The 144,179-nt window shown below is 42.4% G+C and overlaps 2 protein-coding genes and 1 pseudogene across 3 annotated transcripts; 2 read left to right on the top strand and 1 right to left on the bottom strand.

The window, feature by feature from the left end:
- The first annotated feature begins 49,683 nt into the window (after nt 1-49,683).
- Nucleotides 49,684-101,361, top strand: LOC147461258 (regulator of nonsense transcripts UPF2). Of its 2 annotated transcripts, XR_015187577.1 has the most exons (17): nt 49,684-49,794; nt 49,939-50,026; nt 50,137-50,339; nt 50,503-50,847; nt 50,959-51,063; nt 51,235-51,362; nt 79,862-80,038; nt 80,825-80,912; nt 84,293-84,592; nt 92,609-92,806; nt 92,934-93,035; nt 93,282-93,533; nt 93,604-93,822; nt 98,885-99,055; nt 99,420-99,605; nt 99,747-100,955; nt 101,036-101,361. XR_015187577.1 is itself a non-coding variant. In XM_086508847.1 (16 exons), exons 1-16 carry the CDS (start codon nt 49,780-49,782, stop codon nt 100,734-100,736), a joined length of 3,567 nt encoding a protein of 1,188 aa, XP_086364973.1. In that variant the 5' UTR covers nt 49,684-49,779; the 3' UTR covers nt 100,737-100,984. The 2 variants fall into 2 exon arrangements, 1 of the variants encoding a protein (XP_086364973.1); XM_086508847.1 differs by lacking the exon at nt 101,036-101,361 and having other exon boundaries at nt 99,747-100,984.
- Nucleotides 101,362-114,399: 13,038 nt separating this feature from the next.
- LOC147461257 (uncharacterized) lies at nt 114,400-116,996 on the top strand (annotated as a pseudogene).
- A 25,087-nt stretch (nt 116,997-142,083) lies between these two features.
- Nucleotides 142,084-142,939, bottom strand: LOC147461256 (large ribosomal subunit protein eL39). Its single transcript, XM_086500391.1, has 3 exons — nt 142,889-142,939; nt 142,635-142,738; nt 142,084-142,391 (listed from the first exon to the last, which is right to left on the bottom strand). The coding sequence occupies exons 1-3, from the start codon at nt 142,922-142,924 to the stop codon at nt 142,343-142,345; spliced, it is 189 nt and encodes a 62-aa protein (XP_086356517.1). The 5' UTR covers nt 142,925-142,939; the 3' UTR covers nt 142,084-142,342.
- Nucleotides 142,940-144,179: the final 1,240 nt, after the last annotated feature.

Genomic DNA, 144,179 nt, shown 5'->3' with positions numbered 1-144,179 from the left:
ATGCAGGTTCAAAACAGAATCAGGGTACTGGATGGAAACTGAAGACAGAATACACAGAGAAACACAGAATCTTCCTAGCCATAGTCTTGCATTCATCATCTTCATCTCTTACAATGCACTACCATCAGGTGCGAGGCCAACTACTAGGAAGAATGAAGAGGTACAAAGCCCTTCACTAACTGAAAAGTAAATTACTAAGGTTCACTAACACTTTACTGAAAGAATATGCAAGGCTAACAGTGGCCTACCTTATTCAAGGATGCATCAGTTTTTGCAAAAGGATGTGATGAATGCCAACATTACAAGATCACACAACAAAAGGATAAAATGCCCTTACATCCTGTTAAAGTGACTCAACCATTTGAAAAATGGGGTTTGGACTTTGTAGGCCCAATTAGTCCGGCAGCTCGTAGCACTCAATCTCAATATATTATCGTTGTCATTGACTATGTGACAAAGTGGGCGGAAGCCAGGGTGACACGTAAGGCTGATGCGAGGTCAACTGCCAAGATTACAAGATTTGGTTGTCCCTTTGAGATTGTGAGTGACAATGGTACTCATTTTATAAATGGAGTGATAAAAGAACTCACACCAACTTCATGATAGCTCACCATAAGTCCACACCTTATTATCCACAAGCAAATGGCCAAGCTGAGAGCACCAACAAGACCTTAATCTCTATCTTGACCAAAAGGGTGGAAGCTCATCGCACAGATTGGGATTTAAAGCTGACTTCAGCTTTATGGGCTTATCGTACTGCGTACAAAGTTTCCATTAATTGCACACCATTTAAGATGGTGTATGGCCAAGAAGTGGTTATGCCATGGGAGTTTGTCATTCCTAGCCTTCGAGTAGCTTCTCAAGAAGGTTGGGATGGTAACCCCTTAGTTGAGCGATTATATATCCTTGAAAGGCTAGATGAAGAGAGGCAATTAGTTGGGCAAAATGCACTTGTGGAGAAAGACAGAAGGAAGAAATGGTTTTATCATCATCTAAAGAACAAAGATATCAATGTTGGTGATAAAGTTCTTATGTATGGAGTGCGTAACAAAAAGAAAAAGTTGAAATATGCGGGAAAAGGACCCTATAGAGTACGTGAAATCACCCCACAAGGGACCATTCGTGTTGAGACTCTTGATGGAGTTGAAACCATTGGATTTCTCAATGGGAGAAAATTTGAAAGATACTATGATCCTTTAAGCCAAGAGGTACTACATGCCATCCATTAGAAAAAGGCAGCCAACGCACAAACAGAATTGAAGAAGATACAAGCTCAATCTGAGGCTAAGGAGTGACAACAACGCATAAGACGCCAACAAGAGGCTAACCTTGGAGTTACACACACATTCCACGTTGAAACCGACGAGGATTGGTTGGACTCTGACACACTTCTATGATACCCTATTGATCTAAATAGTGCCTATAGAAAAGTACTATATAACGCCTTATTGGACACGGGTGCTAAGTATAATATGTTATCATATGGAGTTTGATGTCAGTTAAGGAAGCCACCTCTATCTGGGAGTATTATCCAAGTGAAGGGTGTCAACAAGAAAAAAACTACGATTTTTGGAATCTGTCACACTTCTGTCAGTTATGACAGTGGGGTTGCAGCTCAAGACTTTTTGGTCATGCCTTCTAGAACTATAGAGTGTAATATAAACCTAGGACGCACATGGATGATAGCCACCAAATGCACTATTGATTAGGGGACTGGGGGTGTCACAACGCAGAAACCAACTCTTAGCCCTGCCACTCAAGCCATAGTCCCTAAGATATTGCCTCTTAAGGAAATAAAACCCAAAACATTGCATGTCCAAGAGGTTGAACCTTATGTCCCCATAGCCCAACTCTCTAGAGCTTCAACTGTTGTAGTTGAAATAAAGCTTAAGACACACAAGACCCACCATCCTAATATAACAAAGAGAACATACAAGTGGGTCCCTAAAGCTTCTTTAGTGGCCGTAGCTAGTGCTAAAAGATAGGAGCCTGGTAAGAAACGTCCCACTCTCCCCAAGAAATGTAAAGAAACGTTGCGTTGGATTCCCAAAAAACTATTGGAAGCCCAAGGCAACTATCAAGGAAATGATCAAATCTGAGTGCCAAAATGTAAGTTGTGCTCTTACTTGTCACCTGACCCATGTGAGCCCAATCCTGTAGCTCCAAAACGAATTGAAGATCGCGAAAAGGAAAAAATCACGGAATGCTACACACCCGCTCTAGAGTTAGTTTGGGTACTGAAGAAAGAACGATTTGTTCCACCTAGCTCAGGAACAGGGAAGTCAAATGAAGCTTCTGACTCTTCATGTAGTTCCTATATGGAAATAGAAGCTTCGACACAAGCTCCACCTACCATTGTACATATCCATACAAACAAAGAAGAGTTTGCACCTCCCGTTGTAAGTTCACCACTTACAACAACGTTGCAAATAAAATCATGGGAGAGTACCTTACCACCCTTGCAACTAGATGAAACGCATAGGGTGGTCAAAAACTATTGGTTAAAGCTTTCACCCATAACAACTTGGAACAATTGGTTTCAAAAGGTGACGACAGCATTCCAAAAGGTATGATCTACCCATGGAAAGGGGGAGTGTTTGTTGACATCCATCATTCACTTGCTTCCCTCTCAACCTTCCTCCATGACCTCTCAATCTCCAATCTTAGGGAATGTATATACAAAGCCTTATACTCACAAAAACAAGATTAAAAAGTAAAAGAGCAAGAGCCATAACACAAGATCATAAAAACACATTATGCACAAGAACACGACCCTTGTAATATTTGCACTCTAATCATCATCTATTTGTGTGTATAGATATGGCTAATATGCTAGAGTCATCTACTCTTGCCTTGGGTGAGAGGTACCCTCATTACTTTCACATGGTCTTTTTGGTGAGAGGTACCCTCGTTACTTTTCACAAGTGTTTTACATGGTCTTTTTGGTGCTTTCCTGTGATGAATGGGATTTGGTAGGTACTCTAGCATGTGAGAGGAATTTCGAGGAGCTAGAATGGTTGATACATCTCTTGACCACGACTGGTCCATACTTAGTAGAGAGTGTCTCTCCCATTGCACAAGCCTATCCTTTTGACCAAGATAACTATAGGCATCTAGTGACCTTCTTAGTAAAGATTGGTGCCTCCGATGATGATGAAGATTTACATGATTATACGGATGGCACATATGGTCTCACGGATGATGACTTTGTTTTTCTCGATGATGAGGATAGGGGTTTAGCCTTAGGGTTCCCCCCTAATCTCTACAATATCCTATTCCCTTGACTCTCTAGGGGGAGTGCAAATAATTAGGTTAGGGTTCCTTACATTGTTTAATTGTGTTCAATAAGGGTTGGTACCTCTTCCCACTGATGTGCCTCCTAGAGGTATTCTTTGTGTTTCCTAGTGTGTACACGAACGCATTGTTGTTGTTAGGATTTGAACCTTCATGAAATCTTTCTCTCATTCACACTTCAAATCAAGCGCGGTCATCAACACAAACAGGTGTTTCTTATCCATTAGCATTGCCCCTTATCTTTTTTGCATCCATGTTTGTCTGCTTTAATTGTGATTGGTAGCATAATATTCAGCGCATTTTCTTAGTATCAAACATTAAATTCAATATGAATTTTGTCATGATCACTTGTCTAGGTTTAATAGTCAAGCAATCCAACTAAGCTAGTTTGACAAGCTAGGCGTTAGAGATCTTCTTTTAATACCATGGGGAATGCCTTCCTAATAATCAATGGTTACTTAGGTTCTTAATTCGATTTAGGCAGCATTGTGTGCAATGTATTAGGGCTTTCTTGTGAGCTTAGTCCCTATTGACCTTTAGCTTAAGTATTATAAAGGGAGTTTACCAGTGTGATGAGCCTGGGGAGGGTAACAGTGTTATATGACCCCTCAAAGTTACAAAATTAAAATGCAGAAAACGAACGAACAGAAAATCAAAGTACCACAGTGTAAAATCTTAAGCTTGAAGAGCAATCTCAGCTTGATTGGTACTTTACTCACATGTATCGCCTATGGTATTAGAGCCCTAGAGGTTCCCAGTGTGGGCACTTTTCCTTGAAAAGCAAAAAACCCAAGGCATACAAAATAAGCACACACATCAAAATTGAATCACTATGAAAAGACTTTTGGGGGTCAAAGAAAAGGAAATAAGTTAGGCGATGATTTCATGAGCAATTCCTTTTATCGTAGCTTAGCTACAAGGTCTTCTAGGTATAGCGTCTACTCAACCCTCGAACATGAAATACTTGGCTCTCGCGATTAAACAACTTAATTGATCGGAGAAAATTGAGAAGCTTGCCCATGGTATTAATAGTTGACCTCTAGTGCCTTTCGATCGTTAAATTAGCGACCCCAAACTTGTTTAATTTTTTACCTTTACAACTGTTTATGCGTTTGATTATATTACAATTTAATGTTTATTGCTAACAGATGGTTTAAAATTTTGCTACCAATCAATTTGTCTGCCTAAAACTACATATGCTTTTCAATTGTATATGAGAATGCAATTACTGTACCAATGTTGTTTGATTTTGCAGTGATTGAAGAAGGCTAAGGACATTCATCTCAAATGCTCTTCCACCCGTCACCTACGACAGGTGCCCTATTATTTATTTGGTAGAGTCAAGTACCGAGCTTGTCAGTCCAATAGGAAAAGGGTAAGAGTGATTGCCGATGAGAGGGTGCACTCTAATTGGAACATTCAAGGGTTAGTTGGCTTCGCATGGGCGCCCAAGTGTGAATGGGCGAGCTCATATAACAGGTGCCCTATTATTTATTTGGTAGAGTCAGGTACCGGGCTTGTCAGTCCAATAGGAAAAGGGTAAGAGTGATTGACGATGAGAGGGTGCACTCTAATTGGAACATTCAAGGGTTAGTTGGCTTCGCATGGGCGCCCAAGTGTGAATGGGCGAGCTCATATAAAAGTCACCTAAACCTAAAAATCACTCATTCTTTCATTTGTGCAATTGAAGAGTGCTCTTGCTCCATCTCCATCTTCTTCTTCTTCATCTCCTTGTGTGTGTGTGTGTGTGTGTGTGTGTATGCGTGAGAGGGAGAGAGAGAGAGAGTGTGTGTGTGTGTGCGATTGAGCATTGCAACGACGGCACGGTGATGGCGAGGCGATTTAGCACAGCACGGCGGTAGATCCTTCTTCTTCATGGCGAGGAATCCTTCATGAAGGCGAGCATAGGGCGGTGAGTGACACACTCTTAATCTCTTGAGCTTGCTAGATTAGTCTGGTTGTGTGCTTGTAGCCATTTGTGGCTTGCACGCAGTGTACGGCAAGTCCCTTGCATTGACACATGCGATAGACGTGCACATCACACCACTTGACCAACACTTTAGAGCACACTCAAGATAAGAATCAAGTAGACATCAACACAAAAGCATTCATATATAAGGATGGATTCATCATAATTGTTATGAATCGAGGTTTACATACAGAGAAAGTTAGCTACACAAGGAGTTAGATACATAGGGAGTGAATGCAACCCGGGGGATTCACCATGGAAAACTTACCGCACCACGTCTCCCACGCTTAAAAATAAGGGAAGGGGTATCATATTTGGGGGGGGGCGGGGGGATGAGAGGAAGTTTCTATGTTTAAAAATCATGGCTTCCCAAAAGAGTCTTCCCTCAAACTTGTGAGTCAATAGCTACAAATACATATGCAAGAACTAGCACTGCTTTGTATCATTTCCTTCTTTTGTGATTATAGTTCATTTGTTGAGGGATGAAAGCTATAAAGAGATTGTATAGATGCAAATTTACACGAAGAACCTAACACAACTTTATAACCATGTTTTTTGAGTAATTTAGATGGGTCCAAATTGGACGAGTAGCTAGAGTGCAGGCTGAACGGGCATATAGTTTGAAAGTCAAACTAAGACACATTGAGGGTACATCTAGTTATCAACAGAAGTGGTTCCTTTGTACGTTGCCAATCACTATGCTACACGCTCTTTGACTAGTTTTACTCAGTTATATCATGTGAGACCTAAATTTTATATGTAAGATAGAGGTATGATAGTTTTCTGCATTGATTACCGTATAAGCCTAGAAAGAGGGGTCATATTCTCTAATATGAGTTGTATATAGGGGTTTTATCAAGTTGTCCGCTCGCAGGTGGCATACCATTTTGTATATAGAGTGAATCCCCCGAGGAATGCAATTAGATATAGGAGATGTCAGTGCAAGGAGTCTATTGTGGAAATTTTCCCATCCTTGGCCGCTTATATTTGGGTTGTGTAGGAGTATGGTTGGGGCGGCTTGTCAACATTTCTAGAGAGACAATTCCATGTTGGGACCGTACCTTCAAATCCACAATATTCCACTTCCATTGTGCAAGAGAACTTTCACTCTGGCAACCCTCTCAGCCCATTGTAACACAAATTCAGTCACATCCTCTTTTAGGAAATGTTCCCACTGCCTCTCATCCTACTCCAACTCGGGAAGAATCTCATAGCAAGAAGGAACATTGAAGTACATCTTATACAAGGAGTCATCTAGCACTAATGTGTTTCACTTATTGAACTTAGGAAAAAGATACCAAAAACTTTTTAGCTTTTTGAAGCATTGGCTTTGGAGGCTTATGAAAAGTCCAACTATTAACATGGCAAGTGTTTTGTCAGAGCCAAGCAACACTTGGCCTGAGTCAAGAACTTATCGATAGCATTTTCCATATCTCAGTGAGTGCATGAGGACCACAAGAACACATCTTCTATTTGAACCAATGCAAGCAAGAAAATATTTGTGCCCTATCATACATAGTAGGTAGTAGGTAGTGTTGTCATCTCCATCTACTTTGGCAAAGTAGAGCATTGACACATCCGAGGGCAGCCTTGTTTTGCGCTTATCGTGCATGTATGCAAGTACATTGTTGATGTCAACAATGACTACCAAATCCCTATTGTCATTGAAGCGATCAATGATGCGAGGAACTTTGCGATCAATGTGCTCTACCTCATCAATGGGTGGTGGGGATTTTGACCCAACGGCTTGAAGTTTAACTACAAAACACATGAAGAAAAATTGAGAGAAAACACATATATATATTATTGTTGGGAGACGATACAATAGCATGAAAAGAAGATAAAAAGTTGTAAGAAGATTTAAAGAAGTCAAAGCTTCTTACCTGCTCTAGTTTTGGGGGGAAGTATGTTAGTACTTTCTTTTAGGGTCACATGCTAACCATCCTCCACCTGTTTCTTTCTTTTCTTCTATAGATCCCCTGCAAAAAATTCCATTGCATACTAAGAAATACACTCTCTGTTGTGTGACTTGAGCTTCCTTCGTCTTCTCCAAGCTGTGTGTGTTTCTCTGCAACCCTAATTCCAACAATTGGTATGAGAGCAGGTCACGTCCTCCCGGGCTTAGTCGCTAGCTACTCCAGCACACGCCTACTCACTTTCTCCGATTTGAGTGAACTTTGGCAAGAGTTCGCAGGTCGATAAATATTTTGGTTTGGGCTCATTTCGGCCTCCGTTTCCACTATAGGCAGTACTACACATGCTATTTTGTCATTTTATGCAGAATTTCTGTCAGTGCCGTTTTTTGCATAACAGGTGCCTTAAAGTCTTCTACGGTTTGTGCTATATAGCACAGGTTGTTCCCGCTCCGTTTCTCCTATTTTCGGGCAGTTTTCACATCAGCTGCAGCATTTACCATGGCTGACAACAACAACACAGATGTGTTCAAGATGTTTGCTGCTGAGGACAGGTTGGATGGGGACAACTACCCTATGTGGGCTTATATGATGCAACATGTTCTTGTGTCAAAGGGTGTCTGGAACATTGTGCAGGGCATTGATGTACGTTCTCGTTCTGAGGATGTAGGCGATGTTGAGGATGTTGCAGGTCTTGCTGCAAGGATTGCAGCTGTTAGAGTTGTTTTGCCTACGGCAGAACAAGCTCGTTGGGATGTTAAGGATGCGCAGGCTCATGCATTGATTGCGTTGTCTGTGAAGCGCACCATTGTTCCTCACATCCGTTCAGCAAAATCTGCAAAACAGGCTTGGGATATTCTAGCAGGTCTTTATGCAAGCCGCAATGAAGCTAAAATTGCTTTGCTGCGTTAAGAGCTGAAGTCGAAGATTATGCATGAGGAAGATGATATGGACACTTTCCTTGCTAGTGTCAAGGATATCAATGAGCAACTTATTTCTGCAGGTGAATTCATTTCAGACAGTTCCCTTGTGCAGACTGTTCTTGATGCCTTACCAGACTTTTGCTAGTACTTGGAGACTTATGACCCAAGGAAATCCAAAAGTTGTCAAGTTTGATGCATTATGCACATTGCTGTTGCAAGAGTCACTTTCCAGAAAAAACAGGACTAGGCAGCGTGCAGTTGAACAGGCTTTTATTGCTTCTCAAAGAAAGGGTGGTAACAGCAATGCAGCCACTTCTTATGGTTCTGCTGCGAGTGGCAAAAATTATGTTCCTATTGCTTTTGCTGGCAGCACTTTGTCTGGCAATTCTGGTGATAAGGGCAAAAAGAAGATGCGTTGCCATTATTGTAAAGCCAATGATCACTTGATCAAGTCATGTCCTAAGTTGAAGGCCAAAGAGGCTAAGAAGAAAGAGGGTGGTTCCACTCCAAATGCTCGTTCGACTACAAATGCAGCCATTGTTGAGTCTTCTGTGAAAGGAGACTGTGTTGCTGATGTGGATGTAGAAAGGGCTTTTAGCGCAGAGTGCACTTACAATTCTGCTGTCCATGATGCATGCTTGTCAGTTGCTACAGATTCACATGTGTGGTATTTCGACAGTGGTGCTACAAAGCACATTACCTCACATCGTGAATTGTTTACCTCTCTGGAGTCTATCCCTCATGGGAATTCAGTCACTTGTGCCAACAACGCCTCTTATCGAGTTCAGGGAGTTGTAAAGATTGTGCTCACTACTGCTAATGGCAGTTCCTTCACACTTGTTGATGCACTTTATGTACCTGGGATCAAGAAGAATCTCTTGTCTGTATCTGCACTTGCTAGACCTGGACTTGTAGTCAAATTTGTGGATGACAGATGTACAGTTCATGCATCAGTTTTGGTGATGAAATTGTTGCATCTGGGCTTTTGTGCCGTGGGCTGTATAAGCTCACTTTGTATGACAAGTGTGGACAAAATTTTGCAAATGCTGTTGCAGATTCAAGGGCTATTTCAGATGCAAAACTTTGGCATGCACGTTTTGGTCATCTTAATTTTGCCAGTTTGCTACGTTTGCAGAAATCTGATATGGTTGCTTCTTTTCCGCCTCTTGAAGCACCTGTCAAACATGTTTGTGAAGGCTGTATTTTGGGTAAGATGCAACGTTCTAAATTTCCAAAGGATGGTTCAGTTCGGGCCACATGCAGGTTGCAGCTTGTGCATAGTGATGTTTGTGGGCCCATGCAAACTCCGTCCTTGGGCAATTACCTGTACTTTGTGCTTTCATTAATGATTACTCCAGGCATGCATGGGTATTTTCGTTTAAAGGGAAGTCTAAAGTCTTTATGTGCTTCAAAAAATTTCTGGCTATGGCTGAAAATGTCTTAAAATGTACTATGGACACCCTCCGCTCCGATCGAGGGGGGGAGTATATGTCTCATGAATTTAATGCATTTCTGGCTAGATGTGGGATAAAACACCAATGTACAGTCCCTCGTACGCCTCAGCAAAATGGTGTTGCTGAGAGGAAAAATAGCTCACTTACAAAAATGGCATGATGTATGGTCAAAAGTCAAGCTTTGTCGCATTCTTTTTGGCTTGAGGCCATCATGTGTGCCACTTATGTACTTAATAGGTGTCCTACAAAATCTTTGCAGTCTATTACTCCATATGAAGCACGGAATGATAGAAAGCCTTCTATGGAGCACATGCATGTTTTTGGCTGTTTGGCATATGCTTTGGTGCCACAAACACAGCGTAGATAATTTGATGATAAGGCTGTCAAATGTATTCTTGTTGGTTATAGTGCTAAAAGCAAAGGTTATAGGTTGTATCATCTGCAAACAAAGCATATTCTGGTTTCACAGGATGTAGTGTTTGTGGAAGATTCTGTTCAACCCTTGCTGTCATGTACTAGAGACAGTAATGTAAGCTCACAGGACATTAATGACACTTTGTTGCCTTTTTTTAGTGATGGAAGTTCGAATGTAAATTCCAATGAGGCAAATGTACAGCCTATGGGGGTTTTCAAAAATATTACAGATCAACCTATTACTGATGCAGATGTACATGAAGTACTTGATGAGGAAAGGGATGAAAATGAGCAGGCTAGAGGTATGCCAAAATGGCTGGTGCACACTTTGCGTGACAGTAAATTGGATGCACCTTTGTCTAGTCGTACTTGTTCAGGCTCTCGCCATGCATCTTATGCATCAAATGGTTATGCTTTGGCTATGTGTAGCTTACATGATGTTGAGGAGCCTCTGTCTTTTGATGAAGCACAGAATTCAAAAAATTGGATGGCTGCCATGCAATCAGAATATGATGCACTTATAGAAAATGAAACATGGACTTTATGTGATTTGCCTCCTGGCAAAAAGGCCATTGGTACAAAGTGGGTTTACAAGTTGAAAAGTCGGATGGTGAGATCGATCGCCATAAGGCTCGACTTGTTGCAAAAGGTTATGCACAGCAAAAAGGCATAGATTATGAAGAGACTTTTGCTCCCACTTGTCGTATGACTACTGTACGTTTTCTATGTGCATTGGCAGCTCATTTTGGTTGGGATGTACATCAATCAGACATTGTTACTGCTTTCTTGAATGGTGACGTATTTGAGGAAGTTTATGTAACGCAGCCTCGCGGTTTTGTCAAAAAAGGACAAAGTGTGCAGAGGTAAGAAGGCTTTGTATGGGTTGAAGCAATCTCCTCGTGCTTGGTATGAGAAAGCTGACACTCATTTGGTTAAACGAGGCTTTCATAACAGTCCAACAGAAAGCACATTGTATGTAAAGCGTGAGGGTGATATACTTCTCATTGTGGTTCTTTATGTTGATGATTTGCTGATCACTGGACCAAATGAGAGACATATTGCTAAATTTAAGGCTGATTTGAATGCTACTTTCAAGATGAAAGATTTGGGGCTGTTGCATCATTACTTGGGTATACAGTTTAAGCAGTGTGATGGTGGTATTTCCTTGTGTCAGAAAAGCTACATAGAGACATTGCTATGTAAGTTTGGACTTGAGGATTGCAAACCTATTGCCACTCCCATGGAAACAGGTTTGAAGTTGAGTCTACATGATGCTGGCGATCCTGCTGATGTCACTCTTTACCAAACTCTTGTTGGCCGCCTCATTTATGTATGCAACACGAGGCCGGATATTCAGTTTGCAGTCTCACAGGTCAGCAGATTTATGCATAGCCCAGGGTCTAAGCATTGGCAGGCTGTCAAGAGGATTTTCCGCTACCTTAGTGGCACTTTACATCTTGGCTTGTTTTATCCCAAGGGGGGATCATTGCCGCCAGACTTACATGCTTTTTCGGACTCATATTGGGCTGGTTGTTTTGACACGCGAGTGTCCACAAGTGGTTTTTGTTTCATGCTTGGCAGTTCATGTATATCATGGTTGAGCAAGAAGCAACCTACTGTGGCCACTTCGAGTTGTGAGGCTGAGTACAGGGCAGTCTTCATAGTTACGGTTGAGTGTGTATGGCTCAGACGCCTTATGGCTGATTTGGGTGTTGGACAGGACACTGCCAACACTATCTACACTGACAGTCGGAGCGTATTGGCAGTTGCGAGGAACCCAATTTTTCATGCTCACACAAAGCACATTGAGGTTCATTACCACTATGTCAAGGATAGGCTCTCAGCAGGAGAGATCAGCTTGGCTTATGTGCCAACACAAGACAACCTTGCAGATCTTTTCACAAAGGCATTGTCTCGTGAGAAGCTTGAAGATTTCCACAAAGCTTTGGGCTTACTCCCCTTTGTGGACTGATCCTGTCCTCAGGGCATGGCACTTCCCTTTACTCATGTGCCAACTCTCGTTCACCGCATCACTCCAGGGGGAATTTGTTACCATATACATGTGGTAGTGATGTGTGTGAACACACTAGGACCGCCGGGGCATTTTTTCCCTCTTTAGGAGGTTTTTTCCCCGGTGCATTGTATATACGCCCATCACTCTAGGGCTATCTATCTTTCCATTGCATACTAAGAAATACACTCTCTATTGTGTGCCTTGAGCTTCCTTCGTCTTCTCCAAGCTGTGTGTTTCTCTGAAACCCTAATTCCAACACAAATATGTTACTAGTGAGGTAAGTATAACATAGTGGCGAGGATACACTTAGTCACATGCTGCACATTAATGAATAAAGCTTGAGAGTCTTCAAGAATGAGTTCTTATAGTCACTACATGGCTTATGTGAGCACGATCCATCCTTTAGAGAGGTCAGGCACGTTGTACGCATGATCGCACTACTTTATAGATGCGACCACCTCCCTCATCGGCACATAGTGTTAGTTCGGAGATACAAGACATAGGTGCAGCGAGTAGGGAAGCGAGTGTTAGTACGGAGAGAGTAACCGAGACTTTGGGTACAATTTGGGGCCAGAGAGCTTTGACACAGACCCTTCGTCACCTTTGACAGCTTCAACTATTGTTGATGGGAGAAGTATGCTAACTACTCCATTGACAAAATGCTAACTACCCTACAAGACTAAAGTGTGTTACCAACTATTGGTGATTTTTGGGCCCACATCATATAGAAAGTCATGATATTCCAAGTGTCGATCATCCTACAGGAGTTTGATGTTCAAATACGTTACCAAAGAGGTAAGTATAATGTAGTGCCAGATACACTTAGTCACATGATGAGAATTAAGGAATTAATTCATAGTCTTCAAGAATGAGTTCTTGGAGTCACTACATGGCTTACATGAGCATGATCCATCCTTTTTAGAGGTCAGACACATTGTACGTAAGCGCACTACTTTACAGACGTGACCACCTCCCTCGTGGGCACGTAGTGCTAGTTTGAAGAGACAAGACATAGGTGAAACGAGTAGGGAAATGAGTGTTAGTATGGAATGGAGGCAAGGGGTTTCTTATATAGCAACCTCAATAAATTCCCCACTCAAGACTTTTGAGAAATAAGTAAAATAAATACCTAAAAGCCAAACTAAATAGTTGGATCACATTGGGCAATTCACTTGAGATGCCAAAACTCTTAACACCCTCTTTGTAGCTCATAGTGGACATCAATAGTGAGACTAAGTCAATGATGAAGCTACCATGGAAACCCCAAAAGTAGCCACCAACTGGATACACCTCAGTGTTGCTCTCCTCAACTTTTTACGTGAAAGTAATGCTATCTTGAGCATTAGTTGCCTTTGTAGAAACTTTGAACTGTAGACCACACTACGTCCAATAATCCCCATTCGTGAACTGTGAACACATCACATCCAGAATATAGAAGTCCAAGATAATGAGGGGTGGAACACATCCTGTCCATGATCTGTCCAACAACAATGAATTGGCAAGCCCATCCATAGTGTTTTAGACGTCTGATTGGTTCCCTACCAGATGCATGTGCATTAAACTCCGACCTATGAGTCCAAACACCGATAGCTTGAACTCCAACACAAGGGTCCAAATTAAATATAGGGAGCATTCATTGCCCCTCTCTGTCACTCACAAGCCTCTCTCTAGCTGAAGCTAGTGGTGTCACCTGTCATTTGACTAGAAACCTGACGTCGAGGCCACTGTGGCCGTCGCCATGTGTGCCATGTCGATCTCCTCTATCAAATCTTTATTAATGTAATCTCTGTCCAGCTTGCCTTTGTCGTTGTCTATCTGTGAGTTCTTGATTTTTCCTTTGGCTTCAAACTCCCAAGCCAAACAAAGCATCACGTCACATTTATAGCAATTGTGGTCATACCTCATGGGTACCAAGGCAGCTAACTGAGAACTGGTACTGCCATCCTTGTCCAACTGGCCTTTTTCATTCTCCTCTAGCAAACTCTACCAGTTGCTTTTGCCTTCACAAACTCATAGCCAAAAATTCTGATGGGTTCCTTGAGAACTGTGCCAATGAATAGGCCGCTAATTTAATCCATTATCCATAGCCACTTGTTGCTTTTGGTCGTTGTCTTTGTGGGCGCTCAAGCAAGGGGGTGCCATGTTGAAGTTGAAAAACCTGGTAGTCTCATACCTTCTCGCACTCCAATAGGCTGCAAAAAAATTCCCAAGCCGCAAAGTCTCCAAATTGTCCCTCTCTTGGGCTCCAAGTGGCTCCGCACCTCTCAAGCCGCTCCAAACTCCAAGCTCCCCACTCGCTTTCCCTTGCAAGGCCACTTCTTACTCTCGAAGGTGCCATGGCAAGCTTTCCTGTCCAAAGAATTTCCCTATCACCTCAACCTATGGCGTTTCAAAACACTAGGTTCTTTGGGAGGGGAGGGAGTGGGCGTTAACCTCCAAGGAATGTGGCCTTCAATGTTTCAAAATGCTAGCCAGTACAAAAGGGGAATGAGCCGTTGCGTAGCTTGGTTGAGGCAGTTTTTTTTTTTTTTTTTTTTTTTTGGGGGGGGGGGGGGGGGGGGGGGGCAGTGGTGGTAATTCTGGAGATGGCTAGGCACTGCCAGGGGATAGCATTTTGAAATGATTGCGATAGAGGGGAAGTACAACGCCGCTATTGTGTAATGTTCAGACGGCGACGGGTAGACTTCTGCTCCTCTTCAAGACCGCTCCTCCATGCCAAGGCCTTCAATTTCGACACTACTCTGATACCCTGTCAAAGTCAATGATGCGGAAGTGTAGAGACCAAGGGGAGTGAGAAAAAAACACACACAAACACACACACACACACACACACACACACACACATAGAGAGAGAGAGAGAGAGAGAGAGAGAGTCTCATGAACCAATCAACCTTGGCAATGAATAATTGAATGTGTATACAATGGAGGTAAGGGGTTGCTTATATAGCAACCTCAGTAAATTTCCCCACCCAAGACTTTGATAAATAAGTAAAATAAATATCTAAAAGCCAAACTAAATAGTGGGATCACATTGGCTAATTCACTTGAGATGCCAAAACTCTAACAAAGCACCCAACCGTAGTGCCCGAGAGATAAGACCAATGTGGACAGGCACGCCATGCTATAAAAGGTTCACGAATGAGGGGAAAGCCTCATTATTCTCATGGCTGGGTGGTGAGCTATTGACCTGACCTCCTCATGCCCGTAGCGTCATTATCCTAGCATAAGAGCTTTAGAAGTAAGGAGACCAAAGGTCCTAATATGATCAAAGCATTAGAAGACCCCTCCAACAAGAGGTATAAAGAGCAAGGTAAAGACTCAAGGTAATCATCCACCAAACAATGTAACCAGTATAAGCTAGATTCACCCATTGAGGAAAGTGCAAGGTAAATATACATGGTAATCACCCACAAGACAATATAACCATCAATTGCGCCAAGCACATTATAAGAAAACTACTATAAATAGCTAAAGGTTAGCAAGTTGAAGTAGGTACTAGCAAAAGTAAAATGACAAAAGAGTGTGTGTTCCTTTATAGAAAACATCCAATGGCACTCAAAAGATTATAGCTAGATGAAGCAATCACAGCTAAGTAAGATGACAAAGAGAGAGAGTGTGTGTGTGTGTGTGTGTGTGTGTGTGTGTGTGTGTGTGTGTGTGTGTGTGTGTGTGTGTGTGTGTGTGTGTGTGTGTGCATCCTTACCCAAGCACCATACTCAATGTGAAGGTAGTAGACCCATTGAGTATGGGCCTATTGTCTCATCAAGTAGATGAGAGTGAAAAAGTTAAATCCAAAGCCAAGTAAGTTGTTATATTCAAAATCAAGGACGACAATAAAGCATAAATCATGCTTCATAGACTCAACAACATTGATTGAAACAGTATCCAATGATGTCTCTATGAACATTATACTCCAGCTGGAGTTTAAGGCTTTGTGAGCCAGTAGAAAAAAGTATGGAAGACTTTCATAGTCCTTATCTAAAACAAAAAAAATCAATATTAGATACAAAATTCAAAAAGTGAAAGTCTAATTAGTAGCTCTTATTTTGAAACCAGCCAAGTGAAAGAACCAAAAATTTTGTGAATAGGAACCCCAGTATGAGGCCAATGACCTTTTACCATGTACATGTGGTAGTGATTTGTGTGAACACGCTTATGACCGTTGGGGCATTTTTTCCCTTGCTAGGAGGTTTTTCCCCATGCATTGTACATACGTCCATCACTCTAGGGATAACTCATCTTTCAGTTGTGCATTAAGCAATACTGCTCTTCGTTGTGTGCCTTGAGCTTCTTCACCTTCTCCAAGATGTGTGTGTTTTTGTGTAACCATATTTCCAACAATTGGCATAAGAGTATGTTGCATCCTCCCATGCTTAGTCGTCAGCATCACCAGCACATGCCTGCTTGCTTTCTCTGATTTGGGTATGTAGTGCAAAATTTTTGTCTGTGCTATTTTTTGCATAACATTCCCTTAAAGTCTTCTTTGGGTTGTGTTATATAGCACATGTTAGTCCCGCTTTATTTCTCCTCTTTTGGAGCAGTTTTCACATCAGGTGCAGGCACTTGCCATGGCTGACAACACCAATGTGTTCAAGATGTTTTCTGCTAAGGATAAATTGGATGGGGACAATTACCCAAGGTTCTTGTGTCAAAGCGCATTGAATGCTGTGCAAATCATTGATGTACATCCTGATTTTGTGGATGTAGGCACTATTGAGAATGTTGCAGGTTTTGGTGGCAGGATTGTTACTACTAGAGTTGTTTTGCATACGTTTGTACAAGATTGTTGAGATGTTAAGAGATTCAAAGGCTCATGCATTGATTGCATTATCTATGAAGCACAATATCAATCCTCACATTTGTTCATCTAAATCTGCAAAACACACTTGGGATATTATGGTTGGTTTTTGTGCAATTCGCAATGAGGCTAAAATTGCATTGCTACGTAAACAACTGGAGTCAAAGATTATGCATGAATAAGATGACATGGACACTTTTCTTATTAGTATCAAGGATATAAATAAGCAACTCATTTTTGACAATTCACTTGTGTAGACCGTTCTTGATGCATTGCCAGATTCTTACCAAAATTTTGCTAGTACTTGTAGACTTATGACCCAAGGAAATCATGATGTTGTCAAGTTTGATGCATTATACACATTGATGTTGCAAGAGTCACTTTCAAGAAAGAATAGGGCCTAACAGCGTGCAATTGAATAAGTTTTTATTGTTGCTCAAAGAAAAGGTGGTAATAGTAATGTAGCCACACTTCTCATGGTTCTTCATTCTCAGTGAGTGGAAAATCACATGTTCCTAATGCTTCTGTTGGTAGCACTTCGTCTATGAATTCTAGTTAAAAGAGGAAAAAGAAGATGCATTGCCATTATTGCAAGGTCAACGATCACTTGATTCAACTGTGTCCTAAATTGAAGGCAAAAGAGGCCAAGAAGAAAGAGGATGGTTCCACTACAAGTGCAGCTATTGTAGAATCTTCTATGAAAGGAGATTGTGATGTTGATGTAGATGTAGAGTACACTTATGATCCTTCTGTCCATGATGCATGTATGTTAGTTGCTGCAGATTCTCATGTGTGGTACTTTGATAATGGTGTACAAAGCACATTACCTCACAGCATGACTTTGTTTACCTCTCTCAAGGTTGTCCCTCATGGGAATAGTCACTTGTGCCAACAAATCCTCTTATTCAATCAAGGGAGTTGGAAAGATTGTGCTGATTGCTACGAATGGTAGTTCTTTCACACTTGTTGATGCACTTTATGTAGCTGGGATCTAAAAGAACCTTTTGTCTATATCTGCACATGTTAGACTTGGTCTCATTGTGAAATTTGTGGATGACACGTATACAATTCATGATCTCAGTTTTGGTGATGAAATTGTTGCATCTGGAATTTTATGTCATGTGTTGTATAAGCTCACTTTGTATGACAAGCATGGGTAGAATTTTGTATGTTGTTGTGGATTCAAAGGCTGTTTCAGATGTTAAACTTTTGCATGCACGTTTTGGGCATCTGAATTTTGCCAGTTTGCTGCAACTGCAAAAATTTGATATGGTTGCTTCTTTGCCGCCTCTTGAAGCATGTTTGTGAGGGTTGTATTTTGGGTAAGATGGAGTGTTCGAGGTTTCCAAAGGATGGGTCAGTTAGGACTACATGCAAATTGCAACTTGTGCTTAGTGATGTTTTCGGGCCTATGCAAACTCTGTCCTCGGGAAGTTACCTTTACTTCGTGACTTTCATTGACAATTACTCCATGCACGGGGTATGTCCACTTAAAGCTAAGTGTGAAGTATTTATGTTCTTCAAGCAATTTTTGGCTATGGCTAAAAATGTCTCTAAATCTTCTATGGGCACCCTCCGTTCAAATCGAGGGGGGGAGTATATGTCTCATGAGTTTAATGCATTTCTTGGCTAGTCATGGGATAAAACACCAATGTACAATGCCGTATACACCTCAAAAAATGGTGTTGATAAAAGGAAAAACAGGTCACTTATAAAAATGGCACGATGTATGGTCAAAATTCAAGCTTTGCCACATTTGTTTTGGCTTAAGGCTATCATGTGTGCTACTTATGTACTCAACAAGTGTTTTACAAAAGCTTTGCAGACTATGACTCCTTATGAAGCATGGCATGATAAGAAGCCATCTATTGATCACATGCACGTTTTTGGTTGTTTGGCTTATGCTTTGGTGCAACAAATGCAGTGTAGAAATTTGGATGATAAGGTTGTTAAATGAATTTTGTTTGGTTACAATACTGAAAGAAAGGCTACAAGTTGTACCATATGTAAACAAAATGTATGTTCTATTTGTAGAAGAATTTGTTCAGCCCGTGTTGTCATATTAGAGACTGTAATGTAGCTCACAGGACATTTATAATAGTTTGTTGCCTCTTTTCAGTGGTGAAGACTTAAATGTAAATTCCAATGAGGCAAATGTACAGCCTATGGTGTTTTAAAAAATGCTACAGATCAGCATATTATTGATGCAAATGTACATGATGTACTTGATGTGGAAAGGCCTGAGAATGTGCAGGCTAGAGGTATGCCAAAATGGATGGTGCATACTTTGCGTGACAGTAAATTGGATGAACCTTTGTCTAGTCATACTCACTCAGGTTCTCGCCATGCATATTATGCATCAGATTGTTATGCTTTGGCTGTTTCTAGTTTATGTGATGTTGAGGGACCTCTGTCTTTTGATGAAGCACAAAATTTTGCAAATTGGATGGCTGCCATGCAATCAGAATATGATGCACTTATAGAAAATGACACGTGGAATTTATGTGATTTTCCCTCTTGGCAAAAAGCCATTGGTATAAAGTCAGTTTACAAGTTGAAACATAAGCCAGATGGTGAGATTGGTTGCTATAAGGCTTGACTTGTTGCAAAAGGTAAGCATAGTAGAAAGGCATAGATTATGAAGATACTTTTGCTCCCACTTTTTGTATGACTATTGTGCATTTTCTATGGGATGTGCATTGGCGGCTCATTTTGGATGGGATGTACATCAATCAAACATTGTTACTGCTTTCTTGAATGGTGACATATTTGAGGAAGTTTATGTGACATAGCCTCACGGTTTTGTCATAATCGGACAAGAAGATAAAGTATGCAAATGGACACAGTTTGGTGTTCTTGTACCCACTCTCGCAGGAGTGAGGATTGACATATGCTTGTGTGTCTACAGATAGACAGTCAGGTTTCATAGGTTTTTCAGATTATTTTGTAGGCAATTTCTCTCGTGGGATGCGTTTTGAGCTAGTTTGCTCTCTCTATGTGGATAATTTGTTGATCACTGGCTAGATGAGAAACATATTGTTGAATTTAAGGCTGATTTGAATGCTACTTTTAAGATGAAATATTTGGGGATGTTGCATCATTACTTGCACATATAGTTTAAGCAATGTGATGGTAGTATTACCATGTGTCAAACACTCTACATAGAGACACTTTCATGTAAGTTTGAACTTGAAGACTACAAACCTATTGCTACTCCCATGGAAACAAGTTTGAAATTGAGTGTGCATATTGTTGATCATGCCAATGTCACTCTTTACCAACTGGATGCCTTATTTATGTATGCAACATGAGGCTTTCTATTCAATTTGCAATCTCACAAGTCAGTAGATTTATGCGTAGCCCAGTGTCTAAGCAATGGCAAGCTTTCAAGAGTATTTTTGCTACTTGAGTGGTGCTTTTCATGTAAGGTTTTTTATCCCAAGGGGGATCATTACCGCCAAATTTAAATGCTTTTTCAAACTCAAATTGTTCTTGTTGTTCTGCCACATGAGTTTCCACAAGTGGTTTTGTTTTCATGCTTAGAAATTCATGCATATCATGATTATGCAAGAAGAAACTAATTGTGGCCACTTCCACTTGTGAGGTTGAGTATAGGGAAGCCTTCACATCTACGGTTGAGTGTGTATGGCCAACGCTTCTAGAGTGTTGAGGTCACATGCACCTACACTCTGGTCATGTGCTAGAGGACGATCACATATAGAGTGTCTCCGTTTATGCGGGCACTCATTATTCCTCCACCTTAGGCTCTAGGCCTTCAGAGGGAACCCAAGGTAGTACCACTCAAGACCCACATATTTCATCTAGTGAGTCTTCCTCTGACTACGACACCATGGAAGGTTACCCGATGCCTAATCCCGATAGTTCAAGCCAAGACATGCATGCCATGGGCCCACGGTTCGGGTTGAGCGTGCTTAGCCACTTGAAGGAGACTTTTAGTAGAGCCACGCGCTCCGAACATGGAGCTAATGATGTGAATGAAGGGGGTGGGGAAGTAAATTCACCATTCATGACCAACGTAGACCCCTGCTCCTGGAGAGTGTGCATGTGAATACTCCATTCATTGCACTCCCTGACTCTTTAGAGCTATTCCCCTCCGAGGTTATATTACCTAAAGGTAGAAGCCTTGCCGAAGTGCAAGAGGTTAAGCGATATATCATTGCGGCTAGGGAAAAGGAAATCAAGAGCCTAGGCAAGGCAGAGAAACGGAGAGAGCTAAAGGCGAAGACCCCTATGTCAAAATCCATGCTAGGTGAGAAATTGAATGCTCCAAAATAAGCAACCACTAAGGTTCAACCCATAGAGAGCCACATTGCATCTAGTTCAAAGAACACCTGTAGCACTTCAATCCTAGATAGAGCATTTCTAAATGTAAACTGGGAGTATGAAGTACAAACGGAGACTTTAATTGACCTATACACAGGTCACACATATCACGTGGGTTGGTTAGATGTCCTACAATCCACAGCGGGTGCTACTAGCATAGAGGAGCAACAACAAAGAGTTTGTGATGTCATCCATAGGGTTATTGAGCTGGAGAGGCAGAACAAGGGGATGAAGAATCTGAGTTAAATCTTGGTGCAAATATGGAGACAAACCATTCAGGGACCAGTGGTACCTGAGATGACAATTTATCCAGGAGAGTAGAAGACACGAGTAGCAATTCATCTAATGACTCTTCACTGGAGATCGGCCATCATCAAAAATTAGACAAGAAGAGTAAGAGATATAAGAGGCATATAGAGCAAATGTGCATGCTAGAATAAATGAAAAGAAATATATCACAAAATGGCTTAATTATATGGGGGCATGTGATGCTCATCGGAAGTTGGTAGAAAACTGGGGTGAATACCTTCAAAGCGTCATGTGGTGTAGTCCACAGCCCATTGAAATTGCACAATTAGAGGCTACAGAGAAGCCAAAGTTGAGTCGTACCATAAGGAGACGACAAACTCAAGAGCTAGCTCAACAACAAAAGGAAGCAGATGAGAAATCATAGTCCACAGGACAACAAGACCCCACAGACTTACACCCTGCACCTGAACATTTCAAATCCTACACCACAGAGGAACGTAAGGTTGTGTATACAAAGGCCCAGAGAACACCTATCAATGGAAGCAATGGAGTCTACGATGGTCCAGCGATATTTAAGGAAATAGAGTTAGCAAACCTAGGTGAGGAGTCCAAACTTGTTATCATTGCCCAAGATCTGACAGAGACTGAGGAGTATGTACTTAAGGAACTTCTCGAGGAATTCAAGGATATATTTGCTTGGACATATTATGATATGAACCTTCCGTGATGCAACACACAATCCCATGAATAGCATGGCTAAACCAATCTAGCAACGACCCTACCCAGTGAATCCTAATTATGGAAAAATTGTTCAAGAAGAGATTGAAAAGCTTGTAAAATGCGGATTCATATGCCCTATTGAGCACTCAGAATGGGTGTCTCCAATAGTTATTGTGCCAAAAAAGAATGGGAAACTCAAAGTGTACATGGATCTCAAGAAGGTCAATGCCGCCACTAGGAGAGACCATTACCCCTTTCCATATTCAGAACATGTGCTTGAAAGAGTCGTAGGGAAGGAAGCTTATAGCTTTTCAGATGGGTACTCCGGATACAATCAAATCACAATTGCACTAGAGAACCAAGATAAAACTGCTTTTATGTTCAAATTTGGCGCGTTTAAACTTCGTGTTATGGCTTTTGGCTTAACCAATGCCCCTGCTACCTTCCAAAGCTTAACCAATGCCCTTGCTACCTTCCAAAGCTTAATAAGTACTTCTTTTAGAGAATATTTGAGGGAGTTTTGCGAAGCTTTCTTAGATGACCTTTGTGTTTATTCCTCTTGGAAAGAACATCTATCATGTTTACAAAAACTATTTGAGAAGTGCAGGTTGTATCAAATCTCGTTAAATCCATTCAAGTGCCAATTTTGAATTAAACATGGAGTCATTTTAGGGCATATAGTGTTCAAAAATGGAATTTCCATAGATGATAGCAAAATTAAAGCCATTCCAATTTGCCATCACCTACAAACTATAAAGGAGTTCAAAGATTCATGGGCATGTTGGTTACCAACGGTTTATTTTAAACTTTGCCAAGATAGCTCATCCATTGTACAAACTTCTTATTGAGTTCCACTGGACTGCGGAGTGTGACCATGCTTATGAGTTATTAAAAAAAACCTTAATTAGTGCTCCCATTCACCAGTCCCCAATTGGAATGTAATTTTCCATGTGCATATTGATGCATTGAACTTTGCTATTGGGTGTGTTCTAGCTCAACCAAGAGAACATAAATTAGACTACACCATTAGCTTTGCAAGTCGTCAATTAAATGATGATGAGAGAAACTACACCACTACAGAGCGGGAAGGTTTAACTATGATCTACACAATGAAGAAATTTTGCTACTACCTTCTTGCTAGCAAGTTTGTTTTCTAGCAAGTTTGTTTTCTATGTTGATCATCAAACATTGTTGTATCTAGTAAATAAACCTTGTTCCACGGGAAGATTTACACGATGGTTGTTAATTCTTCTTGAGTATGATTTTACTGTTATGGTGAGACCCGGTAAGAGACATGTCATGGAGGATCATTTGTCTTGCATACTCAATGGTGAAGCCCCTACTTGAATTGATGATGAATTGCCCGATACTTCCCTATTCCTAGTCGAGACCATGCCTGAATGGAGTGAGAAGATTGTGAACTTTTTAGTTAATGGTTTTCCGTCGAAAGAGCTTCATAAAGATAGAGCTCAAAATTTGTTAAAAGAATGCGAACCTTATTCTCTAATTGCAGGAACCCTCTACAAGCTAGGAAATGACGATATTCTTAGACATTGTGCTTGTGAGGATGAGTATTTATACATATTGCAAGAAGCTCACATGGGTATAGCCAGAGGACATTTCTCAGGGGAACTAAGTGCTAGAAAGGTGTTGCAATCAGGCTATTGGTGGCCTACCTTATTCAAAGATGCATCACTTTTTGAAAAAGGGTGTGATGAATGCCAACGTTACAAGATCATATAACAAAAGGATAAGATGCCCTTACATCCTATTAAAGTGACCTCCTATTAAAGTGACTCAACCATTTGAAAAGTGGGGTTTAGACTTTGTAGGTCCAATTAGTCCGGTAGCTCGTAACACTCAATCTCGATATATTATTGTTGCCATTGACTATGTGACAAAGTGGGTGAAATCCAAGGTGACACGCAAGGCTAATGCAAGATCAATTGCCAAGTTTCTCTTTGAGAACATTATTATAATATTTGGTTATCCATTTGAGATTTTGAGTGACAATGGTACTCATTTTATAAATGGAGTGATAAAGGAACTCACAACAAACTTCATGATAGCCCACCATAAGTCCACGCCTTAATATCCACAAGCAAATGGCCAAGCTGAGAGCACTACCAAGACCTTAATTTTTATCTCGACCAAAACAGTGGAAGCTCATCGCACAGATTGGGATTTGAAGCTGACATCAGCTCTATGGTCTTATCGTATCGCTTACAAAGTGGCTATTAATTGTGCACCATTCAAAATGGTATATGACCAAGAAGCAGTTATGCCATGGGAGTTTGTAATTCCTAGTCTGCGGGTAGCTTCACAAGAAGGTTGTGATGGTAACCCTTTAGTTGAGCGTTTATATATCCTTGAGAGGTTAGACGAAGAAAGGCAATTAGTTGTGCAAAATGCACTTGTGGAGAAGATAGGAGAAAGAAATGGTTCGACCGACATTTAAAGAACAAGGATATCAAGGTTGGGGATAAAGTCCTTATGTATGGAGTGCGTAACGAAAAGAAAAGTTGAAATATGTGGAAAAAGGATTATATAGAGTATGTGAAATCACCCCACAAGGTACCATCGTGTGGAAACTCTTGATGGATTTGAAACCTTTGGATTCCTCAATGTTTAAAAGATATTATGATCCTTTAAGCCAAGAGGAGGTACGTGCCATCCATCAAAAAAAGGCAACCAAAGCACAAGTAGAATTGAAGAAGATACAAGCTCAAGTTGAGGCTAAGGAGCGACAGCAACATATAAGACGCCAACGAGAGGCCAAGCTTGTTGTTACACATGCATTTCACTTTAAAACAGAGGGTGATTGGTTGGACTCTGACACACCTCTACGATACCCTATTGAGTTAAATAGAGCTTATGGAAAAGTGCTATATAACGCCTTATTGGACACAGGTGCTAAATATAGTCTGCTATCATATGGGGTGTGGTGTCAGTTAGAAAAGCCATCTCTATCTGAGAGTACTATCCAATTCATGGATATCCACAAGAAAAAAACTACGGTTTTTGGAATCTAGCACACTTCTATCAGTTATGACAACGGGGATGTAGCTCAAGACTTTTTGGTCATGTCTGCTCGAACTATGGAAGGTAATATAAACCTAGGACGCACGTGGATGATAGCGACCAAATGCACTATTGATTGGGGGATTGGGAGTGTCACAACACAGAAACCAACTCTTAGCCTTGCCACACAAGTAATAGTCCCTAAGATATCACCTCTCGAGAAAATACAACCCAAAACAATGCATGTCCAAGAGGCTGAATCATCTGTAATTATAGCCCAACCCTCTAGAGCTTCAAATTCTGTAGTTGAAACAAATCATGAGACACACAAGACTCAGTGTACTATAACAAAGAAAACATACAAATGGATCTCTAAAGCTTCTTTAGAGACAATTTTTGATGCTAAAAAACAAAAGCCTTGTAAGAGACGCCCTACTCGCTCCAAGAAATGTAAGAAAACATTGCGTCAGATTCCTAAACGACTATTGGAATCACAAGGATACTATGAAGGAAATGATCAAATTTGGGTGCCAAAACATAAATTGTGTTCTTACCTATCACCTATAGACCCATGTGAGTCAAATCCTGTAACAATAAAGCCGATTGAAGATCATGGGAAGGAAAAGATCACAGAGAACTATACACCTCATCTGGAGCTAGTTTGGGTACTCAAGCGAGAACGACTTGTTTCGCTCGGCTCAATTATAGAAAAAACAAATGAAGCTTTTTTCTCTTCATGCAGCTAATCAACAGAAACAAGAGCTTCGACACAACCTCCACCTACCATTGTAAATATCCATACAAATAAGAAAGAATTTGCACCTCATGTTGTAAGTTCACCACCTACAACAACGTTGAAAGTAAAATCATGGGAGAGTACCTTACCACCCTTGCAACTAGATGAAACGCCTAGGACAGTCAAAAACTATTGGTCAAAGTCTTCACCCATAACAACTTGGAACAATTGGTTTCAAAAGGTGACAACATCGTTCCAAAAGGTATGATCTACCCAAGGAAGGGGAGAGTGTTTGCTGACATCCATCATTCACTTGGTCCCCTCTTAACCTTCCTCCCTGACCTCTCAATCTTCCAATCTTAGGGAATGTATGTATATAGCTCTACACTCAAGAAAAAAAAAAAAAAGTAAAAGAGCAAGAGACACCAAACAAAAAGCTGGAAACCTACAAGTTCTAGTACATGACCCAAAATCATAAAAGCACATTATGCACAAGGACACGACCTTTTGGCATGACCCTTATAATATTTGCACACTAACCATCATCTATCAGTGTGTACAAATATGGCTAGTACGCTAGAGTCATCCACTCCTACCTTGGGTGAGAGGTACCCTCTTTACTTTTCACAAGTGTTTCACATAGTCTACCCGGTGCTTGCCTTTGAATGGGATTTGGTAGATACGCTAGTGTGTGAAAAATTGTGTAACTCCAATCTTTATACTTCTTTGTATTGATCTTCGTGTGCATTCATGCGTCTTGGCCTTTAACAACTTCTGTTAATCGACGTCGGCTCAGTTAACAACCTTCTTTGGTTGTGGACCCTCTTGATGTGCCCTCTTGCTTGCTCTTATGGCTTGTTTTACTTATCACTAGTGTTTGAGAAACCTGGATACCCTCATCCTCCAAAGTTTTAGTTCTTGATAATGAGGAAGTGTGATGCTATAGAGGAACTGGGGCATTTACTTTGCTCCTCATTCAGTGGTTCCGATATGCTACGTACTTTAAAAACTTGTGGGTGTGTACCTTCTACTGTTTTTTTAGAATGGCAATAACACATAGGCTATTTTATTGCTCTAGCATTACTTAGTCTTGAATTGAAAGTTGTTTGGATGTGTTAGGGCATTCATGACATAGTTGCCTAACTACTACTTACAGGTTATTGTTGGTTTTTATAAGGTTTCCACACACTTTTGGTTGCTTTTATTACTTTGGCTAGGTTTTGAAATGATCTGATCATTGATTTTGACTAATGGTGTGCTTTACTTATTGTGGAGTTTTGCTCATGACTTATGAAGACTCAAAGCATTACTCATGGGGAATCTTGGATAACATTTAATCTACTAAGGCTTTACATAGTGGGATCAGTTTTGGTTTTAAAACACTAGGAATATAGATTTTCAATATAGATAGGTTCATTAAAAAGGACTAAATAAAATAAAATCATACTTCTAAAATAAAAAAGGAAATCTTAAGTATCTTTTGGTTATTTTAAAAGAGAACGGGCTCGTAAATGCCCTTTATACACTTGTACTTGAATTACCTTCGCACTCTAGGATAATAGCTAATCTAATTATTTTTAAGTACGACATGTATAACAATTGATAGGTTCTTTGACACTTGTGATACGTACCCAAATTTAACAGAATCTATTGTCTTGTCTTGCTCTTCCACCTCGATGAACGGTTATGCTATACGAACTTGGAGGGGACTTGGCAATGTGTCTACAGGTTATTTCATCACGTGCCAAGAGGGTGTACATGGTACATACGACAACTCTCTTGTGCACAGCAGATATGGCTATGAGCCAGCTTCGAACGACCTTTTCCTTTGGAATCTCAGGACAACTGGCTATAGCAGGACGACTAGATTAGACAATTTCAAATTTTTTTATGTTTTGTACCATATACATGTGGTAGTGATGTGTGTGACCACAATTAGGACCCCCGCGGCATTTTTTCCCTCACTAGAAGGTTTTTTCCCACATGCATTGTATATACGCCCATCATTCTAGGGCTATCTATCTTTCCATTGCACACTAAGTTAACACTCTATGTTGTGTGCCTTGAGCTTCTTTCGTCTTCTCCAAGCTGTGTGTGTTTTCTTGCAACCCTAATTCCAACATTTGGTATTAGAGCAGGTTGCGTCCTCCCGTGCCTAGTCGCCAGCAGCTCCAGCACACACCTGCTCACTTTCTCCAATTTCAATGAGCTTTGGTGAGTGTCCTAGGAGTACTCAAAGAGCTTAGTTCGCTAAAATTTTTGATTCGGGCTCATTTTAGCCTCCATTTTAACTACAGACAGTATTGCGCATGCTATTTCGTCATTTTGTGTCGAAATTCTGTCAGTGCCATTTTTTGTATAACAGGTCCCTTGCGGTCTTCTATGATATGTGCTATATAGCACGTGTGGTTCCCTCTTTCCTTCTCCTCTTTTCAGGTAGTATTCACATCAGGTGCACCATTTACCATGGCTGACAACAACACAGATGTGTTCAAAATGTTTGCTACTGAGGACATATTGGATGGGGACAATTACCCTATGTGGGCTTATATGATGCAACATGTTCTTGTGTCAAAGGGCATTTGGAACATTGTGTAGGGCATTGATGTACATCTTGGTTTTGAGGATACATGTGATGTTGAGGATGTTGCAGATCTTGCTGCAAGGATTGCTGTTGTTAGAGTTGTTTTGCCTACGACAGAACAAGCTTGTTGGGATGTAAAAGATGTGCAAGCTCATGCATTGATTGCATTATATGTGGAGTGCACTATTACTCCTCACATTCGTTCAGTGAAATCTACAAAACAATCTTGGGATATTCTAGTTGTTCTTTGTGCAAGTCACAATGAGGCAAAAATTGCATTGTTGCGTAAAGAGCTAAGTCAAAGATTATGCATGAGGAAGATGACATGGACACTTTCCTTGCTGGTGTCAAGGACATCAATGAGCAACTTATTTTTGCAGGAGAAGTCATCTCAAACAGTTCCCTTATGTAGATTGTTCTTGATGCCTTGCCAGATTCTTACTAGACTTTTGCTCGTACTTGGAGACTTATGACCCAAGGAAATCCTAAAGTAGTCAAGTTTGATGCATTATGCACATTGTCGTTGCAAGAGTTGCTTTCCAAAAAAACAGGACTAAACAACGTGCAATTGAACAGGCCTTTATTGTTGCTCAAAGAAAAGGTGGTAATAGCAATGCAGCCACTTCTTGTGCTTCTTTTGCGAGTGGAAAATAACATGTTCCTAATGCTTCTGCTGGCAGCAATTCATCTAGAAATTCTGGTGATAAGGGCAAAAAGAAGATGCGTTGCCATTATTGTAACGATAATGATCACTTGATCAAGCAGTGTCCTAAGTTGAAGGCTAAAGAGGCTAAGAACAAAGAGGTTGGTTCCACTACTAATGCTGGTTCCACTAAAAATGCAACTCTTGTTGAGTTTTCTATGAAAGGAGACTATGATGTTGATGTTGATGTAGAATGGGCTTTTAGTGCAGAGTGCACTTATAATCCTGTTGTCCATGATGCATGTCATAAAAACTAATATCTAATTCTCCTAAATGATTTTCTCATGTTAAACTGATCATTTAATATGGGGAAGTGCCAGGGGAGGAAAAGCTAGAATATTGGTTAAGCTGGTAGACCGGTCACAGTAGGGATCCAAAGGGGGGAAAATAGGGATTCAATGGTTGTGTCCAATGGTCAAAGCTTAGTTAAATTGGATGCTTAATGTGTGTACCTAAAAGTCTTCACAACTCCTACAAAGGAGGGGGTGAGCCTTGCAAGTAGGGGATGAGAGAGAAACACACACACACACTCACAAGCTTCCTTTACACAAAGGGAAAGAGGAACACATGTCAGCTCCCTAGCCCAGATGCCCACAAGGTGTACTCAAATCCTATTGGATGGCCATGGAGGTGGACCAATGAGAATTAGGCTAGAGTAATCTGGTTTAATTAATTTAAAAACACTTAATAAAAGAATCAATAAGAATTAAGCTCTCTAGACGACTATTGGGCAGTCTCCCAAGGGTCCAATGAGCATTTAGCAGCTTAATGGCTTGCCTGATTCCTATTGGCCATGAGACAAAGGGGTCCAATGAGAGTTTAGCTACATTAATTAATTACCTAAAGCTCTCACAAAAGGGGAAAGGGGGACACAATCAGAAGGCTATCACTTATGCTACTTAAATTTCATTGGCTAAGCCTGGCATGGGCCAATGGGGTGCCTACATGAGTAAAATGGAAGAGGGGTCGACCAAGAGAGAGAGGGGGGGCTGAATTTTTCAAGTCTTTTATTACACACACTCACACACAAGCTCATGTGTGGAGCAAGAAGACTCTCTCTCTCTCCTTCTCAAGCTTTAATGGAAAGCTTATCTCCTACTCCAAGCTTGTGAGAAGGGAGGCCTACACCAACAACTCTTGGCTTTGTGATGCAAATCCAACCAAGAGCCAAGCTTCAATGCATGCTCATCTCCTCTACCATGATAATTACTAAGCTATGCTATGCTAATATGAGTGATTATGTGAGGAGATGTCCATCTTTCTCGTAAGACTACTCCTTCTTCCTCTCAATCTACTCTCATCACTAGCTCTCACCATCTTTGAAGGTGTGTGAGGTCTTGGGTCTGAGACCGTGAGGGGAATTAATGTTGTGTTTGAAAATGTTTGCTAGTGCTTGAAGCTTCCATGTTCAGTGCACTAGCTAGTTATTGAAGGAGCACGAAGAATTGTATTGTAAAATATCTCCCTTGATGGGGGAAACCTATAATACAAAGCCTTTTGGAGGGGGGACCGGCTCCATATAAATCCGGTCCTCAACTGTTGTCAATATCTTGATTTCTCTCTCTTTTGAATTATTGTTCATGCCTATCTAACTAGGTGTTATGCTTTTTGTTGCTCTCTCCATCCAAGCACTCTTGCTATGCTCATTAGAAATCTATTCTAATGAAATGCTCACTATGTCTATGCTATTTTCCGCTAGACACAAGTTACTAGGCCATTAAAAGTCACAATGGTATCAGAGCACAAGGTTTCTCTTTTCTTGCTCAAGAAGGGAGGTCCTCAAGCTAGCTATAAATGGTTGTTATTATTAATTGCAAATGAGTAAGTAGAATAGGGATTTTTCGGCCTTGCAGTGAGCCTGCCTTGGTGCAGATAACGGGGCATCACCATCGGGAATAGTGGAATCCTACGGGGCTTGCCTACGGCTTAACCACTATTGAGCTATTAGAAGCTTGACAGGAGCCGGTGTTGTTTTGGTGTTGAAGAACCATCTCTTCTATTCCTTGCAATTTTTGGTATTCGAGCCACGGGTACAATAGCTTGAGTGATTTTTCTAAAGGGGTAAAGAGGAGTAGCAACTAGGCTTGAAGTGCCAAAGTACACCTAAAAAGTTTACACCTAAAAGTTGTTAGAATGGGTGACAATAGTAAGAGAGTGAAATTAACGTTGATAACTTTGATTTTGCTAATGAGCAGGCTACTAATGATGCCCTTATGCTTGTTAACTACCTTGTTTCTAGGCTTCAACAAGCCATGGGCAATCCATCCCTCCAAAGTGAAGTGCAACATCAGCTTCGTGCGCATGGGATTCTCCAAGCTCCCCACCATGACGAGAGAGCACCTAGGAACCCTCCTTGTGAGACTTCCAAAAGAGGCCTCTCTCCGATTCGGGAAGAAGAAGAGGATCCATACGAAGGGCTCAAAAATTTGCTTATTGATGACGCATCTCCTTCCCAAAGGAGAACTCAAGAGCCACCACCAAAGGAAAGAGAAATAAGTGAGCCTCCTACCACCTTGGCGGAGATGGCTCTACGAAGACGGCGGGCAAAACACTCTCCGTCACCTCCTAAACGGAGAAGACCATTGCATACTTCTCCACACCATAATTCAAAGAGGGATGACAAAAAGCAAGAGAAGAAAAAGGCAAAAAAGAGGTCACCCTCTTCTCCATCTTCTTCATCCTCTTCCTTTTATGAAGAAAGTGACGGTGCGGACAAAGAGAACCAAGGCAAGAAAAAGGCAAGAAAGAGATCACCCTCTTCTCCATCTTCCTCAAATTCTTCATCTTCTGAAGAAAGCGATGGTTCAACTTTTGAACCATAAAAAAGAAGAGGCCATAGGAAATCCTATGCCGTGTGGAAGAGATCGTCCAAGCTCAAGAAGTTCAAAGAGGGAAGAAAGAGCATCTCTTTTCTTACCTACGATGGCACCTTTGGTGCAACGAACAAAGTCTTGACTTTTATCCAACAATTCGATGCCACGTTTGGAGATGAGGGCTTCACAGAGTCCTCTCAGCTACGCCATGTAGCTATGCACTTTCAAAAGTCCGCCAGGCAATGGTGGTCTAGCCTACGGGCCAACGGTGAAGATCCACGAACATGGAAAGCTTTAAGAGCTTCCATTATGAAGCAGTTTTTGACCACCGATGCCAAAGACAAAGTACTCACCGAATGGCGAAGCTTGAAGCTCTCTCCCTACGAATCCATTCACAAATATGTAGACAAGTTTTGGGACTTACATCTCAAAGCCACTGTCTTCAAAAAGATGGATTTTGGAGAGCAAAAACAACAATTTTGTGTGGGCTTAATTGAAGAAATGGCGGAGTATGTCAACTCCCAAAGGCCACGCACTATATCTGCGGTTATACACCATACTATGGTGGCTTCTCAAATTTATTTCCAAACAGGGGCTAAGAGAAATCCTAAGCCCACGGAAAACAAGAGGTTCCAATGAGCCTAAGGGGAAGGACAATGTCCAAAAGTCTCCTAAGGGCAATTCCAATAATCACAAAGCTAAGGAGAAGGGAGTTTACAAAGGCAAAAACAAACTCTTTCCTGAAGATCTTGAGCGTTATCGCAAGGATAACCGTTGTTTCAAATGCGGCGAGCAAGAGCATGCGTACCACGCTTGTCCCCAAAAGAATACCCGCCATGAGCCTCCTAGAGTTACCTTGGTCGAAATCCAAGAAGAGGAAGCTCACCACAAAGGATCTCCTCTATGACATGCTTGGGGAAAGGTAAGAGAACATGATGCTTTTATTCTCTTTGGCCTTGGTTCTACTCACAATTTTAAATCCACAGAGTTGGTCACCAAGCTAGGCATGCAAGCTTACGAGATGGGAGATGTCCTACCCGTAGATGGTGCTTTCAAGGGGCGAGAAGCTTCAGTCACTCCCTTAATCAGGAAATCGAGGCTCCATGTCCAAAGCTATGTGGACAAAGAGGACTTCTTTATCTCTCCTCTCAAGCACAAGGATGTAATTCTAGGGGCACCATGGTTTGATCGCATGGCTACCAATGTTAAATTCCCTAAAAGGAGAATGTACTTTAGTTTCAGGGAAAAAGATATGTACATAGATGCTAAGGAGTTGCCCGTGTTATTAGTGCAAAAGATAAACGACACATATCGTATGTGTGTCGACTATAGAGCACTAAATAGGATCACTATCAAAGATAGGTTTCCTGTTCCACGGGTAGAAGACCTATTTGATAAGCTACAAGGGTTCACCTACTTCAGTAGGATTGACCTAAGAAGTGGCTATCATCAAATAAGGATAGTTGATCAAGACATTGTAAAGACCGCATTTCGCACTACGTTTGGCCTTTACAAATACATTATCATGCCTTTTGGCTTGACCAATGCACCAACCACATTCAACCACTTGATGGAGAAGCTATTCAGGCCTCACTGAACCTTTATTGGAGTGTTCTTTGATGATATTATCATCTACTCTAATTCATTAGACGAACACAAGCAACACATCCTGGTAATATTTCAAGTCTTAAGAGAGAATAAACTTTATGTTCATTGAAAGAAAAGTGAGTTTTTCTTTCAAGAGATTCAGTATTTAGGTCACATTATCTCTCAAGATGGTATCCAAATGGATCCATCAAAACTAGAGGTTATAAAAGGATGGCCTAAACCAAGGAATCTTCATGAACCAAGAAGCTTTATAGGTATGTGTGCATACTATAGATGCTTCATAGAAAAGTTCTCACAAATCGCGGGACCATTACATGACCAAACAAAGAAAAACGTTAGGTATACATGGTCTACCAAAGAGAACAATGCTTTCAAAAATCTTAAAGAAAAGCTTATCTCTCAACCTGTGCTTACACTATCGGATCTCTCAAAGCCATTTGAGTTCCAATGTGACGCTTGTGCTGACTGCCTTGGAGCTGGTTTGCTCCAAGAAGGGCATGCCATAACCTATGAAAGTCGAAGGCTCGACCCTGTTGAGCAAGCTCTAGGCATATATGAAAAGGAACTCCTCGCACATGCCTTTGACTCATGGAAGCACTATTTATTGGGGACTCCTTTCATTCTGCAGACGGGTCACCAAAGCCTTAAGTACTTCATGACGCAGATCAAGCTCTCCATTAAACAAATGAGGTGGGCAAATTTCCTTTTGCAATTTCATTTTCATATTGCTCACATTGCTGGCAAGCATAATCAAGTAGAAGATGCATTCTCAAGACGATCGAGAGTGAATGAGGTTTCCATAGCAACTCACAATGATCTATCTTCTATGATAGATGAGTATGCTATTGATCCCGATTTTAGAGATGTGATTTCGGCCCTTACACTAGGGAAGAAAGAGGAACCATTTACTTTACAAGATGGTTATCTTCTCTATGGCAATAGACTATGCGTTACTAACTCACTACGTGAGAAAGTAATGAATGAATCTCATGCTCCTCCTTATGCTGGGCATAAAAGGATTTAATCTATCCTAAAAGGGATTGAAACATATTTCTATTGGCCTACCATGAAAGCAAACATACAAGAGTATGTTTCTAAATGTGTGGTATGCCAAAAGATGAAGTTTAATAGAGGGAAGCAACCTGGATTGCTTCAACCTTTGCCAATCCCTAATTCACCATGGGAGAGCATATCCATGGATTTTATCTTTGGATTGCTTAAGTCTATTCATGGGAATACGGGAATATGGACAATAGTAGACAGGTTCAGCAAACAAGCTCATTTTATACCTGTCAAAAAGACTATTAAAGCCCATCAAATGGAAACCCTCTTCATATCACAAATCTTCAAGAACCATGGCTTGCCAATGTCCATAGTGTCGGATAGAGATCCTAAAATGACGAATTTTTTTGAAAGGGTCTCTTTAAGAATTTAGGGACAAGGCTAAATTTCTCTTTGGCCTATCACCCGCAAACAGATGGCCAAAGTGAAATAGCTAACCTAACAATTCTAGATCTACTAAAAGCCTATGTAACGGAAGTAGATCAAAGGTCCCAATGGGAGAAGTACTTACCCTTAGTGGAGTATGCCTACAATAACACTGTACATACTTCCACGGGAAAAGCACCTTTCGAGGTAACTGAGGGAAGATCAAAAAGTCCCTGCTACTTAAGGTACACAGATCTTCACTGCAGATGAGTATAGCCGAGACCTACAAGAATCTTTTTAAAGATTAAGGATGTTATCTCTATCTCACAGCAAAGGCAAAAGGTTGTTGCTGATAAGCAAAGAAGAGCCCAAGCCTTTAAATAAAATGATTAGGTCTTACTAAAATTTCCCAAGGCTCGTCGATTAAGGCACACGACGGGCAAGAATCCTAAGGGACACTAAAAGCACTATGCTAAGTTAGCAAAAAGGTACTATGGTCCCTTCCAAATTCTTAGGCCAATCAATGACATGGCTTGTCAACTCAAGTTGCCCAACCATTGGCTCGTACACAATGCTTTCCATGTGAGCCTACTAAAGCCTTACAAAGGAGAGCCACCTCAAGAACCAACTATTGAAGACCCACCGGAGATCGAGGACCAAGAAGAGGTGCTGCAGCCCGAGTCCATTCTCCGACATGAAGAAAGGTATTAAGAGGCGGTAAGACTATCCGACGATATCTTATTAAGTTTAAGAATTATCCTTTTGAAGATGCTATATGGATGCAAAGCATACAATTAAAGGATAACCTAAACCTTGTCAATGCTTACAATGCTTCCCTGGAGTAAGCAAATGTACAAATGTTTAAAATGAACAAAGTTTTTGTCTTATAAGACTCTCTTTTTCTTTATTGTGCACAAAAATGAAGTAGTATGCATGCTTAGATCAAGTTTGCGGAGACGACGTCTCCCAAACACCAAGTAGAGCTTGTCCCTCTACTATGGAAGATTGATAGGACTAATGTGCAGACATGATTGCGGAAGCTTAGGCTCTCAAGCACCAAATGGATTAGTCATCCATTCTGGAACAATGTTGTAGGGTAACATAGGGATCCTCTACTCGCTAGAAAAAGGACTAATGAATAGGCTTTATCTTCTCTATCCCATAGTCGAGGACGACTATGATTTCAAGAGAGAGGCAATGTCATAATAACTAATATCTAATTCTCCTAATGATTTTCTCATGTTAAACTGATCATTTAATATGGGGAAGTACTAAGGGAGAAAAAGCTAGAATATTGGTTAAGCTGGCAGATCGGCCATAGTAGGGATCCAAAGGAGGGGAAATAGGGGTCCAAAGGGGGGGCATCTACAAAAGAGCAATGTGCAACAATGGGCTTTAAAGACCCTAAGGTTCAACCCATTAAGACTTCCAAAATGCTAAGGTTCCAAAATTCAAAGGTTATGTCCAATGGTCAAAGCTTAGTTAAATTGGATGTTTAGTGTGTGTACCTAAAAAGTCTTCACAAATCCTACAAAGGAGGGAGCGAGCCTCGCAAGTAGGGGATGAGAGAGAAACACACACACACACACTCACAAGCTTCCTTTACACAAAGGGAAAGAGGGACACATGTCAGCTCGTTATCCCAGATGCCCACAAGGTGTACTCAAATCCTATTGGATGGCCATGGAGGTGGACCAATGAGAATTAGGCTAGAGTAAATCTAATTTAATTAATTTAAACACACTTAATAAAAGAACCAATAAGAATTAAGCTCTCTAGAAGACTATTGGACAGTCTCCCAAGGGGTTCAATGAGCATTCAGTACCCCAACGGCTTGCCTGATTCCTATTGGCCAGTAGACAAAGGGGTCCGATGAGATTTTAGCTACATTAATTAATTACCTAAAGCTCTCACAAAAGGGGAAAGGGAGACACAGTCAGAAGGCTATCACTTATGCTACTTAAATTTCATTGGCTAAGCCTGGCATGCGCCAATGGGGTGCCTCAATGAGTAAAATGGAAGAGGGGTCGACCAAGAGAGAGAGGGGCTGAATTTGTCAAGTCTTTTATCACACACACTCACACACAAGCTCATGTGTGGAGCAAGAAGACTCTCTCTCTCCTTCTCAAGCTTTAATGGAAAGCTTATCTCCTACTCCAAGCTTGTGAGAAGGGAGGCATACACCAACAACTCTTGGCTTTGAGATGCAAATCCAACCAAGAGCCAAGTTTCAATGCATGCTCATCTCCTATACCATGCTAATTACTAAGCTATGCTATGCTAATATGAGTGATTATGTGAGGAGATGTACATATTTCTCGTAAGATTACTCCTTCTTCCTCTCAATCTACTCTCATACCCCGCTAGCTCTCACCATCTTCAAAGGTGTGTGAGGTCTTGGGTCTGAGACCGTGAGTGTAATGGAAATTTCCTAAGAACTTTGAGAGTAGCAGAATTAGGAAATTAGATAAGCACATTTGTGAGATTACTTTGTGAGCATAGAGGGTGAACTTAATCGATGGTAGCAACATAAACGTGGTACTTAGTTAACTTGGCATGAACAATACTTTTGCAAGAGAGAGAGAGTTTAGAGAACATGACAATAGTTGAGGACCGAATTCATACGGAGCCGATCTCCCCTCCAATAGGCATTTGTATTATAGTTTCTCCCATCAAGAGAGACTATAATACAATCTCCCATCAAGAGAGACTTGGTACAATACAATCTTTGTGTTCCTTGTGACCTAGTGATGCAATGAAGATGGAAAGCTACAAACATAACATAAAATTTGTAGAAAGCATTAACTATCCCAAGCCTCAGTCCCAAGGCCTCAAACACCTTCGAAGGTGGAGAGAGCTAGCGGGGAATGAGGATAGGGAAGAGGAAGAAGAAACATTCCATAGGAGAAAGAAATAGTTCCTCACTTATCACCACTCTTCTTGCTAGCATACATAATAGCATAGTAATGAAGATGGAGAAGATGACAAGCTTAAGCATTGAAGCATGGCTCTTGGTTGGTTTTGCATTCCATAGCCAAGAGTGTTGGTGTAGGCTCTCACTTCTCACAAGCTTGGAGAAGGAGGTGGAGTTCCTCAACTTTCACCAAGTGAGAATGATCCACAAAATGAGTGTGTGTGTGTGTGGTGTATATCCCCCCAGCACCCCCCTTGCTTGCTCGGGGTGAGTTGTAGCTTTTACACATGTTTCAAGCTCATCGGACCCCTCTCCTCCCTAGCCAATCACATGCAGCATGCATTCAAGTACATGGCTAGTCTTTGGACAAGTGTCCTCCTTACCCCTGAGAGAGAGAAAGCTTGAAAATATCTAGATATTTGTTGGGTGGAACTAGAAGCTCATTGGACCCCTCTTTAGCCCAACCAATAGCATTCAAGCACACCATGTGGTTAAGCATAGGGAGAGTCTCATATGTGTGCAATGTGCCCTTTGAAAAAAGGGGTGCCCTTTGGGTGAGTGGAAGGTTAAGTCAAATATTCCCCTAACTTTGGGACTTTCATGCAAAGGAAGCTTCTCAAGCACCTTCCTTAAGTTTCTAGGGTCTCTTTTTGACTCAAGCACCTTATCCCCCATGCATGGAAAGCTTCTCAAGCACCTTCCTCATTAAGGTTGTAGGGTCTCTTTTTTACTCAAGCATCTTACCTCCCATACATGGGAAGCTTTTCAAGCACCTTCCTCATTGAGTATGACAAGCACCTCAAGTACCTTAGTCATCAAGCATAACAAGCACCTTAGTCATCAAGCACGCACCTTAGTCATCAAGCACGACAAGCACCTCAAGCTTAGGTTGGGTTCCCACCTCAGCCCTAGCTTGCCTAAGGTCAAAGGACTTTTAATACTAACCATTAGAGGTTTTTAATGAAGATAACCCTAAGGTCTTTTAAGCTCCATTAGTTAACCTTGCTCTTTGACAAACCATCTCTCATTTGGACCCCTCTACCATTGGCCCCGTGTTGAGATATATCCGTAAGCACATGTCTATATTCTAACCCTTGTTCCCATTTATTATCCCACATTAAATGATCAGTTTAATATGAGAAAATCATTTGGGTTGGTTAGATATTAGATTTAATGACAGTGAGGGAATTAATGTTGTGTTTGAAAGTGTTTGCTAGTGCTTGAAGCTTCCATCTTCAGTACACTAGCTAGTTATTGAAGGAACACGAAGAATTGTATTGTAAAATGTCTCCCTTGATGGGGGAAACCTATAATACAAAGCCTTTTGGAGGGGGCACCGACTCCATATAAATCCGGTCCTCAATTGTTGTCAATAGCTTAATTTCTCTCTCTTTGAAGTATTGTTCATGCCTATCTAACTAGGTGTTATGCTTTTTGTTGCTCTCTCCATCCAAGCACTCTTGCTATGCTCATTAGGAATCTATTCTAATAAAATGCTCACTATGTCTATGCTATTTTCCACTACAGACAAGTTACTAGGCCATTAAAAGTTACAATGCATGCATGTCAGTTGTAGATTCACGTGTGTGGTATTTTGACAATGGTGCTACAAAGCACATTACCTCACATCATGATTTTTTCACATCTCTTGAATTTTTCCCTCATGGGAATTCAGTTACTTATGGCAACAATGCCTCTTATCCAGTTCAGGGAGTTGGAAATATTGTGCTTACTGTTGCAAATGGAAGTTCTTTCACGCTTGTTGATGCACTTTATGTATCTGTGATCAAGAAGAATCTATTGTTTGTATTTGCACTTGCTAGACTTGGTCTTGTAGTCAAATTTGTGGATGACAGATGTACAGTACATGATCTCAGTTTTGGTGATGAAATTTTGCATCTGGCATTTTATGACATGGGCTGCATAAGCTCACTTTGTATGTCAAGTGTGGGTAGAATTTTGCAAATGCAGTTGTGGATTCTAAGGCTATTTCAGATGCAAAACTTTGGCACGCACGTTTTGGACACTTGAATTTTTGCCAGTTTGCTGCGTTTGCAAAAATTTGATATGGTTGCTTCTTTACTGCCTCTTGAAGCACCTGTCAAACATGTTTGTGAAGAGTATATTTTGGGTAAGATGCAGTGTTCGAAGTTTCCCAAGGATTGTTCAATTAGGGACACATGCAGGTTGCATCTTGTACATAGTTCTTATCATATAAGCATACAACAGTCTGCTTGTATGACGCTCTCGCAGAGAGAGGTAACATAAGTCACATCTTGACCCGCCTACCTTGTATGTGCTCGTGACTGTACTTGGGTGATTTAAGTATGGCACTTTGCACATGAGCTAAGTCCTTGATTTAAGTTCCTTTTAGGGTTATTGTGCGTTGAAATCAACAGAAGAAACATAAATAAAAAATATTTTAAGCCATCGATAACTTACCTCATACTTGACAGAGTAGCTGGTTTTATAGCGGAAGCGTAAACAATAATAAGGTAAATTTCTATCTACCTCACTGGCATGCCATGCAAACAGAGGTGTAAGCCCTTGGCGACAATGATGGCCCCTAAAGATTGAGCCGATATCTTAAGTGCTATACACAATCTGTACTGGTATGTATTGCCGATTACCCAAACTTGTCTAGCGATGCCCTTGATCCCGAGTAATTGGGAAATACCTTGGATGGGTTAAAGCCTTGCTCCTCATGAATGTTGTCAAAGAACTTTGCTTTGTAAAACGTGCAATCCTTGCCAATCTTAAAGATTAGAACATGTTGGAATTAGGGTTGCAGGAAAACACACACAGCTTGGAGAAGACGAAGGAAGCTCAAGGCCCACAACAAAGAGTGTATTACTTAGTGTGCAATGGAAAGATAGATAGCCCTAGAATGATGGGCGTATATACAATGCACAGGGGAAAAAACCTCCTAGTAAGGGAAAAAATGCCCCGGCGGTCCTAAGTGTGTTCACACACATCACTACCACATGTGTCCTCTTTTCTTTCTCTCAAAGAGGAAAAAGAGGACACATGTCCAAATGAAATAAATAAATAATAAGAGAGAGAGAGAGAGAGAGAGAGAGAGAGAGAGAGAGAGAGAGAGAGAGGGGTTCACACACACACACACACACACACACACATTCTCTCATTGTGTGGAGTGCAAAGTGCAAGAGCTCCATCTCCTTCTCCAAACTTGTTGAGAAGTGGAGAGCATACACCAACACTCTTGGCTATGGAATGCAAATCCAACCAAGAGCCATGCTTCAATGCTTAAGCTTGCCATCTTCTTCATCTTCATTACTATTCTATTATGCTATGCTAAGCAAGAAGAGTGATGATAAGTGAGGAACTATTTCTTTCTCCTATGGATGATTCTTCTTTCTCTTCCCTACCCTCATTCCCCGCTCTCTCCACCTTCGAAGGTGTTTGAGGCCTTGGGACTGAGGCTTGGGATAGTCAATGCTTTTTGCAAAGTTTATGTTATGCTCGTGATGCATGGAAGCTTTCCATCTTCATAGCATCACCAAGGTCACAAGGAACACAAAGATTGTATTGTAACAAGTCTCTCTTGATGGGAGAATCATAATACAAACGCCTTTTGGAGAGGGGACCGGCTCCGAGTAAATCCGGTCCTCAACTATTGTCATGTTCTCTAATACTCTCTCTCTTGCAAAAGTATTGTTCACGCCAAGTTAATTAAGTACTATGTTCATGTTGCTACCATCAATTACGTTCACCCTCTATGTTCTCAAAGTAATCTCACAAAAATGCTCACTCTAATTCTCTTAATTCCGCTCTTCTCAAAGTTCATAGGCCATTTACATTACAAACTAGGTTCCTCGCAACTGCCAATGCGCTCTGACTGTCAATGTAGATAGTGTTGGCAGTGTCCTATCCAACACCCAAATCAGCCATAAGGCGTCTGAGCCATACACACTCAACCGTAGCTGTGAAGATTGCCCTGTACTCAGCCTCACAACTAGAAGTGGCCACAATAGGTTGCTTCTTGCTCAACCATGATATACATGAACTACCAAGCATGAAAAAAAAACCACTTGTGGACACTCGCGTGTCAAAACAACCATCCCAATTTGATTTCGAAAAAGCATGCAAGTCTGGCGGCAATGATCCCCCCTTGGGATAAAACAAGCCAAGATGTAAAGTGGCACTCAAGTAGCGGAAATCCTCTTGGCAGTCTGCCAATGCTTAGACACTGGGCTATGCATAAATCTGTTGACCTGTGAGACTGCAAACTGAATATCCGGCCTCGTGTTGCTTACATAACGAGGCAACCAACAGCAGTTTGGTAAAGAGTCACATCAACAGGATCATGAAGACTCAGTTTCAAACCTCTTTCCATGGGAGTGGCAATAGGTTTGCAATCCTCAAGTCCAAACTTACATAGTAATGTCTCTATGTAATGTTTCTAACACAAGGCAATATTACCATCACAGTGCTTAAACTGTATACCCAAGTAATGATGCAACAACCCCAAATATTTTATTTTGAAAGTAGCATTCAAATCAGCCTTAAATTCGGCAATACGTCTCTCATTTGGTTCAGTGATCAGCAAATCATCCACATAAAGAACCACAATGAGAAGTACATCACCCTCTGTTGGACTATTATGAAAGCCTCGTTTGACCAAATGAGTGTTAGCCTTCTCATACCAAGCATGAGGAGATTGCTTCAAGATTGCAGCAGAAAGCTCTCCCTAAGTTCTTTTCTCTCTCTCTCTAGGGGGAGGATTGTGATAGAAATCTACGAGGATGCTAAGGAAAGTAGACATGTACCACTATTTTTTATAAGTTGTGGGAGCAATCATATGGAAGTATATTTTGCATGGATCATACATGTTTGGGGTGGCTGGAAGCGTTGGACTTGAGCAAGCTAGTAGGGTTGGGGGCTTAATACTAACTTCTTGCTTTGGTGTAGATGATTGAGGCTAGGCCAAGAAGCAGTGTTTGCCACCCAAGCACATCCAAAGATGAGCATGAGCACCACCACCAACATGGCAAGGATCCAAGCAACCGACCACCTCACTCAAACCATAGAGAAGCACTAACCCAGCGGTATATTTTTTTAGTAAAGTTAGAGGGTGATATTGATGATACCCAAAATTCATAGCACCATTTACGTAACATGAGCATGGCCACTCCATAATTGAAAATGAGGCCCACATTGAAGAATCCACTGATAAAGTGGAAGGGACAAAATACTAGTTGATCATGCAAGCCATGACCGCTACATCTGTGTGTGTGTGTGTGTGCGCGCGCGCACGCAGGAGCTCTCTCTATCTCTCCTATGCAAGCAATTACGGTGTAGGAGGCGATGGAGGCAGGGAGTAGGTGTTGTGAGAGAGCGATGGAGGCAAGGAGTAGGTGTTGGATCGCGAGGTGAGGACGAGAGAGGAGTTGGGAGATAGTGCCGAGGTCGAGGGCAGGTAGTTTCGAAGGTGGGTTGGGGATTGGGGGAATCTAAGTAATGCGTGAATTTAATTTCACGCAAGCCAGTATGTCGTACCCATTTTGGAAAAAGGCTTAATAAGCCGAATCTCAGAAAATACTGGTCGCAAGTGGCGTAGTAGCCTAGAAATGCACGACGAGCACCCAAATGGCAGTGCGACAGTCAAACAGGTGGGTGTGCGAGCAAGGCGAGACGGGCATGGCATGGGATGCGCATTTCAGTGTTGTGGGCAGAGCAGAAGGAGGACCGCTTGCAATATTTTTTTAATACATGAGTTGCCGTTTCGGAGCACCTCGACATAGCTGCTTGGTTGGTTACGTCATATCATCAGAAGGCTATTTGTATGATGGTGATGTGTTTGAGTCCACCGTCTCCCGTCTTCCTTTTTATGAGGATATGACAACAATCTCCTAAGTGGTAAGCAGCGCGGAATCTTGGCAGGTATCGAGGTAGTTTATTATCAAGCCTACTAGTATGTCCCTACAATAATTTTTTTCATTTCTTTTTGTAGGAATCTAGCAAGATGCTTTTGCAAAGCAAAAGGAATTGGGATTTTTAAAGAAAAGGGAAAGGGAGGGGGAGGGACTTGGGTTCGTGTGAGCGACAGGTGTGTATTAGTATTCGAGAAAAAATGTGTCTCAGCTTAATATCGTGTCGTTTTCAATTTCAAAAATTCCAGTTTGACAGCAAGAGGAAAAGGAGAAATTTTGTCCCAAGATAGATAAAAATACTACAAAAACCCAAAAAAATAACCTGATTTTTAAAAATTTCCTCTTGGTAGATTCAAGGAATTTTGTAAGTTTGGAAAAATGAATCTTCCTGAGCACTAGTGTGCATGCATGATGACGAGCACACAACACATTGAGCGCATCGCCGTCTCTAGCGCTGATGACAGGTGCCAAAGTTTTTTTAACCTGCTTGATTAGTGGGAATCTATGCACATGCTCATGAGAAGTTGGAGGGAGAAGAGAAGAATATTTTAACGTCATGGGAAACTATCTCAAGAGGCCTTAAAGATCTATCCAACGAGGAGAGTTGCACTCAAGAGGGAATGACACGTGGAGAGAGAGAGAGAGAGAGAGAGAGAGAGAGAGAGAGAGAGAGAGAGAGAGAGAGAGAGAGAGAGAGAGAGAGAGGGGGGGGGGGGTAAGGGAGATACCATTTGTTGCGGCGAGGGGAAGACGGAGAAAATCGGACAGTGTTTTTGTGATTTCGAGTTGCTGCAAACAGTCCTCCGAGACAGTTGGGAGCTTACGACACACATGATGAAAGGAGGGGGGATCAATGCTCTCTGTGCAGGGATTGATGTAGAGCAGAGCCACAAGTTGGAAGTTGTTTCTCGCACAACAGAGGAAGCCCGGAGCATAGAGTGCAACTCCCATGCGTTGCAGGTGTGATGAAGGGAATTTACATGTGTAGGAGATAGAGAGAGGGAGGAAGTTTCTCTTTGTGAGGACAAAGGTAGAGAGAGAGAGAGAGAGAGAGAGAGAGAGAGAGAGAGAGAGAGAGAGAGAGAGAGAGAGTTCTATTATCGTCCTGGGAGGTCAAATATGACCTATGGGACCAAATGAACATGTCACGTGGTGTGAGTGGAGTTCATAAGTGACTCTCGATGCTCAAAAATGGCTGAAATGAGCGTCGCAATAGAGAGTCCACATCGTGGTTGGGAGAGGAAGGTATGTAGGGAGAGATCATGGCTGAATATATGGGGAAAAGAGGACCTAATGTGGTCAAAAGCTGAGCACTCAAGTAGTGTGTGGTACTCACTCTCTCGCACTTGATGAGGGCATAAGGTGCAAAGTCGATGACACTCCTTGCCAGAGCCCCAACGTCCTATCTCGCAGCGTAGAGAATGGGAGCTAAGACGAATGGAGGCAATGGTGCGGATCGCACTCAACGGGATGGGCTCAAGGATGTAGGAATGGGTTCGGTTACCTCGTTTCGAGAAGAAGAGAGATTTGTAGTTTGGGGCAACGTGTGTGGTGTAATGGCTGAAGCGAGAACCTCCGGATTTCTCCCAAGCCGTGATACATTGGCGTTGTAAGAAGGCCTCATTAACTTGGGAGTTGATCGACGCATCCTTGACCGAGTGACATGCATCCCATCTTCCAAACCATTTCTTGATATCAAGCATCCACCCCGAACTTAGTATTTTGCTCTTGCATGTCTTTTGAACCATTTGACTTGCTTCATATGCGATTCTAGGAAGTCGATGCAAAGGGCTACGTTGTGTCTTACGCATGTACTCCACAACCCTTTGCATGCCCAAGACCTCAATGGGAAGCAATCCGGACTCAAGAAGTAAGAGCATGTAGGGTGTTTGTGTCTTGACTTGGAGAAAGTTGGTGAGAAAACACTTTTGGACATTCTCAAACTCTTTCCAAGCAGACTTCCCGATGCTTCCACCCCACACCTCCACTCCATAAAGAAGCACCGATGTCACCAATGTGTCAAAGAGGTACTTTTTGAGAGCCCAACACTTGATCTCTCCTACATTGCACATGTTCTCAAATGCATAATAGGCCCTCTTTCCGGCTTCCAAGCGACGCATTGCACAATCCTTCCATTTATGATTGGATGGAACCTCAAGGCCAAGGTACTTGAAGTGATCTACCACTTCAAGTTTCTCATTGTTATATACAATGCATGGATTTTCATCATTGAGGGTCTTTACAAGCATAACCTTGGTTTTGGATCCATTCACGATCAGCCCGCTATGTAGGCAAAAGCGTTCCAAGACACTCATAAGCTTTTGTGCATCTTCTAAGGTATGTGCCAAGAGCACTACATCATCGGCATAAAGCAAAAGCATGATCACCGCATTTCCAATCTTAACCTCTTCTATGCCTTCTTGCTGCATAAAGTCAAGAACCATGCATTCCAATTCATCAATGAGTAGCCCAAAGAGGGTTGGGGAAAGTGGGCATCCTTGTTTGACACCAATAGTGCTTGCAAAAAAATCTGAAATTCTATCTCCCATACGTAATCGACATATCACTTTTTGGTAGATGCGAAAGACTGCATGCATAAATTCTCTCGACACTTGAAGGCTTTGCATACGTCTCCAAAGATTTCCTCGCGGTACCATGTCAAAAGCTTTCTTGAAATCCACAAAGCAACAATACAACTTTTTTCCTTTCAATCGAGACGCTTCCATAAGAACTCGAAGAGTGACAAGGTGATCAATAGTGCTATGATGCTTTCGAAAACCTGCTTGGCCAAGTGCACGTTTGCCATTCTTTTCAGCCCATTCACTTATCTTCATCTCCATGATACATCCAAATAACTTTGCCATTAAAGAACCAACCATTATAGTGCGATAGTTGTTCACATTGTTTACATCTCCTCCTTTGTGTAAAGGTTTGATCCAATTTGCACTCCAATCATGAGGCATGCCATACTGAAGTGCAAAGTTAAACATATCGCATATCCAATATCGTGTTTTCTTGCTTGTCCATTTAATCATTTCAGCCTTGACACCTTGAAGGTCACCTGCCTTACGAGTAGCAAGTTTCTCAAGCGCGCGGCATACATCTTCAATGGTAAAGAAGGGAGACATAAACGGAAGGGAGCTACAACACTCCATCTTATCAACATTGGGTTGCTCATAGAGATTCTTACAATGCATATACATATCCTCAAGAGTCAAGTCACCAAAGCTCTCAACGCGCTTGCCTTTTAGATTTTGTCAAAACTTGCTACATGCATGTGCTTTCTCTTGTGCTAAAAGAAGTTGTTTTTTGACTTCCCACCTTCTCCTCTTCTTTTGAACAAGTGCTTTGTATGTGTGTGAACATTCCAAGTAAACTTCCTTGTCTTTGATTGCATCCAATCTTAGCAAGTGTTTTCGGGCTTGACTACATTCCATGTCAAACCATTTCTTCTTGGTGCTACCCTTCTAAGACCTTTTGCAAGACATGTGTTTCACCGAAAAGCATTCCTTCGCACAAGAGAAAATTACTTCTTTGAAAACTTTCCACTTGTATTCTAATGTTGGGCTCTCTTGATGCTCTATCATGCTTAACATTTCGTCCACCATATCAGCATATATAAGTGCTCGTTTGAAGTCTAGACGTAGGTACAAATGATTCACATCATGATTGGAGGCTACATGCTCGGGCCGTTTACCACACTTGAGGTCAATACATAACATCCTATGATCCGATTCCGGATTCCATTCACCAAGTGTAAAGCTTTGTATGCATTCTAGAGTGGCTTCCGAGAACAACATATAGTCAATCACGCTAGCACCGTTGTGCTTTCTACATGTAAAGTCATTGGTGCCTTGCCATAGATATACACCATTTGCAATGAGCATTCCGGTACTATTGCACATATGTAGAAGTGACTTTCCATAGTGATCCACTTCTTTTGCATCATTAGAACTTCGACTATACATATATGAGTCATCCATTCTTCTTGAGACATGCGGCATGTCTACTTGTTGTGTGTCGTGTTGTAGCATATTTGTGCGAGCATTCATGTCTCCAAAAACAATGACTTCACCTTGATCCTTGTAATGAGCAATGTCTTCCTCTAGTTCAACAAAGGGCTGATCTCTATCCATATTCAAGCAAGCATAAAAGTTGGAGTCATAGTGAGGAATGTAGCAACCGGCCACAAACATGACTTGACCATTTGGTGGGCTGATTTTCAACCATAAGTAGCGTTTATACTTATCTTCTTTGACAATGGAAACATCTTTCAAACCCTTTTTGGTCATACATGCTACGCCTCCTTGGCCTCTTCGTTGCTTTGCATTTTTGGCCCACATCAAAGAATGCACATCGTATTTGTCAATCCAAGAATTCGTTGCGCATCATGCTCCCATGTTTCGACAAGAAGTATCACATCGGAGTCATTGGTAAGCTCATCAATGCCAATTCCCGCATTCCATGGATACCCGTTACAATTCCAAAAGCTTATTCGCAAGCGTGAGTTGGTCTCATAGATCATGTGTCCCTATTTGTTGGGTGGACTTGCATCCTCCTTCAGTGGCTTTTCTTCTTGAGGTGATACCTTAACCTTCTTGCTTCTTTCCTCATATGGTTTGCGACGTACATTTTGTTGCATAATAGTGCGATCCTCATATACATTACAACCTGTTCCTTTGAGGTAGATCCAACCATTGTCAAGGATGATCTTTCTCTTTACCTCATCAGCCATGGTACATACAATAGGTCTTTCTCCCGAGCGAGGGACTCCTTGTTTTCCAACTCGATGTGCACCATAAGCCATGATTCTTGACATGCCAAAGTGTGTAGCAAAAAACTCTTCAATAGCAACTGCAAGAGATTGGGGTGTTTCCATGCTTTCCTCCTTGATTCCACGAATGACGATGTTCTTTGAGCGTTTTTGTCGTTCGTGCAATTCTTGAGTGTCCACATTCTCTACATTCTTTGCTTGGACAACGGTTTGCGTGATAGGAGATGTAGAAACCACATTATCCTTACATATATCAGCCCATGATTTGGATGCATTTCTCATCTCACATACATCATGTCGTATTGTATCTATTGTTTCCTCTTTCAATACATGATCACTCTCAACTTTGCTCGAGCGCTCTTTCAATACATTCATGTCAACAAGAGAGCGTTTACATTTTTGAACTTCATTCTCAAGATGCATCAAGCGTGTTGTTTGCATTTCAAGAACCTTCTTGAGGTGCTCATTCTCCACAACGAGAACTCTTAAAGTACCATTCTCCATTGCAAGTGCGCGCAACTCTTCACCTTGTTTGTTGACGGTTTCTTGTAACGAGATCAAGTAAGCCATGATCATTGCTTCCGTTGTTGTAGATGATGTGGTTGAGAGAGAGAGAGAGAGAGAGAGAGAGAGAGAGAGAGAGCTATCATGTTTCATGAGAGTGCTCCCTGCGCAGAAGTATGGATTCAAAGCCATGGGGGAGAGAGAGAGAGAGAGAGCATCTGTGCCACTCATGGTTTGTGCAGGACGAGCCCAGACTGCAATAGCGCCATGCCCCTCTTGTGTTTCTGCAGGGGAGGCTACAGGTGTATTTGGAAGCTAGGTCGGAAGTGCGCAAGGTAGGCGCCAGAACCCTGGTTTGTCTACACGGTGCAAGAGGTGATGGTATCGGGATAGCGAAAACGAGGGGGGTTGATAGATCAGCAACTAAAGAAGCATGCCGTGGGGACATGTGAGAGAGGGGAGGCTTCAGTTTTTTCAGGCTAACAAGAGAGAATCTCGACGTCAAATTAATGAATAGGTAGCAATTTCGACCCATACGCAAGCCATTATGTAGGGTAGTAATTTAAGTGAGAGTTGAATCCTTGTAAAACTCTTGCCAAGTCACCTCCACGTAGGTTTTGCTTTTGCCGACGTCGGCTCGACCGTGTGACGTGCGCGGCGCATAAAATTTGGGCTGATTTAGTACCAGAACAGACTGCTCGACCGAAGATGGAGTGCGAGGAGGTGAGTTCTCTCCTTGCTTTTGTCGCTTCTGTGCGCGCAATTATCAAATTGCTTGTCCCTTTCGTCTGTATCGGTTTGTTGCTTTTTCGAAGCTCTCAGTCTGGTCGAATGCTAAGCTGTTCTGTATTCGGATTTTGTTGACAGGACGCCATGGCTCGGCAAGAGGAAGTAAGGAAACATATAGAGGCGAAACGGGCATTACGTCTGTCTAATCTGTCTCCTGAAAGACCAGGTTCTGTCGTAGGGAATTTGTTGGAATTTTTGTTTTGTTCACTTCTGTTGTTCTTTTGTGGCTTTGTAAGAGTAATAGAAAATTATTATTCTGCTGCCTTTTTGGTGCAGATGTAAGCTTTTTAAGGACTCTTGATCCTAGTATCAAGCGCAACACTGCTGTAATAAAAAAGCTGAAGCAAATCAATGAGGAGCTGAAGGATGGTCTTTTAGAGGATTTAAAGGCAGTGAATTTGAGTAAATTTGTTAGTGAAGCTGTTGCAGCCATTTGTGAGGCAAAACTTAAGAGCTCCGACATCAATGCAGCTGTTCAGGTGATTTTGCCTGTTGAACTTGTCTGAAGCTCTGCATGTAAATCCAGTTATCTTGTTTTATTTGTAGAGTTGTGCTTTGCGGAGGTAATGCCTTTTGCTTCTTCTTTGATATTGAGATTGAGTTGAGTTTGCCTTATCTAGTCCATTATTGTTTTTTTCAAAGATATGTTCCATACTTCATCAAAGGTACAAGGATTTCTCTCCAACTTTATTGCAAGGGCTGTTGAAGACTTTTTTTCCTGGGAAAACTGTTGAAGAGCCTGATGGGGATAAAAGCTATCGAGCTCTGAAGAAACGCAGTACTTTGAAACTTCTGGTGGAGCTCTACATATGTGGTGTCTTTGACGATACGAGTGTCTTTGTAAGCATAATCAGAGACCTTTGCAGTACAGATGTACTTCGGGATCGCGACAATGTACAAACAAATTTAACACTACTTGTCAGTTTTGCTCGGCAAGGGAGGGTTTTTCTTGGTCTGCCTCTGTTAGGGAATGATCCACAAGAGGAGGTAATCAGTCTGGTGTATATAAGCATATTTGCCATTGTTACTGGTTGTGTGCATACAATCAACTTGTACATGCCGTGCATATTGGCTTGTTACATCTTTTGCAATTTGCAGCTTTATAAGGAGCTAAACATTACTGCTGATCACAAGAAGCTTTTAAAGAAGTTATTTCAGTCATTCTATGATGGAGTTGTGGACCTTTTACATTCTGAGCACTCGGTAAATTATGTTTTCATTCCTCCTACAGTGATGTTGCGAATCTTGCACTCTTTTTGAGTTCTTGCTTCCGTATATGTTAATGGCCATGGCCCTTCACGATGCCTGGAAAGGTTGTGCTTAATCTAAGTTAATGGCATGCTCATTTCTGCCATTTTTGTGTGGTCCAAACAGACGTTGCGACAGTTGGAGCATGAGAATATGCGTATGCTGAATGCAAAGGGTGAACTCAGTGAAGAGAATGCTTCTGCCTATGAAAGGCTTAGAAAATCTTATGATCAGCTCTTTCGAAGTGTTTCCTCGTAAGTTAGTCCTCTTTAGGCCCTCTCTCCACAGTTCATGTTTTTCTATGAGCTAGTTTTTGATCAAGTCACACTAAGGGTGAGGATGTTGGACATCATAATTTTTATTACACTTTTTGAAGTCTCATGTTATTGAGCTTTTCTTATGTATGTGATGATGATGGACATCTTTTGTAATTCATGGCTCATGGTGCTTGGAAGCTTCGCCACCTTTTTCTTTTCTGTTTATATGCCTCTTAGGTAGATACTTTATGTGGAATCTATCAATGACTCTCTCTCTCAGCACATGAATGGCAAGAGTTCAGGGGAGTGGATGCATCCTACTCTTGCCATTACATAGAGAGGTATGCATTGGAACCTTTTGGAACTTCTTTTTATATTGAGAAGTACAGAGTAAGTGCCTTCTTTTTATATTGAGAAGTACAGAGTGAGTGCCGGGGAATCGCTCTACCCTGTGTGACCACACACTGATCTGCCAGAGTCGACTCCCTAGGCTCATATTTAAAGGCACCAGGCCCAAAAGCATCTAAACCAAAAAACTGGCGCTGATCCAAAAGCTCTACTAAAAATAAGTGCCCCAAAAACTCTCCAGCTTTTTGTGTAGAAGCTGCCACGTCAGTGAGCCGCAAATTATGGAGGTCACGTGAACGTCTGTACGGTCAGTGCCATGCCATCTCTGCGATCTCTCTCTGTGGCTGAGATTTGAGTGCCACATCATTGCTTTTGCGGCATCGTCCCCCCCCCAACAAGAAAAAAAAAAAAAACACTCTTTTAAGAGGAGCATTCTCCCTCGATTGTGCCTCCAGACAGACAGTAGACAGAATAGCTCAGTAGACAGTGACTTTGTGCCTACATGCATTTGACCACTTCAATCCATGCTCTAACACAAAGACACAAGTCACTCAACAATCAAAATCACATTCACATCACTATCCTTGTCTAATCTAGGATATGAACCGTGATCTTTATGAATTATTTGACCATCACATCCAAACCGCATAAGTGGTCATGCCACGCCATCAGTTTGTGACATACCCTCCTCTTGAAAGAATTGTAATCGCCCTTGATTATGCCTGCAAAACAGACAGAGGCCATAAACCATTTCGGTAGACATTGACTCTAAGTACTGACGCACTAGACACGACACATCTAGTACATGTACAAAGACGACAATCACATCACTACACATGACATCACATGACAAATCAATAACAGAAAAATTCATTCCAAATCTTAGACCATGACTGCGAGCAACGTATTTAGTAATCGCATCTAGATCCATCCCGGACCTCACTGATGCCGGATTAACTAATCCTTATTGCGATCATGTCTATAGAGATTTATGAGACCGAAATGCTGCAGTCATTTCTTCTTTCAGCTTGTCCGAAAGGCTGTCTTATAGACATCTCCCGGTGTGATTTTGATTTGATGATATCTGCTTTTCAAATCAATCTTGATGAAACAAGAGGATGCTTGTTCGATCCTTGGAATTGGAAATCTGTTCTTGATGGTGATTTTATTGAGAGTTTTGTAATCAGTGCACATTCTCCAAGATCCGTCTTTCTTTAAAACCAACAACACCGGAGAGCAGTAGGGTGAAGTACTCGGCTGGGTAAGACCCTTTTCCAAAAGGTCTGTCACTTGATTCATAATCTCTTCATTCTGGGCTCGGCTAACACGGTAAGGTGGCTGGTTCGGTGGTGTCCAGGTATCAGATCAATAGTGTGATCCTCAGCACGAGATGGTGGCACTCGCCTGGCAGGCCCTCAGAGAAGCAATCGGCATGAGTGTGGAGAAAATCTTGGCGTTCTTTATCAAGTTCAGACATGTTCGTTCTGTGTTCATTAGTCAACTCTTTCAAGTAGATCGAGTAATGAAGAGACTGGATTTCATTAATTTGGAAATGACCGAAGCCGATACAATAGGGACAAACTCGCCCTTCAGTTTTATATCAAGTACAATTTTTCGGCCCTTTTCATTTGTCAAAGTCGCTTTCTTTGTCCGGTAATTGACCACGGCGTTGTTCTTATGGTACCAAGGGACTCCTAGGAGGACTTCACAACCTTCCAAGGGCATTATGTAAAAGTCCTTGTGCCCCAAATACCCCTGACAATGCAACCGAAGTTTGCCAATGACAGATATAATGGCTATGTCCCGTCCATGTGCCGCTAGAACTGTCTCTGTTGGTGGTCCCATTCGATCGGGTCGAGCCGCGCCTCCAATTGAGGTGAAATGAAGTTGGCCTTGGCTCCTCCATCGAAGGAAATCAGGGCTTCTTGATCTTTCACTTTGCCCCAAGCTCGGCAAAGTTCTATACTTTCATCAATTGTGCTTGCGTTAGTACCCATGCAATTTGGAACCAGTCCTGCTTTCATCTTGCCTTTTCTGCCATGTTCCTCTGCTGCTCTCAAACTCTCTGGCGTGTCTTCATGTTGTTCTTGCTGTGCCCTTCTGGGGCACTTTGCGGAGACATGCCCATGTTCCCCGCATCCAAAACACTTCCCTTCTTTGATGTAAGTGGCCCTTTCTCGAAGAGTGAGCCGGGGTCGTGTATCCTTGTCTTTCTTTTCTTGGGAACTCTTTCTACTTTCATTGTGAGAGGTCTGTTGGGTTCTTTGAGTCAAGATCTCATCAGTGGGGTAAGTCAAATTTCCCAAATGTATCGCAAAACCCCGTTTCGCATGACCCATCAATTCTTGAATAGAATTTGCCTTTTGTTCGAGGTAGTAGTCTTGGATCTGTGTAGGGAGTCCGTAGAAACTTCGCTCAATCTCTTCCTTAAAAGAGACCTTTTTAAATGAAGAGGTTGGTAGAAAAGAGTTCCTAATCTCTCGCAATAAGCGTCCAAAGAATCTCCCTTGGTCATGCGAATATGATTCCAAGCGGTTCGTTTATCTCGTTCGTACTCCCCGAGTCAGCCAAGAAGAAATAAAGAGCCTTTTGAATTTCAACCATTTAACTGGAGCTTCCTTCTTCAGAAGAAGAGTGGACCACCATGTTTGAGCATTTCCTTTGAAGAAAGATGTAGCTCTCCTAATCTTGGAGTAATCTGAGTAATGCCCTCCAGAGAAAGCTATGTCAAACTGCTGAATGAAGGCCAAGCCCTCGGAGCATCTTGGAACCGAGAAAAGTATTCAAATTTAGTCAATTGTCCACCTTCTTTGAATTTTTTCACTTTCTTGCTTTTGTCTTCGAGAAAGTCATGTTGGTTGGCTTTGTAAATATGCTTCTTCTTTGCATAAAACATGTGATTGTCGGAGTCCGAATTGCCAGAGGACGACTCCTCTATAGAACAGTTAGAAACTAGGCGAAATCTGGGTTTCTTTGCCGTTTTTTTCACCTTTCCGAAGCTTTGCATTTTGCTTCGCTTTTTGCCTTTTCTGTCCTCCTCGCTCGAGTCAGAATAGCTAGAAGACCTGTCAGAAGAAGAAGAAGTGGGTAGTCCTTCAAATCGTACATGCTTCTTCTGCTTTCTTGCCGATGCAAAAGAAGATTGACGACCCAAATAACCCGGGAAGTCAGTCCCCTTCTTGTGCTTTTTCTCTTGCTTTTTGGATTGGTTGTTTGCGTCCAAAAGCCAATTCTTGCTCTGTAAACATCCTCGGAGAAGGAGGTTTCTTGATTGCCGGTTTGATGGGTGGTTCTGTGGCTTTCTGCCACTGGGTGTGCACTTCTGCGATGGATTGCTGAGACAAAGATTTTGCAAACTGCGGATTCTTCGCAAATTTAATCATCTGCTTTGTGCACTCTCAACGTGTTTTCGACGTTCCGTCTCTTCAAGTTCGTACTGAGTAGGCTGAGGTGGCGCGTACTCTTCCTCTGTTAAATCATCAAAATCTTCTTCATGATCTCCTCCCACATTAGCAGATGCAGAGAAGTCAACTCATTCTTGTTGGAATCCATAAGTGTCGCGAGAAAAGGATCGGATTTCCCGATAGAAGAGAATTCAGCCGCGCTCTGATACAATTGTAACAAACTTGGACACCCCAAGTCAAGATTCTACCGCGACACAAGAGAGATTCACTTTAAAACAGTTCACAAAGACGACACGGCCTGGTGTAGTTCCATGCCCAAAGGTATTGGCTTCAAAGATTGGCGCCCCTTTCGGTTTTCATTTTATATTAATCTGTGTGCAAAGTACAAAGAGAGCCCGCGGGTCTCACTCTCAGACTTTGCGTCCAGATGCTCTGAGAAGTGAGCCCTAAGGCCACTTATAAAGGTTACATGGGGTTGCTAAAAGCAGAGCCCCCAAAAGCTTCTCAAACTCAAAAGCAAGAGCCTCCAAAAGCTGCCATCGTAATTTGCGGAGACTGCAGCGCGTTTTGCGGCCGTCCGTACAGTCAGAGTAAACGTGGAGGTCCGTACAGCCAGCGTGATTCACGAAAATCAGTACGGCAGCTACGTCAACAGATTACTTTGCTTTATTTCAATGTGTCCTCTCGGGGGTCCCCTCGTCACTTGGCCATAAGTTGGGACAACTTATAGGATTGCCACGTCACGAGTTTGTGACACTCACCAAAGAGTGAACTGTGTTATTGTAGGCGAATTCCACCAAAGGCAAAAAAAATTCCCATTGAGTCTTTTGATCAGAGATTTAAGACTTCAATAAATCCAGAATAGCTGAATTTGCGATCTCAGATTGCCCATCTGTTTAAATGATAACGAGAACTGCAACCGCGTGCCAATGTTCTAGCCCTCCAAAACAAACTGGTGAATCGGGGATTTTTGTTGGAGACTATTGTCTCAGGCATGCCATGTAATCGAAATATCTGTGCAATGAACAATCTCGCTAAATGGTCCGGCTTGACTGTTTTCTTGCTAAATCTGTCAATGACAGTCCAAATGCCATCGTGCCCACTCTGTGTCTTCGAGAAATCAAAGATGAAATCCATTGCAATACTTTCCTAGGGGCGGGTGGGAATGAGTAAAGGCTGTAGTAATCCTTGCGCCTTATGCCTGTCAAACTTGACCTTTTGGCATACTAAACAACTGCGAACAAAGTCGTCCACATCCTTCTTGAGTCTCGGCCAAAAGAAATAATACTCAAGCCCCTTCAACTTGGTGTCGATGCCGTGATGACCCTTAAATGGTGGACAGTGGCACTTTGTCAAAACCTTTTCCCTCAACAGCTGTGTACACACAACATTGTTTTCTTCATCAAGTAGCCATCCCGTATGGAATATCTTGGGACTATCTCCCCATTCTGTATCCGAGTAAAAACATCGGTAAAAACAGATCGGTGGCGTACTGGTCAACCATATCCTCAAAGCTTCTGTGTAGAACGCGGAAGTAGCCAAGATGAGGGGCTTTTGAGACAATGCATCTGCCACTAAATTTTTCTGACCCTGAACATCGACAATCTGGAAGTGAAACTGTGACAAGATGTTAGCCCACCGCATCTGCTTTTCCGAAAGCTGCTTCTGTGACAAGAAGTAGCGTAGATTTTGATGATCAGTAAAGACCGTGAAATCGGCTCCGAGTAGTTAATAGCTCTTTCTCATAAATCTGTGCCACCAATTCTGGCCTTGAAAACATTTTGTTTTCATAAGCAATCACATGGCCTTCTTGCATCAAGATCACTCCCAGACTACAAACACAAGTATCACAATAAACTTCGAATAGCTGTTGCAAGTCTGGCAAAGCCAACACTGGTCCAGTAGTCAATTTTTCCTTAAGTGTTTGAAAAGCAGTCACCTCTGTCGGTCCCCACGAGAAAGGGACTTGCCGACGATGTCGATGACGATGAGGACGACGCCGGGACTGGTCGAAATCTGAAAATGCTAAGGGCTGAAATTTGCAAATCTTTATCTGCTGAATTCTGACTCTATGTCGGTGACGACGGCGATGACGACGATGCACTGAAAAACGCAGATGCTGAAATCTGCGTTTTACCGGCTGACTCTGCAAATTTCGATGGATTTGACCGTGCGGCGAGGATCTGCTGCAGGAAGGTGAGATCTGCGAGGTTCGGGACTTGTTCTGCGATGTCTAAGTGCTTAAAACTGAAAACGCTGGTCTTCTTGTTGGTTCCGTCGCGGTAGATCTGCAAAATGCTGAAATGCCTGGCAGATGCAAAAACGCAAGGCTGAAAATCTGACTTGCGGTGGAAATCTGCTATCGCTAGGGTGATTTGCTGTCGCTGTGCATGCTAACGCTAGGAGTCTTTTGCTTCTTGCTGTCGCCAAGTTGTTGCCAATGCAAAAACGTTGGCTGATCTGGTCCAAAAACGCCAGCCTTCTGCTGTGATGCAAAAACGCTAGGCCTCTTGGGGGTTCTGCTGAGAAGTTGCCTGTTGAGCGTGTGCTCCTTCTTCCTCTTCTGCCAGAAAGTGCTAACTTTGGTTTGCTTGTATATTATCTTAGCAAAATTGCCCTACCTAGTTCCCAACAAAAGTCACTTAATAAATAAGTGAAAAAAGGGAAAATAGGTTTAATGCACTAGAAAATTCCCCTGATGGATTGTGACGGGAATGCTGATAATCATGCTGTGTGCAACCGGAGAATATGCATCTAGTCTAAGTGACTGGTCATGCACGATTTGCGAACAGACTCACAAAAGTGCCATATCACTTCCTATTCTAGAGTGACTTGACTGACTGAACCCTTGTCATGCTGTAGCTTGTCCACGGGCACAGAGTTGGATATGTCACGTGACATCCCCTCCTTTTCAAAGTGAGGTACTGGTACCGAACTGTATGGCGTCGAGGGAGATTGCCAACAATATCCGGAATCCTCGAAAGGACTCTTCGCTGGCCCACTCTGAGGTGCGGGTCGTGCGATACTTGAACTTCATAAAGGTTTGCAAAGCTTGCTTCTTTGGGCCGCGTCGAAAGCGACAAAGTCTTTTGTGGCTCCTTCGATGCTTCAACTTCGTCTAGAGTCATGCTTCTTTCTTCTTCAAGAATCTCCATGGCTGAAAATTCTTGAAACCACCTTTAACACAAAAACATGAACATACATATTCCATGTAAAGGGACTAGAAAAAATCTTGTCTTCCTAAAAGACTGTGCATGCAATGTAGATGAACAAATAGATGGAGTGCCAAACCGTTCACCACACACACGCAAACAATGAGATCGACTCATGTCTTGTTGATCTAAATCAATCAACTGTGGCAAAACATAATGAAAATGCCGATGCTTGGTGCTCATACTTTCTTGTGCTCTTTCTACGACTGTGTCGTGCCAAGGAAGAGACGGAATGTGCATTCCTTGGGTGCAAACATTTCATCTTTTCATGAATCATCCGTATACATCCGTGCTCATTCAGTGAATCGTGCTCAACGTACAATATGTTATGCCCAGGAAAAGGGATCACATAGACGCTGACTAAAATACAGGAAATGATCACGAATGAAACACTCAAACAATGCGTGCTGACTAATCACTCAAACACATAATACTTCCTATGAGGGTTCTTTGGACCTGGGCTCGAGAGCCAAGATCGGTTCTTCCCGAGGGGGTTCTTTGGACCTAGGCTCGAGAGCCAAGATTGGTTCTTCGTGTTCGAATCTTCTTGTGGGGGTTCTGTGGACCTCGACTCGAGAGCCAAGATCGGTTCTTCGTGATTGATCGAATCTGCAATGAGGTTAGCTTCACTAGAGAAAGTATCAACTAACACATCATCCTTGTGAACAATCACATCTTCTTCATGCAAATCATCATGCTTGTGAGAAATCACATCTTGATCATCATGCAAATCATCATGCTTGTCATTGTCATTCAAATCATCATGCTTGTCATTATCAACCAAATCATGTGTGTCGTGCTTTGGAGAAGAAGAGACTGAGAGAGTCCTCTCAGTCTCTTTTTCCTGATTCTGTGCAAACTGCGCTTGCACAATAGAAAAAAGTCGCAAGAACTCTTTCATGTGTTGGTTGCTCTTCTCTTTTCTTGCTTTGTTCTCGCGATCAAATTCTGCTTCTCTTGCTTTGTCTTCCAAGCGTGCTTGCTCGTACTTACGCTCGATGGCTGCCAATCTTTCTTCGCGTTCACGTGCTATGGCTGCAATTCGTTCTTCGTATTTACGTTCTATGGCCGCCATTTTTGCTTCGCTTTCTCTCTTACTGTCCATCATCATCTTGTCGAAAGCTGCCATAGGATCTAGTGCAATCTTTGGCGTAGATGGGGAAGGGGGAGGGTCGAAAAAACCTCCTGGTGGGGAAGACTCTTCTTCGCCACTCCCATGCTCACCACCTCCATGCGAAGTATCCATTCCGCTTCGGGTGATGACCATCCACTGAAGTCTTGGGTTCTGAAGTTCACAAGGAACTTGGGTTCTTGAGGGTCTTGAGGTTCTTCTTTCGCTTGCAATCTGTGTTAGAGAAGGATCTTCTCTTCACCCGAGTTCTGCTCTTTTCTGCGGGCGCACCCCTTGGCGGCCTTGCGCTTACACCAAGGTTGCTTTTTCCCACCTCACGTCGATCGCTCGGTCTGCTCTCAATGAGTGAAAAGAGGCACAAGGGGAGGCTGGACAAACCCTTCTTTCTTGGGTTTCCTGTCACTCTTCAAAACACGATTAGGAGACACGCCCGAGAGGACTTGGGTTACGTGCGACCGCAACAAGCAAAAAAAATTATGTGGTTCTTGTGGTTCTTTCCTTGAGTGATACAGAACACTGTCAAAGCTCTGATACCAGTGTAAGGTGCAGCGAAATGAATGTTAAACTTTGCTCAAGATGAGTGCTCCGAACTGTGCTCGAGGGTTCCTTTTACTTACGGAAGGGAGAGCCTTCCGTTCCTTTAGTGAGAGAGTGCAATGGACACAAACAAAGTGGATGAACACTGTGAATGAAGGTGCTGAGACTGAGAGATAGAGAGAGAAGAGAATACAACACCAGAAAGTTGTCAAACCCTCCTCCAAGGGCCCCACTCTCGATGGCGAGAGCGGTCTACTTATGATTGCACAAATCTCTACAATGCTTGGACTTACCGACGATGTCGATGACAATGAGGACGATGACGGGACGGGTTGAAATCTGAAAATGCTGAGGGCTGAAATCTGCAAATTTTTATATGCTGAATTCTGACTCTATGTGGTTGACGACGGCGATGACGACGATGTGCTGAAAAATGCAGATGCTGAAATCTGCGTTTTCCGTGCTGAATCTGCAAACTTCGATGGATCTGACCGTGCGGCAAGGATCTGTTGTGGGAAGGTGAGATCTGCGAGGTTCAGGACTTGTTCTGCGATGTCTAAGTGCTGAAAACTGAAAACGCTGGTCTTCTTGTTGGTTCCGTCGCGGTAGATCTGCAAAACGCTGAAATGCCTGGCAGATGCAAAAACGCTAGGCTGAAAATCTGACTTGCGGTGGAAATCTGCTATCGCTAGGCTGATCTGATGTCGCTGTGCAAAGCTGCTAACGCTAGGAGTCTTCTGCTTCTTGCTGTCGCTAAGTTGTTGCCAATGCAAAAACACTGGCTGATGTGGTCCAAAAACGCCAGCCTTCTGTTGGGTGAGGCAAAAACGCTAGGCCTCCTGGGGGTTCTATTGAGAAGTTGCCTGTTGAGTGTGTGCTCCTGCTGCCTCTTCTGCCAGAAAGTGCTAACTCTGGTTTGCTTATATATAATCTTAGCAAAATTGCCCTACCTAGTTTCCAACAAAAGGCACTTGATAAATAAGTGAAAAATGTCAAAAATAGGGAAAATAGGTTTAATGCACTGGAAAATTCCCTTGATAGATTCTGATGGGAATGCTGATGATCATGCTGTGTGCAACCGGAGGATATGCATCTAATCTAAGTGACTGGTCATGCACGATTTGCGAACAGGCTCACAAAAGTGCCAGATCACTTCCTATTCTAGAGTGACTTGACTGACTGAACCCTTGTCATGTTGTAGCTTGTCCACGGACACATAGGGTTGGATGTGTCACGTGACACGCCGATAGTAAGAACACAATCCCAGAAAGCTTCGAACTTCATGAACATTCTTAAAGTCAGGCCAATCATGGATAGTCTCAATTTTGGCCGGGTCTATCTGTACTACTGTTGCAGTGACGATGTGTCCCAGGAAATGTATCTCCGGTAAGAAAAACTCGCTCTTTTAGGTATTAATAACCAATCCGTGATCACGTAATGCCTGAAAGACCTGTCGCAGATGGTGTCGATGCTCTGCTTTATCCTTAAAGAAAACTATAATATCATCAAAGAAAGCGTCCACAAAAGATCAATGCTCTTGGAAAATCCTATCCATCATTCGATTGAAAGTTGCTGGAGCATTGGTAAGTCCAAAAGGCATCACCAAAAATTTGTATAAACCAAAGCTTGTCCGAAAAGCTGTCTTGTAGATATCTCTTGGAGCAATTCTTATCTGATGATATTCGCTTTTCAAATCAATCCTGCTGAAACAAGAGGATCCCTGAAGTCTGTCAAGAATATAATCGATCCTTGGAATGGGGAATTTGTAATTGATGGTGATTTTATTGAGAGCTCTATAGTCAATGCACATTCTCCAAGATCCGTCTTTCTTTAGTACCAATAAAACCGGAGAACAGTAAGGTGAAGTACTAGGCTGGATGAGACCCGAGACCCTTTTCAAGAATTTCTTTCACTTGGTTCATGATTTCTTCATTCTAGGCTTGGCTAACACAATAAGGTGGCCCGTTCAATGGTGCGGTTCCAGGAATCAGATCAATAGTGTGGTTTTCACGACGAGACGGAGGTAACTCGCCTGGCAGGCCTTCTGAGAAAGTCAGCATGTGTGTGCAAAAATTTGTGTCGTTCTTTGTCCAATTCAGACATGTTCATCTGTTGTTCATCATTCGATTCTTTCAAATAGATTGAGTAAACAAAAAGACTGGATTTCATTAATTTTGAAATGGCCGAATCCCATACGATAGGGACGGACTCTCCCTTCAATTTTACATGAAGTACAATTTTCTTGCCCTTCTCATTGGTCAAAGTCGCTTTCTTAGCGGACCATGATGTTGTTCTTATGGTACCAAGGGATTCCAGGAGGACATCACACCCTTCCAAAGGCATGATGTAAAAGTCCTCGTGCCCTAAATACCCTTGACAATGCAAACAAAGTTTGCCAATGACAAGTGTAATGGCTACATCCCGTCCGGGTGTCGCTAGAACTGCCTTCGCCGGTGGCCCCCAAGGTAGTTAGGTACGTAGTGTTTGGTACAAATTCGGTATGTAAGGTACGTAGTATAGAATGGATTGAGTTATTAGGTATGCTAAAATTCGTCCTTTTTTTCACAAAGCCTAAAATTGAGAGTACTTCATACATTTACTTATGCATTCACGAAGACTTCAAATAAGACCAGAGTCCACGACTCTAATTGAACAATGAAAACACAAAGCTGATCAATGTCTACAGCCAAACAGTGTCTAATGTCTGATGCCATGGTCTCATAAAACTAAGAGCATTAAAAAAAAGTACATAATGATAACCCAAGACTGATGCCATGGTCTCATAAAACTAAGAGCATTAAAAAGAAGTACATAATGATAACCCAAGAGTGGAGTATGAAGTCTTGACTCTAATAAGTACTGCAAACTGCACAATGCACAATTTTTAATTTTTTTTAAAATCCATACGGATTGCTATCCATACGTATGGATCCGTACTGTATGGCTCTACCGCCGTACGGATCCTACCCATATGTTGTACTGATGCAACCTTGGTGGCCCCATCCTGTCGGGCGAATCTCGAGCCGAGCCGCCAATTCAGGTAAATTGAAGTTGGCCTTGGCTCCTCCATCAAAGAAGATAAGGGCTTCCCGATCTTTCACTTTACCCCATGGGCGGCAAAGTTGCGTATTTTCATCCATCTGGCTTGGATCTGTTCCCATGCAATCCAGTACCAGTTCTGCTTTCATCTTGCCTTTTGTGCCACGTTCTTCTGTTGCTCTAGAACTCTTAGGCCCGTCTTGAGTCTGTCCTCGCTGTGCCTTTTTGGGGCACTTTACGGAGATGTGCCCTTGTTCCCCGCAACCAAAACACTTCCCCTCTTTGAGATAGTCGGCTCTCTCTTCCGCAGTCAATCGGGGTCGTGTATCTTTCTTTTTCTGGGAATTCTTCTTCTTTCTATTATCGTTGGTCGATGTCTATCTAGTCTTCTGAGTCAAAACCTCATCAGTGGGGTAGGTCAAATTCCCCGAATGTATCGAGAATCCCCGTTTAGCATGTCCCATTAGTTGTTGTATAGACTCAGACGGTTGTTCAAGGTAGTAATCTTGGATTTGTGTAGGGAGTCCCCAGCAAAACTGCTCCTTCTTCACCATGTTCGAGCATTTCCCTTTAAAAACGATGCTACCCTCCTGATCTTTGAGTGCTCTGAGTAATGCCCTCCAGAGAAGGCTATATCAAACTGCTGAATGAAAGCCAAAGCCCTCGGAGCGTCTTGGAAAAGGATTCAAATTTCACTGATTGTCCACCCTTTTTAAATTTCTTTTGTCTTTTTGTTCTCGTCTTCGAGGAAATCGTACTGGTCGGCTCTATAAAAGTGTTTCTTCTTTGCATAAAACATATGATTGTCGGAGCCTGAACCGTCAGAGGACGAGTCCTCTGTAGAACTATCAGAAATTGGTCGGAATCTGATCTTCTTTGCCTTTTTCTTGTTCTTTTCAAGGCTTTGTTTCTTGCTTTGCTTCTTGTCCTTTCTGTTCTCCTCGCTTGAGTCGGAAGAGAAAGAGCTAGAAGAACTGTTGGAAGAAGAATTGTGTAGTCCTGTAAAACGCACATGCTTCTTCTGTTTTCATGCAGACGCAAAAGAAGATTGACGGTCCAAGTAACCGGGATAGTCGGTCCCCTTCTTGCGCTTCTTCAATTGCTTTTTCAATGGCTTTTTCGTGTCCAGAAGCTGATTGATTTGTGGTCTGGACCACATCATGGAGTTCTTCTTCAGTGAACATCCTTGGAGTAGGAGGTTTCTTGATTGCCGGTTCGATTGGTGGCTCGATGGCTTTCTGCCATTGGGTACGGCACTTCAGCCATCGACTGCTAGGTCAAAAATTTTGCATACTAGGGATCCTTAGCAAATTGAAGCATCTGCTTTGCGCACTCGTCAACCTATTGTCGACGTTGCATCTCCACGAGTTCATACTGTGTGGCCAGGGTGGTCCGTACTCATTTTCTGCTAAGTCGCTTGAATTTTCCGTATTGCCTCCCGCCTCAGCGTGGCAGAAGAGGTCGTCTGATTCTTTTTGGAATCCATAGGTGCCAAGAGGAGGAGATTGGATTTCCCAGTAGAAGAGAAATCGGCCGTGCTCTGATGCCAGTGTAATAAACTTGGACACCCCAAGTCTAGACTCTGTTAGGACACAATAGAGATTCACTTAAAATACTTCACAGCTACTGAGTTGACACGGCTGGAGGTAGTTTCGTGCCAAGAGATATTGGCCCCAAAGTCTTGCGTCCCTTTCGGTATTTCTTTTTATATTAATCTTTGAGCAAAGTACAACTCCCGCGGGTGCTCGCTCTGAGACTCTGCGTCCAGATGCTCTGAGAAGTGAGACCCCCCTTGGGCTTATTTATTCTTAAAAGGGATGCTAAAAGCAAAGCCCCAAAAGCAGTAAACTCAAAAGCAACCTGATCCAAAAGCTGCCAGTAATAGCAAGCAACGCGAAAAGCGGAATTTCCGTACGGACTTGCCACGTCAGCAGTCAACGCGTTTTGCGGCAGTCCGTACAACAGTCAGCGCAAATCGCGACCATCCGTACAGTAGCCACGTTAGCAGGTTCTACGCTTTATTTTAATGCCTAGGTGTCCCTTTGGCCTCTCGGCAATTGTCCATAAGTTGGAAGCAACTTATTAAGTGGTCATGCCATCTCATCAGTTTGTGACACACCAAGCCTCACGCTCTAAGGACTTGGCAAGCTTTCAAGGATATTTATGCTTGAAGTTGCATGACCTCCTTGTTTGAAGTGCAGCTTTTGGCAGAATGGGTAAACTTGAAAATGCATGTCATGAACACTATGGAAGACTACAATCAGAAGTTTTTAGAAATCTACCTCCCAATGTCTTTTCTTCAAGTTGATAACCTTGGAGTACTAGTGTGAGCACCATACCATAAGACTGCCATCACCAATTAAGGAATACTGTTTGTCCTACCAAGTCTTGACAATCCAAGAGCTCATGGACCATGTTGCGGTTGGCTACACACTCATGAAGGGAAGATTAGAATTTACCACTGACAACCAATTGGCATCTACACAGAATCCTTGACGACAACAACACAAATTTTCAAGATTCTCGTGACACTTAGACTCTACTTGCACGACCTTGATTGATCACCCGCCAACGAGAAACTCTGCAACAAGGAGACATGTGCTTCGAATGTTTCTAGACGGGGCACAAACTACAGTGCCTATGTTTGCCCCCACAAAGGTGTAAAACCTCAAGAGCAATCTCCCACCAAGAAAGCGAGAACCTCAGTAGGACCTGCTTCATATATTTATGGAATTTTTGTACCCGATGCTTCCAAGAAACGATGTAGAGCATATAGAGCATATGGAAAGATTCGTGGCCATAAAGCACTTATCTTCTTCAATCTAGGAATTTCCAAAAACTTTATTTACCCAGAGTTACTCAAGCAAATGGACTTTGAGTACAACCAGTTTGCTGGAGGCATTGAGGTTGAGTTGGCTATAGGAGATACTAGCACAATTGTCCCACTTATTGGTGCCATAGTAACTTGGAACGGCGGGTCGGGGTCGGGAACAGGGACAGGGATGGGACGGCAAAAGTTAGGGAACGGGGACGGGGTTTTTTGGTTGCATTTTTTGACCTGCACACATGCCACACACATAGAGCATTACTTTGACCACAAATTTACACTAAATAGACCAAAGAACATGAGTCATATAGACGCAAATGTGCTAATAAAACATCGAGAAATGAGGCCCCAAAGGGTGGATTTTATAGCCATTGGGGTGCTTCAAAGTTAAAAAATATGGCTGTTGGAGAGGAACTGGCCGTTAGAAACGATGATATTTTCAAATTTTAAAAAAGTTGATTGTTTGTGACTGCCATCCCCTACCGTCCCCTGCCGTCCGCGTGACGTTTTGGCTGCGTTCCCACCTGGCAGGCAGTTTGGCGTCCGTCCCGGAATCGGGCTCCCCCGTCTGTGGGCTCCGTTCCCTCTGTCCCTTGTTACTATGATTGGTGCCCTTCCTATCACCGCTCAAGGGTATCACGACAACGCAGATTTCCACATTATGAAGTTAGGGCATTGCGACGCTTTGTTGGGCATGCTTTGGCACAACAAAAATGATGCTACCATTTAGATCTGCAAACAGAACTATCACTTCGATCGAGATGGGCAAGCTAGTTGTCCTTTGAGTTTGACTGACGGAAACCAACCCTGAATGATTTGAGTTTTGCTTTCTATTTATTTTGAAAGACTGTTTGAGAATATTGTTTGAAATAGAAGTTATCAATTTTAAACTTGTCTTGGCGCCGATCGATTTGTTTGATTCTAGTTTTAATAGTGGTTTCAATGTTGTTTGATAACTTCTTGAAAACTTGTGGACAACGCAAACTATGGTTTGGGGAGCGTCTAGTTGTACTTGGTATCTCTAAACGGCGAAGGCTGTGGTTTAGGGAGCGTTTGATTGTAAATGGAAATTTTGAACGACGCAAGTTGTGGTGTGGGGAGCGTTAAGTTGGAAACCTTCGAACGACGCAGACTGTGATCTGGGGAGCGTTTGGTTGTATATGGAACCCTTTGAACGATGTAGACTTCGATCTTGGGAGCGTTTGGTTGTATATGGAACCCTTCAAACGATGCAAACTTCGATCTTGGGAGCGCTTGGTTGTGTCTAGATATCTTTACGTTATGTGTTTGCACATGTGAAAAGTGTCATGTTGTAGCTAACGTGGCGTTAGGTATCCCGCCTAGGGAGTATGGTTTCCCTTAGATCTTGCCTGTGCTAGGCTAATGTGTAAAGCGTTTTTGTGAAGTAGATGCATCTAGTGCATCAAAAGCTCCAAATTGGATGAGGTTGCCTGGGTACGTGATCTTAGTGCATCGAGACACCGCTTGACAGGCATTGCCGCACTAATGAATGATGTTTTGTAAGGGGTTAAGACTCGCCGTCAGCGCGTGCTCTTGCTTGAGGTAGCCATAGAGGCTTTTGAAGCTCTCAAGGTTGCAGCGAATGAAGCTCCGTGTTTCATCCTTGCCTCTTGTGTTGATCCCTTCGAGTTATGCACAAATGCAAGCAATATCGCCATAGGACTTGTGCTTAAGCAACATGGCCGTCCAATTGCATTTCTCGGTAGGAAGTTAAACAGTGTAGGAAAGAATTACTTAGTGTAAGATAAGGCTTCTCTTTGTTATTCATTCTCTCAAGCGTTGGAAGCATTTTTTGTATGGTAGAGATTTATGCTCGTACAGATCATCAAGCCCTCAAATGGCTCCAGTCTATGCCTAGTGCACATTGGAGTCAAGTTTCATAGTTTCCATTCAGAGAGTATCTTTTGATAGCATGAAAAATTAGTATGTAGATTCCAAGTTTGGTAAGCAATGGTTGCATGCTCTTGCGGCCCAAGGCCCCAACAACTACTTCATTCGTGATGGTCTCTTGTATTTCTGTCACTAAAATCCGCCCGTAGGGCGGTAGACTTTGGCTTTCACCCAAATTCTTTAATTAACCTTAGACTTTCACACACATAGAGAACTTTGCAAAGGTAACCCGCGACGGGAATTAGCACTTGAAGCACATACACGGCTCGGAGGCTAGAATGCTCCGAGCAGACGCCGACAACTTGTAGGCCCCTTTCGGTATTTCTTTATTTTTTAAGAGGGTAAATTACAAAGAAGAGTCCTTGGAAATCTTTACCTGTATCCAGCTAGATACCTCCTGTTCTGACAAAATTTCTGCAACATAACAGCCCCAAAACTTGCCCAAAACCAATTCACCTGTTGGAACTCACTTCCACTGACATAAACCCTCTGTTTTCTGCCCAAAAACAGTAAATGCAGCACGCTGTATTTATTGTTTTTTGCCCTGTTTTCAGCCTTAAACAGTCCTTGAATTGTCCTCTAACAGTGGGGCACTGTTCCCCATGGTTCTAGCATCCGTATGGCTGAAAAATAGTCCAAATTCAGCGCATAACCAGCGCTGAAAACGCACCTGTACGGTGAGGTTATCACCCTCACCGGTGACTGCTTTTGGAGCAGCAGTTAACTACTCCTGTTCCTACTCAGAGAGGCTCTTGCCTCAACAAAAACGCATATGACCACACAACTGTACTTGAGTCAAATGAAGAGCCCTCTTGAGGGGCATCACATTACTGCAGTTAGGGGAGAGAGAGAGCAGTGTAAGGTGTGCAGTACATGACTTCTTGCACTACACTGCACATGAGAGGGAAAGCTTGCAGTCAATAGCTCTTAGCCTGTGACAAAAACGTGCAAATGAGCTCTCCCAGATAGAAATTCAGAGCTACCTCTCGCTGCATGAGGAAGTTCATGAAAATGTGTCACTTGGCACGTTTACAAGCAATTTCCCGCTTTGGGCTTCCCGCTTAAAAATCTTCTTATTGGTTGCCCAGTTGACTTTGCAGTAGAGTTTTAAAATGTTCCGCTTGTCATTCCAGAGGTAATGACGCGAACAAATTTTATGGTCCAAAATAGCAGTTCCCTAAATTTTAGGGGATGCTTCCGCTGGACTCCCACTGGTCATCTGACCATGTATCCCCACTGGGACCGCATCCAAAAATGCTATGTGGCCCAGCTGTCGGGTACTTTCCTTTGGTGACCCCACCTTGGCATTGTGCCTTTATTGAGTTCACTTCCTAGTATCCATCAACTTGCTAAGTGCGACGGGGGACCTATATGATCTTGAGCTGAGCCTAGACATCCTCTGAGTTCCAGTACCGACCAACTTCCCGTCTGCGGGTGAAACTACCGTTCACATTGGCCATACAATGTCCGACCATTTGCAACTTCAAAAAGAGGGTCTCAAAAATTAAACAAAAATCATTGGAAAGAAACCAACAACTAAGGTTAGCAGTTGCCACGTCCTCGTGACATAGTTAATAGATGCCATGTTCTCATCACGTACCTCCCTCTTGAAATTGCAAACGTCCTCGATTGCATACCATAAATACATGCCACAGATGATCTTGTGTTGTTAGCACTCTTTTATCATCACATGTATCCGCAAGAAAGGCCGTAACACATAGATACAAATGACTTAATGAGACCTTCATACTTTTGTCCTTTCCATCTATTACACTGAATTCATATGTACATTTGATGTGCTAGCTCTATCATTACCCCTCCTTTGCACATGTTGGGTTGGGGCATAAGTAGGCTGTAAACCAAAGGCTTCAAGGTAAAGTTGCAATACATTTGGTGACTGTGACAGTTCATGCTCTTCCATCCACTTTGCATCCATAGGTGGATAGTTCTTGAACTTCACCAAATAGCATCTTGTAACTTGTCGTTTAACTTTCCTGTCCTTATGTGCTAAAACTTGCTCATGTACCAGGATCTCATCAAGTTTCTCAACTTCTGGCTGATCCTCATCTGGCATATCTTCTGGCACATCACCCACGAAGGGTCTTAGAAGACTCACGTGAAACGCATTGTGAATCTTCCACGCACCAGGCAATTTCAGCCTATAAGCTACATCGTTGGTCTTATCAAGCACTTGAAAAGGCCCATAGTAACGCATACTGAGCTTAGGAAACAACCGTTCCTTGTCCTTCATCTTCTTTAATCTTGCCTTCTCAAACCTTAACAGAACCCAATCACCAAGCGATAACAACAATTCACGATGGTGACGATCAGTATTCCTTTTTTGCTTTGCTTGAGTCTTCTCCAAGGAAACTTTAATTTTCTTATACATTTCATCCATGTTCTCAACACATCGATCTGCCTCAAAGATCTTGTCCTTTTTATGCAAATTGGGAGGAACCTTTTTGCCACCTTCAACAATCTCAAAAGGTGTCTTGCCAGTCGACGAATGCATCGTATTGTTGTACGCATACTCAAGCATAGGCAAATATTGTCCCTTATTATCTGAGACATAGCACTTGAGCAGATATAAGAAAGTAGAATTAGCCTCTTCTGACCGTCCATCAGTTTGTGGATGAAACGAAGAAAAGAATTTGAGCGTAGTGCCCATGTTCTCAACAATCCTCTCCAAAACAAACTTGTCATGCGAGGATCAAGATCATTGACAATTGATTGTGGCATACCATGGTACTTGAACACATTGTACATGAATAAAAGTGCCATCTGATCAGATTTTATCTTCTTCCTAACAGGGATAAAATGGGCCTGCTTGCTGAACTTGCAGATAATGGTCCATATTCCATCATTCCCTGTTGGCGTTCTTGGAAGATCAAAGATAAAGTCCATAGCAATGCTTTCCCATGGCTTATTCGGAATCGGCAGTGGTTGTAACAACCTTGGTGCCTTTTGCCTATCAAACCTGACCTTATGGCAAATCACGCATGCTCGCACAAAGGTATCCACATCTCTCCTCAAGGTAGGCCAATAGAAAAATGATTTGCAACAAGAATGAATCTTAACGAATCACACAAATAATTCATACATCCATTCAAGTTCACAATTACTATAATGTTTTAGTTATATTTGATATTTATGTATATACTTATGTCTACTATGTGGGTCATATGTAAATGTCTAACAATATCATGCATGACTATTACAAATGAGATAACACACATCTGCAATCTGATGAATTTATGCAAGAGGAAAGAGGACGAAGATAGCAAAAATGATGAATCATGACTATGTGTTTTCTTGATTTTTGAGAGAGCGAGCGAGCAAGAATGACATATTGGACTGATTCATCAAGAGCAAAGAGGACCACGTAAGCGCATTGTCTTTCAAGAAAGTGACAGCTTTCCTGATCTTAGAGGCCTCTGTAAAATTCCCTCCTGCATAAGCTGTATAAAATTGTTGGAGGAAAGTAAGAGCCTTTGCCTTATCCTCGAAGCTGCGAAAGTGCTAAACTTTACAGTTGCACCACCTTCTTTGTAAGCTTTCAGCTTTTCCAGTGCCCCCAAATGTCATAAGGAATTGTTTGCAACATGGGCACTGTAGTAGGGATCATCGGTGCGTCTTGGCCATTGACATTTTGCGTCATAGGTGCCATATCTGGCTGTTGTCTAGAAAAACCAGCCATGCCAAAACGACCCTGTGGCACCCCAAACTGGCCCTGGTTGCTTTGAAAGCCTTGGTGCATGCCGATGCTACCATACATGGAGTTTGCATACCCCCAAACACTATTCCTGGCATGTACGGCTGACTTCCAGGCGCATAATTAGCCATGCTCTGGAACACAGATCCACCTCCGAAATACCGTGGGTGGTGGAAAAACTGGATGCATTGCCTAGTAACCAGTTCCCTGTCCATTTAAGACAACATGCGGGCTCTGAAAGGTGGCGGGCTGAACTGGCATAGCTTGTGGAATGGGCGTCCTAACCACCTGTTCAAGGGCGGGAGGAATCTGTTTTGGAGCCCCTGACTCTGCAACATGCGAGTGCTCCCTATCCTGCTCGGACGCACGAAGTACTTGGGCTTGAGCCTCAAGTTTCAACAAGCTCTGTTCGCGGTGTAAGTTGCCTATTTTGCTGCGGCATGGTGGCGCTTGCAAGAACTCCATAAACCTTGGGTTCTACACTAGTTGTGAAAACACATTCACCGCGGTAACTGACCGAGTCCTGAACGCATCATCCTCAAGTTGCCCTGTTATAAAGCCCTGTACCGGAGGAACATTCACATCAACAGGAGCAAACAGACATGGCCGTGAACTCTCTTGCCAACCTTGAATATTGTAGGAATTTCCTGTCCGTCCTTCGAAGAGGAGCCCTCTTCCATTACATCCTTTCCTTTGTCGGCCATAGTGTAATCCCGTGTTTTTGTACTCTGTGTCTTTACCCAAAACAACCGAGGCTCACTTCTTGAGGAAAAAGTGATTTATGTCCCGGCAACAGAACCATGAAACCGGCCCGTAGGGCGGTAGACTTGGGATTTCACCCAAATTCTTTAATTAACCTTAGACTTTCACACAGAGAGAGAACTTCGCAAAGGTAACCTACAACGGGAATTAGCACTTAAAGCACACACACGGCTCGGAGGCTAGAATGCTCCAAGTAGACGCAGACAACGTGTAGGCCCCAAAATTGGCGCCCCTTTCGGTATTTCTTTATTCTTTAAGAGGGTAAATTACAAAGAAGAGTCTTGGGAATTCTTTACCTGTATCCAGCTAGATACCACCTGTTCTGACAAAATTTCGGCAGCATAACAGCCCCAAAACTTGCCCGAAACCAATTCCCCTGTTGCAACTCACTTCCATCGACATAAACCTCTGTTTTCTGCCCAAAAACAGTAAATGCAGCATGCTGTATTTACTGGTTTTTGCCCTGTTTTCAGCCTTAAACAGTCCCTGAACTGCCCTCTAGTAGTGGGGCACTGTTCCCCATGGTTCTGGCATCCGTATGGCTGAAAAACAGTCCAAATTCAGCGCATAACCAGCGCTGAAAACGCATCTGTACGGTGAGGTTATCACCCTCACCGGTGCCTGCTTTTGGAGCAGCAGTTAGATACTCCTGTTCCTGCTCTTAGAGGCTCTTGCCTCAACAAGAACGCATATGACCACACAGTTGTACATGAGTCAAATGAAGAGCCCTCTTGAGGGGCATCACGTTTTTGCACGTAGGGGAGAGAGAGAGCAGTGTAAGGTGTGCAGGACATGACTTCTTGCACTACACTGTACATGAGAGGGAAAGCTTGCAGTCAATAGCTCTTAACCTGTGACAAAAACTTGCAAATGAGCTCTCCCAGCTAGAAATTCAGAGCTACCTCTCGTTGCATGAGGAAAGTTCATGAAAATGTGCCACTTGGCACGTTTACAAGCAATTTCCCGCTTAAAAATGTAGTGCTACCTCTCGCTGCATGAGGAAAGTTCATGAAAATGTGCCACTTGGCACGTTTACAAGCAATTTCCCACTTAAAAATCTCATGACTGGTTGCCCAATTGACTTTGCAGTAGAGTTCTAAAATGTTCTTCTTGTCATTCCAGAGGTAATGACGCGAACATATTTTATGGTCCAAAATAGCAGTTCCCTAAATTTTAGGGGATGCTTCCGTTGGACTCCCATTGGTCATCTGACCATCTATCCCCACTGGGACCGCATCCAAAAATGCAATGTGGCCCAACTGTCGGGTACTTTCCTTTGGTGACCCCACCTTGGCATTGTGCCTTTATTGAGTTCACTTCCTAGTATCCACCAACTTGCTAAGTGCGACGAAGGGACCTACATGATCTTGAATTGAGCCTAGACATCCTCTTACTGTATGTCACGATTGTGACTATGTTAACAGCAATACATTTACTCCTAGTTGCAGATACGCGAAGTGCCATGCCAAGGAGGACCCCTGCGCTTGGATGGTCACACCCCTTCACCCAAAGGACGTGTCTCTTTGCCAAAAGCCACACTCCTTCGACGACTGGTCACACCCCTTCGCTCTACGGGTGCGACTCTTCGCCCAATGGTTGCAGCTCTTCGTCGAAAGAATGTGTCTTTACGTCTAAAGTCGTGTCTCTTCACCAAGAGACGTGTCTTTTCATTTATGTCTCTTCGTCTCCTATATAAGGAGCCCTTGTATCACACATTTCAATCAATCAAACACAGAGTCTTCTAAGTCTTGTCTCAAGTACAGTTAAAGTTTCTTAAGTCTTAATCATGAGTTTAAGTACTTATTTAAGGATTAACACCTAGAATCCTCACAGTGGTATCAAAGCAAATTTTTTTCCCGGGCCTTTGGACTTGGCGTCTACCTAGCCTCGCTGTTGCTGACCCTACCCGCGACACTCACCTCGTGTGTTGTATGGCCGCAGAGGAAAGATGGTGTACTTCTACTACGCGTATGAGGTAACTTAAATTTATATTGTTCCAATTATATACATAAAGGATACAGGAAAGAACACAGATGTGTGTGGTGTACCCGGTGACGGTCTGGAAAGTCCCTACGGGAGGCCTCTTCACCAGATTGTACCCCTTCGTGTGTGTGATGGCACCCCTTCATGCAAAAGGGCACCAAGCTGGCATGTGGCCACCCTTTCCCCAATGATCGCACCCCTTTGCCTACAAGGGACACACGTACATACACCCTTGGTTGCTGGAACGCTAAATTCAGAGCCTGATCCCTGGTGCCTTTTCACCTCGAACGGACACTCCCTTGTGAAGAGTTGCATCCATTTGCACAGCGCTTCAATTTGCTGAAATTGCTGGCTGCTGAAAATGGCAGCGATGGGCTGAAATTATTGAAACGCTGGGCTGTGTGCAGCGCTGGAATAACCTTACGAGTGGGTTTACAAACAAATCGCTGGCTGGGTTGGGCTGCGCTGCGCTGCTGAAATTTCTCTACGTAAAAAAAAAATCAAGCAATGTGACCTTTACAAAGATGCCACAAATTTATTGAAACCTCAAGTGGCCGGCCACACTTGACCGGCCTCCCCCAAATTAACCCAAATTTTTAACCCCATGTGAAAACACCCATATTTAAAATAAAAAAAAAACTCCATGTGAAAGCCTCTTCACGTAAACTTACCTTTATAAAAATACGCTGCGTCTCCCTTGCTTTGCTCTGTGTGCACCTACTGCGCAATATATTTCGTACACATGGCCGACGCGAACCACTACGCAAATTTTTCCCGATGAAATTTTGCGGGTAAATTTCCGTACTCAGAGCCGGAAGTAATACTTATTCTCGATACTCCAGAACCCGAACAATTGGCAGCACCCGAACCAAAGGTTATTATTCCGGATTCTCCAGCTCCAATTCCCAGAATCTGTTCCCAACCCAGAACTTACACCTGTTCTAGTTCATTTAAGGCGTAACCATGCCAAATTCTCAAGATGGAGGTGGTCATCTGACGATGCCCTTACTCTTATTAAGGAGCAAATGGCCACACTTTCCATAAGCCTCGCATCACTTCACACTCGCTTGGATGAGATGCACACGGAAAACACTTCTCGAAGTCGACCTGCTGTTTCTCGAACTACAAATGCAGCATCTTCAACACCTTCTTCCGAAGCTTCAGTGGACGAACCAAACGAACCAGACCCAACTGAAGAGGTAGACAATCGCGAACTTCAATTACTTTATAAAATTTTTAATGCTGCACAGAAGAAGAAGCTTGATGTTAAATTGCCGGAACCATACACTGGTCGCCACGACAAGCGCGTGCTGGACCAATGGCTGTTCAAAATGGAGATTTACTTATCGAACACGGACTTGGTCGAGAGTAAAAAAGTTGCACTTGCTAGTTCTCTACTCAAAGACACAACATTTCTTTGGTGGCAATGATGGGTTGCTGATGGTAAACACACACCTTCTTGGGATAAATTCCGGCGTGCTATTCGCAAGGCGCTCGAATCTGCCAATGCGGATTTTCATGCCCGGTCCTCTCTTCGCCACCTGAGCCAGACAGGTTCCTTGGCCGCGTACATCACAGAGTTCCAAAGGCTAACTCTGGAGATAGAGACTCTTAGTCCCTCTGATAAACTTCACAGCTTTATCGACGGACTCGAACCCAACCTGAAGGATGATGTGCACAAATACAACCCTACCACTTTGGATGCTGCAATTGCCTATGTGGAGCGTCTTGGCGATAATCGACGCCCTACACGGAATTTTCTTCCTGGTAACAGATCTTCAAATAGCGCTCGCTTTTCACAGAGCGATCGTAGAGACAGCTATAGCCAAAGTCAGCAACATCAGTCTCAGTTCAGACAGCAAGCAACGCAACCTTATTCAACTTCAAAGTTCTGTTCTCAAGATCGACAATCTGAAAGCAGATCTTCTTCACATGTTCCTCCACTTGATTGTGGTAAAGGAAGTGATTTTTCTCAAGATCGGCATTCCAATACTCAGCAAGGCTCTTCGTCAAATGCATCTTCAACTTCAAAGAAGGAAGGATTATGTACAATTTGCAGTGGTGATCATAGATGGTATCAATGTCCAAAGAGACCAAATCCGTCTAATTTGAAAAGAAATTCCAACGCGGAAACATCATCGAATTCTGAACAACCAGATTATGCTAAGGATAAAGAAAAATCTGTGGTCAATACGATTCGTGTCTCAGAGGATACGAGTATTCTTATGAAGCATGCCCAGTACAATTCTTCAGTTTTGGAGCCTCTCTCAAAGCAAGTTTTGAGTCTTCTTGGAACTATCAATGGTCGCTCCATCAATATTTTGGTGGACAGCGGATGCTCGAATAATTTCGTCAGCACTCAGATAGTTCAACAGCTTGGCTTACCAACTCAGAAGACATCTCACTTATATGATGTGGAATTAGCAGATGGGTCAATTTTGACTTGTGATCAGACAGTTAGACAGTTGCAGTTCGAGATTCAAACTTATGCAGATCAACTGGATTTTGAAGTCATGCCTTTATCTTATTACGACATGATTCTTGGTCAGCATTGGTTATTCCAATATGATCCAACAATTAGCTTTCGAGGACATACTATCAATTTGTTCAAAGATGGACGTGAATTGACTTTACACGGGCTTTCTCATGCGGAAAGAGTGATTCAAGCCTCACGTGTACTAGTCAATTGCAAACAACATGATACAATGGATTATGAAGAGAATATGATTTCCGATGTAGATGTAGATATTATTACTGATGAATTTTTGAATTCATTAACTTCTCCCGAATCAATTGATGAAGACAAAGATAAAGATATAGTTGCAGATTCCGAGTCTGAAGACGACTATGCTTTCTTTGATTCTTTATTGGACGATGATGATATGCCAATTGCAAGTCGTGAACCTGAAGATGATTCTGAAGAATTTTGGGATTTATTATTGGAAAATGGTTACAGTCTCAAGCCAAAATCCTCTCCAGTGATTACTAAAGTTGAAGTTACCCCATCTGAAGAGTACCTTGAGAAGATTTCCTCTTCCCCAAATATTTCGCAGTTACTGGAAGATTTTGAACCAGAAATCTTACATCGTATAAAGGATTTTGAAGATCAACCTCTTGTTGCAGTCAACCTGATTAAACCAGATTCCTCTAAAAAGTCTTTGAATAATGCAATGACATGGGATTTAGCAGTCAAAGCAAAAAGGTTTCGCAAGAAGCAAAGGTTCAAGACAAAGGTTTCTGATAACTCAAAGACTGAAGATTTTCGAAGATTCAATGCTTTTCCAGAGTTCTATCAACATTAGAAGTCATTTCTTTGACACGGGCTCTCATTTTAAATTGGAGGGAATGTCACGATTGTGACTATGCTAACAGCAATACATCTACTCCTAGTTGCAGTTACGCGAAGTGCCATGCCAAGGAGGACCCCTGCGCTTGGATGGTCACACCCCTTAACCCAAAGGACGTGTCTCTTCGCCAAAAGCCACACTCCTTCGACGACTGGTCACACCCCTTCGCTCTACGGGTGCGACTCTTCGCCCAATGGTTGCAGCTCTTCGCCGAAAGACTGTGTCTTTACGTCTAAAGTCGTGTCTCTTCACCAAGAGACGTGTCTTTTCATTTATGTCTCTTCGTCTCCTATATAAGGAGCCCTTGTATCACACATTTCAATCAATCAAACACAGAGTCTTCTAAGTGTGTCTCGAGTACAGTTAAAGTTTCTTAAGTCTTAATCATGAGTTTAAGTACTTAATTAAGGATTAGCACCTAGAATCCTCACACTGTACGAGTTCCAGTGCTGACCAACTTCCCGTCTGTGGGTGAAACTACTGTTCACATTGGCCATACAATGTCCGACCATTTGCAACTTCAAAAAGAGGGTCTCAAAAATTAAACAAAAATCATTGGAAAGAAACCAACAACTAATGTTAGCAGTTGCCATGTCCTCGTGACATAGTTAACAGATGCCATGTCCTCGTGACATTTACCGTTGTTGTGTATTATATTGCTTAATTGCACGATGCACATGATGCACTCACGGGTGGGCACTGAGGCATGAATACCACTTTACAAAAAGTTAAAAGATTCTTTTATTGGCCTAAAATGTGAAAAGATGTGTTATAGATATATCACTCAGTGTTGCATTTGCTTAAAAGTAAAAGTAAGCAACAAGGGATTTTGATGCTGCTGTCTATTTCTGAAGACTCATTTCATGACATTTCCATGGATTTTGTGACTAATCTTCCACCTAGCTTGCATTCAAGGAATACACAATGTTTAACAATCATTGATCGTTTTTACAAGTTTTTGCATGTTCATTCCTTGTAAGGCCACAATCATAGAACAAGATGTAGCACGTTTGCTCATTAAGCAATGTCATCTTCTTTGTGGTTTGCCAAAGTTTATTGTGTCAGATAGAGATGTCAAGTTTACATCACATTTTTGGCATGCACTCTTTGAAAATTTTGCCTCTTAAGTTTAATTTTTCATTTGCATTTCATCCACAATTCCATGGTCAAACTAAGATTCACAATCAGTTAGCCTTCGTAGTTTTGAAGTCTGATGTGCATGATTAGAGTCTCAATGGAGCATTATTTCTTGCTAGTACAAGCAATTTTGAACGACTCCTATTCCAATCATAGTAACAAGGGAATGGCCATTTTCAGGTCTCCGTTCCCCGTTCCCATCCCAATTTCCCGTTTTGGATTCCCGTTCCGTGTTTCAAACATGAGTATTTGAAACAAGGAATGGCATTTCCCCGTTCCCCGTTCCGATTTCCTGTTCCGGGTAACTATGATTCCAATGCCATTGGTAGAACTCCATATGAGGCAGCATTTGGCCGTCTGTTCGAGTCTTTGTTGTGTAGCTCAGTCAGTTAGTTGCTTGATGCTAATTCTGAAAGCCAGTCCTTGGACAAATTACTGAGAGTGTAAAGCTTTAGCTAAACAAGGCTATTCAGGCAGGCTAACACGCATTGTCAAGATGTCACTATCAAGGAAGGGGAAAATCACTCAGTATCTCTCTCCTCTCTCTAGTCTATTGCACATCTCTCTCAGAAACTCTCATGAGGTAAAAGGAACCTTGAACACGCACTGAGTTCTCGTCTTGAGTTATCACCATAAATCACTTCCGCTGCACTCTCTCTCTCTCTCTCTCTCTCTCTCTCTCTCTCTCTCTCTCTCTCTATGTGTACACACACACAAACACACATACACATGCACACACACGTGCATGGAAGTATGTGTGTGTGTGTGAATTGATTTATTTATATACACCATAGTAACAGGGAATGGCCGTTTTCAAGTCTCCGTTCCCTGTTTCTGTTCTAAGTTCCCGTTCCGAATCCCCGTTCCGTGTTTCAAACGTGAGTACTTGTAACAGGGAATGGCGTTTTATGGCAGTTGCCGTTCCGCGTTCCCCGTTCCGGAAGAGTTTATGTGTTCTCTCCATGTTGGTGCTTGAAGAGTGGTGTTTATGGGCTATGATGCTAAGGAGAAAGTACCTTAATCTTGTGTTTTCAGTATGTTTTTGCTGGCTTGAATGTGGCAGAATTCTCAATTGTGCTGTTGTCTTTTCCTGTAGTTTCTTTCCTTCTTAGGTAATGTAGACTAAAAGTATTATGTTTTGCCAGACTGGCAGAGGCAATTGACCTGCCAGCTCCAGTCATGCCAGAAGATGGCCATACCACTAGAGTAACGACAGGTGAAGATGGCACATCGCCTTTGGGAGGAAAGGACCATCCAGTGCCTGAATCCGTTTGGGATGATGAAGACACGAAATCTTTCTATGAAAGTTTACCCGATTTAAGGTATGCAAACTCTCTGTTTTTTTGAAAGTTTACCTGATGTAAGATACACAAAACTATCTGTTTTTCTGGAAGAAGAGATTTGTGATTGGAAAATTTATGATGTTGCCTAGTGAAACTGATCTTGTTATAGAGAAGGTGGGGTTTGGCCAGGTTACCAAGTTGCCTTTTCTGATGCACTAGTAGGAATATCTGTAAAGTGTGCATTTTCTTAGGAATTTACTCCCAGTGGTTTTTTTTTAGTTTGAAGGTGATATGTTACTGTATAGTCGGGTTGTTTTTTTCCTCGTTCATACTTGAATGAGGACCAGTCAGGTATCTGTTTGGTTTGATGTCTCATGTGACATCACACTGATTGTAACCAAGCATAATGGATATGGATGTCCTTAAAAAAGAAAAGATTGTTTTTTCTAGGTTGAAAGACAAAGATTTTTTAAAAAAGGATTGTTTTTCTAGGTTCTTACACAAAGGATGAGCATGAAATAAAGAACAAAGTCTGCTACTACACTACATAACCATGATTTTTTGTGAAAGTTCGCATTATTCTTGCATTCTTCCATTGGTACTCTTCTTCGCATCTGTTTAGAAGCTGCAACCACAATTTGTTTTGTGGTTGTACTAGAGTCGTGAAATGTTAACATCACGTCCTGGTTCCTTTTAAGACTTGTTTTCTTGTGGCAGCTCTTTTTAGCCTAAACTATTTATTACTAAGAGAAAAAGCTGACTGAACTTCAAGGCAAGTATTTCTTTCCATATAATTAACTTTTTTTGTTGCAAACTCATGTTTAGGGCTTTTGTGCCTGCGGTGCTACTTGGGGAATCTGAGTCTAAGGGTGGAGACCAAGGATCTGTGCAGTCAAAGGTCTTGGATCATCAGGTATGCCAAGGATCATTTACTTAATACTTTTGATTATTACATGCGACTGGCTAAATTAAAGCAAGGCATCTTTATGGGTCTAGTACAACTCCTCGAGGGTCCAACTCTCCCTGAGACTCTGCGTCTAGATGCTCTTTGACGAGTAACCCAAGGGCACTTATAAACTTACAAGGGATGCCCAAAAGCAGAGGCCGAAAGCATCAAATCCCAAAAGTACTTATCCCCGAAAGCTCTGGTTCCCAAAATCCTTGCGTAAAAGCTGCCAAAACTGCCAGCGTAAATTACGGAAATTCATACAGCCCGCCACATTCATCACTGCAACGCAATTTCTAGAGTTTCATACAATCATGCCATGTCAGCAGTCCGTACGGTTCTGCCATGTCAGCAGTGTGGGCATGGTGGTATGGGACCTCAGCTCTTGTGTAGAGGTTAGCCGGTTAGCTGTCGGCTCCCAGCCTTAGGGGTGAGCCCGTATTGACTCTATGGCAGGAAGGTAAGCCTCATGTCTGTTACCTGCGCTCGTTTATGTGTATGGCTTGTCTTGTCATGCGTGCAAGATGGATCCGGCGAGGGACTACTAGTGATCCAAAAGGTCTTGAAAGTCAATGCTTTCCAAATGTGGTGTCAAAAGCACCTGCCGCGTAAATGGTTCAACAATCTTGGCAGTCTTTGATGAATTTCTTGAAAAATTTGGTGAAACCTAGGAAAGATTTCACTTGCCGTATGGTTTGTAAAACATGCCACTGTAGGATCACCTATTCCTTTTCGGGATCAATGCGGATGCCATCAACTGAGATGACATGGCTGAGATACAACAACTCCGCGCGGAAAAATTCGCATTTGGATTGTTTCGCATACAACCTCTCTCGTGGTAGAATACGTAAGATGAGGTGAAAGTGTTGCAAATGCTCCTCAAGTGCTCGATCATAAATAAGTATGTCGTCGAGGAACACGACAACCCACTTTCCCAGATACGGACGAAAGAGGTCATTCATGAAGTTGCGGGAGTGTTGCTCAATCCAAAAGGTAAGACGAGTATTTGGTAATGTCCATACCGTGTATGAAATGCGGTTTTGGGACATCACACTGGTGTATCCGTATTTGATGGTAGCCAGACCGAGATCGATCTTGGTGAAGTATCTCGCATCCAAGAGTCGATCCATAAGGTCATCCATCCTAGGCAACAGATACTTGTTCTTGACGGTGACTTTATTGAGACCTTTGTAATCGCATCTCGCTGTCGTCCTTTTAGCAAGAAGAACAGAAGAACAGGAGCACTGCACCCCACGAAGACTTCTAGTTTCAATACAACCTTGCGCAAGATAGGCTTTTAGCTACCTAGCGATCTTGTCTTCCTCTTTTGGGCTGAACCTATAAAGTTGCTGAGAGACGGGATGGCTATCGGGCAAAAGCTCTATTGTGATCAAGTCGGGCCTATGAGATGGTGGAAGCCCATCTAATAAATTTGATCGATACACATCAACAAATTCTGTTAAAATAAAATCTAAATATCCTTTAACAATAGCATCATGATCGGTGTCACAAAGTGATGATGTGGCATGGCCTAGAGGACAAAGCCCGGATAGAAGAGATCTAAACCCTAGTGGAAGAAGAAGTACCAACGTTGAGGTTCCCATCGTGTGGCCAAAGGGGGTCAGGATCAAAAACCTAACCCGCCCAACTTCTGGAACCTAGTCGAGGGGCCTAAAACCTTATCAAAATAAAGCTTAGGCCCAAAATTGTAGCGTTGATGACGTGGCAAGCAGTACGGACGCCCGCCATCTGTGGCGTGATTTGTGGGGTGTTGCAGTGGCAGCAACGTGTACGAACAACGCTTGCTTTTAGAGCCGGAAGCTTTTCATGTAACTGCTTTTGCTCCTATCTGCTCAAATGAGCTTGGGAGCACTGAGAGGAGGACCCTTGGACATTGTACTTTGTGAAGCATAATAATAACGAAATACCGATAAGGGGCGCCAATCTTTGGGGCCAGTGCATTTGGGCGTGGAACTATGCTGTGTCGCATCGACTCCTCTCTCTCTCTCTCTCTCTCTCTCTCTCTCCAAGTTATTTGCATTTTTTTCTCGTGTGTTGCAGTTGATCTTCGGCTTGGGGTGTCCAAGTCTATTACAGTGGTATTAGAGCTCAGACAATTCTTTTTCTACGAAGGATCCAATCCCCTTTCCCGCAATACACATTGATTCCGACAGTGAATCTGGCAAGGAGGAAACGGTTATACCTACTCGCTTGAGTGAGGAAACCAACGGAGGTTCTATCGGGGGCCGGACTTCTTAGGATTCGGGAGCCGTGTACAACCCCCTTCCGCCGGGCAACCTCCAAAGGATGGAAGCCTAACGACAGCTTTAGGTTGAAATCTGTGCCAATCAGATGCTCAAATATGCCAAGGATTTGCAGTATGCGAAATTTCTGAAGAATCACCGACTTGACGAGATCCATTCGGGATGGCAGGCAGCCATTCATTCACCTCTCAAGTCGATGATGAAAGAGAAATCTAAGCCGAGTGCAGATAAGAAAAAACTATTGCATTTGACAGAGCGGTAGAGCAGCAGGAAATCGAAAGAAAATTCGTGGAGCAGATCGCTCCGACTACTAAGGCCGGAAATCTGCATTCGAATCAGTCACTAGATCCAAGAAACGTATACGCTTTGACTTCATCTTCGAATAGCTTTGAGAGCTCCTCTTCCTCCAAGACGGGAAGCATCGGAGCAGAGAAAGACTCAAAAGAGCAAGAAGAGCTAGAAGAACAAAACAAACCAAGAAGATAAGATTCCGTAAAGTATCTCGGAAACATAGAAAACATTCTGACAGTTCAAATTCGGATGAGTCAATATTTGGAAAGGGGCAGAGATGAGGTTACAGATTGATTTAGCTTGACCATTTTGAACAGAAGGGCGGGAAGACCAAGGACTTTAAAGAGGGTGGGCAACACTTAAATTTGACAGTTTTTCGGGATATAAAGACACCCTTTGTGCTCTTGCCTTTATACAACAGTTCGACATTGTTTCTAGGGAGGACTTTTTCGAACACTTTGAAGTAAGAAGAGCATCTTCCCCTAGTGTAAGAAGTAGAAGAAGTTGTTCCAACCTTGAGGTTTCTGGCGTGTGGCCCAAAGGGGGTCAGTATTAAAAACCTAACCAGCCCGACTTATGGAACCTGGCCGAGGGGCCTAAAACCTTATTAAAATAAAGTGCAGGCCCAAAATAAAGCTGCCTACTTTTTCTGAAATAAAGGAAAAGGAAAAGATGCAATTTTAAGATGTCATTAATGCAAGTTGCAAGATCGCTTTTTTGTTTTGCTAATGGATTTGCTTGTGGGAAATAGGTCTTATTTTTTGGTTTTTGATTGTACTGGATTTTGTGCAGGATATACGTGCTGATGTTGAATCTCCCAAAGCTGAGGGGAGAGTAGCTCACGAAGTAGAGGAGGGGATTCAAGAAAATGATACTATACAGAATTCTTCTTCAGATGAGAAAGGCAAGGAAAGAGACATAGAAAAAGAACAGATTAGAGACAGTGAGAAAGGAAAGGAGAAAGATGCAGATAAGAAGTCAGATAGAGAGATTGAGAAAGAAAAGGTTAAAGGACTTGAAGGAACGAACTTGGATAGTATCCTTCAAAGGCTCCCAGGATCTGTTAGTCGTGATCTCATTGACCAACTCACGGTTAGTAATCCCACTTTGATGGTATGCGTATGTTTTATTTTATTGAGAATTATTGGCTGATGGTACAAAGTGGTAAGCTTTAACAATTGACACCTTGTTTTGCCTGCCCTCTATACACAAGTTTTTATGTATGAATGCCAGGTTTTGAATGAATTATTGTAAAGGTCTATAAAAATGGTCTGTAATGTTGAGAGTACACAGTTAAAGGTTGCAGTGTAAGCACCAAGGAACTGGTGTTGATTCTGTCTGTAAAACTTCCAGTAGGCTCTCTCATCTAAAAGCCCTTACAGATCATTATCGTTAAGACGCACCATTTGCGTGACTCACATAAGGAGATAGCATGGGAGCAAGATGCTTTTGCACAAGAGAGATGGTGGTCTTATATTGCCACTACCTCTTAGGAATTATTTATTATGTCAGTTGTGAAAATATAAAGTTGGTATGGTAGTGCAAGTCCTCCTTGCACTCAAAATGCATAAATAACTTGCCAACCTTGGCAGATGTGTATGTTGTAAATGAATGAATAAGGCCTCAGGACAGCCTAGAGTCGTTCGATATGGACCCTGGCCTCCTTTTTGGGCTGGCAAAAGCTTGGTTCTTTTTTGTTTGCAGAAAAACAACCAAAAATGAAAACCAAACAGACCTAGAGAAAGAAAGATAGAAAAATTGAAATTTCTAGAGAATAAAGTCTCTAGATAGTCACCTTTTCAGGAATAAGATTTCCACAGCCAATTAGACAGAAGCAATTATCAGAGTTGGAAACCCTAGCCTTGAAACTAGTCACACAGCTTTCTTTTCTGCAAGCACCGGAGATCCTACTATTTAGTAAGAATCCCTCCCTCAAAGCATTATCATGTCTACAACATAACTAAAGAGGGGTCAAGCAATAGCTTGGGCCTTCAAAGATACAAATCATTGCTCTAACTTCTCCTTAGTGGATTTCTTTAGGCAATTTTCCCCAATATGACCTTTCTCACAAATCTTTTTCGCCTCAAAAGTGTGAGACTCCCCACCATCTTTAGACTTGTCATGCATTTGTTCCCTTGATGGTTGTCCAACCAAAGCTTCCAAATTTGCCTTGTCAAGTTTGTTTTAAGTGTTTCTTCAGATCCAACACAATGGGAAGAAGCACCTCTCTTATCAAAGTCTCCGTTCGTCTCACAAGCTAATGAAAATTAAATAGAATCCACAATGCTAGGCAAGCTCTTACATTGTTGCACAAGGCTAATCAATTTGTAGAGGGCTTGCCTAGAATCTTTGTAGAAAGTATGGCCTAGAAGCATAGTTGAGCCTGTCACAAGATGGGCACCACGTGCCAATAGAAAAGAACAGACTGAACAGACTTTTAGCACTTCAATAACAATTGAACACTGAGAGAGAGACGACATGCGACACGGAGTGGCGGAATTCCACCCCAGAGAGTATTGGCCCCAAACCTTGGCGCCCCTTTCGGTATTTCTTTATATTGCATCAACACCGTACAAGCCGGTACTCCAGACTCTGCACCTTCTCCAGGAAGCATGCCCGAGAATGAGCCCATGGCCTCATATTTAAAGGCCCTAGGCCCCAAAAGCAGTTTACAATGAAAAGCCTTCAAACTCAAAAGCTTCTAGTCCAAAAGCAATGCTAAAAAAGCTGCCAGCGTAAATTACGGAATTCCGTACAACTGCCAGCGCAAAACGCGAAAATCCGTACAGTTTGCCATGTCATCATGTCAACACAATTTGCGGATGAACAAGCATTCTCAAACATCATTTCTCACTACTCCACTCGGGAGTAAAATCACCAATCATTGAAATCAATATTAAAACCAGAGTCAAACATTTCAAATCGGCACCAAGGCAAGTTCAAAACAGATACCATCCATTTCAAACAAATTTCAAACAGGATCACTAAACAAGTTCTCAAAGAGAATTCAAACTTGAAAAGCAATTTCGACATCAGCCGAGCTCGAAAAGTCGACTGACTTTCCATCCTGAAACCTGCACTTAGATTCCTTCCATAAGGTCGTAGCCGACCACAGCATGGTCCATTAGCTCTTGGACAGACAGTGTTCCTTTGGCGGCGATGGTAGTCCGAAGACGTAGCAACCACACTGGACCTCTAAGGTTATCTGCTCGAGAAGAGACATATACTCAGAGAGTTCAAGAAATTTTCAAGATATAATCTGCTAGGGTTTCCATGGCAAGCATATCAGGATACCCCACTGTGCCAAAAGTTGCACTCCGAAGGAAGATGTTAGAAACCATATAACTTCGGGCAAAATTTTTCTTGAAAGCTTGCCAAGTCCTTGGAAGTGTGCGGCTTGGTAGCTATAGACATCAACATCTGCATGGCAGTGCTTTTGAGAAAAACAGTGACTCGAAACAAACCTTGGATCCTTCTTTTGCAAGTGATCTTTTTGGCTTATGCTTGGTAATACATGAGCGGTGAAGACGGGAGCGCGCCCGATGCGCGATGAAGTAAGGATGGGAGTAGCTAATAAGTCCGGCGTCGGAGCACGAAGCTACTTCAAATCATATTCCAAAGTCTCTGGTTTGCCCTGTCTGCTCTTTCGTAGGACTGGTATGCTTTCAGAAAAGCACACGCCTAACGCTCTGATACCACTGTCACAAGATGGGCACCACGTGCCAATAGAAAAGAACAGACTGAACAGACTTTTAGCACTTCAATAACAATTGAACACTGAGAGAGAGACGACATGCGACATGGAGTGGCGGAATTCCACCCTAGAGAGTATTTTCCCCAAACCGTGGCGCCCCTTTCGGTATTTCTTTATATTGCATTAACACAGTACAATCCAGTACTCCAGACTCTGCACCTTCTCCAGGAAGCATGCCGAGAATGAGCCCATGGCCTCCTATTTAAAGGCCCTAGGCCCCAAAAGCAGTTTACAGTGAAAAGCCTCAAACTCAAAAGCTTTTGGTCCAAAAGCAATGCTAAAAAGTTGCCAACGTAAATTACGGAGTTCCGTACAACTGCAAGCGCAAAATGCAAAAATCCGTACAGTTTGCCACGTTGTCATGTCAACGCAATTTGCGGATTTTTGGTACAACTGCCACGTCATCAGCTGCGCAAGTCTTTGTGTGGGTCCTGCTTTGTTTTAATGTTTTTTACGTCACTGGGGCCCCATCGGACGGGGTCCCTATAAGTTGGTAGGACTTCTTCTTCTGTTACTTGTTCTTCTTAGGGTTTAGGTCCCTCAGCGAGGATCTCCAAGTTGGCTCCATTCTTCAAGGCTTTGACACGTCAGCAGTTACAGAGCCACAATTATAAGTGCCATATCCTGGAATGAAATGCTTTTGCCTGCTTAAAGGATCCCTTTTTGAAAATTTTCACAATTATTTGATTGATTTTTTAGTGAAGGAGATTTAGCAACTTGATGGTTCCACATTTCTACCTCTAGTGAGAACCTCTTCATGTGGACATTCAAGCCAATTGTAGCTAAATTTCATGTGCTATTCTCATATGCTTTATGTTGGCAATCACATGAAGTGTACAATGAGCAATACGGCCAAGCACAACCACAAAACAGCCCTCACTCCCTAATCTGCTCTTGGGAGATAATGGAGCCACCACCGCACAAGAATGTGAACTCTTAACACCCTCTCTCAGCTCTTGGACGGGAAACAAGTCTAAGGGAGCTGGCATGAGAGGATAATGTTTCCTGTGGAAGAGGTTTGGTGAAGATATCAATAGGGTTATCCCAAGTTGGGATGTACTCTAGTCGGATAGAGCCATCCTTGATCTTCTCACGAACAAAATGGTACTGTATCTCTATATGCTTGGTCCGGGCATGGAACACCGGGGTTCCTTGCAATGGCTATACAACTCTGATTGTCAGAGTACATGATGGTCATTTGTTGGGGAAATCCCATCTCCAAAAGTAGCCTCCGAATCCACATTGACTCATATGTAGGACTGCAAACAACTCGGTACCTTGTACCTCCAGTCGCATATAGTGAATGCCTAATGACTTGGTCTCCTTTAAATACCACATCGTCCGTAGAGCCTGCTCGAAATGTGACTAGGTGGGTTTTTGCATCCGGGGGTTGAGAACTCAAATAAGAGAACCGACAAGTTTTCGATACTTTGTAGCATCTGCTACATCTAGGGAATCATACTGTGACAACTTCTGATTGGGACCCATAGGGGTTGAGATAGGTTTGCACTCGGTCATTCCAAATGCTTCCGATAATTCTTGGATATAGCGCTCGTGAAAGAGAAAGATGCCTCCCTCTGTCTGCCATATCTCCAATCCAAAAAAGTACTTAAGCAAGCCAAGGTTTGTCATCTCAAACTCCTTAATCAAGGTCTCCATAATACGTGGATATGCTCAACATGGCTACGTGTAATCACAAGATCGTCCACATAGAGGATAACAAGTGTCACCAATCTTCCCTCACGGTAAATGTATAAATCTAGGTCTGCAAAAGATCGTCGAAAGGAGTGTCTTAGAAAGAAAGAGTCCATCTTCTGGTACCACGCTCGAGGGAAGGGGTTTGCATAGGTCCACAAAGGTCGGTGTGAACCAACTCTAACACGGCAATGGCTCGTCGTGTAGCAAGCCTTTGAATAGATTCTTGATGTTGCTTCCCACGAATGCAAGTAATGCATTTCCCATGCTTACTCCCAACATCTGGTAAGCCTATAAGCTTCTGCTCATGAAAAGCAAGCCGAAGAGCATCATTGTTCAAATGACCAAATCTGTAATGCCAAACATCACTTGCAGGTATGCGTGTCACTGAAGAAAGAGCATGGAACTTGTAGAGTCCGTTCTCCATTGAGCCCCCTTTGACCTTCTTGCCGGTTTGCCGATCTCGAATAGATACTACATCCTCTATAAAAATCACCTCCATGCTAAGCTTGCACACCTCGTGCAAAACTTATTGGAGATATGCATACCCCTTTTGCCGTCGAGAATCAACTCCATAGATCCCTCGTTGTGAATAGAAATTTCAGATTTGTTGCCAATAAAGATAGTACCACAGTGTCGTCGTGTCACAAACTGCTGACGTGTCAAGCCACTGAAGAACGGAGCCAACGTGCAGATTCCGGCCGAGAGGCCTAAACCCTAAGAAGAAGCAGCACAAGAAGTTTTACCTTGCCGAGTGGCCTATTTTTAAAGAGGAGTTCCCACCAACTTATGGGACCTTGTCCGATGGGGCCCAAGTGACCTAAAGACATCAAAACAAAGTTGGACCCACTGTCTCTCTCTCACACACACACACACACAAGAATTGCGTAATGATGTGGCAGCTGTACAGATGACCAACAAATTACGCTAGATTGTTGACGTGGCAACGTGTACGGAATTTTCGAATTTTGCGTTGACAAGATGATGTGGTAGCTGTACGGATTTTCGCAGTACGCGCTGGCATGTTTTGAGTGCTAGTGGTTTTGGGACCAAATGCTTTTGAGTTTGAAGATTTTCATGTAACTGCTTTTCATGGCCAAGGGTAGTCTTTGGCATGCTTCTGCGTGAAGGTGCAGAGGATGGAATACGAGCAATGTACTGAGTTCAAGCAATATAAAGAAATACCGGAAGGGGCGCCAAGGTTTGGGGCGAGTGCTCTCTCGAGGTGGAACTCCACCACTCCTCGTCTTGTGTGTCGTGCACTCTCTGTCTCTCTCAATTCAGTTGTTATTTGAAGTACTTAAAGTTGTTCAGTTTGCTCTTTTCCGTTGGCAGGCCCTGTGACAGTGGTATCAGAGCTTTAGGCATGTGCCTTTCTGAAAGCATACCGGTCCTACCAAAGGGCAGACGGCGTGTGCTTTTTTGAAAGCATACCGGTCCTACCAAAGAGCAGACGGAGCAAGATGGTGCTTCCAAGTTTTCCAAGTTTTACAGAAGTATCTTCGTGTCCGATCCCGGACTTATTAGCCACTCCCACCCTTCATCGCGTATCAGGCACGCTCCCGTCTTCATCGCCCTGACTTATAGGGCATAAGCCATAAAGATGACTTGCAAGAGAAGGATTAAAGGTTTTTTTATTAAAGATTTTTCGAGCCACTGTTTTTCTTAGAGGTAGTGTCATGCAAAAGTCTATAGCTACCAAGCCGGACACTCCAAGGACTTGGCAAGCTTTCAAGAAAATTTTTACTCGAAGTTATATGCCTTCTGACATCTTCCTTCGAAGTGCAGTTTCCAGCAGAGTCGGGTATCCTGAAATGCTTGCCATGGAAACCCTAGTAGATTACAACTTGAAATTTTTGGACATCTTGCAATAGATGTCTCTTCTCGAGCTGATAACCTTGGAGGTCCAGTGTGATTGCTATGTCTTGGGACTACCATCACCGCTACAAGAACAAAGTTTGTTGAGGCTTGTTTCGACTATTCAAGCATTTATGGCCATGCTGCGATTGGCTACAACCTTAACCCTAATTTTGGTGCAGGCTTCAGGACGGAAGCCTTGTCGACTTTCGAGCTTGACTCATGTCGAGAATGCTTTTTCACTTTGAATTAGCAGTTTTTTTAATTTTGTTTGAGAATTTGTCTCGGTGCCTATTGACTTTGGTTTTAATATTGGTTTCAATGCTTGGTGATTTACTCTTGGGTGGAGTAGTGAGAAATGTTGTTTTGGTAGTGTTTGAATCTCGGAACGACGCAGATGGGATGTTTGGGGAGCGTTTTGTTGTATGCTTGAAAACCTCAGAACGACGCAGACGGGATCTCTGGGGAGCGTTTCGTTGTATGCCGAAAAACCTCCGAATGACGCAGATGGGATGTCTAGGGAGCGTTTGGTTGTATGCTTGAACCTCCAAGCGACGCAGGCTGTGGTCTGGGGAGCGTTTGGTTGTACAAGTCCTCTGAGGTCATGGCCCAGACCTTTTTAGGTTATTTGCAGGGGGAGTGACGAGGTAGCTGTTGGAGTAGCGTCATACCGTAGACCGTCTGTCTCGGGGGAGTGCTTAGCGGCGCTGTTTGTTGTGTATTGTAACATGTATATGTGAGCATTTGTGTTGCATTGTGATGTGCCAACCACTGAATACTCCTTATTGGATGAGATTTTTTTGGGAAACCGACGACCCAGGATATCAAGAGCTGGAACGAGACTCCTTATTGGATGAGATTTTTCTTGGAAGCCAATGACCTAGGATATCAAGAGCTCCAATCTGGAATGAGAAAACTGATTGTCCCTCCGAATGTCCCTCGGAAATTTTTGAGCTAACTTGAGTTGTTTTGCAGATATGCTGTAATCGTGGATTTGATGTGATCCCGCATGGAAGAGTTCTTCGCATCCAAGGTCCTTAATTACACGTGGAGGGCTATCCGCGTCATTGGAGAAACTCGATCATAAAGTGAAGAAGGACCCACCACGTCATCTCTCTCTCTCTCTCTCTCTCTCTCTCTCTCTCTCTCTCTCTCTCTCTCTCTCTCTCTCTCTCTCCCCTTCTCCTTTTCCAGTCGGTTAGGGCATGCCACTGACGGTTTCTTTGATTTTGATGTCTTATTTCACACTATGAAACCCCTAGTTACTCATTCGGGCTGTCTAGTTAATGTGACCTTTTGAGCGAAAGGGAGTAGTCATTTGGCCATTTTGGTTAATTTGACCACCATTCTAAGGTGAGCCACCTTAGGCGTCTTGTCTATGATGATCCAATCATTAAAATAAGGCATTCTAGCCTTTGGCCACCTTGAATGGAAAACGAGCAGTAAGTTGCGCAAAAGAGAACGGAATTCATAGATTAAGCTCTATACCGTCAACTATTTGGAATCCTAGAGTTAATATGACTACAAAATGATTGATGCAAGAACGCCTAATTACATTTTGGCCCACCTCAAAATTCAAATACACATGAACGTTGTAGTGAAAAGCAACCCGATGACAGCCCTCACTTACCCCTTTAGCCAGCTGGTATTTTTTTATTTATTGAATCATAAAGTTTCTTATCTTTTTGAAGTGGTTAAGCAGGAATTGTAGGAGCAGTTCCCCAAAAAAAAGGCGGTGTTCTAAAAGTTAGCTAGTGAGCTCTAAAGTCAAAGTAAATAACATTGTCTCATCTATTTCACAGGTTGACTTCTGCTATGTCAATTCCAAGAGCAACAGAAAGAAGCTTGTCAGAGCGTTGTTTGGTGTGCCACGAACTTCCCTAGAATTGCTACCATACTATTCAAGAATGGTGGCTACGCTGGCTACTTGCATGAAAGATGTGGCTCCAGCACTTTTGCAACTTCTGGAGGAGGAATTCAATATGTTAATTAACAAAAAGGTACAGAGTCTCGCAAGTACTCTTTGGGTTTTTCTTGCTAAGCCCTTGTTACCTGGCTTTTTTTTTTTTGTAGAGAAAGACGAGCAGTATTTTTGCAAATTCTCATTGAACCTATGCTTTTTACCAGGACCAAATGAACATTGAGACAAAGATAAAAAATATACGCTTTATTGGGGAGCTGGCAAAGTTTAAAGTGGCACTGCCAGGACTTCTTTTCAGCTGCCTTAAGGTTCAAATATTTCTTATCAGTGCTACTTAAATTAAGGAAAGAGATCTTGGTTTGTTTGATAAGGAACGCCATGAATGCAGCTACTCTTGGCATTGTTTGTCTGTCAGCTTCATGGGTACAAACCATAGGCTTAGTGATAACACAATTGCATGTTTAGGAATGAAGCCCATGGAAGTGTGAAGCAAAAGACCATGGCGCATAAAATAGGTTTGTAACCTTTTGTAATGCATTAAACTCCTGGTGCAGTGCTGCCTTGATGATTTCAGCCATCACAATATTGATGTGGCCTGCAACCTGTTGGAGACATGCGGCCGGTTTCTGTTCCGCTCTCCAGACACAAGTATGAGGATGGGAAACATGTTAGAGATAATTATGCGGCTCAAGAATGTAAAGAATTTGGATGTGCGGCATAGCACCATGGTAGAGAATGCATACTACCAATGCAAACCTCCAGAGAGGTCAGCGAGAGTATCCAAAGTTCGCCCACCTTTGCATCAGGTATGAGAAACGTTTTGGACAAATATTCTTTACTCCTGCTATGCATCATTGATGGTTCTAACACATGCAGTACATTCGGAAATTGCTGTTCTTGGATCTGGCCGAGCCGTCATTTGACTATGTATTGCGACAACTTCGGAAGCTTCCATGGAGTGAATGTGAACATTACCTTTTGAAATGTTTTTTGAAAGTTCACAAAGGAAAGTACAGCCAAGTGCACTTGATTGCGTCGTTGACAGCGTGCTTGTGCCGTTACCATGAAGCATTTTCTGTTGGGGTGGTTGATGAGGTAACAGCTGTGTCTTTTGGAAGTTAAGTAATAGAATGTCAGCTATTTTGATATATATAAATAAATAAATATATATATCAAAAAAGATAGATAGATAAGATAGATATATATTAACGTCTTCAAAAGGCCAAAATGACCTATGAGACCAAACCGATACAAACTGGTGAATCTGATACCATGACTGGGTACAAAAAAAAAGTGATGCTAAAAATGAAACTAGGAGTGCTACTAGCTCGTACTGTGTGGGATATGTGTAATCACGGATACAATGGGTGCCTAGTACAAGAGGGTGATATAATGGATCTTGAGTCTATCCTCATCTGTACTCTGGATGTCGAGATAGTGTGGCTCGAATCCTCAGCTGCAGTCTCTGTCGATGCTGTGAAGCTCCTTTCCTTAGTCGCGGGCGTCGCGATCTCCCTAGCTCCAAAGCTCAGTCAATGAGAGTACCGCGAGTGTGAGTAAGAGCTGAGCTTTGCAGCTGTGGCTGCTCCTCTGTCAGTCCAATGTCTGGTGTGAAGAAATCAGTAATTTGTTTGTGGGATTGTCTCTCTTCAGATCTCCTTGGTAAGCTGTCTGTGTAACTCAAGTAGATACAATCCAAGGCATCTTTGGTCCTGACAGCTCATGACTCTAGAGAGGGGTCCGAAGCCGTCTCTGAATAGACAGTGGAAGCAACCCCGTATCTTGTAGTGCTTTTGTGCACTGACATTTATAATGCATCCCCGTCTCTGGCTTTGTATGGCATAGTCGGCATATCCTGCTGGATGCTGGTATCCCTCTGAATCTACCAGTCTCAATCTCGAGCTGGTGGGAAGATGTCCGTATTTGACCGATAACACACCGTAACCCATGGGAAAGATGTGTATCCATATAGCTGGGTCGAATCACAAACCCATCCCCTGTGAGTTGGAGAAAATGCTCTTTATAGAAAGCCATCTTCGTACCCAACTTCTGTGTCGGTTCTATCCATGTCCTCCTGGTGTCCAATTGGTCAAGTCCTAGCGAATGAGTCTAGTAATCTCCATCCGTTTAAGAGACAGCGATGTTGCATCCAAGGAGTACTGGAAGGGGGTTAAGTTGTCCATGCTGAAGCCATGTGATGTGTCCCCTTGTAGAGATAATTGTCTGGAGGACTCAAGGGCCAATCAGGCATATCCATCTCCGGTAGTATCCCATAAGCTTTGCATAAAGGAGACTGATTTGGTAAGCTCCTCTATCTTCATCGGGGAGGCTGCTTACTCCGCTCTAATGATCTCATGTGTCACGGAGGCCTTGCCTCTAATCAACCGAGAGATCATAGATATCAGGGGCCTCTCCATACCTCTCCACCCATCTTGACCTATGGAGGGTCCCCAAACTTGAACTCCATAGAGCATAGTTGAAGCTACTAAGGTATCAAAGAGCCAAAGTTTTGTTCGGGGTTACTGGAGTTGAACCTGTGAACACATCCTCTCCAATCCTCCCAAGGCCGTATAAGCTCGGGTCAGTCTAGTCTCTGTTGCTCTCTTCAAAGAAAACCTTGGCCCAGTGAAGACTACCCCAAGGTAAGAGTGTGTATCTGTGTACTCCACATTCTCTTGACCATAGGTGAATGTAGGTGTTGATCTCCTGATCCACTGTGGTGTGGTGTTAAACACCATAACCTTGGTTTTACCAAGGTTTACAGACAATCCACTACCATCTGCAAAGCTATGTAATGCATCCAAATGTCGTTGCATACCCTCTGGTGAGTCTGCGAACAACACAATACCATCAGCATAAAGCAACAATGGAATCCATGTCCTTGCCAGATGGGCACCTCTGTCACCCTCCCTATCCACATAATCAGAAACCTCATCTACTTACATACCAAATAGAGTAGGGGACAATGGACAGCCTTGTTTCACTCCAATGGTGGAGTGCACTAAATTAGATATCCCCTCTGGAGTGCGTACATGTCTCACCACTAATTTGTATAGAGCCATGATCCCCCACTCCCATCTCTTGTAGTCTGGGCATCAATCTTGCTCTGGGCACCATGTCAAATGTTTTTCGAAAATCCACAAAGCTACAGTAAATCAGTCTCCCATGTGCCCTCCCGTCCTTGATGATGGATCCGAGTGTCAGAATGTAGTCAAGAGTGGAGAAGCCTATCCTGAAACCGGTTTGTCCCTTTGCCTGTACACCCTCACTCTCTGCCTATCTGTTCAACTGCTACTCAAGGATAGATGCATACAACCATGCCAATGTGTGTCCAATCATAATAGTACAGTAGTTTCTACTATCTAGGCTCTGTAGGATCACTTGCCTTGAAGATAGGCACAATAGTAGACAATCTCCAAGTCTCAGATAGACCCTCACACATGACACGATTGAACAAGACTACAAGAACCTCTGCCAAAATATCCTTGGCATGTATAAAGTGCTCTGCTACCGGGCCATCATGATCATATGACCACCTCTTGGTCTTCATCCTGTCAATGGCCATCTTTACCATCTCAGTGGTAAAGAAGGTACTTGTAGATGGGCATGGCTCGGGAGGATCTGGAAAGGGTGTCTATCCAGGGACGGTATATAAGGATGTTGCATACCGGCCCCATACATCAGGGGACGTGATCATTGGGGGAGGGGAGTGCTCTCGTAAGAGACGCCATGCCTTTCCTGAGTCTCTGCTCAAGAACAACTGGTATAAGTCCGGCTCCAATTGAGCTAGGAACGTTTGCTTCTTCCATCGCACAAGACGCGGAAGGCTATCCGAGACTGTCTATGATCGATGACCCCTAGGAGGAGATCTCTCTGAAGGTGGGTTCTCATCTCTCTACATTCGTCGTCATACGTTGCTGTCTCTGATCAGGCTCAGTATTTGGGTATGCCTCTGCTGCTGCGTCATGGAATGTCTCAGTCAGTAAAGTGGTGAGCTTCTCCACTGAAAGTCCTTGCCTGGCTGCTGTACATAGACGACCGTAGATCTCCTCTGCATAGACAGGGTCAGTCTTTCGTGTAAATATATGGCGGGTATGTGTCCTCTTGACACCTGGGTTGTATTGTATTGAAAGGAGACTGAAAATGTCAAAAGAGCACGATCCATTGCTACACCCACTGGTCTGGATCCTACTGTGAAATCCTGAATGCAGGGGATGAAGCTCGGCTGTACCATGACATAGTCCAGTGTGCTGGCCCCATATTTATGTGGGGAGCAAGTAAAACTAGCTGTTGCGGGAAATTGTTGTTGGCCATTAAGTATGGCCAATCCATGTGAGGCCCCCATTTCCATCAAATGTCTCCCGTACTCAGTGTACTCATCATCCTATGAATGTCTGTCCAGCCCCATGTCACTGGTATCTAGCTCTCAGTATCTCGTTTGAAATATCATAGAAAATTGTCTGAGCTGCTCAATCTAGCGAATCTCCGGTCCAGGCTGATGGACGGGTTTGCCTTTCATTCTGGCTACTTTGCTTTGTTTGTTTTTGGTTCTTGCAGCTCGCATTCTCTAGCTCGCGCGCATGCGTGTGTGGAGTTTGGCTTTTGCAAGCTTTGTTTTTCAAGTATTTTGAAAACTGTCTTTTGTGCGTGCGTACATGCACGAGTGTGTATATGGGTGGGTGTGTGAATCCTTTTTTTAGAGCATGGTTTGGTTCTGTTTGATTTCATTGGTTTTATTTCCGTTTTCTTCACTATGTTTCATGTCTTTCTTGTTTTTTGCTTTGCACGTTGGGTTGTCTTTTCTCACCTTTGTCATTGAGCGTTCTTCCCTTCTGTTTATCCATTACCTTCCGCTGTCAAATTTGACCAATTGGGGACATTCGAACTGTTGCAAGTGTTCCTTGTCCTTTTCACCGCTAGCGACTTTTGGTGGTTCAGGGTTTTGATGTGCAGTTGCAGAGCTAGGGAGGTTCTTGCCTCATCTTCGGCTTTGCGGCATTATAGACTTCTTGATTGCTCCAAGAGATGGCTTCAGACTCTCTCTCCCGTTTTGAAGCAGATTGGATGTGCGGGGTGATGCCTCTTCTGCTAGAGTGGCCTTTTGGCCTTGGAGACCCGAAGTGTGATATTAGAGACTCTGGTGGAGTTTTCAGCTTCCTCATCATAATCCAAGGTGGCATGTTTGTGCTTCAGCTCTCTGCTATAGTCATCCTTGACTCCTTTGTTGTTAGCCTTTGATGTCTCACCCATCTTTCGTAACACTATATCACTGGCAATTGTTCCCCTTACGTTTGTAGTGTCAAGTATGTATCCTAGAGGGATGTGAGACCATTGACCCTAAATGGGCAGTCCTAGCATTGAAATCCCCTAGAATGATGACGTCACCATCTCTAGAGAACTCCCATATGTCATCATCCAAAATAGAGAAGGGGGACTGTCCTCTGGGTGGTGCATAAACTGACATACTCGGGGGAAAGTAGCAAATAGCAATGTAAAGATATCTGCCTGTCTCTGCTCTCAATCTCACCCACATGTACCTAGCTTGCTCATCCCTGCGGGCTATATGCATCAATGGCTGCAACTCCTCCCTGAATAACACTGCCACTCCTCCTGAGCCCCGCCCTTTGTGCTCTGATCATGTATCCTGTCTATAGGCTGTCTCCCATCTATATCCACTAATGTGAGGCATAGATTGCCCCGGGGCCTGATGTGTCTTAGAGTAGAAGACGATGTCTCTTCCCATAAAACTATCCTCAAAAGCACCCACATCAAGGCGCATAGATCCATTACAATTCCAAATGGCAACTTTGAGTGTGGTCCCATGGGTCTTGCACCGTCATGTGGAGCGCCGCTTTACAATCACCACCCGGCCATCTCTGTAGAGCGCCGTCTTTCCCTTCTCCCTTGCCGCTTGAATCTCTGGCATTACCTCTCTCATACGCGCAAGCTGTGTGAGAGTGAGGTCATCTCCAAGGAATAAACCCGTTTTCTTTAGTGTAGGGCGCTTCTTCAAGAAGTCCTTTGCCTCCACGGATGGGAAACGGATGATTAAAGCTCTCCCTTTTGAAGTCTCCCTATTGCCTTGTGTCTTCTTCCCTTGAGAGAGAGAGAGAGAGAGAGAGAGAGAGAGAGAGAGTTTGTCTTCTTTTTTGGGTAGGTTTTGGAGGAGATAAGAGTGGGTCTTGAGCAGAATGAATATGGAATGCAGCAAAAGCGCATTGCCCACATGCGGTTTCTGGGGGAGCTTTACAATTTTCGCTTGATTGATTCAAGTGCTATATTTGATACCCTGTATCTCATTATCTATTTTGGTTATGGAACACCAGAGGTAAGAGATTGGCTGGTGACTGGTAAATTCCTGTTTTTCAGTTCATGGTTCGTAGTGCTTGTACTAAAATATTAGCTACTTGTAGTAACTTAAACTTGGGGTTGCTTTTGTTTGTATTTGTGTGTGGAGGGGTTCATTCATGAACAGGGGTAAGTGCTAAGAGTTATTTGCACAGTATCAGCACGTATTGGCTTACATTTTTAATATAACTGAAATAAATAAGTTGTTTGTGTGAAAATGTAGTTAATCTATTGCTGAAATTGTGTATTTCTCATAGCTCAAGAGTTTTTTGTGTGCATGGGAGCATGTTTCATGTTGGATCAGGACTTAGCCTAAGATTTGTTTCTTTGGCTATCATACACAGCAAGATCTGCTAGACCCTCCGGAAGATTGCTTTCGCATGCGGATGATTATAGTCCTTTTGGAGACATGTGGACAGTTTTTTGACAGAGGCTCATCAAAACGGAAGCTGGATCGATTTTTAATGTACTTTCAGAGATATGTGCTGAGCAAAGGGATGATTCCTTTAGATGTTGAATTTGATTTGCAGGTAACCGGTTGGACATACCTAATTGACTATCTTGTTGTGTTCAGTAATATTGATCATTTTTTCTTTCGGATCATTTTACCAAGCTTTGGACCATTTTATTTTCTTTGTGCTCAATAGTAATTTTGATTTACCTTTATTCAGGACCTTTTTGCCAAACTTCGGCCCAAAATGGCCCGCTTCTCCTCTTTTGAAGAAGTTAATCTTGCAATCTCTGAAATAGAAGAGCAAGAATTGAAATTGGAGAAGGTGAAAGTTGATGTTCGCCATAATCTTCAGGATTCGGTTAGTGGAGAAGTTGGAGGTGGAGCCATTGGGGTTCCTAATGGATTAAGCCAGCCTGATCAGAAGTTAGTAATGGCAAATGGTAGTCTTCCAGGGCAGAATGGCGTAGGAGTGCATGATGGGGAAGGGGAAACAGATTCAGAGAGCGGTGGCAGCACAGAGAACGATAATGAGGAAGATGAAGGGGATGAAGACATTGAGCATGATGATGATGGTGAAGACGACGATGATGATGAAGAGGGTGGAGACCTCCTGGGTTCTGAGGAGGAACTCCAGGTTAAAGTTAGGCAAAAGAAAGTAATGGAGATAGATCCCGAGGAGGAGGCAGAGTTTGAACGGGAGCTGAGAGCTGTTATGCAAGAAAGTATTGATTCAAGAAAGCTCGAGGTGCGAGCTCGCCCGAGCTTGAACATGGTCATCCCAATGAATCTCTTTGAAGGTTCAAAAGAGCACAATCGATCAATAGAGGGAGAAAGCGGAGATGAACAAGCAGATGGTAGCGATGTGACGGTTCATGTCATAATAAAGAAGGGAAACAGGCAGCAAACGAAACAGCTCCATATTCCACGAGATTCTTCGTTGGTTCAAAGCACCAAGCAAAAAGAGGCAGCAGAGTTGGAGGAAAAGCAAGATATAAAGAGACGTATCTTGGAGTACAACGACAGGGAGGAGGATGACAATATGAGTACATCGACTCAACCTATAAACTGGGCACCACCAGGCATGGTTGTTTACAGAGGGCCCAGCCACAGGAATGAATGGGAAGGGCCAAGCCGGATGAGCAACTCCCGGCAGAGACGGCCATTGGCAGGTGGATACAGCCGAAGGAGAGAAGGAAAATACTCATAGAACGGTAGACAGGGGATGAATTAGAGTGTTCTGAGAGGTGGTATCCACATGACATATATTTTTGCTCAAGTATGGGCGTGTTTGAGATGCAAAAGCTCCAGCAAAACTGAAGAACCAAATGCCAAAACACGAATGGTTCTATTGGTTACTGTCCAGCATGATTGGCTCAGTACATAACATCGAAATGGAACTGGTTCACAGACACTACAGTAGTTATAGGTACGCATTTCCAAAACCTGCAAGCCTCCCTGAATGTTTACTAAATTAAGGCCGCCCTTTAACTTTGGCTTACGGAGCAGTGTCCGGTATTAGTTGTCGAAGGTGGACTACGACGAGAATATGTGGCTTCAGGTTTCTATACAGCTAACTTTCATCCTTGAGGAGCATTCTTCTCCCCAGCAGAGCAGCAGCATCAAGTTGTTCACCATGTCTATTGGGCTGTTGTAGTACTCTCTCAGAGATAGATATGTATCAAAAGAATCACATATTTTGTATATAAAGGATATGCAATTTGCATAAGTTATAGAATCAAGAATCTACAATCCCTTCTGAACATCTACAGTCCCTTCTGGAGATAACTTATCTGCTCTTATTGTGGTAGTACTAGACCTAGTTTTGTGCCTTATGCTGGACATTTTGAATTTTATAGTTTGGCATTAATTAAAAAAAACTTATTAAGCTTTTTTTAGCCACCCAAATTGTATAGTTCAAAAAAGTTGTGTGTTTTAGCAAGGAGAACGTAGTTTTTGATGATTTAAGCCTCATAAAGAAATCCATCCAGTGTTATTTACTTTAAAAGGCACGGACGACGCAAAAAATGTGAGATGAAATTTTGTATCGAACTCTAGAAATGATCTTGATTGGTAGATTCTTGACAGACGTTTTTGGAGCATTCTTGACATGCTGACCAAAGTATGGAGTTTAGGGGGGTAAAAACACAGGTGGATGTCATTTTGTTAACGGAACATATTGGTATGGATTCATACCATCAACTTATTAGTTGTACAATAAGGAGCCATCTCCTTTTGGGGGGATATTGGAAGTGACGAAAGGGAAGGGAGGGAAATATGAATTTTACTTATTTTGTAAAGAATTTTTTCTTTCAGCAAATTCTCACCATGTGATCTCATTGATGGGTCTAAATAACACGAAAGAAAATGGAAAGGTGCTTTGTGTGCAAGCACCACCAATACTAATTTTATGCACTCAAAATAATGAAGCTGCACTAGAGATAGTCAGGCAATTGACATTTTTCTTCCTCAGCTTCTTAAGTGCATAGGGAGGTTTAGTGATGGGCTTGATTTCTATACCATATCTCATACACTCAAGGGGCAACCAAGCTGAGGAAAGACCTCTCAAAATTGGTAAGCAATCGATGTAGTGGAAGATTTCACTTATCAAGAGGGGGCAGGACTTGCATTCACTTTGGCAACTAAGGACATAGCATATTGATAATTCTATTGAAGGGTTTGGTAGTGCTAAACCTAGTTTTGGCCTCATACTGGACATTTAAAAATGTTTAATTTGGCATTAACACTAGAATGGTAACATGACACTTTTATGTCCTTGGACACTTTCGTGTCCTGTTAAGTGACCATTTTGCTTGAATTATTTGAAGAGTATGAAAATGAATTTCTAGGTGCTATATATCCACAAAGTTGCCTTATGAGCTGAAAAAAACTCGGCAGTTTTTTTGGAGTATCAATCTCATCATTAACCTTACTCTTGCACAACATTTTTGAACCTAAACAATGTGGAAAAACGGGTCTTGTTTTTGGTTTTTTTTCAATTGTTGGCAACTATACCACTCTAAACTTCATGTTTGTGAGGTTTAGATGGCTAGAGGTTAGGCTTTCATAGCTCTCAACATGTTTTGATGCTTGTAGGGAGAGCTAAGTGTTAAAATTGAAAGTTATGACCAATTTACAAGAATTGCATAATCTTGTTTTCTGGCCAAAATTAGCACTTTTATGATTTTTTTGGTGGCTTTCTTGATATCCAAATTCAATTTTGATTGTGTAAGTGTATTGTATAACATAAAGCTAATCTTCCTTGAGTTTTGGGGGACCTAATATGCTATATAGCATAGTATATGATGATGGTTGAGTTTTTTGATTGCTGAAGAATACAATACATTTTAGAGTAGCAAGTATAACTTTCTCAATATTGCTAGTTTCTTAGGTCAATTGTGTGTATTTTGTAGGTAGTAACCATATCTAATCATAGACTACAAACTTGGCTAGATATTGAGTAGTTTCTATGGGTTTCTAGAGGTCATAATGCTAAACCCAGTTTTTTCATGTTTGCTGTATTTAGCACTTTATCATTGCCCCCAAGGTTCCAATTGTAAGAGATCCATTATCCTTTTGACATACTCCATGGCTCCTTTTGAATCCAAAGGCCCAAAGGGAACTAAGAAAACGTGTATATAGTATCTGTATTGAGCGTGACTATAGAAACTTCGATGATAGGTCCGTAGAATGGCAAAAATGTTACCTTTTTTGTACCTTTTTTTTTCCCAAAAAAAAAAATAGTGAGGTAAAAGCAACCATATGTTTTGGTCACCAACCCATTGAAGTTAACGGGGCATTTCATCTCATGTCCTACAAAAATCCCCACTCTTATTTATATGCAGTCAACTGTAGAAATTGTTGTTTTGGGCAAAATGCACTGGTCCATCAACTTTGGAGACTTGTAAGGACCAAGGGATGAGAAAAATTACAAGTTTCTCATTTTTTCCATATGTAGTAGTTATTGAACTATAAGCTCATGAAAGGATTTTTCAAAATGAGTAGATCTACTATGGTTTTGGAATTTTTTCCCAAAACCCTGAAAGGACACTTTTATGTCGTGTTAGGTTACCATTCTAGTGCTAAGAAGAAACGTTAGTAGGTTTTTGTTAACCGATTCACTTTTTAAAATGAATAGTAAAAAAAATTTATTACTTTTTTAGTAAAGAGTAGTTTTTTATGATTTAAAACCTCATAAAAAAAGATATCCAAGTGTTCTTTATTCTAGAAATCATTGATAACAGAAAAAGGTAATATGAAATTTTGAAAGTACACTAGAATTTATCTTAAATAGTAGATGGAAGAAAGACTTTCTAGGAATATTCATGACATGCTGACCAAAGTAGGGAATTATACAATAATTAGGTGTGAAGACATTAATGTCAATATGGAATGGTGGTTGATGTCATTTTTTCAATGAGACTTATAATACCATTAGCATATTAGTGATATAATACAGATCCATCACCTTTCAAGGATATTGGAAGTGACAAGTTGGGAGGGAAGAAAATATGAGTTTCATTGATATTACAGAGAGTTTTTGGACTACTAAGTAGTCCTTAGTAAAGGGTTGGATTTTGCGTGCATCTCTAGACCATTGGATAAAGCTTGTGGATTAGTGTCACATGGCAAGCTAATGATAATAAACTTTTTTTAAATTATTTCTTTTATGCCCTTGTGAGAGGGTGTTGATATTTGTGTACCTGTGTCTATAAAGAGGGGCACTAAGTATTATGTCAAACATTATTTTTTATGCTTTTGGAATATATTGTAATCTAAATAGCTCATTGTTACACTTTTTAAAAAAACAATATTTTATTGTGATACCACATGTCTTCAATTTACTAAAAGTGACACTACTATTTTAAGACATGTGGTATATGTTTTTTTTACGAAAGTGTAACAATGAACTATTAGATTGCAATGAACTATATATTTAAATGTTATGGCTCGGCTCGACCATGACTTAAAATTGTAATTTTTTGGTTCCGCGAATATTATTCACTCACCATTTTGAGTTTTGCACCCAAAAAAAAAAAACTAGTCACTTTCTCTAGATTTTTGCCAAACTCATAATACTGAGTGGAGAAATAGATTAAGAAAACAAAAAACCTCAATAGGAACCATGCTCCATCGAGCCATGTCATCATCTAGACATATACAACAACCTATACTAGTGTCACTGTCTATTTGTCTCTCTCAAAGAAGCCTACTATTATGGAATTCTTTTCAATTGCCTTATGTAGGCCATAGTGAATTTTCACCTTGTTTCTTTCAGAAAGTGCAATCCCATTGATGGGTCACCACACAAACATCACCAATACAGATTTATGCATTTTTTAAAATCTCACTTACATCATGATAGGGAGGCTCCAATGTATTGGAGCTTCCCTATCACAAAGTCCAATAGCAAATTCTCACCATGTGTTATCTCATTGATGGGCCACCACACAAGCATCACCAATACAAATTTATGCATTTTAAAAATCTCACAAATCATGATAGGGAGGCTCTAATGTATTGGATTTTATGAGGTTCTCTCACTTGAAAGGAGCTTTTCATTACTATGAAATTTATGGTAATGGAAGCACTAATTTTAGAGCTCTTTGAATATCAACTTACGAACGACTACTAATCATTGAGCACTTCATGATTTGAGCTTTTAGAAACCCAATTTTTTTCTTACTAGTTGTAATCAAAACCTTTGTAGCTCGGGATAGTGCATACACGAAGGGAATCTTCCCAATGCCCCAACATCCTTTTCAACCTAAACAGGAGTCGAACCTGAGGTGGATCACTACCATGATGAAGATTGCGGATAGTCATCCATGCTTAAGCATGTATGACTGAGTACGGTCTCCTCTTTCAGCAAAGAACATGCTTTTGTAGTTGGGGCAATGTGGTTGGTGTAATACATAAAGCATAAGCATCTAGATTTTTCCCATGCCATGATACATTGGGTTTGTAAGAAAATGTCATTTTTTGTAGGGTCCAATGATACATCATGAAGAAGGAAGTGTGTTGCATTCCATCTTCAAACCAGTTCTTCATGTCTTGCATGGGTCCTGAGCTCAGTACATTGCTTCCATGAGTTTTCTAAACTTTCTTACTTGCCTGCCATCCAATTCTAGGAAGCTAATGTAGTGAATCTTAAGTGCACATCTTTATCATATACTTCACAACCCTCTCCACTTCCATAACCTTGAAAGATGCACGGATGCGTGTGTGCATGGTACGATGCGGGAGAGGGAAGAAGGAGAATAAGCATGGTGTTGTGTGGGTGGAGCAAGCCTCTCAAGAGAAGAGAATGAAAGTTTTTCTTATTCATATATATGTATATGAATAAGGGTAAGTATGGGTAGTGGAAATATGTTCGGCCCCGGCAAAGGCACGTCGCCGTTACCCCAACAACCTCCCACTTAAAGACCTCGCATGTGCTAACACCTTACGAGGTGGAGATGCTAATAAGTGGGTCCTACTAGCTAAAATACTATCATGTACAAGAAAATAGGTGACAAACTTGGTATCAGAGCAGGTCGCGTCCTCCCGGGATTAGTCGCCAGCTGCTCCAGCACACGCCTGCTCACTTTCTCCGATTTCAGTGAGCTTTGGCAAGCGTTCGCAAGTCGACAAAGAGCCCGGTCTGCTCAGATTTTTGATTTGGGCTCATTTCGGTCTCCGTTTCCACTTAAGACAGTACTGCACAGGCTATTTCGTCATTCAGTGCAGAATTTCTGTCAGTGCCGTTTTCTACATAACAGGTGCCTTATAGTCTTCTACGGTTTGTGCTATATAGCACAGGTTGTTCCCGCTCCGTTTCTCCTATTTTCGGGCAGTTTTCACATCTGGTGCAACATTTACCATGGCTGACAACAACAACACAGATGTGTTCAATATGTTTGCTGCTGAGGACAGGTTGAATGGGAACAACTACCCTATGTGGGCTTATATGATGCAACATGTTCTTGTGTCAAAGGGTGTCTGGAACATTGTGCAAGGCATTGATGTACGTCCTTGTTCTGAGGATGTAGGCGATGTTGAGGATGTTGCAGGTCTTGCTGCAAGGATTGCAGCTATTAGAGTTATTTTGCCTACGGCAGACCAAGCTCGTTGGGATGTTAAGGATGCGCAGGCTCATGCATTGATTGCGTTGTCTGCGAAGCGCACCATTGTTCCTCACATCCCTTCAGCAAAATCTACAAAACAGGCTTGGAGGTCTTTATGCAAGCTGCAATGACGCTAAAATTGCTTTGCTGCGTAAACAGCTAGAGTCGAAGATTATGCATGAGGAAGATGATATGGACACTTTCCTTGCTAGTGTCAAGGATATCAATGAGCAACTTATTTCTGCAGGTGAATTCATTTCAGACAGTTCCCTTGTGTAGACTGTTCTTGATGCCTTACCAGATTCCTACCAGACTTTTGCTAGTACTTGGAGACTTATGACCCAAGGAAATCCAGAAGTTGTCAAGTTTGATGTATTATGCACATTGTTGTTGCAAGAGTCACTTTCCAGAAAAAACAGGACTAGGCAGCGTGCAGTTGAACAGGCTTTTATTGCTTCTCAAAGAAAGGGTGATAACAGCAATGCAGCCACTTCTTATGGTTTTGCTGCGAGTGGCAAAAATTCTGTTCCTATTGCTTTTGTTGGCAGCACTTCGTCTGGCAATTATGGTGATAAGGGAAAAAAGAAGATGCGTTGCCATTATTGTAAAGCGAATGATCACTTGATCAAGTCGTGTCCTAACTTGAAGGCCAAAGAGGCTAAGAAGAAAGACGGTGGTTCCACTGCAAATGCTGGTTCCACTACAAATGCAGCCATTGTTGAGTCTTCTGTGAAAGGAGACTGTGTTGCTGATGTTGATGCAGAATGGGCTTTTAGCGCAGAGTGCACTTACAATCCTGTTGTCCATGATGCATGCTTGTCAGTTGCTGCAGATTCACATGTGTGGTATTTTGCAAGCCGGATGGTGAGATCGATCGCCATAAGGCTCGACTTGTTGCAAAAGGTTATGCACAGCAAAAAGGCATAGATTATGAAGAGACTTTTTCTCCCACTTGTCGTATGACTACTGTGCGTTTTCTATGTGCATTGGCAGCTCATTTTGGTTGGGATGTACATCAATCAGACATTGTTACTGCTTTCTTGAATGGTGACATATTTGAGGAAGTATATGTAACGCAGCCTCGCGGTTTTGTCATAAAAGGACAAGAGGACAAAGTGTGCAGATGTAAGAAGGCTTTGTATGGGTTGAAGCAATCTCCTCGTGCTTGGTATGAGAAATCTGACACTCATTTGGTCAAACAAGGATTTCGTAACAGTCCAACAGAAAGCACATTGTATGTAAAGCGTGAGGGTGATGTACTTCTCATTGTGGTTCTTTATGTTGATGATTTGCTGATCACTGGACCAAATGAGAGACATATTGCTGAATTTAAGGCTGATTTGAATGCTACCACAACACTATTTGTATACACTGTATCATCACTACTACTCATCTCGTATGGATGTGTCATCTTCGACACTGGGATGGCTACGTCCCTCTCATCCATAGATGGAACTATGCGTCATGGAATCAACTCATCAATCTCTAGCATGAAACTCCATGTCCATCATATATGTCAATATCTCTAGGGAGCAGACCCACTCTACCTCTATCTGTACAGACTTTGACAACGCCTGTTGTGTCTCATTGGAGTAATCCCGCTCCACCTATGTTTCTGTAGAGCCTATTGGCATGTCACGCATAGCTATATGCTCTGTCTTGTTAGCATATTGGAGCTCACTAGTGAATGAGACATGTCTCATCTCTTGCTCATCACATGCCAGCAACAAAACTGAGACTAAGTCGTCTTGTATCTCAAATACATTAATAGGGTATATCAAGCAACGTCGGGCTCCCTTGATAATCCACAACAATGCATTTCGAAAGAATGCTCTCTAAGCAGTATCTCACACCCACAATCTACTAATTTTCTCAATGAAATCAAACTCTTTCTCAACTGAGGAACATAACGTACATGTTGTAGCGTGTAGGATGCATCACTAAGTGAGCAATGACAAGTAAGCATCTCCTGCACCTGCAATATCAAACGTCGAACCACCGATCAAGCGCACACAACCAAAGCTCCCATTAGAGAAAGTGTTAAACCACTCACGATGTGGTGTGACGCGAAAAACCGCATCCTCATCTAGCAACCAACGAGTAGAAGTGCCACCTCTCAAAGACATGTAATCAAGAGGAACGCTAAAGTAAACGTGACATAACCGTCATTGGTATATAAAGCCAACGCTCTAGCATGTGTCAAAACCCCATCTACCTCATGCATACATCTCTGTTACTGCCTCATACATCTGAAACAGTGATGCTTAATGTGACCACGATGCCAACATTGCATATATTGGCAATTACAAGACCATTTTCTCTCACGAGTGGTCACTATTGACTCTGAATTGTCACACATGTCTGCCATATGGATGCCAAGAAACCAAAACTATGGCAATAAATTTTGGGAGAAAACTAGCAGAGTCTCCCCTGGAACCTGAGCAAAACCTCAAGCAAAATCTCAACCATAAACCTATGTCAAAATGGGAGCAAAGTGGGAGATCACTCGACCACTACACAATCATAACCATGATCAATCGCATCAAAGTGATGTTCGCATATGCATAAAATGGCTCCATAATCTTCAAGAATAAATAGTGTCACTAAACCAAGTGATTCCAATTTGGGACAAATAGCTCAACCAAGCGTGAAGCGCATAACCATATACGCAAGTAGTGAGCAAACATAGTGCTCAAAACGCATCCCACAAGAAAATGGCCTACAAAGATCTGACAACGGTCCAAAAACTTCTAGAACTTGTAAAGCCTATGACTGGATGTAATTTGTAGCCACACAAGCATATGCAAATCTCACTCCTGCGAGAGTGGATACAAGGAACACCAATCTGTGTCCAAAACTGACAAAACCTATCAAAGTGAGTAAAAACTCCATCACTATCAAAGTGGGAATCACACTCAACCACTAAATCATCAGATACATACGCACAAAGTATGGCAAAACTTAGAGAAAAATCCGACAAAGTTTTCCTGAACCTGGAGCAAAATATCAAAAATCTCACCAAAACCGCATAAAGCATGAACATGCACTCAGTGTTTCAGTAGCAAAACCACATATGGTATACATAAATTGCCAAAAGCGTGGAAATCTAGCTCACTGTTGAAAGTGTGGCTCTATGGATGACTACACCTGTCCAAAATCTCTATAAACCTGTGAATCTGCCACCTGCAATGTGTACCTAGCTCACATATACATACATAGGCATAAAACTACACAAAATTGTGCTAAAAATACTCTTTGGATTGACCCACACAGACATACATGAGCACAACACCTGTGCCGTATAACTTGCACCAAAAATATGGGGCACTACCTCGTTGGTCGGAAAACTCGTTGACCAAAAATTGGACACATAGAAAAATCGGCCACCTATGTGGTCATAAACCTCGTCTAAGAGTTGAACTCGCTCATGGGAAAACCCCTCTGGAATGGTCCGTTGGAACCATATGTGTCGGATGTGTGTCATCGAAGGGAAAAAATAGTGAACCATCAAAGCCGAAACCTATGTCGAGGAGGTCATTGAGGAGACTACGTCGGAGCCAAACCGCTTTGGATGCAAGCTAGACTTGGTAAGCCGGAGAAATTGTCAGAGCAAAACCAATCCGGATGGGCGTGGGACGGTAGTCGATGTGGAAGCTACATCGTAAGAGAGTCAAAAATGCTCTCGCTATGTCGAAGTCGATGCGAAGCCAAGAAGAAGGTGTCACCAAAAAATGTGCCTCTAGCGTGTCGAAGTGTGATCGTCGCTGCTAGGGATGTTGATCCAATGGGGGATACTCGAGCTTACTCGTCGATGCTCACACATGACATTTGTGTGTGTGTGTGTGTGTGTGTGTGTGTGTGTGTGTGCGTGCGTGCGCCCGAGCCACGAGAGCTCCCAATCTCTCTCTCTTTTCTCCGAAGTGGGGAACCTTACGCCAAGATTTTGTGTGCATGTGTGTGAACACACTCTCACACATTCTTTTCAAAAAATGCTTAATTTGTTTCTTTGGCTTTTCTTGCTGCTTCTTTGTCGATTTCACTGCAGCAACTAGTTTGCCTTGATTGATGCACTATGAAAATGGTGTGAATTAAAGAAAACGAGCACTGTTGTACCTTTCACCTTATATCGTGTTTTATTTTGGAGGTTTCGTAGCATCTCCTCGAAGCTTTTACCAAAAGCTCCACGACCTCGCAAGACAAATGAAAATTGGCATTAACGGATGTGTGGAGGAGAAAATTTGCAAATATTAAATTTTAAAGATGAAAGAAAAGCATTTCCTACATTGGGATGCTTGTGCCCATCAAAAAAAGGAAAACCATACATACATATGGTGTGGAGTTGGCACCCTTCTCCACATTTATAATAATACCGTAGGGAATGTGCCCTTCCCCCGCCACTTTTATCCCCTCTAGTGTTGAAGGGGGACTTATGCTTCTCCTCAAGTGTTTGAGAGACTCTCTTATGATAAAAATACCGCATTTTCACCAAGAAGAACTCATTACCGATAACATGTATCATCCTAGGTTGCCATGCCGTGGTGTAATCCCCATGTGTCTCTTTGTCACACATCGCATAAGTTCTTCAATCCTTGTCACCTTCATCTATAGTGTTTTCAATAAAACTGATGTAAATTCATTGCTTTAATGTGCACATAATGCTTTTGAGATAACTTAAACGAAATCGAAATACGGAATATAAATGTACCTTTGGTATTGGTCATTTGCATCAAAGCACAATCTTGGATGGATCGGCTCCTACACCTTACTTATGCTATTACACCACCTTGCCAGTAGTATGTGTTTTACGTCACGTTTCTGTGATATCTATGGCATCCATGGCCAAACCTGAAACCAGCAAACCGAGTGAGTTTCCTAGGCAAGATTACCGCCACCAAATACACCATGACTCAAACAGTATATACGCTCTCTCTCAAAATGCACTTGCTTGATTGTTGCAAATTTCTACTGCAGGCTGTCTCCATTCCAATAGACGATATTCCAAACAAGAAGCTTCTCAAACACTTTTTGTGCTTTCTGAAGCCCACCACATTTGGCATACAAATCGACCAAGGCAGTGCCAAGCACGACATCTTTTTCAAGAGCTTCTGACTAACAATATAATTGTGAATTTTTGTGCCCATATCAGCACCTTGCATAGATTCATATACCTTCAAGATGCATGCATATGTGATTGCATCTGGAGAGAGGTCCTTGCTTTGCATCTGTTGAAAATGACTAGAGCTTTCCGGCCCTGTCCCTGTGGGGAAAATCTTGCAAGTAGTGCTTTCCAAGAGTCCACACTCTAGACAGGAAGCTCCTCAAGCACTTTTTGTGCTCTCTGAAGTGCACCACATTTAGCAAACATGTCAACCAAGGCATTGCCAAGCACGACATCTTTTTTCAACAGCCCCTAACTAACAATATAGAGTGAATTTTTAAGCCCATAATAGCATCTTGCGTAGAGCCACATGCGTGAATTTTTATACCCATCCATATCAGCATCTTGCGCAGAGCCACGTGCCTTCAAGATGCACGCATATGTGATTGCATATGGAAAGAGGTCCTTGCTTTGCATCCGTTGAAATCAGCCGAGAGCTTTCTGGGCCTGCGCGTATCCCCTAATCAATGCACTCCAAGAGACGACATTCCGGACAAGAAGCTCCTCAAGCACATTTTGTGCTTTTTGAAGTGCACCACATTTGGCATACATATCAACCACAACATTCCCAAGCACGACATACTTTTGCAACAACCCCTAACTAACAATATCAGAGTGAATTTTCAAGCCCACATCAGCATCTTGCATAGAGCTACATGCCTTCAAGATGCACACATAGGTAATTGCTTCTCATTTGCTGAAAACAACGCAGAGCTTCTTGGCCACGATCAAGGAATTCGAAGAGATGACAAGAAGCCCCTCAAGCACTTCTTGTGCTTTATGTAGTACACCACAGTTGGCATACATGTCAACAAAGGCAGTGCTAAGTACGGCATCTCTTTTCAACAGCCTCTGAATTTTTGTGCCCATATTAGCATCTTGAGTAGAGGCACATGCCTGCAAGATGCACGCGTAGGTACATGCCTGCAAGATGCGAGCGTAGGTGATTGTGTCTGGGGAGAGGCTCTCGCTTCGATTTGCTGAAAACAGCGCAACGCTTCCTGGCCAAGTAGCACTCTCTCTCTCTCTCTCTCTCTCTCTCTCTCTCTCTCTCTCTCTCTCTCTCTCTCTCTCTCTCTCTCTCTCTCTCTCTCTCCGCGACTAAGTATAGCTTTGACTCACTTTGCGCACCAAAATTAACTTCCTCGAATCAACGGATGCCAAGTGGCATGCCTCCTCTTGCTCCGTTCTAGAAATTGGTATTAGATAATCAAGGTAAGGAAAACTCCTCCTGTTGATCTGCAAAAAAGGAAAAAGAACTCCTCCTCTTTCTTTCGATTTGCTTGCAAAGAGACTCTCCCTCTCACGCTCTCGGCTCCTTCTCACGATATTATTCTCTTTCATTCTCCTTTGCGACAAGTCTCTCTCCCCTCTCAAACTCCATGCATACACACCAACGCCATCTTAATGGGGAGGATGTGCTACCTCTCACAGCCCCCTTCGGCTCTCTCTTATTGATCATAATCCCCTGGCCTCTCTCGGCAATCCTATCATGCCATCTTAGAACACTACAGAGGAGGTTCTCTCGTTCGTTTGTTCTCTCTCTCTCTCTCTCTCTCTCTCTCTCTCTCTCTCTCTCACACACACACACACACACACACACACACACACATGATGCAGCGCTATCACCTTCATGGGGGGCACACACACTATGGCGGCAGCCCTCCTTTGGCTCTTACCACTCCTCGCACTTCATGGCCATGCCCCTCGCTCGCGACCCCCTCTTGTGCATCCTCCATATATTGGCCACCCTACTCTCCAAACAACTTGCTAGATCTCGGACTCTTTGTCCTAGTCAGCAAGCGCACTACCTCCAAGTCAGCGCTAGCCTTCGTCCATGTCAGTGCCAAAGGCGAGGGAATTTACCTCCGATCCCACTTTTACAATGGGCCCAACCTCTTCTCTCTCTATCTAGGCGTTTGCTCTCTCTCTTCAAAATTAATGCAACGTCGCTGGCTTTAGAAGCCTCCAAGCCATGCATTTAAAATTACATAGGCTCCAACATTTAGCCTTCATTTATCCCAACTTCAAATTGGACTTTGCTTTAAAGAAAATTGTCCTCACACTCAGGCCTACAAACTACCCCTTCACACAATACTTTTCCAAAAAAAAATTGTCCACACAATGCTTTCCCAAAATTCAACTGCTACACAAAAAATACACACACACAAAATGAACTTTCCTTCAAAGCTTAACCATGGATTAAGCTATTAGTAATGAAAAACTCTCTCTCTCTCTCTCTCTCTCTCACTCACACACACACACACACAAACATGTGTCCCTTCTCTATGAACTTTCTCATATATCCGCACAATGATTTCCTTATAGCTTATGTTGATGGTATGGAAGACACACACACACACACATACAATGGATCTCTTCATTGTACATTGTTTGATGCTTATTGATGGTGCTATAGGTAGCTCCCATTTTCATGCTACACCATGCATATCCAAATTCTTAGCCTCGGTATTTTTAATTCACATTCACTTGAGTGATTGCACATACGCAACAATCAATCTAAATACAAGATTGTCCATGAAGCACGAATTCCATGGTCGCGTGTGAGCGATTGTGTTGTCGGGGAGGCCAAATCCACCGATTATCCGATGACCTTCAAGACGTACACACACCATCGACATACTCTTTCACAACTCAAGCTCATCACAAGCGAAACTTGGATTGAGAGAAAAGTGTGAGTTTAATTTCTATCTCTTATCTTTTTTTCCTAGTTGGGTTGCGAGTTTAGGTGCAATTTTAATGCATTTTTTGGTGTGCAATTTTAGATTTTGGTGTGCATATGGCCCAAAAGACTCATCGGAGACAACACCACACCATCCAAGTGTGCTTGAAGGAGAAGACCGCATTGGAGATTCATCAAACTTGGTGCCCGTTAGTACAAGGAAGAGGCGTGCGCCGCTCACTAAAGGCTTTCTCTTGAAAGGTTGTCAGTGCCATTTTAGCATTAAGCGTTTGGCCAAGGAGCAAGATGTAGCTGTGATTTCTTACATCCATCCCTATCACACCAATAAGTCGGATGAGGTATGTCATGGTTCTTCTCATCCAGATGCATCTTTGAAGTTCTCCCCTTGGATTTCATTGCACAAAAAGATATGGGTATCAAGTATGCTTTATCGTGGTTTTTCTCCCCAACAAGTCATGGAAAAGCATATACAAGCACTACACACCCAAAAGAAAGAAGATCCTAGTTACAAATTGGTGAGGGATGACTTCTTGTGCATACGTGATATAATGAATATAGGGAGCAAGCTCTCTATTGACCAATATCAAATGCATGATAATGATGTGGAAAGTGTGCGACCTTGGTGCAATGAAAATATGCTCAGCATATTTATATATCAATCACAAGATGCAATGCACAATGTGGAGTTTATGCTAGGAATCCAAACTCCATGGCAAAGAGATATTTGCTACAAGTACGGGAATGGAAAACTTCTCGCAATGGATGCAACCTTCGGAACAAATAAGTACAAGGTGGGTAATATTGGCATTTTCATCTTATGCTTGATCAAATTCACTTGTGTACTTTGTTGTTGCATTATCATGACAAGCACTCTTGTGTTGTAGTTTTATCTCTACACGATACTAGTCTTTGATAGTTATCGCAATGGTGTTCCCATTGCATGGATCTTGACTTCCTCGGGTACCTGTCAAACAACTTGTACATGGCTCACAAGCTTTAGAAACCATATGTTGGATCACTTTAAGTCTTGGGAACCTGGAGCATTCATGGTTGACGATGCTGAAACAGAAATAGGGGCTTTACGGTACGTCAACCTTTTAGATGACATGTAATGTGAGCGACCATAATTGCCCTTTAATATCACATATGCTTATACGTTTTGCAGGAATGTATTCCATGTACCTATTCTGTTATGTTTATGGCATGTCAAGAGGTGTTGGCTAAAGCATCTCATCAAGAAGGTGAAGGATTGGCCAACGAGGGCGGATATGTTCCGCGCATTGGGCATGATTATGAATATGTATGGCTAGCCTACCTTACCAGAGGATGCCACAAAGGAGGATGCAAAGCTTTTGTTGGAGTCCTTCTACTCAAAGTACAACGAAGAGGAGGAGTTCATCTTGTACTTCAAAACATATTGGGAGTTAAAGATAGGTACACAATTAACTTCCTCTCTTGTGTACTCTCATTGTATTTCTCTTACAAGATTCATGGTTTGGCACATAGGCATGTGGATACGTGCAACCGGCAATTTTCCACATGCAGGGTAAGACACGAACGGCGCTATTGAGGCCTACCACGGCCATCTCAAGTACAAGTTTCTAGGCTCATCAAAGAGGTTAATGGCCTGTAGAGTTGATTCGCTTCTACACAAGCTTACTACAACGTGCCTACCATTTTATTGGTTCATGCAGCAAGTGAAAGATAATGACTTGAAGCGCAACAATGCAATAGAGAATGCCATTGAGAACTCCTACCAACGAGCATTGGGCATTCCTGATGGATATGTAAGGCATATGGATTCTTCTTCAGGTGTTGCATTGGTGCAAAGTATTACCACACAAGGGCATTTCCACACAGTGTTCAATGCCGATTGGGATTGGGCATGTTGTACTTGTCGGTGGGCTGAACAAGGAAATGTTTGCAAGCACCAAACTCAAGGTAATGCTTATGAAAGGTGATTCCCATTCATCATTGATAGCACGATGCTTGCTTATGTATAGCGCTTCGAACATGTCCTCAATACCTAGAGGAAACCGGCCCACACTTACAGGGACAAATAGTGATCATGGGGCATCAAGCCCTACAATGGATTGTAATGTCTTGGAAGGGGAGCCCTGCTTGGTTGAATCATCGACACACGCGACAAGCATTCAACCACTTTGAGACATTTTTGAGGAGTTGATCGGCCTAGTGAGTGAGGACAAGGTGCTCATAAAGGAGGCATGTGAAGGATTAAAGCGGACCCTAGGTCATGTGAACCTACTGAAGTCACGCAAAGAGATGGATCGGGAAGCAAGTGCCGGATTCATCTCCATGGAGGATGGTTTCAGAAACTCACTCAAGCGTGCTCGGCCATTCATTGAGAGAAAGGGTGGAAGGAAGCACTAGGAACCCACTATCCAACCATTCACAAAGCCCCTAAAGCAACCCAAAGTCTCCATGCAATCAAAGTTGGATGCAAAATCCAAGAAACACAACACTAATGTAGAGTCATGTTGAGGACTTTGTAGCTGAACTCACCTTGTATGTTTTTATTCAAGTTTTCAAATTACTTCATTTGTGGCAAGAATCTCCAACATTTTGTGTATCTGTGAGAGAGAGAGAGAGAGAGAGTGAGAGAGAGAGAGAGAGAGAAGTTTGCAACATTTTCGTTGTTATGTAGCTATGTTTGTGTATGTGACTTATCAAGAGAGATACACAATGTATATGAAAGAGAGGGGGGGGGGGGGGGGGGGGGAGGGGGGATATTGTAGCATGGTTTTGGTCTCCATCACTTGCAATATATAGTTTTGGTACCAAGGTTAGTATCATTTACAAATGAATGTGTTTTTCAAGTCATTACAAAAAGTATGGGCACAAAACTCACTCTCTCTCTCTCTCTCTCTCTCTCTCTCTCTCTCGCGCGCGCACGCGCCATCAATCCACACACACATACAAACACAATGTGCTAATTGAAAAGAGCAAGTAAGCATGACTAAAACTAATTTGCAAATCGATTTGAAAACCATACATTAAATAGGAGAGTTACAATGTTGTTGAATTTGAAAGAAGAAAAACAAGGTTGTTGGACAAAGAAGAGACACTTTAAGCTACTTTGGAAGGTATCCCTTTGAGTCTAGCAGATCTTCTTTGAGGCACCATAATGTTGACATTTTGGTTCATTTTGCGTTGCCTCTTGGTTTTGTGGCATCCCGTAGTTTCACCCACTTCTTGGTTGCACCTCGCCTCGGCACGTGTCACTTTAGCATGGTCCTCCTTGTCACTCTTACCCACATTGTTCATGGGAAGAGGTTCGGCTACGTCATGCTCTACACATACGTCTTTGGTAGGAGGAGTTACCAAATCCACTAATTACACCACACAAAAGGAACCATCAATAACATATAAGAGAAATAAAAAAGAGAAGCTTCTAAGGACAATGATCTCACTCTAAAAGAGAGGGTTTACCTTCAAGCCTGGGACCCTCGAGCTTCTCCCGCTTTCCACACCCTACGTATCCCGCCACGAAGAATTGAGCACATTTAGAATCAAAAGAAATACTTGAATCATACATGCGAAGAGCACTCCGAGCTTGTTTCACATGCAAATCGTTCTCTCTTCGAGACCACTTCCCCAAATAGCGAATATAAGGAATCGAGACTTCCGTGTTGTGTTCCCGAGCAAAGTGACATAGCATGCCTGCTCTCCCAGCGATGCCTTTAAGGCCAACCGGTTTAGCCTTGCACTCATCGCGCTTGCAATAGAAAACATTTCTATTTCTTGATTTGTACAAGATTTCCTTGTATTGCATGAATACAATAAAATACTTTCTTCACTTATTGAAGGTATGGAGGAATGTGTGTTTCACATAATGTGTAAGCATGCATGAAGGAGTTATTCAGAGTCATGCATGAGCACTTTTTAAGGCTTCATTGTTGGGGTATAGGCGTCTGTGGCTTGTCCGGCCGCCCAGAGTCTGGGCGCCCACTGACTTGTATACCTTATACATAGCATAAGTGTATAGGGGGCTGCTCACTCTTTGAGTCTCCCCACCCATATCTGTGTGTCGTGTGTCTCCTCCTCTCTCTCACTCTCCGTCTGTGGTGCTCCTCGATCCCCTTCAATTGGTATCAGAGCGTAGGTGTGGAGAGAGCGCGTGTGTGCACAGTCACGACGACAACGGAGAGCCAGTTTCATTCCCGAAATCGCGTCCGCGCGCGCGCACTTTCAAGAGTGCAAACAGGGTTTCGACTTCGGCATCAGCAAATTCAGCTTTCCGAGAGCGTTTTCTCCAGGTGTTTTGGCATTTTACCCCCCTTTCGAAGCCATTCGAGCCATCAGAAACCTCATTCGAGCTACGGTTGAGGAGCTGTATTTTTCAACCCTCTTTTGGCAGTTTATGCTGCGTTTTTGGGTCGAAACAGAGGTTTTTGGCATAGCTTTCACACCCGGACTCGGATACATGTGATCCAGGAGTCTACCTTGGGGTTTTGGCACACTCCGGACGCACTCGTCATATCAGAATTTTAAAATTCTGAACGCTGAATTTTTTGCAGCAGCAATTGTTTATTGTGTGTCGAGGATTCCACACATGGTTTGCTCTCAGATGTGAGAGTGATATTTGCTGCAAGTATCCTCACAGGTGGGAGGATACAATGTATGCCTTATGTGGTTTAATGCTCAGGGAGACGAATGTGATTGCATTTTGAGCTCCGCAATGTATGCCTCAAGCATGTTTTTTGGCAGTCACAGGTAGAGCAGATATTTGTGTACTAGATTTGCAGGTGTTTGCAATGATGTATGCAAAGTGTGGAGATTTGGTGCATGCATTTGGAGTACGGTTTGATGTGCTTTGGTTGCTCATGGTTTTGAGCGTGCAGTCAGTTTGGTTACGGGTTTTGTGGCCGTTTTACTGACGAAACTCTGGCGAAATTTTCCCAGGATTTTTATGCACATCATTTATGCGATCTAGGTAGAGATTGCGGGTTGCACTCAGCATTTGCGTGCGGTGTTCTCTGCAGGTGGGAGATTTGTGCGTGTGTATGCATCGATACCGCACAGTGTGGGCTTGGTGATTAGCTCACGGTTTGACAGGCGTACAGTTATCTTGACACACTCACAAGAGTGAATGTTGTGATGTATGCTTGTGTGGCTACGAGCTAGGTAGCCGGATTCGAGCACTAATGGCTTGAGGTTTTTCAGCAGGTTTCAACTACAGGTTTACAAGTTTATAGGCAGGTTTAAGGTCTTATTTGGGTGCTGAATTTTCAGCCATTGTTTCCTCTTTGCAGCTGTCCATGTATGGCTCAGTTGTAGGCCGATCTGGGACACGTTTGTGACTTGTTTATGCAGCTGTTTAAGAGCTGAATTTTGGGGCTGTTTTGGGACTGATTTGCAGCCATATTTGCAGACTTTTGTTGATGCGATTCGAGCACATTGGCGGATTTGGGGCAGGATAAACCCTTGTGTGGTTTATCGGCGAAGCCCAAGTCTATGCGTGATGATGATTGGCAGGATCTTGATGAGTTAGCAATGTCTACGATTCGTTTGCATCTAGTTGAGTCTGTTTACTGGCAGGTCTCAAGGGAGACTACAACTCATGTTTTATGGCAGAGTTTACATGCTATGTACGCGACATCCATGTCTATAGGGGAGTCTAGTCCCACTTCTATGTCCATGGAAGAGATTGATCCCACACGCAAGTCTCGACAGCATAGAGACTTGACATGTTGGCATTGTGGACATAGAGGGCACATTAGGCGTCGATGTTTTAGGCATTTGAGACAACGGAGGCGACAGATGCGTGATGCAGATTTGAGCATGACAGATGCTAGTGAGATCAGTACGGTGGTTACTGAGTATGCTTGTGACGGCGATGTCACATTTACATCTAGCTTGTCTTCAGATGATCTTATGTCTATGGATTGCATATCGGATTGCACATTGTCTTCACATTGGTTACTAGATTCAGATGCTACTTTCCATGTCACGTCGCATCGTGAGTGGTTTAGCACGTTTTCTAGTGGGAGACTTGGTTATGTGCACATGGCTGATGGTGCTGTGTATGACATTGAGGGTGCAGGAGACGTATGTTTGTCCTTGCCCATTGGTATGAGATTTACCCTGCGTCATGTGCGTTATGTGTCAAATCTGAGACGGGATTTGATCTCAGTCAGACAGTTACGGGATAGTGGATGTCGGGTATCGCTGCTTGAGCGATCTTTTGTGTTGCATTTGGGTTTGCTGGTGATTGCGAGAGGTGCTAGAGTTGGCACATGGTACCCATTGCACGTAGTACTGGTGCGAGATGGTCGAGTCTCAATCTTGTTACAGCCATGCAGAGAGCGAGAGACTCGGACAGTCTCTTTTGCTCATGGGTTGCAGGGTACTTTGCATGGAGTGCAGAGTAGTGAGCTCGTTGTGCACACAGTTGGGGCACAACTTGAGCAGTCACATAGAGAGGTGACAGAGTCAGACATGCATGCTTTGCTAGTGACTGAGCAAAGCAGAGACTCAGTTGTGCTAGATACTTCTATGCAGGATAGACAGGTAGAGCGGTCTTGCTCTAGTGAGTCACGACAGGAGGACGTTGTGCAAGAGTCTATGCATACGGAGTTAGAGCATGAGAGCTCTAGTGAGTCACAGCAGATTGAGTGGTCATGTTTGCAGAGGAGGCTGAGACGTCAGCGATTATGCAATCATTCCTTTCTATGCTCGATAGTGAGCATGGGGATATAGTTGTGCAGGATATGTCTTCCAGCAGACATCTAGAGCAGCTGGTTTGCTCTGAGGTTGCACGACAGGTTGATGCGTCTTTTGCGGACAGTCAGGAGATGCATGTGGCTGACACGCCTTGTCAGTCAGAGATGCCTATTTCCAGGGATATATATGTTGATGCATGCTCCGTAGAGCTAGCAGGGCCCGCTAGCATTGCATCGGCATTCGGTGGTCTCATGTATGAGATGCTGATCTTGAGACCGGATATCGCAGCTGCAGTGGGAGCATTTGCAGTTGGGATTGTCAGTCGTTTGTTGACTGATGATGGCATAGTGCACGAGGGAGATATGCAGGTATTGCGTACATACTTGCAGTACGTGTGCGGTACGTCTGGTGGTGTATGGACTTACACGGGAGCAGGACAGCCGGATGCACATGATCACAGCCAGCCAGTGGGCATCGGTTGAGAGCGGTTTTCTCTCACCTTTTGTAGTCTTTAGACTAGGTTCTCTTGCTTAAAGGCACAGTCGCCTTTAAGTGGAAGGTTGTTGGGGTATAGGCGTCTGTGCCTTGCCCGGCCGCCCAGAGTCTGGGCGCCCACTGACTTGTATACCTTATACATAGCATAAGTGTATAGGGGACTGCTCACTCTTTGAGTCTCCCCACTCATATCTGTGTGTCGTGTGTCTCCTCCTCTCTCTCACTCTCCGTCTGTGGTGCTCCCCGATCCCCTTCATTCACATGCATGACTCCATAAGCAAGTTAAGTTCCATTACACTAAATTAATTAAGTAGCCCACCCTAGACAGTTTCCAACTTTTTCTCTCTCTCTCTCTCTCTCTCTCTCTCTCTCTCTCTCTCTCTCTCACACACACACACACACACACACACACACACACACACACACACAAAAGACTTAATAATAATTGCACAACACCATAATGTTAGCCTGCCATGTAAAATTCCATGCAATATTTTAGCGCTCTCTCTCTCTCTCTCTCTCTCTCTCTCTCTCTCACACACACACACACACACACACACACACAAGCCTTAATAATAATTACACAACAGCGCAATGTTAGCCTGCAATGAAAAATTCCATGTAATTGTTTTCTCTCTCTCTCTCTCTCTCTCTCTCTCTCTCTCTCACACACACACACACACACAAACAAACAAACACACAGCCTTGCCAAAGTTGCCTTTTCTTTCTACACCATTTGAAAGGGAAAACAATTACATTTGATTAAAGCTAAAGCCTACAACCCCACATTTGATTAAAGCTAATGCGTCCTCACATTAACTTAACTTGAAGGAGATAAAATGTGCACCTCATCATTCTCCCTACGCACTTGGAATTCTCCCCGGAGCCGCGCCCTCTCAATGTGATGATCCGGTTCATGGACGCCCTTGCTCATCGGTTCTTTGTCTTTTGCTCGTCGAGCATCGTCAAGCTCGATCTCGATTGGCGTAACCACAATCAGCTCATCGTTCTCCTTACACACTTGGAATTCTCCCCGAAATCGTGACACCTCAATGTTGTGATCCCATTCATGGCTACCATTTAGCCCCGATTCTTTGCCTCTTGCTCGAAAGGCACCGTCATGTTCGATCTCAATCGGGTATGAGACAGTTTCAAGGTCACTCTCACTTGGTGTAACCACAATCGGGTCATTGCGATTCCCGTGCCGGCTACAATCCGTCTCATCAACGCACGGAGTTCGCATTCCGTGCAAGCTTTCCCCTCCAATGTCAGAAAAGACACATGATCCCCTTGTAGCCCATCGGGGTTTCTTTCCACGGCAGCCATTCTCAATGGCTAGAACCCATGCGGCCAGAGAGAGAGAGAGAGAGAGAGAGAGAGAGAGAGAGAGAGAGAGAGAGAGAAGCAAGAAGGAGGGGGAGAGAGAGAGAGAGAGAGAGAGCGCAGCAAGAAGGAGTACTTGGCTGGGGAGAGAGAGAGAGAGAGAGAGAGAGAGAAAGAGAGCACAGCAAGGAGTACTTGGCTGGCTTGGAAGGTGCAATTTTTACATTTCTGCTGATTTTGGCCTACGAAAAAAGAGCAATGGCCGTTGGAACAAAGTCGTTGTTGGTGGTGGTGGGGGGGGTTTCCACACAGGAAAGCGCTCCGCGTGGGTCTGTTTTACCTCAGGTGACTCAGCCAACGTGGATGCCACCTCGACAGAGAGGCGGATTTCTAACTCGAGCCCTCCCCATCTCGACATGGCAAAATCAGTGCCCTCTTGGCGACTCCTGTCCCTCATCTCGTTTCTCCCAGTCAAAGGGTGGCGGTTCTTTCCATGCCGTTTCAGGTGCTCGCCATCTCTTCATATGCACGCGTAGGTACATGCCTGCAAGATGCGAGCGTAGGTGATTGTGTCTAGGGAGAGGCTCTCGCTTCGCATTTGTTGTAAACAGCGCAACGTTTCCTGGCCAAGTAGCTCTCGCTCTCTCTCTCTCTCTCGGCTAAGTATAGCTTTGACTCACTTTGCGCACCAAAATTAACTTCTTCAAATCAACGGACGCCAAGTGGAATGCCTCCTCTTGCTCCGTTCCAGAAATTGGTATTAGATAATCAAGGGTAAAAAGCGCGCTGCCTGTTTTCACTTGCAGATGCCCGATTCTCAACCCCTGCTGCCTCCGACTCCTTTTGCTTCACCTGAAGGTCGGCCCCAATTTGCTCTCTGCTGGTCGCTACTACTCCCCCAAGCTCTGCAATGGCTGCCCGTAATGATTGTGCCTTCAATTTCTATTGCAACGCCTGCTTTCGATAGCAATGATCAGCTCGAATTGCTTGATTCTCCCCTGCTGCTCGATTTCCTGCTCACAAGCTTGCCGGCCTGTAGAGCTTACTTGAAATGTGTGTTGTGCTGTCACACGCACACACTCCTAATCTCTCGCACGTTAGGTAAATTGCTTGCTTGTGCACAGTCGACCTCAAGCTTCCAATGTTCGATTTTCAAGCTACTTCAAGCTGTCGATGCTTCTCAGATCTACTGCTAGTGAGCTCAAAAGGCTTTCCAAGCTCACTTTGCCAGATATTGATTCTCTTGCTCACCCCAATTTCTGCAGAGATTCCCAATCCTCCAAGCCCAAGAGGGGCTATGCACGCTGGGAGCGCTGAGCTCCGAGGTCTTCTCTTGATGGCACCGATCCGATTCCTCTGTGCCAGATTTGTCGTCGCCAAATACCGAGCTGCATCACTATTGTCCAGGGCTCTCCGGTGGACAGGGGGGAGGGGTACACCGCCACCGATAGCTGGTGCAGCTCTGATACCAGTTGAAAGTGCGTGGTGCACGGATGAGTTTATGCAAGGTGCGATGTGGGAGAGGGAAGATGGAGAGTATGCACATTGCTATATGGGTGGAGAAAGCCTCTCCGGAGAAGAGAATGAGAGTTCTTCTTATTCATACATATGTATATTAATAAGGGTAAGTATGAGCAGTGGGTGGTCAGACACTGAATGCATAGCACTTTCATGCCATTTGTGGTTGGTTGGAATCTCAAGGCGGAGGTGCTTGAAAACCTCTACTACTTCAAGTGGCTCTTGATTATAACAATTGGTATTATAAAATTGGTAATGTAAGTATTTAGCTCATGTAACCATGATATTGTAGTGATTTGTGTAACACACACTCAAAATTACCAAGGAAATGTTTCCCTTACTAAGAGGGGTTTTCCCCACCCCATTCTGTATTTTCAATAATAGCTCTTTTAACAGAGTAGAATCCTATTTTGAAGTCAAGGTAGATAACCACATACAACTCCATTGAATGTGCAAAAATAGGGGCCGACAAACCTGCCAAGGACGAAGGGCATAGGCTAACAAGAGAACCCCCCCCCCCCCCGCCCCCCCCCCGGGGGAGCCATCCTTGGCCTTCTGCACGATTTTCCCTCCCCGCGCAGCAGACGCTCCACCATAGCTAGCAGCAACCAAGGAGCAACGCGTACCCACCTCCCTCGGACAGCCATCCAATGAGCCCTCCTAACTCGCATAGGACTGCTGAAGTTGGTATTACATTTTAAGTTGAAAATGTGCACAAATGTGCTAAATTATCCATCCTACTATTTGCTTCTAAAACCTTGTACTAAAATCTTGACGGTCTCATTTATCCTTGTACTAAAATATTGGTCCTACTGTCTGCTTCTAAAACATTCTTTCCTTTTTGTTTCACTTTTGCTTTCATCCACGAAGCTTGTAAATGAATCTTTGTAGATTCTAGCTCAAATGAAATGGGCTCAGCCCTATTTGCTTCTAAAACCTGCAAACTGACAATTGTGAGTGGGTATATGTATTATAAACTTGACAAAATGTACAAAGCAACCTCAACCTCGTATACGAGCCTTAAGGAATCAATCGACCATTACAAAATATAGAGGGGGCTAACAAGCCAAGATCACCTACTCATCAAGGTGAGGGGAATAGCTTCATTCCACTTGTTCGAGTTTTTCCTTTTTCCAAGGGCAGATATCATTTCCTTGATTTCTTGGCTAATCTCCGTGAAGCTTGCTATTGAGCAGTCATTTTCGAACACTCGACAATTGTTGGCCTTTCAGACATGCTGAAAATAGCAGAATTTTTGCATAACTTTCTGGGCATCCCTTAAATAAGTGAGAGGTCTTCACTTGCCTTCTTCATCCTGAACACCTAACTAAGCCAATCCCTCTAGCCAGGACCTTCACTCATGTTGGCGAAAGCCCCCCACAACACCTTCCACAGGAATATCTTCATCGAAGATGGCCACTGTGGGTTCCAGATGTTATTAGTAACCGTCACATTGCAATTATTTCTACTGAGTAAGCTCTCTCTCTCTCTCCCTTTAGAACCAGATGCAATATTATAGACTGCACCACCCAAGTGCTTCTTCGCTTCCTTTCTTATCTTAAGATCTCCATCTTTCCCACACTCTACAGGACAATCCCCCAGTTTAAAATCAGTTTGATGAATTAATTCCTTTTATATTTAACTTATTTTAAGTCACTCTCTTTGCAGATATTCTCATACCCAAGCAACTTTGCAACAAGCAAGAGAACCATCGAACACTTTTAGATGACAGAGCCCCTTTACTTATTTACATTGTGTTATAAACTGTAAATTCAATTCTCTCTAACGTTATGGCATTGTACTTACATTCATTGGAATATTCACTGAGATAACTTGGCACATAACCACTTACATGAGCTCAGATGATTTGGTATGATCATTTGGCACATATTTCAGTATTCCAGCCTACTCCAATATGGTACCAAACAGGTAATGAATGTTTTTTTTAATGCCTTGTCTAATTCATTGGTCACGTGCACAAAGATTCGTCAATTTAGGCAGTGTGTAAATGCTTATCCTGGTGTAGATTTTCCGATCTAGACAGCACTACTTATACATGCAGATCCATCGATTTAGGTAGCACATCAATAAACTACAGATTCATTAATTTTTATATTAAATGCAGATCCGTCGGTTTAGACAGCATTAGTGTGGATTTGCCAATTTAGGCAACACATCTCATTGGTGTAGATTCGTCGGTTGAGGCAACAACGATCACAAAATCGTGTTGTAGTGGCTGGCCACCACTGTCCTTAGTATGATTTTGTTACTCAGGTATATAGAATGGAAGATATTTTGGATTTGGACTTAATATGGTTTGAATTTGGAATTGGATTTGGTATATAATGATTTTTTGTCGGCGGCGACGGCGGCGGTAGTGTTTATGGAATTGCATTTGAAATTTATAAAGATTGGTTATTGAATGATGAGTGTGACCAATATATCTTGATACACAAGACATGAAATATACTGCTTAGTGTAGGGACACTAAAATATATAGTATGTGGATGACGGCAAGCATAAGAAATGTTGTTTAAGTTTCTTTTAATATATAATATTTTTGATACAGAATACTGACCTTTGTTTTTGACAGCTGTGGTTTCCAGATTCCTACCCTCGCAACTTAGGACAGTTGCTTTCTAACGGAGAGTATCTAATGGGAATTGATAAATATTTGGTTATTTTAGCTGACACGTGGCAAAAGCATACGTGCTCTTTGGATTATGCAAAAGGATATCACATTTATGGATATTTTATTATTTAAGTGCTCTTTATGAGCTATGGCATTTTATGTCCAGGTGGCCAGCTTGTATTCATTTTGAGCATTGACGAAATCTATAAATAAATACGTGCAACAGGAAAATGCTCACTCTTGCACGAGGGGAGATTTCACCAAGTGTTCCTGTTGTTCTTCTCTTCTCTCCTCTCTTCTCTCTCGTCGTGCCAGTGTAGCACTTCGCTCTAGGAGGTGCATCTACATGTGCTTTCTTTCTCTATCTCACTCACTGTCTCTCTCTGTTTGTATAGCTAATTATGCACTTGTGGGATTCGCCAAGTATGAAAGTTTGTCGATTTATGGATTGCAGTATGCTATTTTGCAGTGCCTTCCCCGCTTTTGGCTGTAGCAGACATATCCGTGGGCCAAAGCCCAGCAAATTTATGGTGTCTTCTATGAAGGACCATGCCAAGTCCAGCTGGCAAAGGATGCACTCTCGCTTGGTGAAGGATGCATATTCAATTTTGACCACTCCTACAAGAATGTTATATATTGACCTTCCTTTAATAAATCCGTGTTGGTGGGGGTGATGGATTTGTCCAACGGGGGAAACAGTCTGAGGGCAATAGCTTTGGCAATAGTCTTATAAGCCATTGACATCATAGTGATGGACCTCCAATGCTTCAATCGAAAGCATTAGAATTGTTTGGGAATCAATTTAATGAGACCTCTTTTTACACTTGCATCCAAATCACCTTCGAGAAGGGCTTTGTTAGCCGTTTATGTAATCGGGGTCTTAAGATATTTTTATAATTCTTTAAACAACTCCGTTGTCAGGCCATCCCAACTAGGGGATTTCTCCTTGCCTATAGCTTGGCCTATAGCTTGCAGTGCCAAAGAGCCTTTATTGTCGTCAGTAAAAGCCTTCTCCAACCGATTGGCATCCGTTTGAGATAGTCTTCTTAATGCTCCCGAGAAGAGTTTCTCTAGCTTCCTCTACTTCCTGGGAGCGGGCCTCACGCTGACCTATGATTTGACCTAAGTAGTCCAGTATCAGCTTAGCCATTTCATATTGGTCATACACTGCATTTCCTTTCCCATCTATGAGTGATTGAATAAGCCCCCGACTTTTCTTCACTTGGCTCTGAAAAATGTTTGATTGGCAGCATTCGGCTGAAGATAGGTCTCTTTAGATAGCAGGCATCCCTTCCTAGCCTCCTCAATTTGTTGATTAGTCAAATCTACTTTAACTTTCAGCCACCTCTTGTGCTCCACATAGGAGGCCTGAAATACACATTATCTTATCTAAAAAGGAGGACTCATTGACACAACCCAAAGTTCTCTTGTTACATCTAAAAAGGAGGCTACATTGGGACACCACCCAAAGTGCTCATGCTATGCTCAAGTTACCATATATTCATATCCTTTACACAAAACACCATTTTTGAATGTGTTTCCTATTCAACACCACTCAAACACATAGGGTAACAATGTGTCGCACAACCTTCCCACACTCTCTATTGCATCTTGTTTATCTTGCATACTCATATAATTGTTCCCCCTAGACTAAGTGGGTTTGTTGGTTACTTCGGTAGGAGATTCTCCGTGATGCAGGGAACAAGGGATTAGGGGAAGTTTTAAGTCTTTTTTGGCTTTTTTTAAAATCTGAGGTAAGTTCCAATTGCATGATGCTCTTATCTCAAGAAAGTCCCTTTCACTGGCAAAAAGAGATTTTGAATCTTTCTCTGGCCTTCTTTTCCATCCTATTCCAACCTCCCTCCGCTTTCCACCACCTTCCCCCTCCTCTTTTTGCAATCCTCTTTTTCTCTTTCTTCTATGTATCTTTTTCAAGCAATGGATTCCACCTAGTCAAAATGGCTTAGCACATCCATTGAATCCATCACCACCTATGACACACATGATGAACACAACGGGTGGATAATCATGCAGCAGAGCATGAGAATAAGAACTTTAAAGAAATCAAATATTCTCATGCTTGAAAATAAGAGTGAAAGATTTTAGGATTTTTGAAGCTCAAAAGACATTCAAGGAAGTTTTAATGCAACATGTCTACATGTCTAGGGTCACTCCTAGCTAAATGGAAGATGGTACATGGAAAACAAAGTTGCAAACTTATGGTCGAAGACATTGGATACTTGGTACTTTTGAGTCTTATTCTAGTAGAAGAGAGAGATTCTAAGCGCTCACACGCAACAGAAGCTAAAAATGATATAGAGGTTGAAGAAACACTTGAGGATTGCAGTGAGGAAATGGAAAAAATCCAAAGCAAGGAGATTTTTGATGTGGTAGATCTAATTCAAAACAAAAAATATTACAAAAGATGGAGGAGTTCATTGGTATTGTAGAGGAAGAACTTGATCCCTAGCTCTTTACAACAACTTTACTTACCTACAAGATAAATTATAAGGAGTTTATATTGCTTCATGATGTACAAACAAATTTTGACCTAAGAGAGGACTACTGTTGTCATTCTTGCAGAGTGGTCAAAACATGACAAAGGGTTTGTGGATACACGCCATGTTCATTAATAGTATTTGATACAAAAGTTGATAGATTCATTGATTATTCTATAGTTGGAAAAGTTGTACTTGATATTGTGCAAAGCTACAATGAGCAAGGACTACCACATAGGAAGAGTTTCATTAAATATAGAAATGATTGAAAATAGACCACATGGGCAAAGAAGTTGCCAGAGAAGTTAAAGAATGAAAGCCAACTTTTCCATTGACCTCTAGAAAGAGGATTTCTTTTAAGATGATAAAAACCCAAAGATAAGACAAAAAATTGCAAGCACAATGTCTAGGCTAATGAAGCATTGATTACATATAATTAATTGTTATTTATTTACACAGATTGACATTATTGACACTGATAATTTCTAGGAAGAGGAAAGGAATCAAGACCTTTGGATGTCAAGAGGACCAAAGTTTAGGACATTTCGTATGAAATTTGAACAAGGAAAGTATTGCCATTTACCATAGGAAACTCTCTTTATCACCTAATCTCCCCATGCTTGTATTATGGGCTTTGTCAAGGGTGGTAGGATCACATCCATGTTATAGGATAGACAAGAGTAGGTACAAAGGAGATCCCAAGGGATGTAGAATTTGCCCATATGAACGCATTCAATCAGTAACTACCAATGGCATGGAACCTCTAGGTTCACCTCTTCTCCCTCCCTCATGTCTCTTCCTCCTCCTCTCTCTTGTGTCTCAGCACTCTCTTCTTCTCTCATTTCCTTCCCCTTCTGTTGGCCTTAATTATTCAAGTACACTAGTGTGGTGGAATACCCAATTTAAAACATTAAAATCCTTGCAATCAATCACAAAGCAGCCAACCACCAAATGTTCTCTGGTTGGACACTTAACTTTTTAGAGTTTTTTTGTCCTTGCTTCCCCTCTCTATTATCAAGAGCTCTATTCATGAGAGTTATTAACACTCTGTCAAGTTTTCAATCCTTCATAATTTTACTTCCATCTAACTTAATCACAAAACTGGCATGCATATTAACCTTAGAATGTTGAAGATCATAGGATTTCATTGTTGCTCATTGCTAAGTCAAAGAAAAGGTTATTGAATAGTTAAACATGAGGTCTTTCTTCTTACTAGAATATATGTCGTTGATGTGAAAAAGCTCCCTAAGCATCTCCATGGCCCTAGAATTAATTCTAAACTTTGCCTTTTGAACAACTGATGGCTTTGGTGGAAAGAAGCCCTTCACTTTTAAGTGCATCAAGTTTTTGGAGTTGAGGTTTGAAGAGAGCTATTTGAGCAAGCATTAGAGAGATTTTTTTAAGAAATAACTTCACTTGACAAAAAATGGAAGAAAGCTCTCTGAATTGTCCACCAAAAAAAGCTTGCTCAAATCACACTTGCGAACAAGCTTTGCATAATTCTTCTTCACGTTTTTATCTCCATTTTTTGTCATGCGATATCTCTACCTCTATGTCCATGTACATCTATCTCAAAAAAATTGAGATCTAATTGAAAACAAACCTTCGTGCATTGCAAGATAAAACGACTCGTCTTTCTCTCTCTCCACCCCATTCTTTTTCACAAACATTTTCACATTATGTCTTTGGATCTATGCTTTGGCACATCTATCCCTATTTCTTTCTCAACTAACTTAAACATTCTATATTGCACTAAAAATTGGATTCACTTCTCTAACTCTCTCCATCTCTCTATCTCTTGTACACACTTCTCGCTAATTTCAATTACATTAAAACAACTGGAAGCAATTTTTTGAGAACTGCTCTTCATTTACTTTCAAAGCAAGGTGATGCCACCCTAAGGTAGTTAAAAAAATTCAAGGAGTCAAATATGAGATGGATTGAGTTCAAAATGTTCGTTCTTCTCAGTGGGCTGGTGGCTCTAGTTCTACAATACTTGGGTCTGGCACTTGCATGCTTCTTTAGTCGCCCTCTCCAAATGGCTTGCTTCTTTTCGGCTCTTGCACCCTCTCAAGTGTATGGCTTATTTGTCCAAAATCTTTTGAAGATTACTCTTAATCATCTAAAAAAATGGTAACCTGCCATCCCAGTTTTCTCCCAACAAGCAATACCAGTGGACCACAATCTCTACCGTATTGCACCACTACCTCATGTTGCTTGTGTACTGAGCCAGCACTTGCCAAAATAGAGCATGTCCGCATTCATGCCTCCAGAAAAGAATGGTCTTTGTTAGGATGAACTATATATCAAAACATAATTGAACTTGTGTAAAATGTCTCAAGTTACCTCTCAACGGTGTGCCATCTTCTTCTTTTGTCAAGCCTCCCTGCTCGAATGGATCAAACCAAGTGTCCTCATGTGTTGATTCAATGGCTCTTGAAGATGATGGAAGCTTCTTCTTTATCATAGAGACGAGAAATGAACGAACTTATTTGTTGTTTTCTTGCAAATAGGTGTCTTGTAGACCACCATATTCATGTGATCCTCTACCCACCCGACAGCTCCTATGACATCTCTCATGATACATAATCATCTGCTTGGCAAACGACAAAAAAACACCTCTCATCGGCCATTGCATGTGCAATCCATTCCAGACAACCAAACTGGCATACATCCATAACGTTCCATGGTGGAATCATTATATCTAATAGTCCATGAACAAGATTGTTGGTGGGTAGGAATAGAAACAAAACATTAACCGCAGAATCCACAGACATTTCTTCACGAACCACAACGAGGCCTTTCTCGACCACATGTGGCTGGACGAGGCTTAATAGAGCATTTTTTATCTCTTCTTCTATTTTTTTTTGGACTATAATGTGCAATTTGAACATGTTCCACAGTAGCACCTATAGTATAATATACATTGCACATACCAAGTTCAATATTTAAATCCAAAAAAAGCACATAATGTACATATATATAAGATTTATGTGATGATATATTATTTTTGATAGATGGTGACCTACCAGATGAAGAGTACATCACTATCGATAGATCTGACACATTTACTATATTTATTTCTAGACTAGTTGTGAAATCAATGATGTCTTGATGTGTCATGCCGATCCCTTTTCTCCCTAATAGCAAAGAAATACCACAACACAAATGCTTATCGTTAGCCTCATTATCGTTAAAATAGTTTTTCCACAAAAAAGAAATGCATAGAAACATACTGCTTGCTTTTGTGTGGACCTTCTTCTACGAGCCTACAGCCTCTGTGGTTCGCTCTAGCTATAGAGCATCAAATTAAGTTGAAAAAAAATGATAGAAAGGTGCTCAATTAGGAAGAGGGTGTAGGAGGTTCCATAGGAATACAATGGCAATTGTGTCTATGAGTTGGAGCTAGTACCTTATGCTGTCTCCAAAATGGTGGAAATGGAGCAGATGTATGATGGCCAATACTGGGTGAAACATGTACACACGAGAATGAAGTACTAGCCATCATAAGGCGTAGTAAAATGCTATCTCCAAAATGGTGGGAATGGAGCAGATATATGACGGCCATTGCTGGGTGAAACCTATACACACAATAATGAAGTATCCAGCTATCATAAGGCGTAGTAAATGCAATGGACACTTCATCTGCCCTAATACTACATGTCCAATTAGAGCAGTGAACGGACGTCCAAATAAAACTTCTTGGACAAGCAAATTGGTAACATCAATTTCTTTGTTGGGCATGCTGAGCTCAACAAACAGAATCCTAAAATGCATCCATTGTGGAAAAAGTATGGTTCTGCTTCAAGAGTGCCCTTGCACTGTTTATTATCTACTTGCAGACAACAACTTTGGACACGTCTATCCATCCACCTAGAAACCACAGCCACCCGGTAGCTAGAGGTGTCTTGAGATCTTCTATCCATCGTACAAGAGAGCTAGTTTCTCGTGTAGTCACCGAAGTTTCTACTAATGGACCAAGACATTTGCAGCTGAATATTGCTAAACAAATGGTTATGGGAGCAGTGGTTTGAGAGAACGGAGAACAATTGAACAACAACAAACTCCTCTCGATCTTGGAGGAGATGCGACCATTTGTCCATACGCAAAGGTATAATTACAATTTTCATGAGAAACCACTCAATGTTCTTGGTATATTATGTTCCCTTCTTGATTTCTCATTTCATATTCAAGCATATGATGAAAGAAGCTAGTGCTGCTAGACTTGGAGTGGGGATAGAGTCTCAGTTGCCTTGGCTAAAGAACACATGTGGGTATAGGTATTTCCATGGTATGTTTGTTCCCTGGGTAATGCAAAGGTGTAGGGAGAAGATGCCACGTGTTCAAGATGTCAACCACTGGGCCAGATTTAGGTGTCGAGCTTGTTAAAATAGAATGTGACAAGATGGTACTAGAGACCTACGACGAAGTTGGGTTTGCTTTGACCATGTTCGCAAGGTCGTGGATGGAAAACAATGGCCGCACATGTTTATGATCTTGTGTAAGTAGCCATTATGCAAAAGACTTGCCTTTTTTTTTGTCTGCATCATGTATAGGGTTATACAAATTTTGGTTTTCTTGGACCACGTTCGCAGGGTCGTGGGATGGACAACAATGGCTGCACATGTTTACAATCTTGTGTAAGTAGCCATTATGCAAAAGAATTACCTTTTTTTGTCTATTTGCATCATTTATAGGGTTTTCATACAAATTTCACAGGATTCAAGAAATGCAAACCTTTGCTATATGTGAGATGAAAGAAAAAGATACCCAAGCGTAGATCATGTCTCTGGAAATGATGAGTGCAATGCTCCTTGACAATGGACATCTGCTAGCAGATTTCAAAGGATTCATGGTTGATGAGGTAGCAGCAAACTAGAGAGCAGAACGCACATTGTTTAATGGTGGGCCTGACAACAAAATGGAAGGTAGAGAGCATTATTTTTTGTTTCATTGGGATCAGAGCCTCCAAATCCACACGAGCCAATATGTGCTCAAGAATTTCCAAGATGGGTGCAAAGCATCTTTGTGAACTATGGCGTTGTGCACGAAGTGAAGATGAAGCCACAACTCTATACAAGCTTGGTGGACCTTGGGCAAAGTGGATGACTCAAATTTATTGCAGATTTATTTGGTGGCATGTGCGGTACCCTCATTGGAGAAAATACTTTGTGGGGGTAAAAAGTGCCAGATACATTCACAAAAAACTTTTATGCAGGAAGTTGATGATTTGTCGTTCGTTCCCACAATGAACCTGGCAGAAACCAAGAATGTAAGCTGGTTGGTAGGTGAGGGCCATAAGGAGATGATTAGCTTGTATGACGCATGTGTGTCCAACTTGTCCAATTCCTTGCTTCAGAGTGTGAAGATACTAGAATTTGTGGAGGGCAGATATCATGGAGATGGACCCTCCGCAAAAAAGTTGGCTCATTGGGCAAAGCAAGGTAGAGCCTCCATGCAGGCAGTTGTTGCAAGAGAGGTGGCCAAAAATCTCAGGGGAAGTCCTCTATATCAACATCCAGTTGTTGAAGGAGATAATGTCACAATTTGTAGGAAGAGAAAACAAACAGGCCATGTAAGCTATGCGGAAGAAAATGCTTCGCATCGTCCAGAGTATCTTACACAGAATGTTTCAAGGAATCAAAGAGGTGTACAAGCGATAGGCGGAATGAATATCTGCCACTGCAATGAAAGTGAAGAGGGTGTGGTGGTAGAGGAGTCTAAAATACATAAGAAAATGTGGGCAATTCGTCGGATCCCGGAAGGAAGCAGGATGCAATGCCAAGGATGGTTGGGCACACAAGGGGGAAAGTGCAAAAAGAACATCAAAAACAAAGGTAAAGGTATAGAAGGTCCCTCATTTTGAGGGATTATATGTTTTGCAATGATAGTGTTGATCACACTTGCACATTTGCAACGCAATCACTCTGTCCAGCCAGAGTGCCCTCCATATGGCTCGTCGAGAAAGGGACCAATTTGACTACCATACCATTTATGAATTTGGAGGCTGCTAGATACACAATCAAGAAGTGTACAACAACAGAAACGGTACAAGTGCATTTTCAACCAGGAGTGTCGGTTGCTACACGAAGTGAGTAGACTCGGTAGTTGCATTGGAGGCTAAGATAGTGGGTCACATTGTTATTAAGCCTAGTTTACACAAGAAATATGTGGTGCAAACCTCTACCTCGCAAGTTCAAGGCGAGTCTTATGACGTTCATCGCAAACAATCCCATTTGTACATGTGGAGACTTCACAGATTGCATAGCATAGAACAAACCCTACATGGCTTGCAGGTACATTTACTTTCTCTTCCTTCACTACTTTGGCCTTGATGTGAATCATAACATATTTATCCATCAGAGCAAGCTCACCAATGAGGATTTTCTACGAGTGTTCATGTGTCGTTAAACAGGGTAGTCGAGTATTGCGTGCTGCCATTAGCTCTTGTATCCCAGATACCGTCAGTCCATGTTCTATGATTTTATCTTGTAACATTATTGCATTGGATAATTGAGACATGTTGTTTGCATTCATCATCTTTATGTGTCAATGTTCAATTGATTGTGCTTCGATTTGTTGTCCAATACGAGGCATCAAAATGACCTTTTCAAATGCTTGGATGGTTTCTCCCCCTCCCTCCCTCTCCCTCATCCTAAGGGGGGGAAGGGGAGGATGAGAGAGAGAGAGAGAGAGAGAGAGAGAGAGAGAGAGGGAGATACAGGGACATAGAGGGGGTGATAAAGTGCGCTATGTATATGAAGATAGAACGACATGGTTAGAGAGAGAGAGAGTGAGGGGGGAGAGAGAAAGAAATATGCTTTGTTACATAGTAAAGGGGAGAAATAGAGGCAAGAAGATGGGATGGAATATTGGAATATATTGATAATGCGAGAAAGAGATAAGTAGCTAAAGATGTAGACAATGAGATAAAGAGAGAGGGAGAGACAAGGACAAAAAAAGATATATACATGTGTGTGTGTGTGTGTGTGTGTGTGTGTGTGTGTGTAGAAAAGGCTCTCTTCAAAAATCTCGCTATAATGACTCCTATCACTCTGTGAGCGAGCTTTTTCACTAAAATATGTCATCCAGGGAATATTTGGAAAAATCTCTCTTTGTCGCTCGCTCAAAAAGCTTCCTCGATATCGATCCCCAAGTTCCTATTCATGATCTTGAGTAGCTATCAATAACGTGCCCTACTGATTTCAACTTTGTCCATAGTCCCTTGAACATCATCTTTATTTAAGGTAGAACTCTGCAAGAATCTATTAATGCATTTCTTCCTAGCCTTCTTGAACTTTCTCTCATCTATTAACAAGTTCCAACAGAACACGTGGAATCACTTCACAAAATGATATGATCTACTTTCATGTTTCCTTATGAACAATCCTTGTTGAAGTGAGGACCTTAAGTGAACACATACAAAGATTATAGCACGAGTTTCTTTAAGTAAAGAAAGAAATTGAAGGTATCAAAAAAGAAAAATAAACATGTTTTACATCACTGATTTAATTCTTATGTTGCAGCCTTCACCTTGTCAACTGAGATTCTCAATATTCTTCAGCTTATCTTGTCTTTGTTTAATCCCAAGTCCTTCTTTTTCTTGGGTGTATTCAATATTGATTGCAAATTATTCATCTTCTCCTTGCTTTTTTTAAGATGATGCTTGAGAGAATCCTTAAACTGTTGCAGCAAATGGTTTTCTAGATTAAGAATGTCTCTCTTTGCTACAAAGTTTTGAGTTCAGCTTAATAACTCTTTAATGCCATCTACTACAAGCCTCATCAATGAAGAATAGTTGAATAATGGAGGGGTTCTTTTGGTAATGGTATCTATGGGATAGAGTCTACCACATGTCTATGAGTCAATGAGATTCTTTCCCTCTGATCTCATTGCTTGAATGGCATAAGAAGTTTCTTCAATACAAGATCTCATTGATTCCTTGCCTATTGATCTCATTGCTTGAATGGCAGAAAGAGTTTTGAAAACCAAATTTCTATTTCCAAGGGAACAATATTTATCTTCCAACCCAACATGGAGATGATAGATACCTCTCTTAGTAGGATTCATGGCAATACCAAGGTCAAAAGCTTGGATATGGGAAAGAAAACTTTAGGTAGTCACTTTACATTTCTCCTTGAAAGAAAAATCAATAGCAACTTCCTTTTCTTAGCTTGTAGCACCCCTTTTCCTCTCAATCAACCAAAAGGTTTGAATTAAGCTTTAAGGACTTTACTAATGTTTAACTAAATGCTCACAAAACGGTAGCTAAATTTGAAATTGAGATGCCACTTGCTTTAATTGTATCAACACCTAATTGATCCTCAATCTCAACAAAAGAAAGTGTTTCTCAGCTCTAAGTAACCCACTTCTACGTTGGGGATTAACTTTCTCATCCCGCAATATTCTTTAAGAGTCCATCTCAGTAGCCTATGGTGCCAAAGTAGATGAAGAAGATAAACTCATTCTATCATTGAAACTTATACGTGAAGAGGATGGTCAGATGGTATCCATTCTCAAACTAGAGAAGGATCTATGTTAGTTGTTAGAAGAAGCCATCAACTCCCTTCAAGAGGAGGAGAAAACTAAAGGAGGAGGAGCAAGGATCTACATCAACCCCCTACAAGAGGAGGAAAAAGCTAAAGAAAAAGGAATAAGGATCTACATCAACCAGAGGCAGCATGTCATTGGCAACCTCTCCTTCAACAAGGAGTAAAATTCCAAGATTTTCTAAGACCAATCATCTCAATAAAGAATATTACAATCGCAGGTCTTGCATATAATGTGGGGGGACACATACGCTATGACAAAATTGCTTCAACAAACGAAAGCACAAGAAACAAGGTCCAAGATACAACAATGAAACCTTAAGCTACAACAAAGGTAAAACTTAGCACTAAAAAGATAAGCTTCCCAAGAAAAGTTTTTTATAAAGCCCACAAGGCAAGCTTGGTCCAAGGTGATCAATTTACATGCTCATAGGAACGAAAAATGCTAATAGAGTTGGGTCGAGTACTTTTATTGGATTCACAATTTCATGATGGCAGACCTTTACTTGCTATATTTTTATTGTGTAAAAAGAAGAGTTGAGGATTGTTGTCTATTGCCGCACAATGCATTACACCAAACTCGGTAGCTTTTTGCAAGTAGCAAGTAGCAACATTTAAATCGTGCAATACTGTGGTAGTGATTTTAACATGCCAACTAGCATCATGTACATCATAGAGAGAATTTTCAATCAAAAGAACCATAAAAAATCAACAACGAAGATAAGAGGAATCCTTCGTCATAGCATGTAGATGAAACAAAATACTCTTAAGGGAGTGCTCTAGGTATGAACATCTTGTAATGCCCTCCTATAAGGCCACCAAAAACCCAAATGAAACTCTTTTTCTTTTGTTGTGTGCAAATGTATGCATCTCTACTTGCCTATTGTGTCACCATGTCCATAAGGGAAGCCATCTCCTTCCCCACAACTGGTATCAAAGCCATGGTGGAGAAGACGTCGGCATTGCATCTCAACACGCTACCAAAGACAACACTCTTAAAACTTGTTGTATAGAGAGCTCTCAAGAACTTTTTTATGTTTATATATATATATATATATATAGAGAGAGAGAGAGAGAGAGAGAGAGAGAGAGAGAGAGAGAGAGAGAGTCCGTCCTCCTATGAGCATCTGCAAGGTGCATCTCAATATACCTCCATAGGTGGTCCTCACTGCGCTGCAACCATCGGCTACAATTCTACCCCATTTTCCCTAGGCATCTCAAAAAGCATGCATTGCTACGTGCCCTGCCTAGCGCTTGGTTTAGTATTCAAAACACACCCATAGCTACTTGTCCCACTTGTCGCTACTAGCTTAGTGCCATCCCCGCACATCAACAAACACCTCAAAACGCCACCTAGAATGGAAAGCAATGTCACAACTGATAACACTTCCCAACACCACATCATTTCAAGCTCCTGCAACAAAGCCAGCAAGTATATTGAAATGCCCTCACCAACAATGCACCTCGAACTACAATTCTCGATGCACCTCAAAATGCCACCATCCATCGCTTTGGTAACTCCGGACCACACTACTAGAGGAGGTCAATGAAGGAAGTTATATGCAAAAGTGGTTCATAAACAATAAATTTTATTCATGTTTCATAGAATCAAGAGATACCTTTGTTGATTATGTCTTCATAAAGCATTAGAGATGTACACCACAATATTGCCCTAAAATATGTGTTTTTATGTTTACCAAACTTCTACGCAAGTTGTAAATGGGACTTGACACTACCCTAGCAAAGAAAAAGAAAGCCAAAGGACCTTCCCTATTTTCTTCATTGGTCTATTTGTGTGATGGATGAATCCAAGAAACAATGACTTGTTGAGTCCTTCGAGAATCACCACGATGTATCCTAGGTGTATCCTAGGGAGCCATGATGTGTGAAATCCAATGAGAACCACCACGATGTATCCAAGAGATCCCAAGAGATGAAAAAATGTACATCGCCAAGTTTAGTTGAAGGGGGCGGTTGTTTCGGGTCAAACCCAACTTGAGTTGTCACCTCTAGGTGTAAACATCTTGAAATTCCTCCAAAAACCCAAATGAAACTCTTTTTTTTTGTATGCAAGAGCGTGCTTCTCTAATTCATAAGTAAGTCCTCTTTCCCCAAATCATGTCCCCTTCGACATTGAAAAAATCAAAATTAATACATAAACACAAAATCATCTAATTTTGGTATGACAAAAAGAATATATTCTTTGTCAAACGTCCCTTCTGCATCAAAATCCAGCCAAAGCTGTTGGGCCCCTTGTGAGCAATAAATAACCTCACCTCACCAAATTAAACTTCCCTCTACTCTTTCTACTTTCTTCCTGGGTGTTCTTTAAATAAAACCACTTTTACGTGAGGAGATTCCCTCGGCGACGCTCGGCCTAAAGCTCAAAAATTGCAACAGAAGGGGCCCTGCCCTCTGAGTCACTACGCTCTGCGCATCTGCGGCTGCCCACCTACGCGCCACTGCCCTCTGCGCCTCTCGCCTGCTAGATGCCTTGCAAACGCTCTGCCAGGCCTGAACTCTGCAGTGCCTGTGGGTTCTCACCTCTGCAGCACACTTGCAAGCGCAGCCTCCTTTGTTTAAATCTTCCTTCCCACCCTGGCCTCGCCCTTTTACCTCCATGGCAACCGGGGGGGGGGGGGGGGGGGGGAGAGAGAGAGAGAGAGAGAGAGAGAGAGGCTTGTAGCACAGCACTAGGGAGAGAGATAGGGCTCTCGAGCTACCTCGCAAGGCTCTATAGAGAGAGAGAGAGAGAGAGAGAGAGAGAGAGAGAGAGACACGGCATGCCAAGCCACGCTGCGACCTTTCTCTCACCCTTCCATTTTCTCACACCATGCACCATTCCCTTTTTCGTTTCAACTGGTGCTTTAAAGCCTAGAAAGCTCAGGTTTCTTGAGAGGGAGTTTTTAGCACTACATTTCTATTAGAGATAAGAGTGATGGTCTTGCATTGTCCTTTCTTACAAGGACCCCCGAGTCATAAATAGATCTGTCAAATGTTGTACGACTAACACTGAATATTTACATAGGTCAAAGAGAGCTAGTACTCTTACCAAAGCACCATCTTTGCTTTCTACAAATCCACAATATATCAAAAAATTCTCTTGGGTTGGCTTATCCTACTTCCCTTCAGACCACACAAACATACAGTTTTCACAAATATTCAAATTCTCGCAACTCTCCCATCTCACATTCATGGATATGCACTTAGACAATCAAAAACACCGTGATATACTCGCACCTACTTGAATTCAATTCCAACTCGAAACCCTCTTCAATACATAAAAACTGGATTCTAGCCATCTCCATGCAGACTGTCTTAGAAACTTTTGTTTTCACTAGTCATTCATGACATAGGGCACATGATAGGCAGCTTAAAGGAAAACAAAAATGTCCCTAGCTAGCAACTAAAATACAGAACCCATCTGTTGTATTATCTTGATCCAAAAGGAGCACGCGACTCAAATTCATTCCCAAATTCATTCCCGAACAAAAAAACTAGTACCACCAAAGATAAGTTTCTTTTACGGCCGATATGATGCATGTCCCCGCGACTGAAATATTACCAGAATCATCATATTATTCACAACATTTTGGACAAAGGGCTCCAAAGAAGGCACAAGAACTCCAGGGAAAAGCCCGTAGAAGTGATGATCCCACCTTTTGTGCTTCATTTCAAAGCAAAATCACACCACACCCTCACCCAAAAATTGCTCCATGCCCCAATCAGGTCAGCTCCTTGTGTATTAATAGCCATGTTGTATCAGCAAGAAAGCTTTACATGCTTGTTAATCAGCACCTACCCTCTCTAAAACAGAGACCTCCTTGTCTAAATAAATAAGATAAGAGATAAATTCGCCAATTCAGAGCAAAAAACATTGCACAAAAGGAAAATATAAACCAATTCATCATTGGCAAAACTTCATTCATCAGCAAACTATGCTGAAAAAAAAAAAACACCTTTTAACCCTTCAAATGCCTTCAGACAGCAAAATTGAAATGAGGTGAATACTAAAAATCACCCGAGTTGTCAATTGTCATCAGCAAGAAGCCGGCAAAGAATACAGAATAGCATCCCCAGGTATAGCTACTCATTCTTCTAAACGATATCTTCTACTTGACAGCTTGTGTTGCCATCAAAAGTCAATGTCTACAGACCAAGCTTGGTTCTGCGCCAATGCCTCCGCTTAGCATTGTACCTGCAAGTATAAAAAGAAAAAACACTAACTTCCCAACACCATGTATCCCATAGCGAGCATTCAGAAAACCGTAAGATGCTTGTACTCAATCAACAAAATACATAATTAAATCAAAGGATCCCTCTCATAAAGTTCAAATCCAGCCACAAAACAATTGATAGCATTCAGGAATTCATGGTTTAACACAACAACATGCCAACTAACTACACGTTAAGGGCAAAAAAAGGCAGCTTTTGTGTGCACCTAATAGTGTTGTCCGTCCGCATGCGGATCCAATGCGGAATCGGCCGGTTCTGTCTCTGCTTCTTCGCAAGCTTCTTCTTGATGATGAACGTCTTGTGAGAAGGCTAATCAACAGACAAGCACAAGTCAGGCCTGGTTTGAATGATAGGTATACAGCAACAAAACATACAGATTAACCAAATGGGAGGAGCTTGTGCGTAGGGACAGGGCCGACGGCGGTGATGAGGGGCAAAGCCCCCTTTTACAAAGCTAACCTGTCGCCCAAAGTCATAAACCCTAGCAGAGCCCATGGAGATCGTTCAAAGCTTTCCATGGACAAGACGAAGACATAGACACATTCCTACGTACTCTGTCATGCGAGGGGAAGGAAAGCTTACCATCTTCGCCGCCTCGGAAGAGTCGATCAGCTTCGGGAAGATATGCCGAAATCCAAAGACGCACAATAAAACCCAAATGCTCGGCAGCTTTCACATTGGAGCGCCCGGACAGGCAAATTGGAAATGCTCAGTTCTCAAGACATAGATGTGGTTAATTCGGTGAAATCTCACCTTAGAAATTATGTTTCCTTGCTTCAAATGCATGTGACTATTGTTAGCAAATAAGACGTACCTTAGTAGATAATTGAGTAGATTACTTAATGGAGAGAGTTAATTTTCACACACGAAAAATTATAAAATAGAGAGAGAGAGAGAGAGAGAGAGAGAGAGATCACACATGATATATGTGGTTCACCCAATGTGAACTATGTCTACGTAAAAACAACCATTCAATGGCTTTAGTACTTCGTGGCAAGAAATAAGCTACAAAGATATTATACCCTTTTGAAGCTCTCGTTTTGCTTCACTCTCACCACCTCACATCAACTTCACTATGCTTCACTATCCATTTTCTGCATAGAAAAGGCCTCTTTTTATAGACCAAAAGTGTTAAGAAAAATGGCGTAACGAAGTAGATAATTGAGTAGATTACTTAATAGAAAGAGATAATTTTCTCACACAAGAGATTACAGAGTAGAGAGAGAGTACACACGATATACGTGGTTCACCCAATGTGGGCTACGTCCACGGGAAAGCAGTCACTCAATGGCTTTAGTACTTCAAAACAAGAAGTAGGTTACAAAGGGATTATACCCTTTTGGAGCTCCCGCCTTGCTTCACTCTCACCACCTCACACCCACCTTGTTGCATCAACATCATACCTGTGAAATGTGTGCAGAAATGGCCTCCTTTTATAGGCCAAAAGGGTTGCCCTCTCTCATGAGAGACAGCCATGTGCATTCGCCCTTATGTAGATAAGTCCAAATCGGACCCTCCGACCTGCCCATGTGTGACCGTCCTTGAAAAGACAAGTCCGCTTTTGAATTCGGCCACCAGCCATTGACTTCCGACCACCGGCCCACCGGCCATTGACTATCGGCCACCGGCCAACCGACCGGTTGTTTTTCGACAAATTTTCGGTCGCCGTCCGGACATAATATTTCGGTGAAAAAGAATATTTCGTCTACAAGTAGTATTTCAAGCATGCGAAGCACTTGGATAAGAGAGA

This window comes from Adiantum capillus-veneris, chromosome 3 (assembly GCF_014529385.1).
Source record: "Adiantum capillus-veneris isolate H3 chromosome 3, ASM1452938v2, whole genome shotgun sequence".
Classification (NCBI taxonomy): domain Eukaryota; kingdom Viridiplantae; phylum Streptophyta; class Polypodiopsida; order Polypodiales; family Pteridaceae; genus Adiantum; species Adiantum capillus-veneris.
Note: the sequence above shows the minus strand (reverse complement) of the source record. Positions and strands in the feature narration are given on the sequence as shown.

Excerpts from the sequence above, each read along its gene's own strand:
- LOC147461258 (XM_086508847.1), top strand. Across the intron at positions 99,056-99,419 it reads TTGGTTATGGAACACCAGAG|CAAGATCTGCTAGACCCTCC; the intron begins GTAAGAGATTGG and ends TATCATACACAG. Across the intron at positions 99,606-99,746 it reads ATGTTGAATTTGATTTGCAG|GACCTTTTTGCCAAACTTCG; the intron begins GTAACCGGTTGG and ends ACCTTTATTCAG.
- LOC147461256 (XM_086500391.1), bottom strand. The coding sequence starts at position 142,924 with ATGGGCTCTGCTAGGGTTTATGACTTTGGGCGACAG. Across the intron at positions 142,739-142,888 it reads TTTATGACTTTGGGCGACAG|CCTTCTCACAAGACGTTCAT; the intron begins GTTAGCTTTGTA and ends TCTGTTGATTAG. Across the intron at positions 142,392-142,634 it reads CGGACGGACAACACTATTAG|GTACAATGCTAAGCGGAGGC; the intron begins GTGCACACAAAA and ends TTATACTTGCAG.